At 42.0% G+C, this 144,179-nt stretch overlaps 1 protein-coding gene across 1 annotated transcript; it reads right to left on the reverse strand.

Annotated features, from left to right (window-relative positions):
- Positions 1-29,993: 29,993 nt before the first annotated feature.
- Positions 29,994-85,011, reverse strand: LOC124776084. The gene is made up of 18 exons (XM_047250926.1): positions 84,876-85,011; positions 81,633-81,766; positions 81,385-81,543; positions 81,136-81,313; positions 79,426-79,823; positions 79,181-79,339; positions 78,972-79,100; positions 75,859-76,174; positions 73,006-73,397; positions 51,822-51,960; positions 45,079-45,212; positions 44,802-44,960; positions 42,498-42,675; positions 38,909-39,306; positions 38,686-38,829; positions 38,478-38,591; positions 35,340-35,655; positions 29,994-30,498 (listed from the first exon to the last, which is right to left on the reverse strand). Exons 1-18 carry the CDS (start codon positions 84,961-84,963, stop codon positions 30,095-30,097), a joined length of 3,939 nt encoding a protein of 1,312 aa, XP_047106882.1. The 5' UTR covers positions 84,964-85,011; the 3' UTR covers positions 29,994-30,094.
- Positions 85,012-144,179: the final 59,168 nt, after the last annotated feature.

Raw genomic sequence — 144,179 nt, forward strand, 5'->3', positions numbered from 1 at the left:
GCGTCACGTAAATGTAACCAAGTAATTACAAAATCCTCTCAGCTAGGCGTTTACTTAATTGGAATAAGAAGTATCAGATGTAAATTATCCCATCACTGATAATAGCTGTATATACGTTACATATATATTTAAGCTCAGATGGAAACCCAGTTCTAAGCAAAGAAGGGAAAGCAGAAAGGTGGAAGGAGTATATAGAGGGTCTATACAAGGGCGATGTACTTGAGGACAATATTATGGAAATGGAAGAGGATGTAGATGAAAATGAAATGGGAGATATGATACTGCGTGAAGAGTTTGACAGAGCACTGAAAGACCTGAGTCGAAACCAGGCCCCCGGAATAGACAATATTCCATTGGAACTACTGACGGCCGTGGGAGAGCCAATCCTGATAAAACTCTACCATCAGGTGAGCAAGATGTATGAAACAGGCGAAATACCCTCAGACTTCAAGAAGAATATAATAATTCCAATCCCAAAGAAAGCAGGTGTTGACAGATGTGAAAATTACCGAACTATCAGTTTAATAAGTCACAGCTGCAAAATACTAACACGAATTCTTTACAGACGAATGGAAAAACTAGTAGAAGCCAACCTCGGGGAAGGTCAGTTCGGATTCCGTAGAAATACTGGATCACGTGAGGCAATACTGACCTTACGACTTATCTTAGAAGAAAGATTAAGGAAAGGCAAACCTACGTTTCTAGCATTTGTAGACTTAGAGAAAGCTTTTGACAATGTTGACTGGAATACTCTCTTTCAAATTCTAAAGGTGGCAGGGGTAAAATACAGGGAGCGAAAGGCTATTTACATGAAAAGGAAGCAGTGGTTGGGAAGGGAGTAAGACAGGGTTGTAGCCTCTCCCCGATGTTGTTCAATCTGTATTTTGAGCAAGCAGTAAAGGAAACAAAAGAAAAATTCGGAGTAGGTATTAAAATTCATGGAGAAGAAATAAATACTTTGAGGTTAGTCGATGACATTGTAATTCTGTCAGAGACAGCAAAGGACTTGGAAGAGCAGTTGAATGGAATGGACAGTGTCTTGAAACGAGGATATAAGATGAACATCAACAAAAGCAAAACAAGGATAATGGAATGTAGTCTAATTAAGTCGGGTGATGCTGAGGGAATTAGATTAGGAAATGAGGCACTTAAAGTAGTAAAGGAGTTCTGCTATTTGGGGAGCAAAATAACTGATGATGGTCGAAGCAGAGAGAATATAAAGTGTAGGCTGGCAATGGCAAGGAAAGCGTTTCTGAAGAAGAGAAATTTGTTAACATCCAGTATTGATTTAAGTGCCAGGAAGTCATTTCTGAAAGTATTCGTATGGAGTGTAGCCATGTATGGAAGTGAAACATGGACGATAAACAGTTTGGAAAAGAAGAGAATAGAAGCTTTCGAAATGTGGTGCTACAGAAGAATGTTGAAGATTAGATGGGTAGATCACATAACTAATGAGGAAGTATTGAATAGGATTGGGGAGAAGAGAAGTTTGTGGCACAACTTCACCAGAAGAAGGGATCGGTTGGTAGGACATGTTCTGAGGCATCAAGGGATCACCAATTTAGTATTGGAGGGCAGCGTGGAGGGTAAAAATCGTAGAGGGAGACCAAGAGATGAATACACTAAGCAGATTCAGAAGGATGTAGGTTGCAGTAGGTACTGGGAGATGAAAAAGCTTGCACAGGATAGAGTAGCATGGAGAGCTGCATCAAACTAGTCTCAGGACTGAAGACCACAACAACAACAAAACAACATATATTTAATTAACCTAAAAGGCATTTGCGTGTGTCATTCTCATCCACTGAACAGAGTAGGTCAAAGATCATTCAACGAAGCATTTAAGGCACTGACACATATTCCACATACTGATTAGATCGATTGTCAGTACCACACAGAAGTTAACAAACACATAATGACAAACACCAAATACACGTATTATTTTACATTAATAATTCAGTTACAAACCATTTGCATTTTATGGTTACTATATGACATTAATAGAAGCACAGACACACTTCAGTCACTACCAGGTAGTAGTCATACGGATAACATTGTCATAATATGCTGAGAGATAGCAGGGCACTTTCACTTCTGATTCGGTGTCGTGCCAAATGGTCCAAATGGCTCTGAGCTCTATGGGACTTAACATCTGAGGTCATCAGTCCCCTAGAACTTAGAACTACTTTAACCTAACTAACCTAAGAACATCACACACATCCATGCCCTAGGCAGGATACGAACCTGCGACCGTAGCGGTCGCGCGGTTCCAGACTGAGGCTCCTAGAACCGCTCGGCCACACTGTCCGGCGGTGTCATGCCACTTAATGTTCTTAGGTAAGATGATTTTTATTACTTGGTTGCTATACCTGTATACGATCTGATTTCATACATCATGATGAAATGGTTGGCAGTAGTTAACACTGTTGCTTGTGTGCTCTAGTGAAGTAATAGCTGTATGCTTTACCTGTGTTCGAAGGAATAGGGTGCCGATTTAAACGACTGCAGTAAAAGTGTACGGTGGCTGAGGGGAGCGTTTTTTTTCTGCAGAATCTGTGTGAAAACATTTGTGGACCGTCGAGTTCGGCGGTCTCGTTGTGCAGAAACGTCGGATGGTCGGCGGCCTCATCCAGGTAGGCTGACTAGCGCCGAGAAGTCGCCGTTCCAATGGGCAGAGCATTGAAAACCGGTAATAGAGCAGAGGATGGGCCCTTGTTAGGCAGGAAGCCAATGAGACAACTGTGAGCTTTCTGTGAATTTCTGTGGGACAGATTACTGGCGCCCAGATGTCCAGACACTGTTACAAAACATATTAGTGAAGGCACGAGGCTTTTAGAGAGTTTATGGTTGTTCTTTGGAAATTCTGGAATGGATGGATCAGGGGAGATAACGATCGTTTTATGGAGGGCTGTAGTTCCATCTAGGTCATTGTTTTAGTAAAAGACACAGTGTAAATGCGTGGGAAAGAGGTCGCAAAGCTGAATCTTTTTTTTTCTTTTCTCCAAATTAACTTTAAAGCCTCTGATTGGTCAAATCTGTGTATGCAGAGCAAGAGGCAGTCTCCCATCTTCGAATGAGGTGCTCCAGCTCGATTGGCTTGTGCTAAAGTAAGACGAGTCTAAGATGTAAATGTGCTTTGCTACCGAGCTAGCGAGAAAAGCAGAGAGAAAGAGAGGAGAACACTCTTGCACTGGCGCTTCACTAATAAAGAACTGCAGGTCCTTACCTAAACGGTGAGACTTGTGTCCTTTGCTGGTGTGCCACTTAGAGTCTGTGCCAAAGGAGTTAGTTAAAATATATATAACATTAAAGTGTCAATCTAAAATAACCAAGCCGGCCGGTGTGGCCGAGCGGTTCTAGGCGCATCAATCTGGAACCGCGCGACCGCTACAGTCGCAGGTTCGAATCCTGCCTCGAGCGTGGATGTGTGTGATGTCCTTAGGTTAGTTAGGTTTAAGTAGTTCTAAGTTCTAGGGGACTGATGGCCTCAGATGTTAAGTCCCATAGTGCTCAGAGCCATTTTTTTAAATAACTAAATAATTAGTACACCTTAAAACATCATACGATTGAAAGTAAGTAATTGTCTCTTGAACCGCCAGAGGTTCTGCTTCTAGCATCACTCACACAACGAGTGGTGCACGGGTGTACTTATTTGTCTTGAGCCGGCCGTCTAAACATTTGACATATTCCGTCACGCATAGTCGTGGCACGAAGTCAAATCGGTTTGGGAGACCAGCAAACAAACGGGTGCACCTGCACAATGGAATCCACTGGGGTTTCAGAGGCTCATGGGGAAGTACCTACCTAACGAATTAGCTGAACGCGAGACCGCGTACTTGGATTTTTCGGGCGCGCACCATTAGTAGTAGATTGATGCCGTCCATGACTTCAATCGTCGAACGCATCGTCCTTCGTCTTGTGCTGCCCTGACCAGCAGAAGGGCAAAGTGTTCTTTGGCACGGCGGAGGGCTCCAGTATATGTTTCTCAGCATCCTGTTCTTTCGAACCATATTTTTCTTTTTGGAATGGTAGAGTATAGATGCTTGATTGTGGCATAGTTTGTTCCATACCCCGGATTCACGTGTCTCAAGTCAGATAGAGCGATTAGTGTGTCTGTCGTTCCCAGCTGATCACTTTGTCCACAATATACCCCATGTTAGTGAAAGCGTTTGTCATATAAAAATGTTTGTGTGACGTTTCTTAAGCCATTTTTCTAATGTTGTGATGTTAAGAACGAATAAATCTATTGTTATTTAGATCACAACTCATTCCTGTGTTCTGATTAATATTACCTTGCCGTTGTTATTTAAGTCCTGATTACAAAAGGAAGTAGGAACTTTGCATTGTAATGTCAACTAAGATCTAATTTTATTTTATTTTATTGTGTTTCCTATATGGTTTCAGATCCACATATGATACACAATGTAATAATTATTATTAGTGCTTATCATCGTTACATCTGTACCTTGTCTGTTTAATATAGTAGTTACTTATAGCTCCTTAGGTTATTACTGAAAAGGACTTCTATTTGCTACCATACTAAATGTATACAGAGCGCTTAAAAATCATCAGATTTGTCAGCAGTCTATGTCACTCAAATATGAGCTACTGTGAGATGAAAAGGTTGTCACAGGAAAGGAACAAGTGGTGAATCGAGAGAAATTTCTTTTCTAGCGAGAACGTCATAATGTTTGAGTTTAGAATGTGCTCAGCAGCCTGTAATTGTTATTGATGTTAGACTAGAAAGCCATAGGTTGGTGGTCGAGGTAAGCTTTTCTTATCCAACATTTATTCTTTGGAACTGATTCACAGAATACACAGTATCAAGCCTTGCTCTGTTATGGAATACAGCCTCGACACTGACCATACCGTAGTGTATAGACATAGGAATATAAACACAATGACTGACAAAATATGTGAAGTACCCAGCTGACATGGTCGGATATGACTGCAACTTTGTACTCCATCAGCGAGTCTACAATTTTGCCTCCGCCGCTTTTCTCGAAGTTCGAGGTTTTATTGTGAAAAACTTACAAAAAGTTTAAGATTAAAAGTACTGGCACTGGTTGCCGACTACTTTCTTCCATCTTTCGAGCAGCGTACGAATCCCGCGGCGGAAGACCTACGCGGTTTTTGAGGAGATCCATGAGTTGATCCAATATTATACTTGTTCACATGACGGGGAGAGAAGATCAGCCAGGTCGAGTACAGTTCATCGAAAAAGGTGGTAGTCAGAGGGAGCAATGTTTGGAGAATACGGCGGGTTGTGTACGACTTCCCATTCCAACGATCCAAGTATGTTTTGACGACACTTGCGACCTGGAGTCGAGTACTGACATGCTGGAGACTCGCCTTTTCTTGTCAATCGCTGTATTGTGGCCGTTTGTCCTTCAGAGCTCAGCTCGGATGCAGTAATTGCTTCAGACAACGTTCTACTGTGATTCTTTCCGTTGCTTGTAGCAGCTTCGAAAACGTTTTCTCGTCCCCCGCCGTACTGATCTTCGACGTCAAAATCACAGTTTCTGAAGCATTGAAACCATTTTCTACACGTTCTTTTACTAATAGATACGTCGCCACAGGTCTTAGCCATTTTATGAGTATCCGCCGCAAATTTTTCCACATTAAAGCAGAAATTTAAAACTTACCGCTCGTAAGTGGACATATTCAGTCGAGAATAACTCTATGATGCAATCACAAGTGACTAATATTTTGCTGGCTTTATGTTTACAAATGTCTACGCGTATTGAATGACGAGTTAGTTTGTGTGGCCACTCTCCGCAGCCAGTGCAGAAATATTTGTTTTGTATATAAAAACGCCTTCTCTTGCTGGACTGTGTTTTATTTTTCCAGACGCTTTTCGCCTTTTTCACTTTAAGGCATCATCAGTGGGATCTATAATGGTCTGTTATGATACACGTTTGTTTTGATATGTACTACTCGTTGATCATAAAACAGTTCACTTCTCACTTTGTATGTAAATAAGCGATTATTTACGGTTCTTCCAGTTTTTAGTTGGCATCGGAGTTTCTCTCATCTGGTCACATGGAGGTCGCACAACCTCTCTATTTACGAAACATAAGCGTGTTTTTGTATTCAGAACATTTTCCTTCCCACTTTTCATTTTGTTTCCACTTTCTGTTGTAATGCACTATCAATCTCCTGTCATCAATAACACTAATATAGACATAAATACTTTGAGTTCACTGTGTATTTCATCATGTTTCGTCTGTTTACATACAGGTACATGTTGCCTACCTAACGAAAGATATGCTCAAAACTAACGTCTATTCATTTCTGTTATGTCTCTCTCTCTCTCTCTCTCTCTCTCTCTCTCTCTCTCTCTCTCTCTCTCTCTGTGTGTGTGTGTGTGTGTGTGTGTGTGTGTGTGTGTGTGTGTGTGGGAGAGAGAAAGATAGAGAGAGAGAGAGGGGGAGAGAGAGAGAGAGAGAGAGAGAGAGAGAGAGAGAGAGAGAGAGATAAAAAGAGTATACATGCATGGATTTCCGACTTTTTTTATTTTGATTTCAACACAACCAAAATGAAAAGTGGGAAAAAATATTTGAAGCACAAAAACATGCTCATATTTCGTAAATAGGAGCGGTAATGCGACCTCGATGTGACCAGATGAGTGGAAACACCGATGCCAACTTAAAACAGGAAGAATCGAAAGTAATCACTTATTTACATAAAAAAGCGAGTAGTGAACTGTTTTATAATCTACGAATAATACACATCAAAACTAAACTGGGTCATAACTGTATCTTTGTAGATCCCACTGATGATGCCTTAAAGTGAAAAAAGGCGAAACATGTCTGGGAAAATAAAATACAGTGTAACAAGAGAAGGCGTTTTTTATTTACAGAACAAATGTTATTGTGTGACACTCACCTACCATCTGCACCACCATTCTCTGATACAACCATCTATTGCAGAACGGCGGAAGCAAAATTGTATACTTAATAAATGATTTGAGGTTCAATCGTCTGTGGTAAGATCTTATCGGTCCCTAAGCTTATACACTACTTAATCTACCTTAAACTAGCTTATGCTGCGGACAACACACACACCCATGCCTGAGGGAGGACTCGAACCTCCGACGGGATGAGCAATAGTACATTCTTGTTTTTCAGTTACTGTGTTTAATGAAATTAAATTAAATAAAAAAAATAAATATAAAATGAAATGATTTTGTTTTCAAATGTTACCCCTTTTTTTAATTTGTTTTTTGTTATTTCTTATTTGCTCTTTCTTTCAGTCAGTACGAACTTTGTTGTAGAACCCCTTATTTACGTGTGGTAATAAAAATTCATTTAGACAGAATTAAGTACATTTAAAATTACGTGAACTTAGTCAACCCTCTCATGCTGATAAATTCATATTAACTGATTAAGAATATTTAGTTGAGAATTATATCCTTTACATAATTCGGCCTTGGCACACATTTTCTAAATGCAGTGTTTTTTTTTTTTTAATTTTAATATGTACTGAATTCTTTCCCGGCGTTAGCTATGGAACACAAGACTGTCTCTATTAGCAGAAAATTGTTAAATATTGCCAAGCCGACGTTTAATTATCATTGATAAAACACACTTCACTATACATTTAAGTTATTTGAAAGAAGCAACAAATTGTTAAATTTCAACGTTGACTATCCGCCTGTTAATGCACAAATGTGAAACTAGTAATAAATTCCGTCAGTCTCAGGATCGCTGTAAAAGAAAAACATTTTCTTAATTCACTGCTAATTTTTATCTGCTCCCGATTTACGGGTTTGGTTAATTTTTCTTAGCGGAACAATTTTTTAAATGTGCCGCCGCTGCAAATCGTTCGGTCGCGGCACAGCCCAGCAACACCAGCGATCATTGCTAAGAATGCTGAAAATTCTTTAAAGAAATATTATAGATGACATGGCCAAGCTAATTTACATTAGTAATACACACTTTTGATAAATTATAATGTATTTAGACCACAACAATAATTCAACTTACATTAGTTTGTAATTTCTCCTCTAATGGCGGCCAAATCTAGATACAGACAGAAGAAGTCTACCCATTCATAAAATGCTACATCACAGGTTCCTCTCTCTCTCAGCTCTCGAGGAAGACGACAAAGAACGCACACCATTCAGTGTTATTTATATTATTGCTGACGATTAACATCTCTTTGTAATCTTACAACATTATTTTCCTCTGTGGCTGAATTTTACATTTTTGCTATCGCAGATATTGACGCATTTCGCAATTACATTATGAGTATAGAAATATTACAATCATAAATACATCGAGAATATTACTACAGAAAATATTACAATAATAACGAATGTCCTTTACACAAAATTAAATAATATTTCTTGTTAAATAATTAGAGTATATACAAATTGCTTCATAGCGGCGTATATAGTACAATTAAATTTTAGTTTATTAATAGTGTGAGTGTTGCCAGGGAACGTTACATGTGTTGTTAAGAGTTCGTTTGCTTGGCGTTTAGTAACGATTAAAAATTTGTGATATTGTGGAGCATTAAATTCGGTACGGTCTGTAAGTAGGAACCTATAGTCAGATCTTACATAAAGTTTTTTGCAGCAGCACCGGGTATTTGACATTGCATTGTATAGACAGCTACCCTTCCATCCATTGACGTTGTGTTATTGCCTATTGCTGTGGATGGAAGACTGCTAAAATACAACTACAGTAATCAACCTGAGCCTGTGTACAGGAAGTTGTTTACTTAGTGCTTGTTGTCTTTCAGTTCATCCCTTTATCAAATGGCGCAGAGCTGTGAACAAACAGCTAGGCAACGTGAGTCAATGTAGAGTTGTCTGCTTATCATCCTTTACATATAGCAGCTAAGTTCTGTCTTCAAGGAGAGTAATTTGGGAGAGTTCACCAATATGTTTTTGTGTTACGGCGAAGTTCGTAGTAGTGCCACTGAAACCTGTCGGTTGTACGCAGGATGGTACCCAAACAGACGTCACCCTAGCATCCCATTATTCAACATCGTTGATCGTCGACTGAAGCAGAGAGGAACCGTGTCAGCTGGTACACATCAGACAGGTGGAAATAGAAGGACACGAACTTTTCGGTATGAAGAAGATGGTGTGGAACATGTACCTACAATGACTGTGGTGAAAAACGTATTGAGAGAGCTTCGTGCTACTGCAGTATTCTAAACATTGCAGTGAAAATACTGGCAGCAGTTACATTATTGTGAGAGGCATGATGGAAATAGAACGTGATTTACAGTAATACACAAATATTTTTTTAAAAGCTGTACGTTGGCTTCACTACATCAGAGAAATGAATTAGTTCGTTCTTTATCTTCACACCCGTACAGAATTTAGCAGATAAAACTTTCTTGTGTACATAGAATTCAGCGTGTATTCCTCTCAAACTGAAAGGTGTTGCTTTAGCTTCTTCTTTTGGTACCGTATTGATGCAGTGTTCTAAATTGTCTGCATGCGCACTATACTTATGTAGATAGTTCACAATGCCTTTATACACAGTTTGAACACAAGGCGACCATCTGTCTTTCCAACACAAGAGACGGCACCATCCATAGACTGAACAAGTTTGTAACGGTAGAGTGTTGCAGCTAAATGTATTTCCCTCTAGATCTCACACTGAGTGCCCCACCATCGTACAATGATGTTATAGATAACGCCAGGCCAACACAGTGGGAGTCTGAGAGTGAAAGAGATGTATAATACTCGGACGTCATCTGTTGACTGATGTAGGCTTCTGCACGCCACAGGTCAACCCATTCCAGCTGCGTAAACCGCACTTTAACACTTATCAGTGCATTTTCACTGTCCAACACAACATACCTGTCACTCTCCACCCATGCTTCAGTACCAGTAGCCGGCCGGTGTGGCCTTGCGGTTCTAGGCGCTTCAGTCTGGAACCGCGTGACCGCTACGGTCGCAGGTTCGAATCCTGCCTCGGGCATGGATGTGTGTGATGTCCTTAGGTTAGTTAGGTTTAAGTAGTTTTAAGTTCTAGGGGACTGATGACCACAGATGTTAAGTCCCATAGTGCTCAGAGCCATTTGAACCATTTTTTTCAGTACCAGTACTTCATCACTTCGAACCGATAGCTGTTAAATTACGAGGAGATGACTGACCGATGCAATACTTCCATTCGAGAAAACGCAGAAAATTTCTAACACATTTTGTAAATGCGATCTGTTTGTAAACGTAGAAGTTACAAAGTTATTGTCCCCGCTGTAACCAAGTGAAAGCTGTTTTTATTTTCTGTTTCGTTCCTATTTCCCTTCTTTATCTGTTTACAGACGTTATTCAGTGAAAAAAAAGGTAGTTCGTTTTCTAGTAATGACGCAGTTCCGAAGCTTATACAAATTTACTTGTGGCACGATATGGTAGCTTTTGATTGTACTGTGCTTTGTAATAAACCAGCTGACACTGCGGGACTGGTAAGTAAAATAACAAATATTACCTCACTTGAACGCAATGAAAAAATACTGCGTGCCAGATGCAAGACTCGATTTCTGAGCCCCACACGCTACAGTCGTGCACGTGGGCCCGTACCTACACCGACGTCAGTGCTTAGGTTGGGGTGATTAGGTGCGCAGACCAATAGCGTCAACCGCTACACGTGTTGCAGCATATGTCATCCACTTGTCGGATATTCCTGACATTGGCGACCCCATGTGTGTTATATTAAAATACTTGTCTTAGCGTCATCTATGTCACTTCCTAGGTTTTTAGACGTTACTAATAATCACCCTTCATATTATGAGAGCTCCAGCCATCCTGTCACAGAGCGGGATAGCGCAGTGCTAGCACACTGGTCTCGCACTCGAGAGGACGACGGTTCAAACCTACGTCAGCCCATACTGATTTAGGTTTTCTGTGATTTCTCTAAACTGTGTAAGCTAAATGCTGGAATGGTTCCTCCGAAAGGGAAAGCCGCTTTCCTTCTCGATCCTTCGCCAACCAGAGCTTGTGCTCCTTCTCTAACGACGGGTCGTTAGACATTAATGTCATCCTCCTCGCTATTATGTCTATTACAAGGTGATGCTTTCATTATACAGCGGTGTGTAAAACTTAAGGACGAGTGTAGGTCTTGAATGATGTGTCATTGAAAACGAACATGGAACTTGGACCACGCTGCTATAGTACAGTTCTGGTAGAAATGCTGAATGAAACGAACAGAAATGACACTTTTATTCAAAAACAACAATTTGTTATGGTCCCCTTGGCACGTCAATAATCATAGCATGTGTGATCACAACGGACAGCACTGTGTGCTCTGCAACGCCCCCCCGTGCTAGCTAAAATGTTGGGAAGATGTTCTTAAGATAGGGTGTTCCATTCCTCAGTGTCACGTTCGACAGGGTTCCTGGGTGTCTCACGTGTTCCCACGTCTCGCCGAATGAGAGTACATCCAGCATTATCGAACTCGATCGTTTTGGTGGTCCATGTGGTATGTGAGGAGCGTAATAGTGCACAGGCGCTCTGACCTGAGAATCTCGGAACACGGTGCACTCAAAGGCCAACGTTATTATGACACTGTACTCATTCCACGCGTGCGTCTTTTCAGCGGTGGTTCGGTCCTGACTTCATTTTCAAGGATGGCAGTGGAGACGGCATCGAACAGTGCAGATGTAGGAGCTCTTCTATGGCGAAGACATTCGGTGAATGGACTAGGCAGTTCGTTCCTCCGATTTAAACCCCATCGCGCACGCATGGAATCCAATGGGGAGACTCATTGCTTGCCGCACATCCACATGCACCAGCGACCATCCAACAGTAGTCAACCCTGCTCGTGGAGAGGGAAGTGCCCTAGATGAGCCCAGTACGTTGTCCTCGATGGTGAGTGTTCATCGGAGCTGAGGGTATCATCTGGAGTGCCCCAGGGAAGTTTGATAGGTCCGCTGTTGTTTTCTGTCTACACAAATGATCTTTTGGATAGGGTGGATAGCAATGTGCGACTGTATGCTGATGATGCTGTGGTGTACGGGAAGGTGTCGTCGTTGAGTGACTGTAGGAGGATACAAGATGACTTGGACAGGATTTGTGATTGGTGTTAAGAATGTCAGCTAACTCTAAATATAGATAAATGTAAATTAAAGCAGACGAATAGGAAAAAGAATCCCGTAATGTTTGAATACTCCATTAGTAGTGTAGCGCTTGACACAGTCACGTCGATTAAATATTAACGCGTAACATTGCAGAGCTATATGAAGTGGGACAAGCATGTAATGGCAGTTATGGGGAAGGCGGATAGTCGTCTTCGGTTCATTGGTAGAATTTTGGAAAGATGTGGTTCATCTGTAAAGGAGACTGCTTATAAAACAGTAATACGACCTATTCTCGAGTACTGCTCGAGTGTTTGGGATCCCTATCAGGTCTGATTGAGGGAGGGCATAGAAGCAATTCAGAGGCGTGCTGCTAAATTTGTTGAAAAAATGGCTCTGAGCACTATGGAACTTAACATCTATGGTCATCAGTCCCCTAGAACTTAGAACTACTTGAACCTAACTAACCTAAGGACATCACACAACACTCAGTCATCACGAGGCAGAGAAAATCTCTGACCCCGCCGGGAATCGAACGCGGGAGCCCGGGCGCGGGAAGCGAGAACGCTACCGCACGACCACGAGCTGCGGACGCTAAATTTGTTACTGGTAGGTTTGATCATCACGCGAGTGTTACGGAAACGCTTCAGGAACTCGGGTGGAAGTCTCTGGAGGACAGGAGGCGTTCTTTTCGTGAATCCCTACTGAGGAAATTTAGAGAACCAGCATTTGAGGCTGACTGCAGTACAGTATTTCACGGAAAGACCACAAAGATAAGATAAGAGAGATTAGGGCTCGTACAGAGGCATATAGGCAGTCTTTTTTCCCTCGTTCTGTTTGGGAGTGGAACAGGGAGAGAAGATGCTAGTTGTGGTACGAGGTACCCTCCGCTACGCACCGCAAGGTGGATTGCGGAGTATGTATGCAGATGTAGATGTAGATGATTAGATAACATTAAACATACTGTTTATTCCAGTGGATCCGTAGTGAGGAGAATCTCCAGGATGTAGAACATATGGGAAAAACAAGAATTCACAATAAATATTTGGAAAGGTAGACATATATTCTAATGTACCTTCCACAGATCCCAAATCCCTAGTGAACTGCTCCTAATGAAAGTGGAATAAGTGAAAACAAGTCTTAAAGGTAAATTTATTTGTAGTGTAATAAATAATTTGCAACAAAACGAAAATATTCCACACATTGAGACGCAAGTGATAATTCTTCGGCTTTTGTAGCCATGCATCATGATATACACTGAAACGCGAAAGCAACTAATGCAGGCGTGCGTATTCAAATATAGAGATATGTAAACAGGCGGAATACGGCGCTGAGGTTGGAAATGTCTATATAAGACAACAAGTGCCTGGCACAGTTGTTAGATGGACTACTGCTGCTACAATGGCAGGTTATCGAGATTTAAGTGGGTGTGAACCTGATGTTATAGCCTGCGTACGAGCGATGGAACACAGCATCTCTGAGGCAGGGATGAAGTGGGGAGTTTCCCGTACAACCATTTCACGTGTATACCGTGAGTATCAGGAAACCGGTAGAACATCTCCGACACCGCTGCGACCAGAAAAAGATCCTGCAAGAACGGGCCCAACGAGGGATGAAGGGAATCGTTCAACATGACACATGACAGAAGTGCAAATTGTTGCAGATTTCAATGCTGGGCCGTTAGAAAGTGTCTGTGTGCGAACCATTCAACGAAACATCATCGATATGGACTTTTGGAGCCGAAGACCCTCTCGTGTATCGTTGATGATGACTGCACGACACAAAGCTTTACGCCTCGCCTGGGCCCGTCAACACCGACGTCAGACTGATGATGACTTAAACATGTTGCCTGGTCGAACGAGTCTCGCTTGAAATTGTATGGAGCGAATGGACGTGTACGGGTATGGAGACAACCTCATGAATCCATGGACGCTGCATGTCAACAGGGGACTGTTCAGCTGGTGAAGGCTCCGTAATGGCGTGGGGTTTGTGCAGTTGGAGTGATATGGGACCCCTGATACGTCTAGATACGACTCTGACAGGTGACACATACGTAGGCATTCTGTCTGATCGTCTGTATCCATTCACGTCCCTTGTGCATTCTGACGGACTTGGGCAATACCAGCAGGACAATGCGATGCCCCACATGTCCAGAATTGCTACATAGTGTCTCCAGGAACACTTTTCTGAGTTTGGTGGCTACCAGAGTCCCCAGATATGAACGTTATTAAGTATATCTGCGATGCCTTACAACGAGCCGTTCAGAAGAGATCTCCACCCCCTCGTACTCTTACGGATTTATGGACAGCTCTGGGCGGTTCATGGTGTCAGTTCCCTCCAGCGCTACTTCAGACATTAGTCAAGTCCATGCCACTTCGTGTTGCTGCATTTGCGCGTGCTCGCGAGTGACCTACACTATATTATGCAGGTGTACCAGTTTCTTTGGCTCTTCATGTTGTGAATTGGGAGGAGCCAATTCACGGAGTGTGGAGGAAGCCGAAAGGCACGCGTTTAAGCTCACGCAAACTGGCGTGAGGTCTGGAACAGGACAATGTAATTAATATAGCCAATAAGGTACGTTGCTGCTGGAATACTTAACTTTAATCCACAATTGGTGTACATCGCTCTTGACGGTACATAATTACAGTCTCAATATAAACTGGTAATGGCGCCTTGCTAGGTCGTAGCAAATGACGTAGCTGAAGGCTATGCTAACTATCGTCTCGGTAAATGAGAGCGTATTTGTCAGTGTAGCATCACTAGCAAAGTCGTCTGTACAACTGGGCGAGTGCTAGGAAGTCTTTCTAGACCTGTCGTGTGGCGGCGCTCGGTCTGCAATCACTGACAGTGGCGACACGCGGGTCCGACGTATACTAACGGACCGCGGCCGATTTAAAGGCTACCACCTAGCAAGTGTGGTGTCTGGCTGTGACACCACACTTCAGTGAATAAAAATCACTTATAGCACTTACAATGATCGAATTACTGCACTCAGTTTGTCAGATTGTACTAATACTCGCATTTTTATATTATTAGTAACATATCCATGTCAGTTTCCTGTTCTAACCTAAAATTTCTTAAATTCAACCTTATTGGTCGTAAAAACTTTGACGGCTCTGGCAACTTATTGAAAATGTGTATTCCTGAGTTAGGGGAACATTTCTGGACCAGAGTAGGTGACTTAAAATCTTTGTGAAGTTTATTCTTATATCCAACATCGGTTACATGAACTGAGCTGTTTTGAAAAGGAGATGTTAATGATAAATTTCATTAGTGAATAAATATTCTGGAAAGCAATAGTTAGTCGCCCTCGTTTCATAAACAGATCTCTGCAGCTTGAGTTCACATCACAAATAATTACTACACTTTTTGAACATGGAAATCTTTAGCTTGACTTGTCAGGTTACCTAAAAAAATAATCTCGTATGACATTATGCAATGAAAGTAAGCATAGTATGGCAGGCTTTTTATTTTTGTGTCACCTGTATCTGGGAACATTGGCATTGCAAATAGAGAATTGTTTAGGCCCTTCAGCCGTTCTGTGGTATGCTCCTCCGAGTTGAATTTATTGTCAAGCTTTCTTTAATCCGAAGAAATGAACACTGTCAACGTCTTCTGCCTGCTCGTCATCATAATTTAGGCATATAGTGGTGGGAAACTTCTTACGAGTTCTAAACTTCAGGAATGTGTTTTTTCAAAGTTTAATGACAAAGAACTAGCTAGAAACCACATATTACTGTCCATGAAAATTTTATTAACCTATCTTTCTATGACTGTATTTGATTTTCCGTTTATCGTAATGCTTTTTAACTTCTGCAAACAAAAGAAGTTTGGAATCTGATAAAGTTACAGATAAAAGGTCATTGATTCGTGTAACAAAAAGTAACGGCTGGGAGATGAAACTTAATGGGACACCACATGTAATTTGTCTCCAGCTGGATAATGTCTAATAGCTTAACACATGTCTCTTTCCCTACGACACCCATTCTTTCCTGTAAGAGATATAGGATTTGAATCTTTTTGCATCATTCCTATTTACACATTAATATTCCAATTTACTGAAAATATATTGTGTTTACGTAGACAAATGTCTTTGACAACTCATGAAATATATCACTAGCCTGTAACTCAGTGTATAATGAATTAATTATATCCTCACTGTATGTGTAGGTAACATTCTCAGTTTCAGAACTCTTTAGGAATACGAACTGGCATTTATAATATATTATTGCTTGTCTGATAGTTAAGAAACTGTTCTAAGATTTTCGTGAATACTGGCTAGAGTGAAATAGGACGGAAATATCACAGCATTTTATATTGCCTTTCCTAAAGAAAGGCATAATTTCAGCACATTTTAATAATTCAGGAAATGACTCACAGTTAAATGACTGGTTGCACAATAGATACAATACGTTGCCAAACTCAGAAACACGCTCTTTATATAAAATTTGTTGGTATCTTATCATACACACTAGATTTTTTGGTTTAAAGATTACTAGTGAAGTCATTTGTAATGACTGGTCTGAGACCGTCAGTGGCAGCGTCTACTGAACCTGACAATCTCATTTTTCAGTAATAGTTATGATATTGTTGTGAATTTTTTTTCAGTACTTCACCTATATGTTATCAAACTATCATTTTCTTTTAATGCTGTCCATCATTCATCATGTTTCCTTCACCATATCTCATTCTGTGTTCCTTTTGTTATCAGATGTGATTATCTATTTCTCATAAAGCAAGAGCTTGATGCCCATATTAATATCATTAAAATATCTAGTAATAAGCTATAGGGCCAACATCAAAACTATTTCTGGCTGACAGATACAGTTTCCTTTTTGTTTACAAGACACCTGCATTCCTTGAGTAATTCATAGTTTCTTTGTTAACTTTGTCTAAAGTGGGTTAATTTTGAGGAAAGACAGTGTTCAGACAGGGTGAGGAGTTTATCATTATAAGTGTTATATTTTTCATTCATTCGTGAGCACTGTATACATCAGTCCACTTCATATCTTTGTGGTGTGTTCTAAAATAATCAGTTTTTCGCTTACTGACTACCCTCTTGAATTAATACATTTTGTATCCTGATCGGTATTGACCTTTAACGAAAGGAGCCGCATGTCATGCTCTGAGATGCTACTGACTTTAGGTTTTGTGATATAATTTTGTTCCTACAAAGTTGTTATCAGTGGCCATTTGTGAGCACTTGGATCTGATATTTTGGAACTAATTAGGAAGATATGCCTACTGATCGGAATAAATTGTTACTCGAGGGTTTTTAAGAATATCTACATTAAAGTTCCCAGCAACCACTGTTTGTAATGATTCTTCTACCACAAATTCGCTTTAGCAGCCGTATGATCAGCATGGGAGCACGTTGCAGAAGATGTCTTGCCTTTCCTGGGTAATCACACTTCCTATTATGAAACATGTCACACCTTTTGTAACATCCTTGGGACTGTCATTAATCGCGGTGACTTCAGTGTAATTATTGCGTTTCAATAAAAGTAGGTTATTTCTGTCAGTTACCTTCTGTACTATTGTATACTGCATCATTTCTTTCTATGAGTGGTTCAAGTTGCATCGACAGTGACAAATCATGAGAAAGTTACTTTTGTTCTGATGGTTTGGCCTCAAAGTATATAAAACACATGTAATTACGTACACCAGCCACATTTATGTGTCAGTTTTCGTTGATCCATTATGGATCGTGGGACGACGGCTGGCATGAACTTCTTCATGCAATAATTTACCAACAGCCGTATGATTTGTAGAAGTTTATTTTATTTTATGAAGTTCTATGAAGCTACCAGTTTCGGCATTACATTGATGCCATCTTCTGGACCCACTCGTCATAATCGTAAAATCGCCCTTTCCGTGTATAGCGATTTTACGACTACGACGAGTGGGGCCTCAAGATGGCACCAATGTAATGCCGAAACTGGTAGCACATAGAAGTTCATAAAATAAAATAAACTTCAACAAATCATACAGCTGTTATTAAATTATTGCATCAAGAAGAACATTTATGTGTGTTCTCCACTATATCATTTGCCTCATTGCAACTCCAAAAACGTATTCAGTAAACAGCGAAGTACAAACTGATCGTATCATTTATTAACACGTTACTGAGTTGGGACCGTTTCCAAATTATACTTCATTCACACTTTTTTATACCAGTCAGATCCAGCATGCTAGTGAACAATAAAACGATATTTAATTTAACAATTGCGTACAGTACACAATTAAAGGGGTAAAAATATGACTAGACAACATTAGTTTATTCACAAATGTAATATAGGCTCGTCTGCCTGATTAAGTGCAGATGGAAGGTGTTGTGACTTGGCAAGACAGCCAAGTCACTATGAGAGGAAGCCGAAAGGCACGCGTTAAGCTCACGCAGACTGGCGTGAGGTCTGGAACAGTTAAGGGAACTTTTAGTAGCAAATAAAGTACGTAGTTGATGTAATACTTAACTTTAATCCACACTTGGAGAACATCGCTCTTGTTACTGTACAAGCTTCACAATATTAATTATCAAATGCTATGGCGCCTTGCTAGGTCGTAGCAAATGACGTAGCTGAAGGCTATGCTAACTATTGTCTCGGCAAATGAGAGCGTATTTGTCAGTGAACCTTTCCTAGCAAAGTTGGCTGTACAACTGGGGCGAATGCTAGGACGTCTCTCTAGACCTGCCGTGTGGTGGCGCTCGGTCTGCAATCACTGACAGTGGCGACACGCGGGTCCGACGTATACTAATGGACCGCGGCCGATTTAAAGGCTACCACCTAGCAAGTGTGGTGTCTAGCGGTGAAACCACAGAAGGGAAATATCTGGGGTGTTGTCCAAATAACAGAGATTGTTGAATACTAAGAAAAAAACAGTAAAAACGTGGATTAAGATATACTGCCACTGGTAACCACAGGATAGCGTTGTCGTCGACAGAATACATAAACACGGAATACATAATGGCTAGTTCATGAATATTTCGTTAGCAATATCCCGGCAGAGGCTCCATAGAGGTGTCTTTCTGCAGTAAGCCGCACCTTTCACTTCAGAAGAACGACTGTTTATGTTTATCTATGCCATGCTATGACAGGTATTGCTACTTGCAATTTTACTTCTCTCTTTCCAACTTCACGAGCATTTCTTTGCCTTTATAATCGATTTTTCTTCCAAGAAATCAGCATAGCTCACCTCCATTAGTATACTGTTATGTCATGCCTAAAACCTTTACTCATGTTAACCTAACAATATGTTTCAGTCTAACCTCATAATTCTGTGAAGTTATGAAAACTTATTACAACAAATAGTAGAAACATTTTGAAATTTCAAAACTTCATTCCATCTCTTACTTTCTTTCTGTTTGATATTCTGCGATAATACTGGCTTCTTTTCATCAATTTATTTCATACTTGCTCCACAAAATTTTTCTTCAATTCAATGTTAGTTTATGAAAACAGCATAAAAATCCGAAAATTAACTGCTTGTCGTCTCTCTAGTCTGTCTCGCCCATTTTCCTGCACTAAGTCTCATGTATCCATATCTAATATCAAATTTTTTTGAAGTTGTCCATCACTATTGAAACTCAGTACACCAGCCTCCAATTCTTACTTCATTCGCCTGCTGGTAACGAAGTTGAAAGGCAACTTTCAGACACCGCAGAAGCCCACGAGTTGTGGTCATGATAGTGTTATTTAAAGATATTTCGTATCAGTAGTGGGGCAAGGGAGTCACCAGTGCCTTTGGTTAGTGCAAGTTGCCTGCATCAGGGGCAGGTATGCACTCAGGGCATACGTATTGTTCTCCTTTCATTGACAGGCACTTAACCTATTGTTCGTCTACCCACTACCCATCCAGCACCCCATCCGCCCTCGCCCCCCACTGCTACAGGTACACTTACAGGTCTGAGTCATTGGTTCAAAAAATGTTTCAAATGGCTCTGAGCGCTATGGGACTTAACATCTGAGGTCATCAGTCCCCTAGACTTAGAACTACTTAAACCTAACTAACCTAAGGACATCACACACATCCATGCCTGAGGCAGGATTCGAGCCTTCGACCATAGCAGCCGTGTGGCACTGGACTGAAGCACCTTGAACCACTCGACCATTGTGACTGGCCCATGTTGATAAAAAAATTTAAATTAATTAAATCGGAATTCTTCACATGTATTGGGTAGTTCTTTTTGATTCACAGCATCCTATTGGTCAGTGAAGTCGATGGAATACAGTTTAAACAAAAGATCACCAATAAAAAACTCATCCCCCCACTCGATACCTGACACTGCCGCTGTCAGCTGCCAAGCGACGTGTAGGTGTGAGTTTGGGTCCCACAAAGATGAGGTGGTGACTCTCTTTCATACATGACACCTGAAAAATTCCTGTTGAAACACGTGTTCACCTAGGTACCATTGCTGGTGCGATGACGCATCGCTGCAGAGCTGGTCTAGCGCCAAAATTGATGTTCCATTGCTTCCCAGAATAGCATAGGGTGCATTCTTCTTAGTGATCGTAATGGGACAGCCCATTTGTCACTGAATTTACCTGTCAAACTGCTGCTGCTGCCAGTGCGGGAGCACTGTCTCAAATGGCATTAGTTTTTGCTGAAGATGAGTGATATTAAGGAGGTGAAGTTTAAGATGGGAGATAACGAAATGTATATATAATAGTTACATGGAATTACGTCTATCATGCAGCACAAATTGGGTTATGGGAGCAGGAGGCACGTGACAGTGTTCGCTTTCAAAGATGTATAGCTGACATGTCTAATAGTATATCTCCTTTGCTTGAAGAAAGCCGCAGACATAGCATGTGGTTAAAAAGCTGTATGCTGTCACAGCGGGAGAAGGGTTGAGAAAAAAGAACACAGAGGTTGTGAGGCAACAATTCATTTATTTCTGATCCAACTTCAAAGTAATTTTACATGTTCATGAGGAGACACAGCAACACTTTTTTCATACATGTTCTTGAGTCGATGGAGAGAAGAACACCCATATAATTCCAGGTCTTGAATTCGACGCATCCATGAGATCTTCTCCTAGACGATGGTACCTGTGTGATAGTATAATTTAAGCGTCCTCACCATATCTTTATAGGGTATGCCAGGATCATCCCAATGCATTCCATGGTAGAAATGTGTTAACCACTTTGCACTCTTCTGTATCTTAGCACACTTCACGTACTTGAAAGGCCTCGGTGATGCATTGTTTGCTGAGAATGTCTGCATTATTCCAGCATCTAGTGTGTACACTACAAATGCAGCATCTTTAAATATGAACTGTGTACAGTCACCATCATAGAAACCCTGAGCGTCTGCAATGATGTTCACACCTTGAGACGCCATTGTGAAATGCTATAGGTATGGTGCAGCACCTATTCATTTATACAGCTCATTGCACAACACCAGTAGTTGATCACACGGTCATGTAGAACTAGAGCATACGTGGCAGTGCATTCTGGGAAATTTGTCGAAGATTCAGATTCAATTTGTGCATCTATAGGACCAGACTTAATTATCTTGTTCTGTTTTGAGCAGTATATTACGATTACTGGTGAAAGCTCCTTGAACTTACGTGGTCTGAGTGGACACTCTCCTCCCTCTCCTTCGACAATTTCATAGTAAGAAGCACGGACCTTGCATATGTGTCATAAGCTTGACTGTATATATTTTGATTCCACTGCGGATGTAAATTGTCATAAGCGTAGAATTCTGAAATGACGTAGACTTTGGCATTAGTTAACTAGCATTTGTTGAACACGGTGAAATCATTTGCTATAGTACATCTTCTATCAGTCTGAAACGCAAGTGTGATGAATCCAGGTGTCTCTAGCTGTGAAGAGGTTTTCATAACCCATGTTTGTCTGCTTGCAGTCGGTAACACTGGATATGTGAAAACCTCCCAACAGCGAAATGTCAGTGACAAAATGTACCGGAATTGAGGACTTTTAAAAGCTTCAAACGCTCCTCGTCAGATACACCGATGTGAGGCATTTTCCATATTATCTTGCTGATTATGATCATATTCTTCTCTTGAGCTCCTTCAATGTATGAGTTATTGTCCGTCACACTCCGCACCAGAATGAGTTCCTGTTTAGCGTTCATAATAATCTGTCTCATAATCTCAAAGTACACCAAAAGCATTTTTAGGGTTATGCATGCAGTAAATCGCTTGTACTCTGCAACTTGTCTATCCTCTGGATCGTCTATGAACTATCCTGCATTTTCTAAGCTATGCAAATATGTGGGTGATGCAGAGATGTATGTTTTAAGGGATGATGTTATGCCAACACTGCATGTACGGTCGATCTCAGACCCACTGAGTTCATAGTGTATCTCTTGGAACAGGTGTGCTAAAGTGTTACCTCTAAGCTTGGATCCCACTATATAGCTGCTGTCGGTTTTCTTGAATGACCCCTCTAGATATATGAAACTCCTGCATGGAAGCGTGTGTGCATCTTGGTGCTGGTTGACAATCCTAACTTCATCGTTCTTATTAAATGTGGTTGAAGGGTAAGGTTTATGAGAGAAGTATGCCTGTCATACAATTCTCTCATCATACTCTACTGAACTGGTTGTACTGAGTGGGCCGTCATTGCGCAGTTTAAAGCCAACTGATTTATGAAACTCGTAGTTTACACATGTTATCACTTTGCTGTTCAGTAGCGAAGTGACATGCTGTGGATTGTGTGCACGTGTTTTATACTGTATGCCCATCCTGCCTTATATGTAATCGTACAATGATTTCCTCATTATGAAAGTCAACAAGTTGATTATTCTGGTACGCAGCTCCAAATAATCCAATGTCTGAGCTGTCTTTTGATGTCAAAGTGTATCACATTGCATCTGAACCCCAAATGATGAAGGAATGTTTAAAGCTCCTCCTTGTATAGCATGCTTCTTCTTCTTTCCAAATGTCAAGAGAAACAGGATGCATTGATGTCTACAGAGTATGTATTAAAGTCCTGATAGCATCAATAATTGTAGAACACAAGTCTTCTATGTGTCAAGTATCTTTGTAATTCTTCTGGCGGTTGCAGGTCACCAAATGAGTCGAAATAGTAGATGGTATCCGCATATTTCACATCATATGTTCTGAAATACCAGAGGGTGCCGGGGCCTCCAGCAACATCTAAATTCACAATTCCACTTTCACCAGTATTCCACATAATCTTTGGTTACGTATCCCACATAAACCCACCACGGAATTTTGGTATGTCGAATTTGTCTCTAACAAACTTAAGAAGATCAGTATTTGTGAGTGGTCCATCTGGAAGGACCTCTAATGGGCTTTTTTAAAAATAATTTATGAATAGACCAAGTCCTTTCCTTTATGGATTCAAGTATAGTTCTCTTCTGATGGCTGTGGCTTCCATCATGTGTTTATGTCTTCTTGTCTCTTCCAATTGTGCTTGGGAGTTCTGTGCATTATTGACCATTCGAGTGATAGCTGCAGCACACCAGCAAGGGACCCTACTGCCGAGAGCACAGAGAGGGCCAGGATGAGAAATGGAAGAAAACCGCCAGATGTCTTGGGTATTGGTAGAACTCAAGGTACTTATCTTCTTCTTCCCCGATCTTTTTGCTTCAGTGCATTTTCAGCTGCATACATCGCTGTCTGGATACAGTTCTTCAAACAGCTCTGCTTCCCACCCTTGTCCTTCTTCTTGTTTAGTGCACAACATGCAGCATTCATAACTCGCTTGAAATTCATCGCTCCTACACCCAGCTTCATTTTCCCAGCATGGTTGTATCAACAGCAAATGCCACGATGCGTTGATCTATACCAATATTCTTTCTTCTCTATATCGCCTAAGCCTTATCAGATAAAATCCCATCTGCAATGTGACGACGTGATAGATCTTTATTTGCAGCGTATACAATGTTATGTTCCACACACATTCATCGAGCAGATTAAGCCCATTATCACCCTGTGCCAAGTGTTTCTGAAGCTTTGTCCCAGGTCCACAGTAATTATACCCACGGATGTATAATTCCACTGGCAGTTTGTCTAGAAGACCACCACGTCCTCTAATGTGTCTCCTAGCACACATGTTATGCTACTGTGATGGTTGTGGACTATGCGCAACCATTATATAGCAAATCGGGGCTTATGGGCGCTCAACATCGAGGTCATCAGCGCAGCAAATCATTGGCATCAATCCAACTGTTTTGTGTACCAGGAGAACCAACCCATTTGACTAGCGCTTTATTTCCACAACGTCTTATGTCTCTCTCCATGAGAAAAATAACCGGTTCTGAGCTTATCTGCAACTCCTCAGTGTAGAAGCAGCCTGCAGTTTCTTCACCTTTACTGTCCTTCCATATATAAATTCCAGAATTCGTTCTCTGCAACTTTGAAACTAGAAATCTCTCTGTTGACCAGTTAGGTAGGTATGATGTCTCAAATGCAATATTGTGTTTTGAGATACATACCAAATCACTTACATTAAATTTCTGTTTGGGTGTATGCAGCATTTTAATGCAGTAGTACTCTGTATTCATGAGTTCATTATAATGAACTCATACATACCAAATCACTTACATTAAATTTCTGTCTGGGTGGATCCAGCATTTTAATGCGATAGTACACCGTATCCACGAGTTCATTATCATGAACATTGATTGGTCTCATTTCTATTGTCGTATGTTTGGTTCGATTATACTGAGCGATTATTTCTGGGAGGATATCTGTCCATTTGTATGAGCTACGATGGTCAAAATGCATCCACATTCTGCCTTTTATTGTTCTGTTCAGACGCTCCAGGATACTTGCTTTCATCCCTGTTGGGGGTGGATGACTGCTGACCTCACTGGGAAATATCTAGTGTTGTGAGGAGTGTGTACAGTGCTATATGTCTTCGAGGTATATGTACGAATGATGTAAAAGGGCTGACTTTGTATGGTGCAGGATATGAATTGTATGTTTGCTACATTGACAAAGTACGCGGTGATATATTTCTGGGTTGGAGATCTGTTTCATACTCTGATACTGAAGCTCCTGTCTTCAGTGGGAGAGCAGTGTAACTGAGTAAGAGTCTTTCCATATTTGACGATCTGTAGGCCACTTTTCAGGGTTTAATTGTCGGTGCAATACAGTCATAATGCTCTATTAATTCACAAGATATACATTGTGCTGGGACATAGGAGCATCTACAAACTGATTCGAACAAGATGGAGGCAAGGTATGTACAGAAAGTTCTGAGAATGCAAGTGTTCAAGACAAGTTGAAGCAGACCATCCATCTCTGGCGTGTATGCCGTCACTCATCCGCCACTGTGGCATTAGGACACCTCCAGACCTGTAACTGTAGGATACCGAAAATTCCAGCCATTTCTTTTCTCTTCTGTAAGACAGTGCTTCTAATTCTGTTTGCATAATTTTTCTGATTTCCCCCATTGGTGCTTAGAGAGTGCTCTCTTTCCTACAACAAGAATGCTGTTATGATTAACTGTGTTTTCGTGATTCTGCACAGGCTTATAGCGTTAAGAACGTTTATCGTTTCTGAGACGTCTATTGATAGCTGGACGAACATTTCGCGTGATGTGTCAGGCTCACTGGGTACTAATGCACGGCAGTATCCACAGGTATCGTGTTAGCAAAAGTAAACACATGTGCTGCCCAGAGGCATCTCGCATATGGGATGGGCGTGAGCACACCTTTATACCCAACTTTCACCTGGTCGCTGTAGGTAGCAGCAGTGTGAGAGCGATGGCTCGTGCTGGCTTGTGTCCAGTGACAGCTTGCAGCAGTGTTGACGTGTGCAGACCCTTTGAGTATCTGCGCTCTGCAAATGGTCTTTCTCCCATCCAGTCACGTCAGCAACGGTGCCTAGGCGATTACGTATTTCAAGAGGAATTTCTCAGTTGTCAAATATGAAAGGGATGCCACCAGCTCATGCTTCAGGGACCAAAACGGGCTCCTGTGTGTGGCTTGGCAGCAGACGGCCGCATCACTTCGTGGGGGCTGCCGGTGCATCCCGATCTTCTGCGAGCATATGTGGTAGCCTCCTGTGTGGTCCATTGGACAGGGGAAGTGGGCGGTGCCTGCACATGTTGTTTACGTGTGTGGTGCGTTATTTTGTGAGCAGGTCTGTAGGCTATGCTGTGCGTTATTTGGACAGTTTACGAGTTGATTTCGTGTCTGCACATCAGTGTACTGCATTATTTAGGAGGAGTTGGCATGTCTGTGGGTGTGTACTGAGATTATTTCGGTAATTTAGGAGTTGTTTGCGTGTCTGCAGAGCGTTATTTCATGAATTTACCATTATTTTACATGTCTGTAGGCTGTGTGGGATGACCTCAACCATGTCAGAGTGTGTGTTTTGTATCAGTGTGATAAATATACCATCTAAATTTATCACTAAATAAATTCCAAGATAAATAAAGTACACTTCTTCCTCTCTCCAGCAGCCCAGTGCAGCCTGAGTCATTTTCCTCTCTAGACAGCCATCTTGGGTTACTTCATGGGCTGGTGGACAGCACGCTCTGGTGGCGGTACTGTGTACTAGGTCAGTTTGTTCCGGACCCCATGGCGAACACACTGTTTCCCTCCATATTACCCTGCCATCTTGGATTACGTCACAGAATTGACGACAGCTTCCTCTCATATCAGTACTATGTACTAGGTCAGTCGGACTCTGGCCCCTTTGGCGACCACACTGTTTCCCACCATTTTCCTCCACCCCAGACCGCCATATTGGCTTAGGTCACAGAATGGACGACAGCGCCCTCTGGTGGCAGTACTGTGGACTAGGTCAATTGGACTCCAGGCCCCATGGTGACTACTCTTGATGGTGGTGCTATCTCTTGTTGTTTAAATAAATAGGGCATGTAAAAGACTTAAGTCCAGCACAGGTCAAGTCCTCTTCCCGCCATTTCCTAGGACAAGGTGATGGTTGGATGACATAGGTTAGTGGAGGTAGCCCAAGTGACCTATCTTTCTGCCATTTTCTTGGGTTAATAGAGGTGTGTTACGTTGTCCTCATGGAATTTGAACTACCCGCCATTTTCTGGGGGGAAGGGAGGGGAGGGGGTTAGGTTAGTGGAGGTAGCCAAGTTTTGACGTATCTTCCTGTCAAAGTTCGAACTTCCCGCAAAAAGCCGCCATCTTGGAATGAAGTCCTCATATGACGTAATGGACGCCATCTTGGATAACGTCATCGCTGCCATCTTGGATAACGGTACTTGGGGTAACACTCCTACTCGTATCATCTATATTACATTTTCAGAATATCTACTGACACTATCAACATAGTAACAAGGATACACATTAAGTGTGATGCATTTAAAATAAACGTTCAATGAGTTATGGCATATAGAGTGCTCTTAGAATGTAAAGAAATGATAAGCGTAGCTACATCGGTACAACTTTTTTAAGACAACTATCTGTAAGACTCCTTTAGATTGACATGTCAGCCAGCAGGATTGCGGAATTGGTAGTGATTAGTTTACTATTGTAACACTTATATCGATTAGAAGTAGGTTTATTTTATGTAACTGTGTATTTACAATATATTAAGGGTGTCGGTTAAACTCCCTGATCTCTGGCAAGAAAATGAGAGTTTTGCAATGTATATGTGAAAAAAACAAAAGAAGAGAATTTAAATTATTGTAGTATGAATACATTTATATAATAGAATATGTTTATTAAAAACTCGTTCATGCCTAGGGCAATTGTACTTGTAACATGTAAATGCTGCAGGGAAGTCCCTTCGCAACGGAAGTTGCCTGGCGCGATGTAAAAGGTCGGGTTGGTGGTCAAACTGAGCCGCTCCTTTGTGTGAACGACACACAGTATGTGGCTAGCCATAGGACAATACACTTCGGCGGTGTTAAGAGAGGAAATTGGAAGCTGCATTTTAAGGGATTTGCTTCGGATGTGGATCTGGCTATTATTTGGTATTCCCGGAATAATGGAATGGCTGTAATATGTTGAAAATCCAACTCCAAGAAGAGATTTTATAGAGCATTCGTACGTCAAGAGCCGTGAGTACAGCTATCCGCTATGTTGCCTGCCACCAATCTTTTCGCCCCTGCTTCACAGACTTCATAAATTCAGTCAAGTAATGTATATGGGCATGCACCAGCTAATTTGTGTGTTTCAATAATAACCATATAAAACCTGAATGCCTGTCTGGAAGCATATTTTCAATCCTGATCACCAACCACTGCAGGGTCCTCACCTAAGTGCTACGAAAACCGAGTATCCTGATTTAAATGAACAATACTTGCATTCATGTGTTTAAAAGTGATTTTTTGTCTAAAGTGAAAGGAGTAGTAAAATTTAAAGCTAAAACCACAAAAGTGAAGTTGGATAGGCTTTTGGTAAAGTATCCTTAGTGGAAGATTGTGTAAATATTATTGCGAAGAATACTGCTTCACAGGTATACGATAGTATAGTTAGAAGAAAAACTATGCACAATTTTAAAGAAGGTGTAATTTTGGTACCCATTACGAAAGTTTCCTTTTTTGAAGTTATTTAAACCCAGTGTTGTATTTTATTGTCTTGCAAACTAATTTATGAACTACTCCAAGAGAGTGGATGATTAGCTCTTAGTTAGCCTTTACTATTGTAATAATCAAAGAGCGTTGACTAGTGAAGCTATACTAGTTTATAGGTCCCCATCATATTCTGCACCTATTAGAAAAAAATTGAACTATTACTGGTGCTAAGGAAAACTGATGTATGTGGAGGAGCTTAAACAGTGTATTTATGATGTTATTCATCTCGATTTGTGTTTTTGATTTCAGCCAAGATAGAAGCACCTCTTGTCCAGATTTAGTTCTGCACTTCATGCAGTGACATTTCAGTATTTGATTAAGTAATCCTCTTGAGTGTGGCTGTCGTTAGTGTGAGCTTAGTGCAAGTTTGCTCCCCATAATTTACTGGTGTGTATGTTATTTGTAACTGCTGCTACACACAGTACAGAGTGCAATGTGCCAGTTTGTACTCTGTTTGCTATACAAAGGGAAATCTCAACAAAAGCAACTTCAATAACCAGTATTCAGTTTACTCAAATATATACTGCCAAATTAATGTGCCTGATTGGGCTGACGACCGTTCAGTTTTTTCATTGATTTATGATTTTACCTCTTTCGTTGACTCCCAAGATTAAAGCCCGTTTGGTATTTCACCAAATTCGGGATTATAGTCCGATACCATTGTCCATTAGATGCAAGCGCGGTCAAACTTAGTACAGTAGTGTGTTCCACGGCACCTACGTGTTATACTTGCCCAATGGTGGACAACTATTACTTCTAACACTTGCGAAGTATAAGACAACAGTTGAACTACCATTGCCTTTCCAACCATTCTAACCGTTTCCCGTGTCCAAGGACCACACTATGAGACTATTAAATCGGACTATATCCTCTCGCATAACAAAGGAAGTGGTTGCAGGCTTGTTATCCTAATGACTTCATTGTCTTGCTGGAATAACTAACTGGGTTGAGCGGTGATATAGAAACAAATATTGAGCGAATATGAAAGTGTATCATTAAAGCACGAATGTGTTCGGAGCTATGTATATTTTTCTCCCGAAACGCGTACGGTTCTTGTGTAAGTCAGTAATCTCCAGCTTGTCTCTGAGTGCTGAATAACTAATAATATTTCAGGATTGGAGCTGGAATATACAGACTTATTGAGGCTGTAACTTTCAGGCACCTCACAAATGCAGTCTGCTAGGCATGTGTGCCCGGCATTGAAATCGAAGTGTAGTAAATCACCTTGCTTGCTCGAAGTCACACTGACCACATTATTGAGATAGGTCTATAATGTCATACCTTATTGCAACTATAGAAGTGGAAAATACCCAAGATTAGAATGGCTGAAACGGAAATCCAGTGTTTTAACCGCTACGATATTGTCTATTGCGTGTATTTCCCTTACCAGAGATGCAATTACTTTTGTCTATTCCCGCGCTAACATCATGAGGAGTTAAAATTAAAAAAGAAACTAATGAATGTCGTTTATTAGAAAATTAAGCTTTATTCAAATACGTGTTACAATGTTAAGGTAATACTATGCTAAAGATGAGTGTCAGGCACAAAGTGACCCTTATCATTTAGGCTTTGATGACCTCATCACCACTCCTGTGCACCACGACAGCTTCTCCAAAGTACGAATTGGGCACGTTGAACTCGAGCTCGTTGATGGGCCTGTCGAAGGGGAAGAAGGAGATCTTGGCGCCGATGTCGTCGGTGTACGGGTTGATCCTGCTGATGGTCTTGTGCGTGAACGGGGTGATGATGACGTAGCTGCTGAGCGGCAGGCCGCTGCGTGTTCCGCGGGGCAGTATCAGACCCTCGGGGTCGCCGTACTTCTTCACGAAGTCGTCCACGTAGACCTCCGAGCCGCTCTTAATGGCCGCTTCGGTGCGGTGGTAGAGCTTGCTGTAGGTCAGAGGCAGTTGGCCGTAGTAGTTGAACTGCCTCGAGTTTCGCACCAGCTCGTTCTCGCCCTTTTTCACTGAAACAGAAAGTGAAATTTTACGAATACTACAATACTACAATAAAATTTGACTTCCATGAAGTTGTGTATTCAGTTACAGACCGAGCGAGGTGGCGCAGTGGTTAGACACTGGACTCGCATTCGGGAGGACGACGGTTCAATCCCGCGTCCGGCCATCCTGATTTAGGTTTTCCGTGATTTCCCTAAATCGCCCCAGGCAAATGCCGGGATGGTTCATTTCAAAGGGCACGGCCGACTTCCTTCCCCGTCCTTCCCTAACCCGATGAGACCGATGACCTCGCTGTCTGGTCTCCTTCCTCAAAACCAACCAATCAGTTACAGATAAATATCTTGTACAATAAATATTCTGTGCTGTTGGAAACTTTCCTATCAGATATCGACAAGGGAAAAACATTTTATATACGTCGTAGGTATTTTATTTGTGTTGTGTACATAGTTCCGCGTAGTCAACGCGTACACAACTTTCCCAGTAGAGCGCGCCCCGCTAAGCACAACAGTGCAGGCGCAGCGCTCGTCCGTCTCCGCACTACGAGATGGCGCTGTCTTGGAGACGGACCAAATTCTGCTTCCGCCGATCCGCGTGTTAATATGTAACGCAGCCAATGAGATTGCTGCTAATGCAGAACCTTTCTCCTCATGGACCACACTCGCGCAGTGATACCTGAACGCGCGAGGTATTATAACGAGTATACAGACCTCCGATTAGTCAGTCTGCACCAGTCTGCATTAGTCTGAATTAGTCTGCCTTAGTCTGCATTAGTCTGTACCAGTCTATAGTCAAGTTTCAGTGTGCGCCTAATAAGATTACCATATTCCTGTACATAGCCATGAAGATAAATGAATAGACACTTTGTCAAGTATCAGAGATATGTGAGAATAAGATTAATGTACCAAGACCAAAGGAACTTCAGATTGTCAGTTGTAAATAGCATCCAGAACCAAGTTAAGTAAGGTTTATGATTGTTATTATTTTAATAAATGTGTGTGAAAATTAATCAAGTTCTGTTTAAAGTTGGTCACCGTCAATCTGCTACTCTAAGCGGCGGCAGAAGATAAACACGCCACGATAAGACCACAAGATATATTGCTGACACTCGCCTACTTCGTTAGAGCGACAAGTCAAGTAATCTGATGGTGTGTGTACCGAGGGTCTTACAGTATGCACACCACAATTTGTAACTATTGTGCATTGTTCGCACAGTTGTGCTCCTATACTGTAACGAGAGACAGTACTGTGGAAAGTCTTCTCTACACATTGTGTCCAGTTAATGTAAACAGTCGACGAAGTGGACTGACCTCGTAAAAAAAAATTAATTAATAAATAAATAAAAATCAATGCAACTGTGTGAAGATGTCGATTTAATTTTGCTGTCACTATTAATCACTGTGTATTTTTTGGGCGATGTGGGCGAATAAACTTCTGTAATAAGAACAACCGTGTTTAAATTCTGAGACCGCCTCCAATACATCTGGCAATGTCAGGTATCATCATAACTTATCACACTGTTTACGGCCCATAGAAGCAAGAATAAACCCTCGATTCTTTAAGGAATCCAACTCCTATATGTAAAACAGCTTCAAATTTCAGATTACTTTACAATGTAAGAATGTGTGTTGAATATCTGACATTTAGTCTTTAGGCGAGAAAATGTTTAGAAAAGCTTTAAAATTGTGTTTAAACTTTCTTGGACGTCGCTAAGTGCTCTCTTTGTCAGTCACTAGATCAGTGTATAGTTGGTAATTTGAGGTCCATTGGAAGCAAAACTTGATGTTTCACGACTCTCAATATTTATGACGTCGTAGCTCATTAAAAAAGTGGCTCTGAGCACTATGGGACTTTCAGTCCCCTAGAACGTAGAACTACTTAAACCTAACTAACCTAACAATATCACACACATCCATGCCCAAGGCAGGATTCGAACTTGCGACTGTAGCAGTCGCGCGGTTCCGGACTGAAGCGCCTAGAACCGCTAGGCCACTACGGCCGGCCGTAGCTCATTAGCTATACGTCGTACAGTGATGTAAATTTGCAGATACATTCAGTGATATGCGTGGATATTGCGTGCTAAATGCATTGCGACCAGAGCCAGCAGTGAAGAAGTTATAAATTAAAACGTCACATCTGATGTTGAAGTTTTGCTGCATTGAACATCGTAACTGTAATGTGCGATAAAGTTAATCCCTTTCGCTATTTTGTGTATCAGCAAGAAAAAATTTCCGAATGGTTGCAACTTACGTATAAAGTTTTTTGTCAGCCACTAAATGCTTTCATTCTCAGTTCTAGATGGATACAGTGTGGATAACTTGTGCGCCACAGGCTACACTGCCTCAAGAAAGCTAGACAGTTTCCAAATTTAGTGCCTGAATTACTGCGATAATATTTAAACCTAAGATTATACTTCTTAATGACTAGTTTATGACACAATATTAAGTTTTTAAATTCGATTATTAATTATATGAAATACTGAAAATTAGTCACTGCAGATTATTTTAGTCGTTTGCTAAGATATAAATTGGTGTGGAGCGTTCCTTTATAAGGAGGGGGGAACGTGGTCGATAAACGGGTCACATAATAAGAAAATACAAGAATTTGAAGTGTGGTTCTACAGAACAATTTTGAAAACTGAATGGGTAGACTGAGTAACTAATAAGCAGGTACTAAATTTGATAGGTGGAACAAAGAACTTTGTGGCAAAACTAGAACAAAAGAAGGTATCGGTTCATAGGAAACACCTTGAACCATCAGGGAATCGTGAATTTGGTAATGGTGGGAGATGGAGTAGGGGCAGAGGGGGGGAGGTGTAGTTGTAGAGGTAGTCAAAGATATGAATACAGTTGGCTGGTTGAAATGGGCGTAGGTCGGTGCAGTAGCTATGCACAGCTTTACCTAGCGTGGAGAATTTCAACAAAGCAGTCTTCGGACTGAAGACCAGAGTAATAACACTAGCGTCTCCGGTCGCTTCTGATTCGTTTTGTGATGTTGTGGAGAGAGCCACCTAGGTTTCCCAGGTACAGGTACATTTGCACGCAGTATTTGGTGCCGAAACGTTTGTTAACCCCGTGCCCCAGACACACCTTAAATCATTTCTAAATGTCCACGTGCTTAGCTGGGTGGTAACGTGCTCGCCTTTCATGCAATCGGGCCCGGGTTCGACTCCCCACCATGTTGGAGATTTTCTCCGCCCGTAGCCTCGATGCACTTGGTGGCCGAACTTCTCAGGATGGCGCCTCCATGCCAACGATGCCAATCACTCATATCCAGTTTTCTTCATTTCTAAATCACATTAAGCCTTTTATGACTTGCTTAATTGATGATTCCGGTGTGAAACCAACAAACTGATGCACTGGAAAGAAGGAACTGTGTGCTCGAGGTGTGGAAATTTGTCGCGAAATCACGTTTTTTTGTGGTCAGATTGACTGCCAAGTGCCGGCCGAAGTGGCCGTGCGGTTAAAGGCGCTGCAGTCTGGAACCGCAAGACCGCTACGGTCGCAGGTTCGAATCCTGCCTCGGGCATGGCTGTTTGTGATGTCCTTAGGTTAGTTAGGTTTAACTAGTTCTAAGTTCTAGGGGACTAATGACCTCAGCAGTTGAGTCCCATGGTGCTCAGAGCCATTTGAACCATTTGACTGCCAAGTACAGCTTTCTACAGATTGAGTGCCAAGTATAACTGTGAAATACTAGTGTGACTTTAGGTTAAAATCAACAGTCGATATGACTATAAATTTGTTGATTTACCGATTTCGGTTTATGTTAAAACCATGTTCAGAATATTGACAGTGTGTGATCGTGGTATCACCAGAACACCGTGGAGCCGCCACCACCACAGCACGAGCCATAGGGGGCCAAAAATTCTGAAGATGGCTTTAACATAAACCGAAATCGGTAAAGCAACAAATATTATGGCCATCTCTACTGTTGATTTTAACCTAAATATAGCAACAGATAGCTGCACTTCATTGATAATGTTGTCGAAATTCATGAACTGGTATGACTGATAGAAGGAAATAGATAATTTGTTTTTATATGTAGTTGAAGTTAGATTTTTGAAACTGTCGAGAACTAATATCGTATATTGAGTCTGGTATCTCTCACGGTTACGAAATGCTGAAAATGCATACTCTTGGAACGAGAAGAATAGAATCGACACATTTTTACATAATGGTAGCTAATTTTAAAGACTAGGGCGGGCACAACTAAAGTAATTATACATAACATTATGACCATCAGTATAGAGGTGTTGAAACTATAGGTCCAACAGCAAGCAGTAGCTGCATTTACTGGAGTCGTTTAGAGACTCACACAATGGGTTTCGCTACTTTTAAATTGCGTCTTCTGGTGTATATCCATACAAAAATTTTATTCTTTGATACGTCCTTGTTTAAATCTATTCACTTAGTACTTTAAGATGTCTCAGGTGACTTCATTTCACCATTATCAAAGTATTATTTTGCAAAAGTTTTCTATTCTGATATACACCGGATGATGCGACTTAAAAGTTGTGAAACCGGTTGTGTGAGTCTCTAAACGACTTCAATAAATACAGGTTCTGCGGACTGTTGGAATTTTATGTTTTAGTAGTTTGATCACCTGTTATTTTATTATATGGTCTATCAATTATGTATTTTACGTAGTAAATATATTTTCTTACTTATATTACTTGTGGGGCAACATCTAAAAGTCATTATTAGTGAGATATTTAACGGGAATGTAACTGCGCGATTCTATTATCAGTTTCATTATATGCTCTTGAAAATCAGTGTCATACATTGAATTACTTCATCTCGTGATCACTGATTATGTAACATAATCGTTTTGTTAACCGGTTCAATAAACTTACGTTTGAAGACGAATGAGTCAGTGTAGAGCATGTTGTGCCTCTTCTCGTTGGGGGTCAGCTCCTTGCCGTAGACGTCGTAGCGGGGGCCGAAGAAGAAGCGCACGAACACGTCGATGTCCTTGTCACTGGTGACCTTGATGTGGTAGTTGAACGGCTTGTGTGTCAGCCGCTGCGTGCGGGCGACTACATTCAGCTTGGCGCCTTCCTCCACGCTTTCGACCGGAATAGCGTTATTCAGCTCGAAATCGTAGTCGTCGAAGTACGTCACCAGCTTGTCGACGGTCAGGCTCTCGACTTTCACACCAGGCAGCAGCAGCTGGAAAGAAAACGGGTTGTGTCATCCAGGCGGAAACCGTGCCATCTTCCTCCTCTGGCACCTTGTACTGTGTGCTTTACGGCAGTTCCGGCCTCTGTCTAGTAAACTACAACAATTACGTGAAGCGGAAAATGAAATTTTGTGTATTTTGGAAATTTAAGCAAACCAACTGCGCATTCCTTGAGGAAAATATTACTGGTACGCGTTCTTGAGCTACATGAGCCTGTGTTATGCATAGCAATAATATACGACTTCTTAGAAGACAAGGAAATGCTGTCAAGGAACTACAAGTAGGATAAAATAGTAGATTATCGTGTCGTGTGTGGGCTAGGTAGTAATGTATCACGATACGATCGAATGGCCTTCATGAATTGCCCAAGTCGACATTCCTGCGAAGTTGTTTTGGAAAGACAAAAAGAACAACAAACACAAACCTCGATGGTCAGGCTGACATCTGATATATGTCCACCCCTCCCTATTGCACTATTCCTAACTTTACCGTCCACCTTGACTAACGTCATCTGTAGGAAGCAACTTGTTAGTAAGCAATTTTACTTTTCTCTGGCAATCCGATCGATTAAAATCAGTTTCTTTGGATTATAAAACCTAATATATAATGTAATAAAATATAATAGAACACTGGTACTACAACAGTATAAATCTCTTTCGCCGCTATAGCTGATAACTTTTAGGGGAATAGTTGCTTATACATTTAATGGCCTAATTTATGTTGGAATATGTACAGAACAGCGAAAAGTTACAGACAGAGAAGTTTTTGTGGCTGCGCTGTTTATAGAAGTTCAATAGCAGTACGTATAATAACACATATCACCTATTTGCATGATGTTTACAAGTAACTCGAACCAGAAGAAATGATTAGGCACTGCTATACGTGACTTCTGAGTACATTAGTAGTAAAAGATATTAAAAATTCAGATAGGTGGGATCATATTACATTAGGTGTTCTGTTTTAATTGATCTGGTGTTGCACGCAACAGTGCACGACCTGTTCATATTCTGCGTGTCAGTGCGTTATTTTACTGCATATCTCATTGCGATACTTTCCAGTGTCATATCGGGATAGGGTCAGCATTGAGGTAGTAACTGCAATGCGATATGCTTTTTTTCGCATGTCAGTGAATCTCGCAGGACAATGATGCAGAATTCAGCACTGTAAATTGAGTATGTCGTCTACAATGGTGGTGATTACGACGGTGCTGAAATTTCGTAACTGGCATGGACTGGCATACATTTACAAATGCATAATGTGTGTTTGTGCTGTGACACTTGATAGCAAAAACTCAGTATAGGTCATAACACTTCTCTCATACTTTCTTTGGACAATGAACTGAAATCTATGTTTTTACAGCTGAAAGGAACTGGAACCCAGGGGGGCGCAGAAAGCGATGCGCAGAAAGCAACGTGTTTTCTCAGTTGTGCGCGTGATGTCACGGCGGAAGCAGCTGTGCCAAACAGTACACAGTTCGAATTGTGTGTGATTGTTTTTCTTGTGTTGTTTTGTGTTTGAAGGAGTATTTTGCTTGAGTTCTTTCTTCTGAGGTACTCAGTCAAAAGCGGAAACATTCGGGATTCGGGAGTGTTAACGGTTTTTGCTGTAATTGATATTTGATTCGGAACTGAAATAGTTAGCGATAGTGGACAGCGGGATCAACATTGTGTTCGCCAGCTCTATAATTTATGGTTCGTTCTGTGACATTCTTATTGGAGAATCTACAAGTGAGTCAGAAAATTAATTTTTACAATGCCAGGCTGTGCTGTTATGGGCTGTTTTTCCTACAACCGGATCACAAAGGGAACTGACGTAATGTATCACAGTTTCCCGCGTAATGAAACATTACAAAAACTATGATTGTCGAAATGTTGTAGGTGTAAATGTTGCGCATGCACGAATATGTTCTCACCATTTCGCAGAAACAGATTACTTAAGAGATTTACGGTCTGAATTGCTTAATTTGCCCCGAAAAAGAATGCTCAAGCCAGATGCAGTTCCTTTGTGCAATTCCGTGCAGTAGTGCGACTGTCAATGTGTCACCCGCAACAGAAGACAGAACCAAACGGTATAAGAAACGAGAACTACATAAGAGATCTCTGGAAACTCCGGAAAAGCTGTCACCAAATAAGAATAATGATAATAAGAGCACATGTACAGATGACAGTTTTTTTTATTTTTTGAGACACAGACAAAGTTACTTTGATGAATACTATAGCGGCTTTAGAAAGAAGGAATGCTGTTCTTACAAACAAGTGTGTGCAACTTCGAGCTCTTAAGTAAATTCATTTCAATGCGATTAAATGAATAGTTTCTGATTTATTTGAGCCAAGGTTTCGAATTTCAAGTGTGTGTCAGTGTGGCTGTGATCTGATATTTTACCGATCTGTGAGGCATAAACTGCGAAAGAATATAACTCATCAATTTTAACTTTAATATTTTAGCAGCAGAAAAGCAGTTTAGACATTTCAATTCTGGTATAAACAAAATCTTCCGCCAAAAACTTCACGTAAACGCGCATGCCGTGTCGTCTGCTTGTGAGCGCTTGCTTCCACGCTGACGTCACTAGGCCAGCCAATGGCAGAGCAGAGCGCTTACTGCCTAACCTTATTATTGTAACCTTGCTGGAACTTTACATTCTTCTGCTCTATTGCCCCATTTTACCAATAAACCTTAACTGTCATAAGATCTATCACTGCGTTTGAGCATGTAAGTAATGAACTATACTGAGACTGTTTCGGGCAACAGCCTAAGACAATTGTAATAATCTAGGAACCGCACTTGTGTAGTTTAAGACTGTTTTGTGTCGTACCTGTTCTACTGCATAAGGTCCGAGCCTCTCCTTAAACTGATCAAGGATAGAGGCAACTCGTGCAGCAACCTTGTAGAAGGCGGGGTTGCTGAAGGAAGAGGCTGGGGTGACGCTCTAGAAGAGAAAAAAAACATAGTCTAAGAAAACAGGCACTGACTCGGAGAATGGCATTCCACAGCAAACAGACAGGCATTAAACCAGTACTTACGCCTGGACCGGCAGCGAGAGACAGGAGGCTTCTGTAGAACGAGCCGTAGTAGTCCTTGTTGATGGAGTCCGCATTGCCTTCCACAATTCTTCCAAGGATCTCAATGCTGAGAGGGTCATTCAGTGAGTACCTTGTGAAGTTGCTCTGAAGAGAGAAAATGTTTTACTCGCCACTGGAACGTACAGTCCAACATATCAAATAAAGGTTCTGTCTTTGGACTTACGTCAAATACAAATCCTGAATCGATGGCTTCACGAAGCCTCTTCTCCAGCGTGCTCACGTACTGCACAAGGGGACCCTGAGGGACGACTCCGTTGATGGGCTTCGTGTAGTCGATAGGCTCTACGTCTGGGAGGTGGTTCGACAGTCTCTCCAGGTTGTACCTGCCGACGATGGCCTTGATGCCGTAGTAGAATTGGTCTCCGCGGCGTGTGTAGTTGGCTTGGTTATACTCCGGCATCTTGGCCCAGAAGGGGTAGCGGTAGTGCATGAAGTCCAGGTAGGCGTTAAGGCCTACGTCCTCAGTATAGTACGAGACCAGCTCATCGGCGTTGCGAGCGAACGGCTGCCCGCTATAGTTGACGCGGATCACGTACGGGTTCTCCTTGCTGAAGGCCTTGCCTGTTGGATAGCGGAACGAGGACTGGCTGATTTATTTACGGACAAATATGTTAATAGCTAATTTTGCAATAGAGAAGAGGTGAGGAGGTTTTTCGCCAAATCGGCGAGGAGAGGAAAATGTGGGATACACTGTCAAGTAGGGCGGGCAGTACACATGTTAAGACATCCCGTAATAACTTCCATGGTACTAGAGGCACATACTGAGGGAAATAACTGTAGTTGAAGAAACAAGTTTTAATCTATCCTACAAACTACTGAGGGCGTTGATGCAACTACTAATCTGAGATGAATAGGCTGGTACAAGAGAGGAATACGTAGCACCTCATTAAACCAGAAAGTAGATGACAAAAAGAGTAGTGGGTACTGCGACCACCAATTGTATGTAGGCTGTTTAGGTTTTTATGTTGGTAACGCCACGTAGCGCTCTGTATGAAAATCATTGACTGTGATGCGTGCAGTCTGTGGCTGATTTGCTTTGTTGGAATATTTGCTATTGTAGTGTTGGGCAGGTGGATGTGAATAGCGCGTAGCGTTACTCAGTTGGAGGTGAGCCGCCAGCAGTGGTGGATGTGGGGAGAGAGATGGCGGAATTTTGAGCGCGGACGATCTGGACGTATGTCCGTCAGAAAAAGGAAATTTGTAAGACTGGATGTCATGAACTGATATATATATATATATATATATATATAATGACTTTTGAACACTATTAAGGTAAATACATTGTTTGTTCTCCATCAAAATCTTTCATTTGCTAAGTATGCCTCTCAGTAGTTAGTGCCTTCAATAGTTAGAATCTTTTATTTATCTGGCGTATTGGCGCTCGCTGTATTGCAGTAGTTTGCGTAACGAAGATTTTTGTGAGGTAAGTGATTCATGAAATGTAGGGATTATTGAAAGTCAGATTACGTTTCCCTAAAAATTTGTGTGTCATTTTAGTGTTGATGAGAATAAGTAAAGAGAGAAATGTCTGACTACGCGCAGTTTTGCTCAGCTGTTTGAAAATCAAATAACATAAGAAGTTTACAAGCACAGTAATTCATAAATTTTCCAAAGGGGAAGTTTCACAATTATTAACCGGTATGGTCCAACACCGAATAGAAACAATTAAACTCTTGAAAGGAGTCGGCGAAGAACTACTTATAGCTGGGTTGATGCCATCTGCAGTGCCACAGGACCATGAATGGAGGATATTTTCATGACAAGCAATGTTTTCGTGCTTTGTTATCGTTTTGCAGCATAGATTCGGACCTTTCATGGTTGGGGAAAGATGTTGCCTGTGTTATTTCGAAACTTACAGCCCCAGATTTTGTTATAATTGCTGCAGGACCAATCAAATATAATGTGGATGCCGGGGCAAGTATTTGACATTCTTTTGTACTGAGTCCGAGTCTATTGAAATAATCACTGCGTCACCTATGGGGGCACGGATTGGCTGCCACTTTTGTTATATTAATAACGGACGAGTTAAAAAAATAAAGAGATATATTTTAGAGGTCAACTGTGTGACTATATGTGTTAGACGTCATTCGACATTTCGAAAAATATGAAATTTTCATTTACGTTTTTAAATAGTAAAGTACATTGGGCTCGCCACACAGATGGCGTCATAGGCGACAGCCCTTATAGAGTGTTGAGCATCAACTGAATTGAGTTTGGCATTCGAAGTACAGGAAATGCAGCCTTGCCTAATGCATGAACTATTCTAATGAAAAGAATTATTCAGGCTTATTAATATTTTTCTGTTATTATTTTCTCACTGCATATGTTAGTTGTTTGGAACGGTTTTATTAGTTAGATCACTAACATCGGCCAATAACGAGACATAATCCGAGTTTCTGAGACCTACGTAATTTACTTGGCATGACGTCGCTAAAGCGCCGAGATATTTCGATGAAAAGATAAGATCAGAGAGCTATAAGTTTCGACACTGACATTACACTTACTTTCAGTAATTGCTCGATACCTTTAGGAACATTTGTTACGTGGGAAAGCTTTAATCGAAATGTCCTTGTTGTGTCGGTAGCTGGGCCGACACCGTGAAGTTGAGATGGCTGAAAAGGCAAGCTAGACTAACGCAGACGGGCGTGATGTACTGGAACAGGATACGTAATTAATGTTAGGAAGAAAAGTACGGAGCAGGATTCATACTTATCTTTAATATCATTGTGGTACATCGATCTTGACGATACACAGGAGACTTTAAGTTCAATCACTGTATGGCCAATGCGCCTTGCTAGTTCGTAGCCATTAACTTAGCTGATGGCTATTCTGTCTCTCGGCTAATGAGAGAGAAAGGCTTCGTACATCTGGTCGGTAGCTAGGTTCTCGTACAACTGGGCGGTAGCTAGGTTCTCGTACAACTGGGGCGAGTGCTCTCTCGTATCACGAGACCTGCCTTGGTGGTGGCGCTAGGTCTGCGATTACACAGTGGCGACACGCGGGTCCGACATGTACTAAATGGACCGCGGCCGATTTAAGCTACCACCTAGCAAGTGTGGTGTCTGGCGGTGACACCACAGTCCTACTGCCTGATCTGTATGTCTGTGAGACGAGAAGCGCCTGTCTGCGTCGATCTACTCACTCTCTAAACCACTATCAAGTGCATGGCAGAGACTACTTTGAAGTGTACAGAATGTAGGGTTACTTCCCATCGCTTATAGACCGCAAGAAGAATGATAGTTTAAATGCGTCATGTTTGTTGTTATTGGTCTGATCTTGTGTTCCCGATCCCTATGGAAGCGACCCGCAGGAAGCAGAAAACTATATTCAGATTTTTCTCTCAGTCTCATTATTGATACTTTGTAAGTAGGGCTTCGCGGGGTAATTGGGTCTATCTTCAGACAATTTAGGTTATCAGAATTCCCATGATGCTCTCCCCGCATATTTAAGAAAATACTGTAAGTGTAGAAAAAATGGTTTAGATGGCTCTCAGCGCTATGGGAATTAACATCTGAGGCCATCAGTCCCCTAGAATTTAGGGCTACTTAAACCTATATAACCTAATGACATCGCACACATCCATGCCCGAGGCAGGATTCGAACCTGCGACCGTAGAGGCCGCGCGGTTGCAGACTGAAGCGCCTAGAACCGCTCGGCCACATCGGCTGGCTGTAAGCGTAGAGATGTGCTGTACAAATGTTTACAATGTGATGAACTGCGTGGCTAGAGAATGATGCAGTGTTGTGTGGTACCTTGCAGGGCGGCTTCCCACGCCTCCTTGATGACGTCAGGGCTGACGTACAGGTGCGGGTACAGCTCGTAGAAGGGGGGCAGCACCACGTCGAACAGGTCCTCGCGGTGCAGCTTGGCCACGTTGAGAGCGTACACGAACAGGCCCTCGTTCAGGTGGTCCCTGGCCCACACGGACGTCTGGAAACCAGCAACACTGATGTAGGTAATTGTATTATGCAACCATCGGTATTTACGTTCACACTCCGGTAACCACTGTTGGGCGTCGAGCCGAAAGTATCAAGTTTGCGATTAGCATTTACAAAAACCTTCAAGAGTTAAATGTATAAAAATGAATATTTGGAATGGCAGATACGTTAAAAGTATCACCATAGTTCACAGTGCACCTCAAAAACCAGAAATAATAGACGTTTATTATATACGACTGAATTAATGTATCTGGTAGAGCCTCTACGAATTACTTTCCTAATTCAACTAAAGAACTGAAAATAACCAAGAAACTGAAACGATAATAAAATGAAACTCCAATATGGCATCCTTCATCAAGTTTTTCCATCATCCCAATGTTCATGCTGTGCTCGTAAAAGTAACACTTGTGACTCGTATAAATGATTTTAAGTTTTCGTGCTAGACAAATTTTTAACCAGTAAATTAAAATTGCTGGAAGCAAACGATACTTTTAGTATTACGCACTGCAGTGACTGAAGAACATGGAGATGCTAACGAGAAAAAGGTCAGGTCACTCACACACTAACTCTCTGTCTCTCTCTCTCTCTCTCTCTCTCTCTCTCTCTCTCTCTCACACACACACACACACACACACACACACACACACACACACACGCACACTTCACTTAAAGCATGCGTGCGGTCTTTGCAGTGTAGTGCCTTACACACTATTAGGAACTTTTTTTCCCCTCTTCTTTTTTTCTGACTGCTTTGATGCGGCCCGCCACGAATTCCTTTCCTGTCCGAACTTCTTCATCTCAGAGTAGCACCTGCTACCTACGTCCTCAATCATTTACTGCATGTATTCCAGTCTCTGCCTTCCTCTACCGTTTTTGCCCCCTACATTTCCCTCTAGTACCATGGAAGTCCTTCCCTGGTGTCTTGACAGATGTCCTACTAACTTGTCCCTTCTCGTCGGCAGTGTTTTCCACATATTGCTTTCCTCTGCGATTCTGTGCAGAACCTCCTAATTCCTTACCTTAACGGTCTACCTAATTTTCAATATTCGTGTATAGATCACATCTCAAATGCTTCTATTCGCTTCTGTTCAGGTTTTCTCACAGTCCATGTTTCACTACCATACAATGCTGTGCTGCAAGCGTACATTCTCATAAATTTCTTCCACAAATTAAAGACTATGTTTGCCACTCTTGTCCAGGAATGCCCTTCTTGCCAGTGCTAGCCTGCTTTTGATGTCCTCCTACCTCCGTCCGTCATTGGCTATTTTACTGCCTAGGTAGCAGAATTTCTTAACTTCATCTACTTCGTGACCATCAATCCTGATATTAAGCTTCTTCCTGTTCTCATTTGTACAACTTCTCATTACTTTCGCCTTCTTCGATTTACTCTCAGTCCATATTCTGTACTCATTAGACTGCTCATTCCATTCAGCACATCCTGTAATTCTTCTTCACTTTCAGTCAGGCTAGCTACTACCAACGATAAACTTACTTACGTTTCTATTATCGTCGTCGACTCACCTCGGAAGATGTTCTCCGCAGTTGAGAACGAAACGTCAGGGAGAAGAAGTTCTACACATCGACCACGGCAACTTAGCCCGGAAGAGTTTACTTATAAAGACGTCGGCCGTGAAAGCCTACATGGAATGATTACTTACGTTTCTGTTAGGTACACTGAACCTCTAATAAGCAACTAAAAACTCTCAGAAAATAGATACGAGAAGAGTTGCACTACGTTACTCGAAACCCATCCATCTGTTACCTATGTATTACTACTCTGTACCGATCTGTCTCTTACGCTGCATAGACATAGCCACAAGAGTACAATATCAGTGAGATGTTTACAAAATATCTTTCCTAATGCATCAGGCTAACCTAGAAGTTTAACGAGCACAAATTAGTGACACAGTGGTAGACAGTCGAGACCCACCACAAAAATCTTTATCAACGTCAGTGTGCACCGTTATTCGTAATATCGAGTGAAATAGATTTTAGTATCCGACTTAAATACCATTCTAGAAAAAGCGGTCAACTTTAAGATGCCTTTCATTCCACAGGACAAACCAAAAGCATACTTCTTCAATAATCACATTTCGCTACACACTGCATTTTCTTTACCTTGTAAAAAGTCTCGAAGTCATTCGCCTGGTACAAAAGGTCGACAAGGGCCTTGGCCTGAATCTGGTCAAGCTTGTTGTAGATGGAGAACTGTTCTCCACGCTCTTTGAAGTAGCCGTGAGTGTAGTAATTCACGAACTTCTTCACGAGTTCTGGATCCTGCAAAGGGGAGTCAGAAACAGTACTTCAGTATAACTTATCGCAACAACGACAAAATACATGAAATCAGTATATTCAAAGAGTGAAGTCACAAGCTGTACGTTAAAGTTTGATTTACTTTGAAGTTGTTGACATTCTCTTCAAGATTGAAGGTTTCCGAAATCTTCTTCTGCTCGGGGTCTACGGTGGGTTGTCCGACATGCCAGAAAACTTCTAGCAGCTTCTTCTGCCTCAGAAGGAAATCCTTGTCCGCTGCAAGGAGAAGACATTTCGTAACGTTATGTTTGTGAAAAAACTTTCTCACTACTAAGGTAAAAATTTGCCATCGGGTTTGATGTACTTCATTACAGCGTGTCACTCACGTAAATGAAATCCTATTGCTTTCCCAAAACCTTTTCAGATTTTTCTAAATCTGCGAATGATCTACCGGCCTATTAATCTCGATAACAATGTCTTGATGGCTTTATAAAAATGAAGAGAATCATTCTTTCATCATTAAGAACACTCTCCAGTTCCACTTATTATACTGCTACATCTCTTGGGCTCATCACTTTCCGTCTGCGCAGTGCATTAGGTTATATGAAAAAGGTATGTCACATGCAATGACATTTCTTTGCGGCCCGAAATATTCGGTTTAATAGCAGCAACGGTATTTAAAAGTCTGGCTATTGCCTAGAAAAGCATAAAGACGTGCCTCTGTTCTAATGTGCAAGAAGTGTGTACGAATTTTTATCGTTTACGGGCTCAAACAATGAATTACGCAGTAAAGAAAATGTTCAAAACTACAACAAATCTGTGCGAAAATCTAATGTGAAAAGCGTTTAAAATACTTCCTTAATGAGTAGCTCATTTCTAAGACCAATGGTGACAGTGATAACCAATACGATATTACCAATACATTGAGAACAGAAAAAATTGTAGAGAAGCTAATACTTCTTTTTTCAAGTGCACTGTCGTAGAAATATTGTTGTGCGAGTTAAATCGCCACATCACAATCAAAGACAAATTAAGACGACATGGAATATCTAATGTGATTGTTGCTTCACTGGCAACAAAACTTACATGGCAGCAGGGAGGAAAGTAATATTAAATTTGAGTTAATACCATTATGAAAATGCTTAATATCTATACTGAAATGGGGCTAATTCCTATGCTTAAGCAATTATTATCCGAAATTTCGGTAATGGGTTCTTGAAACAGTAGTGTGTAGTAGTTGAAATGGAATAGTTATAAACTATTATATATCGAAGGAAAAGAGAGGAATCGCTAGAAGTGATGAAAGGGTATAACTGCAGAACAGAAAATATCAAAAGAGGAGAACCTAATTTAGCTGCACAAAATTTCACCCGATGACTCTGGAGACTTTTATTCAGACAGTATGTGTTCAGGCAGCCGAATATTGTAACCACTTTTAAGGAGCTTTGGTATAAACATCGCACAAGCAAGAACTTCGTTCTGTGTGTGGTTCTTTGAATGAATTCCTATGTCTACATACTTCGGGCAACTACTGTGTTGTAACGCTACTTCAGACTAAAGCACAACTGCCAAGCGATATTTAGTCCTAGCATTTGGAAATCGTTCGAGTGCAATAATGTTATGGACAGACCGCTGGTAGGAAAACTACTACATGAATGACACTGTGTGCCTGAGTTGTTTTTAAATATAAAATACACCAGTAATGTTATGTAGTACCCCTTTTAAGGCAGATAACAACAGTGAATATATCTGCATCATTTCAAATATTAGTATCTAAGTCGTTAAATTACATTCGTAATTGAGAAATTTGTTTCCATTTATGCTTATTACGATAAGTAGAAACTGATCTGTATCAGTAAGGAACATATGGGATACGAAGTGATAACATAATTTAGTTCTGTTGGCAGTGTAGGAACTCTGATATGCAAACACTTCCCAGTTTCACAAAAAATGACTCTGAGCACTATGGGACTTAACTGCTATGGTCATCAGTCCCGTAGAACTTAAAACTACTTAAACCTAACTAACCTAAGGACAGCACACAACACGCAGTCATCACGAGGCAGAGAAAATCCCTGACCCCGCCAGGAATCGAACCCGGGAACCCGGGCGTGGGAAGCGAGAACGCTACCGCACGACCACGAGCTGCGGACTTCTCAGTTTCAAGTTTGAGATTCTAAGCGAGTCTATATTCTATGTCTGTCACCGAAAGCGTATGAAGAAATGCTTAGTTCGCTCTGCTGAAGAGTGTTCCTTATTATAACGTGCTAAGTACTTGCACTTTTTCGACTACAGTACACGATTACTGTGTGGCCCAAGACTTGCTGTTGTACGCAGATTATTGTTTTATTTATACAGTTCCAGAATACAATTCGAATTGGGAACCTTCTTATCAGGCACGACAGCCTTTAGACACTATGACAATAAGTGTTGCCACAAAAGAAATTTTCTTACGTTAAAAGAAAGAACGTTTCATAGCTTGTCAACAGTGAAGCCATTATATATGGTGCATTAGAGTTCTAGAGAAACTGAGGATATCGGTTATCATCTTGTTGATGAACATGATTGTGGTATTAGGCTGAAGACATTTCCGTAATTCACATAAAACTGAAATCGTTTTGTGGCTATCGGGATTTGAACCTTACTAATATAGATTACGGTTCGCTATCTTAACCAGTATTCTAAGCTACTGTCTTTTCAACATTTTCATTCTATTCGATCACAATTTTTCCTTCAAAAGGTTGAAGGCGGAGGTGATACTAGAAGCGTATTACGAACTGTAGACAGTCTTTCAGATAGTGAGGACCTAGTGGAAAGACTGCCTTTAATACATGTAACGTAATGTGAGAGTATTCGCAAACATTTTCAGTATAGGTTAATACGCGATTGGCAACTGGCGACTGGAATGAGACAAAACTTCCAAGCGTTTGTGAGTTTCTGTCGAGGGCGGTTTAAGGTGGAGCTGCCATACAAATCACCCTCCCCCGTGGAAGGGTAAACTTATATTTCATGAAAACATCCTGAGGTAGTCTAATTTACGCACGAGCATTGTTCGCCATCTGATATCCTCACCAAACCGAATTGATCAGAGAGACAGACAAAATTAAAAACAAAAAACTGAACCATTTGTTACGAATTAATGCAGCCAGCGCGACTGTTTGATAGACACGCTCAATGTACAGCCGTTTACTACGAGAGCGACGATGTTATTTTCAGAGAGACTTACAAAATAGCGAGGGTCATGATTCCCAAGTCAGTGAAGGTGTATAAGAGTTCCTGCAGCACACACTTGGCTTCAAGATCACGCTGCTACAATTTCAGGAATTTGGGCCGCATGGCCGCAGCTGAAAGGCTTTGTTCCCGCGTACCCTCTGCTAACAGAATAGCGTGATGGAGAGTGGGACTGTAAACTACATATACACCTAAGTGACTACTCTGAAACTCATACTTAGGTGTTTGACAGAGCATTCATACAAGCACTTCCGCATTATTTTTCGACCGTTTCACTCTCGAATAGCATATGGTAAATCTAAAAACCTAAATCATACCGTGTGAGTGTTGATTTTACTTATTTCATCATGATGGTCTTTTTTGTCTGCGTAGGTAGAGTCACGAAGATATTTTCGCAGTCACAGAAGAAAGTATGTGATTGAAATTTCACGAAACGATCTCTCCGCAGTGCGGATCATATGTGACACTCTGTCCGCTGTTATGCGATAATGCAAAGCAATCTGCCCTCCTTTGAACTTTTCCAGGGTCCTCCACTAATCCTGTCTGGTAGGGATCCCATATTTTGCAGCAGTACTCCAGAAGAGGATGGACGAGCAAAGTGTTGGCAGTATCTTAAGTAGATTTGTAGCACTTTGTGAGTGTTTTGTGAAGAAAACATAGGATTTAGTTCGCCTTTCCTTAAATACGATTGTTCCACTATAAGTTGGTCGCAACTGTAATCCCTCGGTATTTAGCTGAATTGTTAGCGTTTAGATTTGTGTAACTTATCGTGTACCCGAAATTCAACGGATTCCTCTTAGTACTCACGTGAGTGACTTCGGACTTTTCACATGATAGAGATTCTCTGACTAAATAATTTTGCAGTTGTTTTTTGATCTTCAGATGACTTAACTAGACGGCAAATGTCGGCATCAGCTGCAACCAATCAAAAATGGGTGCTCGGATCGTCCCCTAAATCATTCACACAAATTGGGAACAGGGGAGGGTATACAACACTTCCTTGGGGAACGTTAGATATCACTTCTGTTTTACTCGGCAACTTTCCGTCCATTTACTACGAACTGAGGCCTTGTTGACAGGAGATCACGAATCCTGTCGTACAACCAATGCTTCGTGGGCACGCAATTTGATTAGGCGTTGCTTGTGTGGAACGGTGCTGAAAGCCTTCTGGAAGTGTAGAAATATGGAATCAGTCTGAGATGCTGTATCGACAGTTATTATTTCGTGTGAATAAAGAGCCATTTGTGTTTCAAAAGAACGATTTTTTATTCAGTGCGTGCTGGTTATGTGTCAACAGGTCAATTTCTTCGAGGTTATTTCACAATGTTCTTACTCAGTACATGCAGGAGATGTATTCGCAGTTGCAAATACGGACAACCAGCAGACGTATAACGGAATGATGACAGTGAAAATTTATGGTGCACAGGGACTCGAAACCGAATTTTCAACTAATCGCGAGCGGTCACCTTACCATTACGCTTTCCGAGCACGACACGGCCAGATCCATCTTCCATACGAAGTCAGCCCTGTGTCTACAAACTGCACTCGTACGCCCATTACGTGTATCCCCGTGCAGGGGAGACATTTTTAATTGAAAGTCGCTTGCCCGGTTTCGGCGGACAAATACGATATTGCAGTGCTCTGCAATGTCGTATATAATACACCACTTGTTCCAAAAGCATACTGTAAACTGATGTCAAAAATATGGGCGTGTAATTCATCGGATCACTTTTATTTCCTTTCTTGAGTGCTTTCCGTTCGTTAGATGTGGATCGTTCCTTCCAGCGAAGGGTCGTACGTGACTGCTAAAGACTGAGCTGTTTCATTACCATACTCCGAAAGAAAGCTAGCTGGTTTACAGTCTAGATCGGTTGACTTGCTTTCATGAAGCGTCTTACCTTGCTTCGCTATGAACCGTAATTAAGTAACACCGCTTTACTGACATTGTCATCGGTAACGTTACCATTGCTATCGCGAAACGAAAGTACCGATTGTATCTCACCGCTGGTGTGCTTTATGTACGACCAGAATTTCCTTGGCTGATTTCGAGACGGAGCTTCGTTGTGGAAACTATCACGCTGATGTAAGGAAGGAAGATTAGGGTTTAATGACCACTCGACTACGAGATCATTAGAGACGGAGCACAAAGACGAACTGTTTCATGGAGAGGCAAAGAAAGTGACTGTGCCCAAAGAACCACCCCGTAACTGCCTGGAACGATTTAGGGAAAATCGCGGGAAGTCTAAATCTCGATGGTCAGAAGCCGATTTGAATTGATAGTCTGCCGAGTGCGAGTCCAGCGTGCCAACCCCTGTGTCACCTCGCTCGGTATCTCACCCTTAAGTCCTCCATGTATTTTTTAAAAAATATATTTACACGTCAAGTTCCGTAGGACCAAATTGAGGAGCAAATCTCCAAGGTCATGGAACGTGTCAGTACATGAAATTACAACATAAAAGTAATAACAGATTAAAATAAATGTTCATGAACCTGAAAAAAGTCAGTCCATACGTTTAAGTAAACGCTATCAGCAACACAATAAGAATCAGCTTAATTTTTCAAGGAACTCCTCGACAGAATAGAAGGAGTGACGCATGAGGAAACTGTTCGGTTCCGATTTGAAAGCGTGTGGATTACTGCTAAGATTTTTGAATTCGAGTGGCGGCTTATTAAAAATGGATGCAGCAGTATACTGCACACCTTTTTGCACAAGAGTTAAGGAAGTCCGATCCAAATGCAGGTTTGATTTCTGCCGAGTATTAACCGAGTGAAAGCTGCTTATTCTTGGGAATAAACTAACATTGGTAACAAGAAACGACAATAAGGAATATACACATTGAGAGGCCAGTGTCAAAATACGCAGACTCGTGAACAGAGGTCGACAAGAGGCTCGTGAACTCATACCACTTATTGCCGGAACCGCCCGTTTCTGAGCCAAAAATATGCTTGTAGAGTGGGAAGAGTTACTCCAAAATATAATATCATACGACATAAGCGAATAAAAATAAGCGAATTTTCGTGTCGAATTATCGCTCACTTTTGATACCGTTCGAATAGTAAAAATGGCAGTATTACGTCTTTGAACAAGATCCTGAACGTGGGCTTTCCAAGACAGCTTACTGTCTATCTGAACACCTAGAAATTTAAACTGGTCAGTTACACTGATCATATGCCCGTTCTGTGAAATTAAAACGTCAGGATTTGTTGAATTGTGTTAGAAACTGTAAAAACTGAGTCTTACTGTTATTTAACGTTAGTTTATTTTCTACAAGCCAGGAACTGAGGTCATGTACTGCACTATTTGAAACCGAGCCAATGTTGCACACAACATCCTTTACAACCAAGCTACTGTCATCAGCAAACAGAAATATTTTGGAGTTACCCGTAATGCTAGAGGGCATATCATTTATATAAATAAGGAACAGGAGCGGCCCCAACACTGCTCCCTGGGGCACACCCCCACTTGACAGTACTTAGGTTAAGTAGTGGAGTGCATATACCGCTCTCAGTAGCACACATTGGAAAGTCCCCTAAACATCGTATATTAACTCGTGAAGTGCAGATGAAAGTCTAGAGACATCTGACTCGGAAAGTAAGAAACATGCGGTTTCGTCAGAAAGCAGATCCGAGTGTTGTGAAGCTACGTGTACTCACCGATGACGTGCGGCTCCGGGTTGATGGTCGCCGAGGCGACGGCGGCAAGGGCGCAGAGCGCGACCAGCGTCAGTGAGGGCCTCATGTCGCACGCTGGTAGAGTGGCCGGGTGTTCCGGCCGACCAGGCAGCGAGCGCCACTTTTATAAGGCCGCCGCCTTCGCCCCTCCGGCGCCGCTCAAGCACACACGTGCCAACGCTACACGGAGATAACTCACCAAGGCCTAGCCTAGGACGGTCCTGCTTTTTTTTTCCTTTCTGGAGTGCTGGGGTTGAAGCCAAAGATGTTTCGGTAATAAGGTCATAACCGAACAAGGATTGTGTCATTAATGCATTCGAAGCGCAGTGCCGGGCATGCATTTTGACTTTGCTACAGCTGCCTCTTTACTCCGTAATTTTTATATCATCTCTAAAAAAAATAATAATTTCGCTCGCAGTACGCTACAGTATTCTTTTTCACTCTCCTTGGGACGACAAGTATTGTGCGAGGTGTTTATTATCGATTACCGTGTGCTCCTTTCCATGAGATTTAACTACACAGCAAACAGTTGAACGTTTACCGTTCATCAGTGTCACTTCACTGTTCTCGGAACATTGTGGTTGCTGGACAAAACGCTGCGTCCTCTTGCCTTAAATTTTTTCCATCAGTGTGTCTCGTCCTACCAATCCAATAGGGAAATCCTGGGGACTACACTGCGTCAGCTTTCACTAGAGTGCAGACCACTCAGGTAAGTGAATGTAGCATCTGTCATAGATAGAAAGAGCAAATAACGTAAGTCTTATGAGCGGCAGTGTTGATACGGTTCCTTGTTGTGTGTTGTGGAAGTGACACACACAGAAATGGTCAGAATTCCGTGCATGAAAAGAACGTTTGCTTTAATAAGAAGCAAACTTTTGTTAGTTCACATACCCTGAAACTCACGCCCACTCTACCTCAAAGCTGAAGATAGTTTAACTGTAAATATTCCACAGTTACGTTTAATTAAAAATGTGTGCTTCGTATTTTAGATCGAATGGTCCGATTCCTCAAGATTCTATAGGGTACACTGTCTCATTCCTATAAAGACCAAGTAACAAAAAAGAACTTTACCATGTTCCCGAAAATTTCTATTGTTTATATAATTGACATATTATTCAGTAGATGGACTTTGGTGTTTCATTATGGTCAAGGGACATTATGTAATCTGTGTTGGCACTAATGGTTACCCTTGAGGCACAGCGACCGAAATTTGGCTACTGGGATATCATCATGGCGACCGTCCAATTGAAAGAAGAATAAAAAGGCCCAAGCTGACTTATGATTTGCCGAATTTATGTCCATTATTCAGGACCCAGGAAGTTTTGACAAAAGCACAGTACGAAGCGCAAACGACCGATATGAAAATTCCATGTTGTCACACGTTTACAGAAAATGTTTGGATCGGAAATGGTAACCTGAAGTAAGTGGAAACTAGATTCGACACGCACGCATCCTAACTTCACTCCAATTCGTATTCAAAAAACGAACATCGACAATATAATAATTAAAGGGTTGCGTTTGCACCTATGCATGATTCCACTACACCCATAAATGAAGGAGAAGTACTGCCCGAACGAGAGGAATTATCAAATGCAGCGCTGCATACAATTATAATACTAATGACCGTCTCCATCAACACGGTTTTCCATGGAATACATAAATCGGCAAAGGTCACATTTTTGGAGTTCGGACTAATCATATGATTGTTCTGTGACACGATCAAAGTGCATGTATGGTGCCATTTAAGTTACGCAAACCCAACAGGACTCTTTGATTTTTGAGTAAAAGCGCTCTCACAAGGCTCTACTATTTCTGCAGGCTACGACTGTTTGATTTTTGATAACTTGACGAAGAATACTATCTTAAGAAATTAAATGTGCTTTACGCACGTTATACGTGATGCTTAATTCGGAAGAGAACTTGTATATAAGAGGTTGCAGTATAAATACTTATCGTTATTTTCAATAGAACAGAAAAGCTTCGAAATTAGCCACCAAAAGCAATGTGACCAGTTGCAGAGTTAGTTATTTATTGCGCAGAACATACGTCTAAATCCGCCGTGAGATTCTGTGTAAGTTTCACAGTCAGTTAAACGATGTAGATGCATGTAGTTCTTGCCAGTGTTTAGATAATTTATTACTTTTAATCAGGAGCTACATCATACAGGTAATTCACTGTTTACAAGCAGGAGTTACATCACAGTAGTTACTCTTCAGAAAGGCGCACAGTGCAAATGTTCACAACGTTGTTACCGAACATTTCCAATAAACGGTGAAATTAATATTAAATATCTTCTCACCAGGCCACGTGTGCCCCATTGTAATCACCATAAACGTGACTCTAAAACTCGAGTTAAACTCTAGACCTTGTTTCTACGTCTGCTTTAGATGTTCGTGATTTAAAGGATCTTAATGAAGTACTTAACTGCCTGTTATTTCACAAATAATGGCCTAACTCTTAACGCATTTATCCGACTATGAGACAAGACAGTCAATATTTTCATGAAAAAATGTTCGTGGTTGCCTACGAAACCATGATTGTACCGAGGAGTGCCAAGTAAATGCCCGCCGACATGTAATCGTGGTTGTTTCGAGTACGCTGCAGAGGGTTCACTGCGAAGCCCTTACACGTCCTCGATACGGCCCCTATCTCTCCCCATGCAATTTCCATATTTTTAGACCCTTGGAGAAAGACCTTCGTAGCCGTCGATTTGCTTCAGCCGAGGATATGCACTCCTGGGTGCAATCATGGTTCCGTAGATTTCCATGGAAACATTGACGGTGTTTTCTCACAGTGGGATAAATGTGTTAACAATCATAGAGACTACTGCTGGAATAATAAACAATTTACTTACATTTTTCCAGCTGTCTATTTTTGGTTTCACAGCCCCTTACAGTACTAACGCTCTCTGCGCAGCGACAGAAAGTAGCAGGCACATCTTAATCAGCCATCGACAAAATTTTATTTCAGCGCACACTGGCAGTTGTTCGGCGAGTTAATTTTTAGACTGAAGATGACGCTATTGGCTGACAGCGCTTGTCTAGAGTTTCTGTCACTGCGTTCCTTACCTTAAAACTTCTCAACATTTACAATGCGACACTCCGAAGTTACGTTTATTTCACATCATTCAGCACATTCGAGCGAAGTCTTTTCTGACAGTAGAGTACGAATCTGCAAATATTACCACTTTTCCAACAGATTGGTCTTCATCCTTCAAATTTTCCTTTCAGCGGAAACAAATATTCCGTGATGTTGGAGGTTGTGCTGCATCCCACAATGAGTCTTCGAGCTAATTTGTAGTAAAGTCCCTACTCCTGCGTAACGTTCTTGTACATCCAAGTCACAACGAGCGATAAAAATTCCAGGTGGATGGAAAAATGATGTAAAAACTTCATACCAATGTTCATTCTTTCTAACAAAATTACCGATACTTGTAGTTATCGCAGCTCAAAGGCGCGCAGTTGGTCTCTGGTGCAACATACGACATAAAATTCTCTGTTTTCATAGACATTACTGAAAGTGAATGTGTTGGAGATACTGATCTAATTTCCGTGAAGATTCTCAGTTTACAAGAGAAACACGTGAGCACAAATTCTCAGAATTATATTCACTTCAAAAACTGTGGTGTGAGCCATTCGCGTGCAGAACTACGCGTCTTCGTACACATCGGAATGTTCAGGCGTTCAAGGACTTAGACATAAACTTTAGTAACAAGAATAAAAGAAAAATGGATATAAAAGGACCAAAAATACACAGATATTTCAGTGTCGTGAGTTGTTGCTATACTTCACTCTGCCTTAAGTAATTACGCTAACTATTCTACTGATCTGATAGTGGAACAGACCAGTAAGCACAGCTGACTAAAGCCCCTTATTCTCAATCATTATCACTTTTGCATTCAAGAAATCGAATACCATAGTTTCGAAATGTGATTAGTGTGACGCTTAATACTGGACTGCTTGAATGTAGAAGTTGAAAGAGAAAATTGTGGCTTTAGCAAGATGTTAATATTGTTCTGTTCCACTTCGCTGTAACCACTTCACTGAACTTCCACACCTGCATTTTGAATACTGAATAGATGTGCGACGCTATCAGGTCCGTAGAAATAATTTGTTGTTCAGATAACGTCATTATTTTAAGCAGAGAGAAGTAGAGCAATAAGCCACGACATTGAAATATGTGTTTCTTTTGTCCTGTTGTAATGCCATATCTTTTCTTCATGTTATAAGAGTTACTCTCTTTGAGCAGGAGAAGGATATCATTCAGATGTCTCTCGCGGTAAGACGCTCAGATTTGTACGCGTGTGATTCACATCGGTGTATTTTTGGGGTGAATGTTTTATGCTTTGAGCACATTGTTGTGCGGTTCTGAGCGTTCGGGGTTACAAACTTCCCTTTAAAGTTGTAAATTTTTGCTATATAAATAAAGAGATAATCTAATAGAAATGTTCTCCAAACAGAAATAATCAAACAAATGATTTAAGATATATTTGGTTCAGTGTCGGCAACCATCAATTTCAAATGTTAAAAAGATCGCTTGTTGCGAGGGCACTATACGGAAAAAAACAAGTCAGGTTGTACATATATAGATATCAAGGCAATCTTTTCTTTTTTTTTTACAATTTTTTATCTTTATGGTACGTAAAGTTCAGAACGCAGATATCAATCCGGCGAAGCATTTCGACGAAACTCTCAAAAATTCTCAAGAAAATCGATTTCGAAATTTTCCGACTATCTTTACTGCAGTACATCACGGCCCATTTCGTTGAAGGGCGAAGTGGCTGTTTGTCAGAAAGCTTGCCTGCAACGTGGGCGATTCAGGTTCGAGTCCTAACTGATGTAAGTTTTTTTTAACAATGGTGCATATTCTACTAGCATTTCCGTGAAGTGTAAAATGTGTAAAGATGAAAAAGAAATAGGTAGCCCTTTTGTAAAGACGAAAAAGAAATCGGAAGCCCTTGAGGTGCCGTGTCTGGTTCGAGCCTCATTTCGTTCATTATTTTTTTCGTACTTTCCGTTCAGTTCTATTACCTACGTAACGTGAATATACAGTTCATCAAATATATGACAATCAACACATATATATTTGTCATTTTCATCAAAAATGGACGTCTTCCTATTTCTATTCACATATCACACACAAAATATGAATTCTTAATTACCGTTCTTTTATGTAAGCGTTTGTTTAATAGAGGTTGTATGAATAAGAAAACATTAAAATTATTTTTTTCGTACTTAGGTACTTTGCTCTTCTCGGAAAGGTTCGTAGAACACGCACATTTGTTTACAAATTTGCACTCGGCACGAATCGAAGCTCGGCCACAAACGGTGCAGGCGAGCACACTACCACGGAGTGGTGAGGCCCGTTGACAACTGAAGGAAAGACACGTCGAAAATTTCAACCCTATTTTCTCGAGAATTTTCTGAATTCTACCGAACCGCTCGGAAGACTGATATTTGAGTTTTGAAATTTAAAAAATCCTATTGCCGTGCGGTCTCGTTGTACGTTGCGCGGATGAACCAACATTCCACGTCGTTTAGTATAGAGTATCCTTGAGCTCTTGCGACACTTGTCTGTACGAGTGTAGAACGGGAGAGTAACGCCGCGGTGAGGGCAAGAGAACCTGACGATGGCGAGCGACCGCCGTGTCATCCTGTGCCATAAGTAGTCGTCCGGATGCGCAATTGAGAAGCATGCGGTCAGTAAACTGCTCTGCTTGCCGTTGTCAGTTTCGCAGGCTTTGGAACCGCCACTTGTTGTTCAGGTGGCTCCTCAGTTGGCCCCACGAGGCTGAGTGCTTCGTATTCCACTCTTCCCAGCAAGCAAAAATCCCTGGCAGTACCGAGAACTGAAACCGGGTCAATATGACTGTCGCTCGCTGACCTCTCAACAAGTATCTTTCTCAAAATTACATACGTCCTAAATCTATGGTTTAAATGTGACCATTTGGAGAAGATTTGTTTCATGTTACTGTCGGTCATATATACTTCTTCCAAGTTCATCATCGTGATGGATAACAAGCTACAAAATACGAGATTAGCGGGTCACATATAGTAGGAGGACTATTTGCATCTATTTTGGGTTTACATATGAATCACGAATTTATAACTGTTGTTTTACTCTACTCAGCACCTAAATTTGTAAAGTGCACCTCAGCTTACCAACGTATAACAGATCCGAATCTTGAGTAAAAAACAGTGATCAGCTGTTCAGTCGCCTGGGTGGTATAAAACTGTTCACAGCGTTAAAGCTGATTACAGTTTTCACTGGAATGAATACACTCACTAGCATAGTTTTTATAGATTGGCGACGTAATTTATATTACGATATGATAACATGGTTTTATTATCTGACGGTAATGACTTTATATTTCTCCTAACATCATGCTAAGAATACTTTTATGAACCTGATGATGATCACACGACTGACAGTAGTCGTGTAAATAATGTATTTTACCAGCAGCTCAGCATCACATTTTTCAAATATATAAGTGCTGTGGGGCACCACCTGAAAATATATAACGGATCTAGTGCTTAGAAGTTACAATCCGCTAAATATTTTCAAGGTCCCTCGTCATAAAAACAATCGGTACTCTCACCAGGTAAGACTATTTAAACGTACCCTGCAGAATCATGTTAGTAACATTCTTGAAAAAAGGCTACCTTAATATTGTTTTTTCTCAAATTAGCTGTTTGATGCGTAACTTTGTTCAGACAATCAATACTTCATATGTACTCTTCGTGGTGTAACACTCGTACACTCATCTACACATAGGTAATAGTTTTAAGTGCATAATAAGAAGACCGATATTCTTGGGAGGGAAACCAGGAAAGAACTTTGTTTGCTGCCTGAGAAATAGATTAGAGTTTACAGGACTGAATATATTTTTACTATTATTTGAATCCGGTAATAATTCTGATGTGTGTCCTCTAAAAGGAAGTAGTTTCTAAGAGAGAAATGGCAATTAAATTATAGTTTCATTACGGCGAATGTAAAATAAGTTTGTAACTATGAATAGAGAATATTTCCCCTGTTTCTATTCGTCTACCTGATTTTGGAAAAGTACATAAGTAATATGATGTGGTTGCAATTCAAGCGCAGTACATGTTATGGAATCTTGTACTTGCCAGCCGTATGGGAAAATGTGCTTAATGCGCGGGACCATCTCAGCACACATTTTGTAACAGCGAAACATTCACAGACTTCAAAAGTACACCTTACACTCCATATAGAACTTGTTCGGTATCATTTTCCATTCTACCACTGTTGTGATGTTGTTTAGTTGAAATGTTTTCACACATGTATATATATACATATACACAAGTATACTTATACAGGGCGACGAGTTTTGGTAACATGTGTTTTTTACCGATTCAAAAACTTCACACAAAACATTGAGAATTTCTTTGTTTCACTAACGGTTATCTTACTCAAAAGCAAATCCGACATGATCACCCGTATCTAAATGGTGGATCGGAGAGGATTTTAAGGCACACTTTTGTCATTCAAAGTCGGCCGTCGTGTTGTAATATTACCATTTCGTTTATGACTGTCACTGCAGCGACTGGATCTCTTCCTGGAAAATACTGTACAACTATGGATGGTTATTATAACGAAGGAGAGAGAATCTGTTAGCATTGCACAATTTTATGTGTTTTCTTTGTATGCAGAAAAGATTTTCTGAAAAATTTCAAACAAGATGTTGTTCTCATCTGCACCTACATCATACTCCGCAAGCCACCTAATGGTGTGTGGCGGAGGGTACTTTCGGTACCTCTATCTGATCCCTCCAACCCTGTTCCACTCGCAACTAGCGCGTGGGTAGAATGATTGTCGGTAAGCCTCTGTAATGGCTCTAATTTCTCGAATTGTCTCCTCCTAGAAATACTCGAGAGGTATATGGGGGAAGTAATGTTCGGCCGACTCCTCGTGAAAAGTGGTGTCCCGAAATTTCAATAGTAAATCTCTCCCTGATTGTTAACAAGATAGCCGGCCTGAGTGGACGAGCGGTTCTAGGCGCTACAGTCTGGAACCGCGCGACCGCTACGGTCGCAGGTTCGAATCCTGCCTCGAGCATGGATGTGTGTGATGTCCTTAGGTTAGTTAGGTTTAAGTAGTTCTAAGTTCTAGGGGCCTGATGACCACAGTAGTAAAGTCCCATAGTGCTCAGAGCCAGTTTTTTGTTAACAAGATAAATTCCTAAGTTGGTTGTAGGCATCAAAAAATCGACAGGATGAACCAAAACACTACCAACAAAGTTGCAGAGATTGTTCTGGGATATATTCTGAACATTTTGGCGGTGTGTTAGAGAGTGATAATGTAACTGTAATGTATTCGGTGTATTAATGCAGTCACCCTCGTTTACGTGAAAATATCTTCGCAACAGTGAAGAGCATAATTCCAATTGCAAGTTGCCTATGTAACCGCTTCCAAGACAGACCGAAATTACTTTTCAATACTCTCTCTAAGTTAATTATTGACCGAATTTAAAAAATTTAAAATGTTGTCATAACCTATACATGAAGAGATTGCGACGTCCCGTTGGCTGGTTATCATGATATTGAATAGCGATGTAAAATTTGCTCGGAATCTGTTATTAAATTGGTCACCTTGTGATTTCTTCACAGTCCTCAATATCTCTCGGTCGGACTTCGTTTTTCGAAGTACTGCAGTTATTGCGGGAAGTTGAGAATACCATATACTCGAAATCAATACGATGCTTCTCAGCAACAAAACGGGTCGTGCATTGTACTCTCTTACAGAATGACCATTCGTAACAAAAATTTCATAACAAAATTTTTCTCGTTATTCGGAACGTCCGAAATGCCTTACACTGTCAGTTCAACGTAACAAATATCAATAAAATATCAAGATAACAGTTTTTCTCTTGCCCCGTGACATTCATTGAATTTATCTATAATTCTATACTTACGGTACACCCGTTTTGTAAGGACGTCATTAGGTGCAAAACATTTTTAAATCTACTAAACTGTTTTTAGCATTTGACGTTGCTTCTCTACAGTGTAACGCAAGTTGTACACTATTTCTGTATTTTTACTTTACTCACACATATAAACATGGTCTTTCGTCTCCTTTTACAAAAACTAAAATATTGTGAATTAATATTTGGCAGTTACATATACACTTGATTATGGACTAATATAAGGACCGAACCCGGTCGCATGAACTCCATAATGTTCTAAAAAAAAGCAATTGGAGGAGCTTCTCATTAATAAAACGACATCTCGGTATCGACAGTATCATCCAGGATTTGAAAAAGTGATAAACTAAAATAGTCTTAGCGACACTCGGCTGTAGCAACTCCGCAAGGGCGTTTGCGGTAGATTGCGTATGCGGGGTAAGATTGGGGATAAACCGACCGATTTAAACGCATACCGGTGTTTTAGTTCCGAATAATCGCTATTTTTCCGGATTTGTTTGCTCTACGCTATATCAATTTTTTTATTTATACTAATAACAGAGCAAAAAAAACCGAAATGTCATTTAGTCGTAGTACCAATAATAACATATTTCATTTTCATATAAACCTTTTTCAAAAACGAGTAATTTTTATTTGTAAAATTTCTTTGGCTTTGAAATATTGAATTTCTACAGAACATTGGGAAAGTGGTCAGTGATGTTTTATTAGCAATGCAGGCAGAAACACAACAAACACATGGTTTAAGAACTGGTACGGCATTGCTGGGATAATTATACACCTGATCCCTGTGTGGTGGCGTGTTAGATAGTACGTGTGTACATGCAATGTGTAAGACTTGTCCCATCTGGACTACAGGCTAGTTTGTAGCTGTCATTGTCAGGTATCAGTTGTATTACGGAATGATAGTATCATCCCTAGTCTCGAAGTACTTTGTGAATTACGGTATCAATGAAGTACAATTTTCCATTTCGTTTAACAGATAACAAACGGACGGAACCACAACGAACTTGTGACATCTTATGAGTAGAAAACTTAAAATTTAAGTACCCATTAATAGTTTACGACAAAAATAGAAATCAGGTGACCTACTGCCTTTATCAGCTTGTAGCCCTTATAAATGGACAAATTAAGACGGAAAGCAGTGTTCTTCAACCTCAGTTTTCACCCTTTAGCACTGACTGTTCGTAACGCTGAAGATAGTGGTATGATTACCGGTTACAAAAATATCTTTGAACAGAGTTTTAAAAAATTTGAATCAGTAGGAGAATACTGCTGATTATTTGCGGTATTCAATGACTTGCCACTTTTCGAGAAAAGACGCGAACTGTGGCCAGACTAGATTTTGTTTTACCTGTCAATTTAATTTAATATTTTGAGTCTGTGTGTGTTGAAACTAAGAGAGTCGAAGTTCTTCAATCTCCGTTCGATTTCTACGTTTATTACAAGAAATAATAGGAAGGAAAAACCGATAATCGGTTATTTCAGAAGCCGTCATTTTGAGCGATTTCAAGGGTCAGTTTAAACTGGTTTTGAAAAAACCCACATAACCGGATAACCAGTTGCGTCAGCATTAACCACCTCCCTAGAGCGGAAGCACTGAGGCAAGCAAGTTGCCTACAGTTCCTCACAGCTCACAGTGTCGCTTGCCCAGAGAAACTATGATGTCCGCGATACAGCGAGGTCACTGACATTTGGTGCGCACGGCGGCCTAGGCCTCGTGTTCCCCGACTGGTCGCAGCTTCACAGCTCGAGGCAGAGGCGCGGATTCCCGCGGTGAAACCCGCAAGGGAAGACAGCTTCCAGGAGCAGTGCCTGCAAGTGGAAGCGGACGTCAACATTATGCCCGACAAGCCAAGGTGACTGAGGAACTGCCACGTCCCGATCTCAGACATTAGCCCTCCAGGATACGACACTGGCAGCGATTGGAAGTAAGCTCGGAAGTGGCCTACTGGCTGGAAGGTGCTAAGTCCACAGCAGCAGACTCATAGCCAACTGTAGCCGTGCAGCTAGAGAATACCAAGTGTCATGGTAGCAGCTGGTAGATTCATGTCGACTCGAAGATCGCCACAGCCCTCCTTCGAAACTTGCGGGTGCTGGACTGCACTCAACTGGCCCAAAATTGTGTGTGGGGGGGGGGGGGGGGGGCGGTGACATTAACATGAACCTCGTGCGTACTTGTATTGATAAGGCATCGGTTCCCGTCACGTGAGCTCCAGCAGAGCCTAAATTCGGACGTGAAGCAGTCGGGTTTCTAATGCTACAGTGGTTCTTCCTTCCTGATGGGTCGATGATATTACAGGATGACAATTATTGAACTATATAAAATAAAATCGTCATAACTTCTGAACGGTTTGTGTAGGACGTTCATACTACAAGATTGGCCCCGGGGAATGATAGGAATTAGTATGCGAATGCAAGCATGATTTAGCGACGAAGACCGCTTTCATTTGGATGGGTTCGTCGCTCAACGTGTAACGTCTACGCTCGGGTGTACGTTAACTCTTTAAAACCTGTACTATGATAAGTTGACGGGCTTCACCTTTTAAGAAAGGATTTTAGTACATATGTCGACCGCGTGTACCTGAATGGAAGCAAAATCGGACTTATACCCAGTCAGTAACACAATGATACGTCAAGCAAGTATAAAGTGCAACTTCACGTTAGGACGGACAAGAAACATACCCTGCAGATGTTACCAATTGTTAATAATACGGTCGCCAGCCTAATTAGGCATTAAGTGAGTTTTTCCTTGTACAAGTGGATGTACGTATAAGCATGACAACACGTAGTAATACTGCATTATATGTTAAATTTTAGAACCAGAAAAATCTACTGAACTAATACTTTCATTTTCTGTACTAATTCGGACAAGCTATAAATACACAACATTACACTACAATGATTACTACAAACTGCGTTCTGTCTATTGATCTGACTGAAATCGGGCATAGGTTACCCTAGAAATAGCACTTTTGAAACACACAAACAATGTCTATTTTAATAAGGGTAAAACACTGATAAATTTAGGTTTTATGTTGACTTTAACTTTGCAGGTCAAATCAGTTCAGTACACTCCAGAATTTAAATGAATAGAAAAGAAAGGAGTGGAGGAGGGGGGGGGGGGGGGTTGGGGGGAACCCTGAAACTGTTATGATCACTGTGTTGCAACTATTAACTATTGGAAACATTAATCACTCAAGATTTACAAAATATGAGTTACTACTCTTTTTGTCTTATTACTTCCTCATTTAACTACCATTATTTTTGTCTCAAATTAATTAAGCTTCATTACTGAACCAGTTCCAAAATTAACTTCCAACTTTGTCAGACCTTTGTTCTTTGTTTATATTTTCATTAACAATAAAGCTCCTTAAAATTCATTCTAGCATAAAAAGGTCTGCAGGAAATTCTTATTAACATAAACTTTAAATCTTCATTTCGGGGCACTCGGATTGCACAACATGTGGAAAGGACCCTGTCTAGGTTAGTGATAAGGATAATTAATTGATAGGACAATTCTGGTAAAAGTTAAGTTGTTATTGAACAGTCAGGAACAAAATTAACACTGGTCCACACGAATACAATTCTAAAGATTCAACCTATTCGTGTCGATGCGGCGGTTAGCGGGCGGCGAGATGGCGAGGCGCACAGCACACATACAATCACAGCTATGGCTCTTGCTGTATCGGCACTTTGCTTCTTCTTAGCGTCGCAATCCTTTTCAATTCAGTGCCTATAAAATATAGCCATACTGTATTGTCGTCGGAAACGGCACATCCGAGGCTCAATGAAACCACTTTTTCCAGGATAGCCTCCTCGACCCGGAACGTGTTCCTCAGACCGATGCCCAACTTCGACTGTATTACTGAGCCCGTTATGCCGTGCCGCGCTCGTGTGCATTTTCCCGCGCTCGCTTGCCATTCACCTTTTACCGCTCCCCTCCAGACAGGGTATTCACCAAAGGTTTTACATTCCACATATCCTAATACATTGCCTACGTATGGACCAGGCGCACAATTACAATTTTTAAACTTGTTACAATAGATTCAACATAAGTTACACTTCAATTCTGTTACAGCATTGCTTGAAATTTGACATAAATATTAATATTCACCTCCAAAGTTGCTTACAGTTTCTTTAACATAATGACGCGAAAAGAAAAAGAAATGAAATCAAAACATTGCTTACACTAATTTATCGAAAATCAGAAGAAAAAATTATTATATGTACAGTTGTTGTTACAAACGGTTCACTGATTGGTGTACAGTGTCGAGTCACCGAGTAATCGGTGCGATATTCCTTGATGGTATGGTGACCATCGAACGGTACGTGAAGATTTTGGAAGATGATTTCATACTCATTGTCTAAAGTCACCCTGATATCGAAAAGACGTGGTTCATGCCAAACAGAGCTTGACGCTATCGAAGCAGGACAGTGTTTGATGGCCTGGAGGAGCACTTTGGGCACCGCATTCTGGCTCTGGGTACCCAGAGGCCACTGGCATAGGCTTCGACTGGCCGCTGTGTTATTCGGATCTGAGCACATGCGACTCCTTTTTGGGGGCTATATTGAAGACAAGGTGTACAGCAATAACACCAAAACCATTGCTGGGCTGGAAACAGCCATTCAAGAGGTCATCGACGACATCGATGTTTCGACACTTCAGCGGGTCATGCAGAATTTCGCTATTCGTCTGCGCCACGTCATCGCCAAGGATGGCCGGCATATCGAATGTCTCATAATCTAAATCCGAATGTATGTAGTGACATTTACATGTTGAATAAAGTGTGTGGACGCCTTAGTTTGTAACTATTTTACGTTTTTTCATATAGTTCAAAAACTGTCACCCTGTACGACTCTGATCTCTCTGCTGGCCCGACAGTGTGGTAACTACTATCTTGCAGCATGCTGCACGTGAATAGGTCTGCAACTTGTTTTATAATAGTTGTAGGTCCTTCACAAGACGCATTAAGCAGTTTCTTTATTTCGTGATGGTGACTAGTTTCTGACAATTATGTCCATTTTCAAACCATCCGTAACCGTAAGTCTGACAGTACAGGCGAAAGCCTATGTACAAAGTTGCCTCTCCAGCGACGATCAAAGCGGCACTATGGCCGACTCAACAAGAGTGTACTGAACCGTAGTGATTTCACCTGCAGCGTAATTGGTTTATCGTTCATGACAGACGACCGTACCACTGGCGACAGTTTCCCCTAGCTGGAACAGTGTTACCCCAAGATCCACCGTGCGTCGCCGGAGACCAGTTTTATCCTGACGACTAAACAGAAAACCTAACCCTAGGACTGCACAGTACCATTCACCAATATGAAGCATAACGTCCTCTTTCACTCGGAATCCTTCCACCTTACCCCGAATACGCAGCCATGCTGACCCCAGCGGCTCTAAACACTACTGTTTACACCACATAACTTTTAACCTTGAGCGTTCAACGGCCTCTCATCTAAGAGGTTATGATTTACCACTGACACTCTCTCCAACAAAAATCTATGCTTCCTACCACTCGCAACACCCACTAAGCAACATTTCTACTCTGCACACGTTCTCGCAGCCTTAATATTTACTGGGAACACCATCTGGCCTACTTGAAATTCCCGTTAGTGATTAACGGTTGACTGTTTCGCCCCTGCCCATTCCGCCTTCTATTTCTATAGTCCCGTTCCCTAACGCACCACGCTTACCAAATTGTAGTTATCGACACTACCTCTGGATCTTTACCGAATGTTCGTATCTATAATATTTTACAGGAGCAGGGAAAATACGTCTTTATTGCTGAGACGTCTATCTCCTCTACTTCCGTAGCTATACTGTAGTTAACGGCAAAAGGCTTTGTGGTTTCGTACCCATAGTTGTCTTGTCATATCGTGTGGCAGACCTCTTAGAAAAGCATCCAATGCTCCATGTCCGGCTTTTGGAGAATGATTTTGTTAGATACATAATTCTCCGTTATGTAACACGTACTTGCACAGATTTAGCCGATTCTATCGACAAAACTTCCAACCATCCCTTTCTGCCTCTGTAACACCCCTCTCCACCCCGTAAATAAACCCACACACCCACCCACACACACACACACACACACATATATATATATATATATATATATATATATATATATATATATATATATATATATATATATATATATATGGCGTTTTATTAGAACAAAAAAAAAACGAAGTATTGCTAGACGCGTGAAAGATCTCTTGCGCGCGTCGTTTGGTGATGATTGTGTGCTGAGCCGCCACTTTCGTCATGCTTGGCCTCCCAGGTCCCCAGACCTCAGTCCGTGCGATTATTGTCTTTGGGGTTACCTGACGTCGCAAGTGTATCGTGATCGACCGACATCTCTAGGGATTCTGAAAGACGACATCCGACGCCAGTGCCACACGGTAACTCCGGACATGCTTTACAGTGCTGTTCACAACGTTATTCCTCGACTACAGATATTGTTGAGGAATGGAGGTGGACATATTGAGCATTTCCTGTAAAGAACATCATTTTTACTTTGTCGTACTTTGTTATGCTAATTATTGCTATTCTGATCAGATGAAGCGCCATCTGTCGGACGTTTTTTGAACTTTTGTATTTTTTTGGTTCTAATAAAACCCCATGTCATTCCAAGCATATGCACCAATTTTCACCTCTCTATCTACATTATTCCGTGGTTTATTAAGTTTTCAAATTGATACTACCTTTTTGATCACCCGGTATATATATATATATATATATATATATATATATATATATATATATATATATATGTGTGTGTGTGTGTGAGTGTCGTGTAAAACTCGTACACGTCTTCGTATGTATAGTGTTCAATAAAGGAGATGGACGTCTTGGAACGTTATTGGTGTCTTTACTAGACGTACCCTTACGTTTTATGAGTATGTTACTACTGTTCGGATGATATGCGACAGCGTTCAGTTCAAAACCGACAGCACACACAAAAATCCACATGTACTGAACAACATAAGCCCACAGACAGATTCAACAAGTAAAAAAACAATCTATAAACGGGCCAAATAAATTCCTCGACGTTATTTCTTCGAAATTTTAGACAGAAATTCGTACAGTCAAAAGACTGGCTGCTTGGAAGTGCAGCTGGAGAAAGGAAATGCGAAGAAAACAGGAACCGATTGGACTGAAGAATGTAGAAGGGTTAACGAAGAAAAAATGAGTGCTATATCGTAAGTTAGAAAGCCGATTTATGAAGCTTTGCATCACTGAAAAATGTCTAGTCGAATCTAACCGTAAAATGTATACTAACGTATCTGTAGATAATGTCAACAAATATTACTTTCCTAATGAACTGATAACTAAATGTTCTTTTATGGCGAAGGAGCCTACAATGACAGATATTAATGAGAGTAGTAAGATGTTAAACTTATGATTAATTCTTGGGGTCTGTTACCAAATTTATTTGATCTCTTGTTACATTCATATACAGAATTATGGCGTTTAAGTAGCTGTTAATACAAATTGTCTATTATTTACACTTTTCATTCGCTATCCTTATATTGATTTGAGATATGATCTTTGATTCACCGTATCTGTGAGAGTACTTAATTTTCTCGTAATTTATTAGTTTAGTATAACTACGTTTAACCACCGTAGCAGTAGGCTGGTGTTGTTAAGTAATTCCGTATGGTCCGTAACGATACAGACTGTCATTTGTTATCATTCGTAGCTATGTGGTATCGTTACCTTGTGTTGCAGCAATGCTTGAAACCCTTCGCTCCCTTAGCTTGTGTTGACCAGGTTATACTGCTGCTACTTCTGTATCTCAGCCTCCCTCGTTACTACTGATAAGACTTCGTGCCGCGTTACGTAACACAGTTATTATTGATGCCCTTAGGCGCCGAATTAACTTAAACCAAATGACTTCTCTGGAAGTTATAAATAAATTCAGACTAGCAAATGAAGTTGCTTGTCCAGTCACATTTGACCGCAATGACCGCTATATAATTGTTACAGCGTGATCATCTGTTATCTTAAAATGGGCGCAAAATAATTAAATGTACTGTTCATCACAAGAGCATTGCTTAGTAATTTGATACTCCTCACCAAAACTCATTAAGAAGATGTCAACACAACGAAATTATCTTCCTCCATTTTGATGCCCATACTGTAACGTATTTCTACGCAAATCTCAGTGGGAAAGACATTATTTATTTGACGTCAGATAGCATTTGTTCCACTTTTCTGCATCATTTGTAATAACAGCTAGCTCTTGTATCCTTGAAAACCACCTTTCAATGTATCCACTATTCATTCCATTCAATATGAGAATCGATCTTGTGACAAATTCCTCTCCTCCATTTTTGCCTTAGTAAATCAATTTGTCTCGGCATATAATTTTGCAGTAAACATTACATACAATATTTCATTTATAAGTCAACATACATGCATTGACAGTATGCATGAGTATTTAAAGAATTTTGTGCTACTTGGGTCCACGTATACACAAGAAATAAAGGTAGGCACTATGGTAACGAAAAATCGCTAACAACATTGTTTAGTAGAACTTTTTATTATTTTACGACCTGCTGACTTGCTTTACGTCGTGTTTTCAAACATTGGTGTCACTTGAGGGTGGTATTTTATATCTATTAGCACTTGCTCTACGGTGGGCTACATTGGTTTGATTGCTGGAAAGGTATACCGACTGATGACCTTAGACGTTAAGTCGCATAGTGCTTAGAGCCATTTGAACGATATGAACAGGTGTAATGCTTGCGTTTGTCATGTTTTCGGCTACATTGCACATACAGTGGACCTGGCACTTCCGTTGCATACTGCAGTTGGCAGTTTGTTATCGAAGTTTGTAACTAACCTTGTGACAGTGTAAGGTAGAAAATGAGAATCGCTCGATGTTATAATATTGATTCTCTCAAATATTTGGCTAGTTTTTTGAATATGTCACGATATCTGATCTTGTGGTTATGTCGAGACCTAATCGCAGAGATTAAATTGCTATAGGGGAAACGAGAAACAGTGGAAAATTATAATCTTGATTCGTCGTGGTCATTTTCATCATGGATTGTGTACCCAGTTACCAACTACAACACACAACAAAAAAGCCAGGTACACCATAAGTGCACTTTTACATTCAGTTAAATTATCCTTCATGAGTCTTACTACTATTGAACTGACTGAATAGAAAGTTTGACCAGGTTATGAAACTTGAGACATGTCCACATTACGTGGGACACTATTAACATTGTAAAGCATCCTAGGTCTCTTTTATATGAATGAGGAATGATCATGATGAAGTGGAATGTAAATAATAATTTGCAAGATTTTACGTCAATGCACATAATTTGGGGATACACACACTACTTCAGTAAAACTCTTCTGTGTGTGATTGCGTCATTTGTGATAAAATTACCGAAGTTCTGCCTGCTATTGCAAGCAGCCTTCATCAGCGTACAACAACCAGCAAACGATATGTAATTTTGTCATAAATGACGAGGTCACACACTCAGAAGAATTTTATTGATAACTGAAGAAACTTTCACAAGCAAATATCGCTAAAGAAGCATTTTATTGGATAGCCGGTTTCGACAGAGCTGTGCTGTCATCATTGGAACTTAACGATAACGGCATAGCTCTGTCGAAACCGATCAGCCAATAAAATGCCATTTTCAGAGATCTTGGCTGGTGAAGTATCCTTCACTTATCTTACATTGCAGATCACTCCCAGATTGACCATGTCATGGTTATATATCGAATTTTATTGAAATCGACTCCGTCTACGAAATCCTACGTTCTTATTCGCAGATTATGTTTGTTGGTTACCTGAAATTCTTATATGTTCAGGACCTAAACAACCAATGAAAGGCTGCACTGGAACGTCACATAAAAGAAGGCAGGACAGTCATGGGGACCGAACACAGCCTTTCAATACTAACGTTTTGTCACATTACACACAAAATTTTGAATTCGCTATATTTTTCAAGCCATGTAGGGCCATAGAGACTCATCATTCTACAGCTGTCTGAATAATACAAAAATGTTGAAACTCTATATGTAGAGGAGGCAATTTAAGTAAGAATTTACTTGTTAATATATTGACTGTTGACCATGTATTTCAAATGTCACTGTTTTCAAGACGAACTTAACATGTAATTTCCAGCACATATTGTAATTGAGATTGGGACGCTTTGCAAGTTGCACGGAAAGGAAATAATTTCGTTATCGTCCTTTGAAAGCATATGTGTCTCAGAAATCGGTTGACACGGTTAAAAGAAAATAATACTTTGTGTATATCGCCAAGTGGCGGAGATAATGTTATGGACGAGACTGAGATTTTTAAAAACATATTGAAACTGTTCCTACTTGGTAATGATACCTATTTCAGAATTTTTCGGCTATGTTATATTGTTACAATTTTAATTTTTCACTACTGCATGTAAGTACTAACGAAGACATAATTATGATATCATCGTGGAAAGATTTAAGGAACTAATTTTTTTTCGCTTCGACAGTAGCTCCTATCTGGAACATTTTTCTCGAAGATTCGTAAAACGCTCTAAAATCTTATTAACCTCAGATTCTTGGATTGTTGGTGCTGGATGTGGCGTGAGGGCAATGACATCCTCTAAGAGCCTTTAATATAGACCGTTCTAAAGGGGAAATTGAAGCTAAATGGGCTGTGTATAGTGATTTTTTGTTGTTGTTGTGGCAGCAGAAACTGGTTTTCCGGTACGTTTGCAGAACCTATGCTTGAAATTTCTTTAGCTGGGATGCTGAAGCCAACTACTCGTATTTACGTCGCTCTACATCGTGCACTGTCGCGACGTATAAAGTGGTACTTAATTGAAAACTATCTTGGGGGTCGCATCGGTGGCGACCGTCGAGTTCAGCTTATCCCTGGTCACTAGACTGCTGAGTGGGATGCTAGTCAGGATCCGATGTGTAAAACCAAAAACTTGAAACAAGGAAATAATTTCTTGTCGTGCGCACGTTGTGTAGAAAGCAATCACGTTTAGGAAGACAGAGGATGCCTGGACGATCTCAGAATATACTGAAGTTCTCGATGGAAATTTTCTACTTGTGTTGATTGGAAAATCACAAAAAATATGTAGCAATTAACGATGTTCTGAGCTCATATCACCAGTGCCGTCCCCACTCCTTTTAGTTATAGCAATTTCAGTTGTTGTTTGTTGTTGTAGTGTTCAGTCCCAAGACTGGTTTGATGCAACTCTCCATGCTACCGTATCCTGTGCAGGCCTCCTTATCTCAAAATAACCGCTGCAACTTACAACCTTCTGAATCAGTTTACTGTATTTATCTCTCGGTCTCCGTCTACGATTTTACCCCTGCTACAAGCACACATACTTCCCTCCAGTACCAAACTGGTTATCTTTTGATTCAGAATATGTCCTGCCAATCTCCCCTTCTTACAAACAACAATATCACGGAAATGGTGAAAAATAAGAGACACCATTCTAAACTCTGTATACACGTGTTGATATTAACTTGGTATCGACAAGTACTTTTTGAAAGAAAAAGAAAGTGGAAAAACAGCGGAATATCAGGTCTTACATGGGTGGACATTGGTTGTAACTGACTCCGCCGACAAAATAAGTGAACAAATCCTTAACCCACTTATCCCGCAAGCTGGGGTTTTAGAGTGAGCTAAGTGTTGCTACCTAGAGGATAAAAATAATGTCTTTCTTTGGACGCCCATCTTTGTGATTGGTGGTCTGCGGGACTTTGGCCGTTCACTTAAACAATAAAATGAAATACCTACAGACGTCGTTCTGATGGTATTGCATTATATTGCAACCAGTTTCATTGACTCAATACACCATCTTCAGACATTGTCTGGTGCTGAGTTGATGAACATCAATCGTATACACGATCCCACCAGTGGCCAATATCTATGAACAGGGTTCCGTAGAACAGTGTGAAAGCGATGTTGTGTCTGCAGCCATCAACCAGCAACTGACTAGAGAAACATTAAAACCAGAACGTCCGAACTACCACACCATTTCTGACGAAATCGATATAGAGACGTCGTAACACAATAATTAAGAAGGAAATAGTGGTGATGAGGATAACGAAATAATAGCCAAAGGTAATAGAAGAGCGTATAAAATGTGTTTATTTGATTACTACCTAAGTCACAGAAAATGAACACTTGGGCAGTAGGCGTTTTAAATCAGCAGACAATACTGTACAGCTTCAGGCAGCGGCGACTTCTTCGGCGTTCCTGTGAATGACGACTGTCTCGCCGAAGTACGAATTGGACACGCCGAAGTCCAGCTCGTTGATGGGCCTGTCGAACGGGAAGAGGGAGATCTTGGCGCCGACGTCGTCGGTGTACGGGTTGATCCTGCTGATTGTCTTGTGCGTGAACGGGGTGATGATGACGTAGGTGGAGAGCGGCAGGCCGCTGCGGGTTCCCCTCGGCACCGCCAGGCGCTCGATGTCGCCGTACTTGTGGACGAAGTCGTCGATGAAGGGCTGCTTTCCGCCGGCGATGGCCGCCTCCGTAGCCTCGTACAGCTTCCTGTAGCTCAGCGGCAGCTGACCGTAGTAGTTGAAGTCCTTGGAGTTCCTCACCAGCTCATTCTCTCCCTTTTTCACTGCAAGAAGGACGGAAGTAATGAGGGGTAGTAGAAATGAAATTAGTGATAAACTCGGCATCAAAAATGGGGCCCGCGAAAAAGACAAAGTTTGCTTGTGAACTTTTCTTCCGTTATCAATAAAATTCTTCTGAGTTTGTGACCTCGTCATTTTATGACAAAAATACAGATCGTTCGCTGGCTGTTGTACACTGACGAAGGCTGCTTGCAATAGGAGGCAGAACTTCGGTAATTTTATCACAAATGACGCAGTCACACACAGAAGAATTTTACTGAAGTTGTCTGTGTATCTCCAAATTATGTGCATTGACGTAAAATCATGGAAATCATTATTTACATTCCACTTCATAATAACCATCCCTCATTCTTATAAAGGAGACCTTGGGTGCTTTACAATATTAACAGTGTCCCACGTAACGTGTACGTGTCTCACATTTCATAAGCACCCGTTCTGAGCAAGGAGCATATAAAATGGAGGCTATCACATGCAAAGAACATAACCGTGACCAAACGAAGTTTACTATCATCAAACGCCGGTCTTAGACCTAGCAATACCCAAGCAATCACAAAACATAAAGAAACAAATTTCCTTCATTGTTGATAACTTTTATTATCAACATAAACTGTACTCCGAGGGTAGGGGTATCACAAAAAATAAAAAAAAACTCAAATTTAGTTGACTTTTGTTCACTATATATATATATATATATATATATATATATATATATATATATATAATATCAGAAACCTTCATGCGTATATACATATGACCCATCTCTTGTATATACACAAGATGATTCACGAAGATATACAAGTATTTGAATATTTTATTCTAAAGTAAAACTAAAGAACATAATTTCATATAAACATAGGTCCGCAAATGATTGGTTATCGCAGTTAAGGCTGATAAAAGATTTTGCCTACAATGTAGAAACTTCGCTAATATGAAGCCATAGCAAAACTGTACGAGGTTAAAGTAAAACACCATTTACATTTAGTTTCTTGTTACTGATCTAGTGAATCAAATAAAACATGTCCGAGACGTCTATCGGTAGTAGTTTTCCAGAATATCCATATTAGCTGCATTTTGTTAGTAAGGATACTGATGAAAGATATGATAGGTAGACTACTGGCGGTTCTGGTATCTGGGGATGGGGCAGAAAAGACTCCTAGTTAAGGGATTGTTTTTATGCTCTATATGAGCTATAAAATGGCGGGGGGAAGACTGAGTGCTAGCAGTGCACTGAGGCTAAACAGTTAAAATGAGGTTATAAAAAACGGAAGGCCTATTTAACTTCCCGTCAATACAGACAGAATACTAGCCTGAATTTTAGGAGGAAGGGGTGAAAATCGATACTTCATTTCCTAAACATTGCTATCCTGACATTCAGCTGAAGAAAGCTTACGGAATTCACGGAGAACCTAAGTCTGAATGACCAGACTGGTATTTGGAATCCACAATTACAGAATACAAGTTCAGGTCTTCAACCAGTGTCACACTTCACTCAGCATAATCATTATTTTATATCAAATTAATTGGTGTGCCCATTTTCAGCAACAAGTGTGTAAGTACGCGATGTATATATTCAGACGGCTTTTTGTTGCAATCAAATTTTTACTAAAGCTCCAGAGGCGTTCTGTCTTCTTATTTAAGCCATCGGCAGAGCATTTAATATAGTACTCGTTCCTCCAGCCTAAATCTGCTATGACCAAATCTGTGGAAACTCAGATTATGGCAGCACAAACGTATAAACTAATAAATCCACTAGACTCCTTAATCTATAAGGCATCTGAAACGTGACTAATATTAGGTGGCCGGCCACGGTGGTCTAGCGGTTCTAGGCGCTCAGTCCGGAACCGCGCGACTGCTACGGTCGCAGGTTCGAATCCTGCCTCGGGCATGGATGTGTGTGATGTCCTTAGGTTAGTTAGGTTTAAGTAGTTCTAAGTTCTAGGGGACTGATGACCTCAGTAGTTAAGTCCCATAGTGCTCAGAGCCATTTGAATATTAGGTTGTAGCAAGCAACAGGCATCAATATTTTTGAGATCTTTATTTCATATGTTGTTAGAAGATGAGGGAGCTGAAATGCTTATATGCATCTATTACGTCTCACAGAATATGAATCAACGACGCTAGCACTAAACATTGAGTGTAATGACTATGAACTTTAGCTTGAGAATGCATGCAGACTTCATGAGGAGTTAAAAAAATGGCAGAGCTGAAGCTGCGAGACAGAGGGGAGAGGGGGGCAGGGAATGGTGTTAGTCATGCCTAGATAGCTCAGTCGGTAATAACACTGTCCGTAAAAGGTAAGGTCTGGATTGGAGTCCCATCCAGTCTCTCAGTTTTAATGTATGACCAAGTTTCAAAAGTGTAATATCAGTCACGTAACGCCCCCTGTCCCTTTAGGTGTAGTACAATAAAATTTACTTAAGAAGAAGCCTGTGGTAAATAACTTACGATTGAAGACGAAAGAGTCGATGTAGACAAAGTTGTGCCTCTTCTCGTTGAGCGACAGCTCGTTGCCGTAGACGTCGTAGCGCGGGCCGATGAAGAAGCGAACGAAGACGTCGACGTCCTTGTCGCTGGTGACCTTGACGTGGTAGTTGAAGGGCTTGTGTGTCAGGCGCGGGACGCGAGCCACGACGTTCAGTTTGGCGCCCTCTTCGATGCTCGCCACCGGGATAGCGTTGTTCAGCTCGAAGTCGTAGTCCTCGAAGTAGGTGACCAGCTTGTCGACCGTCAGGCTCTCAACTTTCACGCCGGGCAGAGACAGCTGGTGAGTAAAAAACGGAAATATTGTGAGGCTGTTTCAGTGCTTACATACTGCGTCACTAGGTCTGCTGGAAGCCTTGAAGCTGCCATAAAAATAAGTTATATATATATATATATATATATATATATATATATATATATATATAACATACGGTTTTGGGTGGGCCATATATGTATATATTTATTATTATTTTTGATTATTCCCTTTTAACAGAGCGACTGAACTTTAAGTCATGATTTCTTCTTCATTATTCGTTCTTCCCAGATTCTCTTCATACGTTCACTGTGTTCTCTCTTGCGTTCTTCCGACCATCTTTTTCCCGTTCTGTTCTCCGTGTGTTCTTGATTAAGTGTGTGTTTCTGTATGATGTTTCTAAGCTCTTCTCTATTGTTTTGTATGGTCCCCACTTGTTTAATGTCTGCAGCCGGCCGGTGTGGCCGTGCGGTTCTAAGCGCGTCAGTTTGGAACCGCGTGACCGCTACGGTCGCAGGTTCGAATCCTGCCTCGGGCATGGATCTGTGTGATGTCCTTAGGTTAGTTAGGTTTAAGTAGTTCTAAGTTCTAGCGGACTGATGACCTCAGTAGTTAAGTCCCATAGTGCTCAGAGCCATTTCTGTTTAATGCCTTTTTCTGTTTTACTGATGCACTTTGTCTCGTTTTTGCTCTTGTTTATTATGTCAAAGATTTGCCTTGTGAGCCTGCTATTATTCATCCTGCTGAGATGTCCATAACATTTCATCCTTCTCTTTCTAATGGTGTCTGTTATTGTTTCCGTGTCTTCGTAAATCTCCCTAGTTGGCCTCTTCATCCAAATTTCTTCCCGAAACATTGGTCCATATATTTCCCTCGGAATTTTTCTTTCCTGCTTTTCAATCTCTCTGATCTTCGTACGACCATGAATCACTGTGGTTTCTGGCTTTTCAATCTCTCTGATCTTCGTACGACCATGAATCACTGTGGTTTCTGAAGCATAAAGTGCTTCTGGTAGGACTACTGTATTGTATTGCCTTAGTTTCGCATTGACAGAAATAGATTTCTTATTATATTGATTCCAAGTGAGCTTATATCCTTTATGTAATCTGGAGATTCTATCTTTAGTCGCTATTGAGTTCAGTCCTGGTGGTTGGATTATCTCTCCTAGATATCTGAAGTGTGCAGCTTGTGTCACTTTCCGATACTGAGTAGTAATGGGAAGATTATCTACAGGTTTGTTTTCCATATACCGTGTTTTGTCGTATGAGATTTGTAGCCTAGTTTTCTGTGAGATTTCGTGTAGTTTTTCCAATGCAAGTTTGGCTTCCTCTCTATTGTTCGATAGAATGCCAAGATAGTTCTCGAAAGCCAGGCACTTCACTCTGATTCTCTGCTCTTTTTTAATCCCAAGCTGAATTCCTTTTATTTCCTTTTCCCATGGCCTCACACTTTTTTCCAGGCACGTTTTCTCTGGTGTTTCAGCATATATTTGCAATTTAGTTTTAGCACTGTGTAGCAAGAGTCAGCGCAGGCAAGTAATGCTCGTAGTGTCTTTCGTGTGACGCACAGTGTCGTTGAAAAGCGTCCGTTTGTTTCCCGTTAAAAACTAAACTATTTTTAAACCGTAATTTTACGTACCCATTCGATAGTGCGCTGCACTAGTTCGATATCTCTTTTAGCGATATACTCATATATTAACAGGGACAGTAAAACGCGAGGAATAACCAGTACTCCAGCAATGACAGTTCTACCCCGGCCCACGCCGACTGCTACCGCCAAGCTCGCAGCGCTACCGAGTTGCTGCTGGATTGTTGTGTTTATTCTTCGTATTTTACTGTCCCTGTAAATACCTATCGCTAAAACGAATATCGTACTAGGCTAAACTGGGACCACTCTATGGAATGGACACGTAGAATTCCAATTTAAACATCATTTTGTTTGTAATGGGAAAAAAACGTCGCTGTTCGTTGACACTGTGCGTCCCTTGAAGACGTGGTGAGTGGTATCTCTTTGTCGTGAATCCTGCTACACAGTGCAAAAACAAAATTGCAAATTATGCTGAAACACCAGAGAAAACGTGCCTGGTGACTCTTAGGAGATGCACTCTGTATAATGTAATGTAAGTGATGCACAAAAAAAAGAAAACATGCATGTCCAAAGGAACTTTGCATCGTACTTCTGAACAACACTGGCACTCCAATATCGTACTCATACGCCGCCACCGTACAAGCGACTTTCGGTTATAATTGTTTCCCCTGCCTACGGAAAAATACATATGTACGAGTGCAGGTTGTAGGACACATTTTTTACGACATATGGGAGATCGTGTCTGTCCGAGAGTCGTCCCCGGATGGCTTAACGGTGAGGTGACGGCTTGCAAGAAATCCAGGTTCGAGTATCGGTCTTGCACAAATTTTCACTTTCGCCATTCCATTATACAGCCGACGGTTGTCCCCACTCCCAAATGCGAACACAGTTCATGCTTCTCACATTTCGTTAATACCACGGCTAGGAAATACGGTGGCTCCTCTGTTGTAAATTAAAGTGCTTAATCTTGAAGCCAATGGAATTTCTGATGTGGCTAGTAGCTGCCGATCCGAAAGGAAACTTGCAGGTGTGAACCGTGTAAGGCCTCTGAACAACGTGAGGCAAACAATTAACAATGTCACACATTTTGTAGGTAGCGGCGCGAAAAATGTGTATCCGAGAATGATCTGAGTATTTTCTGCAGATTACTGAAAGAAGCTACGAATGATAATATTATAGCCGGGAGTGAACTATTTAACTGTACGCAAACTGTACGTTAAATGTCTGTGTCTCTTACCTCTTTCTGTGAGTAAGGTGGAAGGTGTTTCTTGAACTGGTCCAGTATCAGCGCAATTCGCTTAACGATCTTGTAGTACAGAGGAGACTTGAAAGTTGATGCTGGTCTGTCCAGGAGTGAGGGATCCTGCTAGGAAGAAAGTATATTTATTATAGTAATGTAGTGTCGAATGAACTTTAAGAAACCAAATCATCATTTATACTTCATACCCCGTGATGATGGTCACCGTCGTGTCCCAGGTACTTCAGAAGGCCGTTGTAGAATGATCCGTAGTAATCCCTGTTGATGGAGTCTGCGTTACCTTCCACGATCCGTCCAAAGATCTCAATGCTCAGTGGGTCGCGAAGAGAGTATTTCTTGAATTCGGACTGCAAATAGAGATGTAAAATGGTTAAAGACAGCTTCTAAATTGACGTTGAAGATTATTGTGAAATAAGTGCAGGTTCCCACTTACGTCAAACACGGAGCCGAAATCGACCGCTTCCCAAAGTCTTCTCTCCAGTGTGCTGAGGTACTGGACGAATGGGCCGTAAGGCTTAGATCCGGGGACGGGTTTCTTGTAGTCGACGGGTTCGATGTCAGGGAGGTGGTTCGAGAGCCTCTCCAGGTAGTAGCGGCTGAGGGTGGCCTTGATGCCATAGTAGAAGTGGTCCCCTCTGCGGGTGTAGTTGGCCTGGTTGTACTCGGACAGCTTGGCCCAGAAGGGATAGCGGTAGTGTATGAAGTCGAGGTAGGCGCCCAGGCCGATGTCCTCAGTGTAGTAGGAGAGGAGTTCGTCAGCGTTGTGGGCGCGTGGGTAGCCACTATAGTTTGCGCGGATCACGTATGGACGGTCCTTGTCGAAAGTCTTGCCTGTTGTGGGATCAAGGACACTGATCATTCACTCATGTAACTACTGACTTATTCTTTGTACATGACCTGCGATAGACATTCCGAAACTGATTACTGTAAAGTAAGACTCTCCAGTTCTGTAAAGTACTTTTAAGGCAAAGTCAGAATACAGACAAGGCTGCATAGGAGCAAAATAGCTTATGGTCTGCGTCCTTACAGAGTCATCTTAGCGAGTCTACATTTGTATGTTGATCTAGAAGCTTTCGAATTACTGCGAAAACATGAATACCAAACTTTTACAGTTTGAGATTATTAATCTGGAAGCTGGTCGTGTGCACAGACTAGAAACCATATCTATCAAACAATTGCAACCATGTCGGTATTCTAACTCCTACTTTAAATAAATTTAAAAGTGTGCGACATCGGTTATGAATGTACAACCAGTTGCTATCAGTATTTACACTACCAATGTCTAACAGAACTGTTGCTGCTGCATATAAGCCCTTTGTGTGTTCTCAAGCTGCAGATCCAGTCTGGTTCTCTGTACTGTTATCGGTTAACAAGGAAAGAAGTGAATATATTGCTTCATTTACATTTCAAATTTAATTAGCTCATATTATGTAAAGCAAATGTTTCATCAGTGTCTGTAAGACATGTGTGCATCTATACTTACGCCTGTTGTATTAAGACAGTACATGGAACATGTGAACTTTGTAATGCAATTATTCCAGTTAATGATGCCTGTTAGTTAATCGTGTATCCTAGCTGTAAATCAAATGTGCTGCATTTGTCGTAATTACAGGAACACGTAAGTTCATTCGGTACGAATCTGATACATTTAAGGACCGTTTGTGATGAACTTTTAGAGAATTTCTTCTAATTAAACATTGTTGCACAAATTTAAAGAATCATATAAAACCCACTTTCACCATACGGAGAGACTGGAGTACAATACAACGCAACGTCGATTAGACGTCTACGATGGCATTAGACATTTAGTCCACTGCTGTACAGAGAAAGTGAGGGAAAAATTATGGTAGAAATTACCCTTTACCACATATTCTGCTTTGACTTGAGAAATACTGACATAGCTTTCTGTGAAGAAACGAAATACCAGTGACATCATGTCGCCTGGTGACGTTAATGGTAACACCTATATAATTTCAATAGATATGACTTGCGGGTTGTAATATCTTTGAAACTCCGAACTATTACATTGGCTACTAATACTGAGACCAGGAGGAGACCACACTATAGCGCTTGAGTAACGAAACGCGAAATTACTTTGCATTGTAAACAAAGTATATTGAAGAAAGTAGAATGTCACGCATACCTTCTAAGGCTGCTCCCCACGCCTCCCTGATGACGTCGGAGCAGACGTAGAGCTGGGGGTAGATCTCGTAGAAGGGCGGCAGAACGACGTCGAAGAGGTCATCGCGGTGCAACTTAGCGACGTTGAGTGCGTACACGAACAGGCCCTCGTTCAGGTGTTCCCTGGCCCAGACGGCGGTCTGTACATACAAAGCAAGCGTCAGATTCCTTCTACTGCAGGCTGGTACTCGGAATGAGGAACGGTACCCACCTTGAAAAAGGTGTCGAAGTCCTTTGCTTGGTACAGGATGTCGACGAGCGCCTTAGCCTCGAGCTGGTCGTACTTGTGGTGCACCGAGAACTGCTCTCCACGTTTCTTGAAGAACCCGTGTGCGTAGTACCTTAAGTACGTCTTGACGAGCTCTGGGTCCTGCAACAAAGGATATCCTCAGCAACACAGCACTTGCCGCGAATAAGCTCAGCCCAAACGATATTCACATGTTTCTCTCCTTTACGTACCTTGAAGTCTCCAGCGTGATCTTCAAGTTTAAAGGAACTCGCGATCTCCTTCAGTTCAGGGTCGAGTATAGGTTGTCCGACGTGCCATAGGATCTGAAGAAGTCTCTTCTGCCTGAGGAGGAAGTCCTTGTCAGCTGCAAAATGTGATACAATGTGGTCAGTTTATTCATGCACAGTTGTTACACTATCACGAATGATAGCATTAATCGTAACGCGACTGAAGCCGTTTCCTTATGTAATGCAACAATTTTTTAGAAAATCGATTTTTGGTTTTTTATGTCACCATTAGATGAACGGTGGCTGTCGCAATGGCAGATAAAATAACATGAGATTAACAGGGGTATTAGGTAACAGAGAAAGCCATGATATCTAACAGAATCACTTTCTAATAGATTCCGTCCAGCGTGCAGAACTTGTCCGTGTTAGGTACATTAGATGACTTTTTAATATCAAAGGATACCTGAAATTCCGTGGGTGTGCAACTACTGAGAATGTCGCTTGATACACTTTAAGTAAGCGCGCTGAAAACTAGCAGCGTCACTGTACAGCGATTATCCTCATACAAGCACACTATCGGAATACACATTGTTTTTGTCGTCCATTAGTGATCTCTGTGGCGTCATACTACCAAGTCACAGCGGTATGAACCGTCAAGAGATAAAAACTTAAGTTGGATTTGTATCTTCAAATCTAAAATCAGAAACAGTATTTCAAAAAATTTTAAAACAATTTTTGTCTTGTGGCTGTTCATAAGTAGGAATGATATATGGCATATCTGTTCGTGAAAAACGTTTCTACCGTTGTTGGCGAGGATGCGAAAATTCACGAGAATAATCCACAAAAAAGATTGAACTTTATCATGAACGTAATATTTAGAGCAAGTGAAATGGATGCTCATTAGAAATGACACTCCTTGCCACAGAGTGCAGACTATAATGACCATCTGATATTAAGAACAGAGGGAATATTATCACTCGTTTCTGAAATATTCGTCGCAATGGAATAACGTTCTGTGGTCCTACGCCAACGTTGTGGAAGAGCATGTATTCCCTGCTGGTTAAAGCTCTTGTCCTGTAGGCGTAGCCATGTTTTCATTGCATGACTGACACTCTCATCATCTTCAAAGTCTGTTCCCCTTAGAGAATCCTTAAGCGGCCCGAAGAGATTGAAGTCCGAGGATGCCAGGTACGCGCCGTACGGTGGATGAGGCAATGATGTGTAGCTGATCATGAAGCTCTGTTTTTGCATTGCCGGCCGAAGTGGCCGTGAGGCTCTAGACGCTGCAGTCTGGAACCGTGGGACCGCTACGGTCGCAGGTTCGAATCCTGCCTCGGGCATGGCTGTGTGTGATGTCCTTAGGTTAGTTAGGTTTAACTGGTTCTAAGCTCTAGGGGACTAATGACCTCAGAAGTTGAGTCCCATAGTGCTCAGAGCCATTTGAACCATTTTTTTTGTTTTTGCATTTACTGAGGCTGTAACTTTGTTTACCAGTCAGCCACCTGTACTCCTATCAACTGCAGCATTGCCACAGACTGCAGACAAACGTTTATAGATGTTTACCACGGTTTCTTTTTCTGTACACAAGAATTCGATAACACACGCTGCTTGTGACGTGAGTCCTATGTAGACGCCATTTTGACGCTTTACTAAGGATCTACCTTCTGCCAGAGTGGTTCGAAACGTCACCGGCGTACAGGAAAAACATCAAATGTGAGGCACCAACAAGGACATTTGTCTGTGTATATTAATGGCATTTTGTAAAACAAATGTGGGGCATCACTTATTGGACGACCCTCTTGTCACACATAGTGTATGTGTGTGTGTGTGTGGGGGGGGGGGGGAGGGGGGGGGGAGGAGAAGGAAATCGGCCGTGCCCTTTCATCGGAAACATCCCGGCATTTAACTGAAGCGACCTAGAGAAATCACGGAGCGTCCAAATAGTCTTCCAGAATGCGAGTTCAGAGTGGTAACCACTGGGACAAGTTACTCGATTTTCCGTGACGTCGTCAAAATGATGTAGTTGCATGAAGTAACAAAGTAAACAGTTACAGATAACTTTAAAACTAAGGCAGCCACAGCTAAAGCAGTTCTAAATAAATGGTTGACTTTTAATACGGTGTAACCCGTGTTTACATACAGATGTTAAAAGCTTAAAATATAAAACTAAACGAAGAGACCAATAGTCCGCAATACCTGTATTTATTGAAGTCGATTAGAGACTGACACATCCGGTTTCTCAATTTTTGAGATGCATCTTCTGGTGAATAGAATGCTACGTCATATGGTATAAGGGGCTATTACAGTACGCCGCAGAGTAACATTTGGCGTGGCTAGGCAAAGTTCTCAGTCTTCTTCAGTTGATCAAACCATCGTCATCGATGAATGTTCAGTCTGAGTTAAAATATCGGTGGACTGTCATCCCTTAAGCGATTAAAACACGTTCCTGTGGGTCTGTGCCGAGCGCCGTCCGTTGCTCGATATAGGTCCACAGGTCAAATGGTGACCGCTTATCGGTATTTTAACACAGACTGGGCATTGATTACTGATGATGGTTTTACCAGCTGAAGAAGGCTGAGAACGAGTCCTAGACACGCCAACCGCTACTCTGCGGCATTCTGTAATAGCTTCTTACAACATGCGACCTGTCATTATATATACCAGAAGATGTAACATAGAAGTTGCTAAACCAGTTGCGTGAGTCTCTAGTCGACTTCAATAAATACAGCTGTTGCAGACTATTGGACTTTTCATTCAGGTTTGTACTTCAAGGATTTTAAGCGGCACATGTGAGCACCTGCTACACTGTATGAATACTCAATGAATTACGTAAAGCTAAGTAGTATTGGAAAGAGCTGGAAAGAAAATTGTTCCTAGAATGAATATTGTTAGAAGGGTCATATTAAGGACAGACAGGAAGATACTTTGCAATAGCTTACAAGCTTTGTAAGCAGCGACAGAGTGGATAGTATGAGAGCAGGAAAATCCGCAACACGTAAAACACATTATTTATATTGGTGGGTGTAGTAGGAGCTAAGTGAACAAATTTTTTTTGTTGAAAATAGGATGTTAAATTAATATAAGGACAGAGCAAATACAGGAAGAAGACAGCAAAATGTTGATGGAGGAAACTGCATTGGGTCAGGAACAAACGACGAATGTGAGTTATACTGTACGTCTGCCTCTAGTAGCTACTTGCAGCAACACAATGGGCGGATGTCAGGGGGTTGTTGGAAGCTGACTTACCAGCGACGTGCGGTGCAGGGTTGATGGTGGCGGAGGCCAGGCCCAGAAGGGCTAGAGCGGCCAGCAGAAGTGGCACGGCGGTCCTCATGGTGCTCGTCGTATCCTGTGCGTCTACGCCGAGTCGACGGTGGACGTGCGCCGGCGCCCGCTTTTATACGAAAGGCGAGTGGGTGTTGACGTGCGCCGCGCGGCCTCTTCTGCCCCCCTCCCCACGGGCCAGCCACACGTGGCCCCTGCTACTTCCTGATAACTCAAGCCACTAGCCCTCGGTTCACTTTTTGCTCCTAGCCGACACAGTTCCTATTGCCACACACGTGTCCCTGTGATACCGTAGCGCTGGGAAACTGCTCCGGACTTAGAATCTCAAATAGTTCGTCTCGAGAAACGCAACGTCCCTGTACGATTTACGCCATTTATAAGTCTAACAGTCTTCATCTTGTGGCACTGGTTAAGCACTGTACTCCAATTATTATTAATGTTGTTGTTGTGGTTTGATGCAGCTCTCCATGCTACTCTATCCTCTGCAAGCCTCTTCATCTCCGAATAATTACTACAACTAACATCCTTCTGAATCTGCTTAGTGCATTCATATCTTGATCTCCCTCTGTGATTTTTACCTTCAGCGCTTCCCACCAATACTACAATGGTGATCTATTGATGCCTCAGCATGTGTCCTACCAACCGAGACCTTCTTCTAGTGAAGTTGTGCCACAATTTACTCTTCTCCCCAATTCTATTCAGTACCTCCACATTAGTTACGTGATCTACCCATCTAATCTTCTGCAATCTTCTGTAGCATCACATTTCGAAAGCTTCTACTCTCTTCTTGTCTAACCTAATTATCGTCCATGTTTCACTTCCATACATGGCTACATTCCAAATAAATAATTTCAGAAAATACTTCCTGACACTTAAACCTATACTCGATGTTAACAAATTTCCCTTCTTCAGAAACGCTTTTCTTGCCATAGCCAGTCTACATTTTATATCCTCTCTACTTCGACCATCATCAGTCATTTTGCTCCCCAAATTGTAGCCGTCCGCTGTGGCCGAATGGTTATAGGCGCTTCAGTCCGGAACTGCGTGACTGCTACGGTCGCAGGTTCGAATCCTACCTCGGGCATGGATGTGTGTGATGTCCTTAGGTTAGTTAGGTTTAAGTAGCTGTACGTTCTAGGGGACTGATGACCTTAGATGTTAAGTCCCACAGTGCTCAGAGCCATTTGAACCAACCCAAATTGTAAAATTCATTTACTACTTTAAGTGTCTCATTTCCTAATCTGATATCCTCAGCATCACGTGATCTCCATTATCCTCGTTTTGCTTTTGTTGATATTCATCTTATATCCTCCTTTACAACACTGTCCATTCCGCTCAGGTGCTCTTCCAAGTCCTTTTCTGTCTCTGATAGAATTACAAAGTCCTCGACAAACCTCGTTGCTTCTATTTCTTACCCATGGATCTTAACTCCTAGTCCAAATCTTTCTCTGGTTTCTTTTACTGCTTGCTCAATATACAGACTGAATAACATCAGGGATAGGCTGCAGCCCTGTCACACTCCCTTCTCAATCACTGCTTTCCTTTCATGCCCCTCAACTCTTATAACTGCCATCTCGTTTCTATACAAATAGTAAATAACCTTTCGCTCTCTGTACTTTACACCTGCCACCTTGAGAATATGAAACAGGGTATTACAGTCAACATTGTCAAAAGCTTTCTTATTATTATTGTTAATGTTATTACTATTATTGGGAGCGAACTCTCACAATAAGTGGAAGACCTTAATCTGTCATTTGGCAATGTTGTTCTCGAGCAACATCAAAATTGCACACTATTTTCTGCAACATGGTTCAAGTTCCCTCCTTGGTTGGGTAGTAACGCTTGCGAGAACATTTAAGCTGTTTTCTTTTTTGTCATCAGTCTTCTGGCTGGTTTGATACAGCCCGCTACGAATTCCTCTCCTGTGCAAATCCCTTCATCTCAGAGCATCACTTGCCGGCCGCGGTGGTCTAGCGGTTCTGGCGCTGCAGTCCGGAACCGCGGGACTGCTACGGTCGCAGGTTCGAGTCCTGCCTCGGGCATGGGTGTGTGTGATGTCCTTAGGTTAGTTAGGTTTAAGTAGTTCTAAGTTCTAGGGGACTTATGACCTAAGATGTTGAGTCCCATAGTGTTCAGAGCCATTTGAACCATTTTTGAGCACCACTTGCAACGTACGTTCTCAATTATTTGTTTGTGTATTCCAATCTCTGTCTTCCTCTAAATGCTTTGCCCTCTACAGCTTCTTCTCTTACCATGGAGTCATTCCCTGATGTCTTAACAATTGTCCTATCATCATGTCCTTCCTTTTTTTTGTCAGTATTTTCCATAGATCCATTTCCTCACCGATTCTGCGGATAACTTCCTCATTCCTTACCGTATCAGTCCAGCTAATTTTCAACCTTCTTTTGTAACACCACATCTCAAATGCTACGATTCTCTTCTGTTCCGGTTTTCCCACAGTCCATGTTTCACTAACATACAATGCAGTCCTCCGCACGTACATTCTCAGAAATTTCTTCCTCAAATCAAAGCCTATGTTTGATACTAGTAGACTTTTCTTGGCCAGGAACGCCCTTTTTGTCATTGTGAGTCTGCTTTTTATGTCCCCCTTGCTCCGTCCCTCAGTGGCTATTTTGCTGCCTATGTAGCGGAATTCCTTAATTTAATCTATTTCATGATCACCGATCCTGATGTTAAATTTCTAGCTGTTCTCACGTCTGCTACTTCACACAACTTTCGTGTTTCTTCGATTTACTCTCAATCCAAATCATGCACTCATTAGACTGCTTGTTGTTTTTAGCAGATCCTGTAATTCGTCTTCACTCTCAGTGAGGATAGCAATGTCATCAGCGAATCTCATGAGTAATATCCTTTCAGTATCAATTTTAATTCCACTCTTGAACCTTTCTTTTAATTCCGTCATTGGTTTCACTGAGGACAGAAATGTCATCAGCAAATCTCGTCACTAATATCCTTTTCTTTTGAAATTTAATTTCATTCTTGAACCCTTCTTCTATTTCCTTCATTCCTTCTTCGATGTATACATTCAAGAGTAGGGGAGGAAGACTACATCCCTGTCTTACACCATTTTTAATCCGAGCACTTCGTTCTTGGTCTTCCACTCTTATTATTCTCTTTTGGCTCCTGTACATGTTGTATATTACTGAAATTTCTCTATAGACCAGGAGGAAAAGCAAACAGCATCTCCTGTGCTTTTGACTCAATATGATATGGCAATTTTTGTCACTGGTCGTAGTATGAGCCTAAAGGGAAGATGTAGTCTTTGATCTCAGGGATACTCCACTGCAAAATGCAGTTTTTGTCACTGGCCAGAGTATGGGCCAATAGGCAAGATGTATACTTTAATCTCAGGGGTACTCGACTGAAAAATGTGCAAAATGTGGAACTGTTTTGCGCTTTGTTGAAAAAAGGAATTGTTTTAAGACATTTTACATGTAACAGCGTAAGAAACTATTTTCTCAACCGCAGCAAAAACATTGTAGTACTTTCATTGTAGCGTCCATGCGCCTTTTCTGGCCATTGATTCTTACAGGTGAGTACTGTATTGTAGAACAATATATGTAAAATTGTTCGCAAGGCCACATATATATAATTTAAGTAAATTAATACTTTTTCTTCACAATATTTCTGTGTAGTCTATTACGCTTTTTGCAATCTCTTCTAGTAGTCTGTGGAGATGATCAAAGAATTTCATTCGACTTTCCTAAGTGTCAGTTTCAGTGTTTGAAAACTTTTCTGTTGCTTTGATTTGATTGTAGCCTATAACCGTCTTGGGTATGTCTTGCTCCTAAAATTTTTCTAATATTCATTCTCTACTCTTTTTTGATTTCTTCAAATTCGTGTTTTCTGTAAAACCTGTGTTTCGCTTGCGTAGAGAATTTTTGGTTTTATGACTATGTTGTACTGCCGAATTTTTGTCTGTCTAGACGAGGATTTCTTGCTGCAGATGTTTTGAACCAACCCTAAGCTTTTTTAAAAAAAATTTTGCGGTAAGATGTTTTTAAGTCTCGTCGGGTGGATGAATTCTCCGAGGTATTTAAATTTATTTTGTTTTCAGGATAGCCATTTCCGTCTTTGAACATAAGAATTCAGTTTTCTGCTAAGAGATTTGTAACCCTACTTTTTCTGTACATTCCTTAAGTATCTCAATCTATTTGATGGCAGTCTGTTTATCATTATGATTATTATTGTTGTTGTAATTATTATTATTATTTTATTACTAGAATGAGGAGAAAGCTGTTAAGTTTCAGTCTTCAGAGATTCAAAGCATCTCTCATTTTTTCCTCCGTCAGTTCTTTTTCTTTCTTCAGTCTGTCGGTGACTTCATTTTATGGTAGCACTTTCCATTTACAAATTCGTTGTCTGTGTTTCTGTTAAAAATGCCTGAAACACTTAACTATGCTTTTATAAGACTTTTTCACAAGCTGCAGCCAGGTTATAGTTCTGATTGTCCTACGTACATCGCAATTATGTGAGTCGCTATTGTTGTGAGTCTGTGGATACTGTCATAAAATTTTAGTTAATTTTTCTGACCTCTCCTACGAGATTCGATTATTTTTCGTGGTTGTATTTTAACGTTGTTTTGATATTGCAACTACAATTCCTACCTCTGAGGCAGCCCGCTTAGTATTTGCGAATTTTATGATCGAGTTGCTTCATGGAGATGGCATACCGACAATTTTACATGTAACCCGAAAAAGGGATGCTCAGTTATTTTTGAGTTTAAGGATATCCCTGAGGATCCTTTTATGCGAGGGTTGTGATGATTCAGTCTGGGTGTAAGGGGAGATTTCCGTAGGGAATTTTGAGCTGTGTAAGGGACAGCTGAAGAAATCAGAAAAATATCGTGAAAGTTTTTGACAGTTTTCCTGGTTGGTAAAGACGAACCTTCCGTCTAATTTCTTGAAACGTGAATTTTAAGGGTATATTCTCGTCACGTTAGAATCCGGTTGGATCTCGACCATTCCCTAACCCAACTAAGTTTTTTGATTGCAGTTTGACTTAGTAGGTAGTTGTTTCAGCTAATCGGTGGTATCGAAACCTTCTGGGACCCTAAGATAGACACAAGGTGGATAGCGTGACTTCTAGATTTATAGCCGGTGGATTCTGAAATGTGCAACATACAAGTGAGTTCCTATGGGCTCTGCCTTCTCGGAAAATTTGCAGCTTAGTAGCTATTCCTCAAACACATGGAGGAGCAGTACTGGATAGCAAAAGTAACCACCTTAAGGCAGTAGACCTGACAGTGCTAGTAACAGCCCTCATGGCCTCATTTGGACATATATATCGTAAATATATGTGCACTGTTTTCCAATAAGGACCACGATATTTAGCATGTGAGTACACGAGTGAAATTGCAGCCCTGCGCAGCTTTTCTGCATTTCCTATCCATCTGTAATTGCCTATATGGTGGAGTGGATTTATCTTCAGTCCAGCTACATCGCCAGGTTTGATCAAGGGCGACAGGTTGGTATTTAGGGAAGTGGTTGTGGGGAACTACGATCCTATTAGATATAATGAATAACTTCCTACGTTATTCTTGATAATTCAAAAGGAACGCTGTGACCTCTGTTTTGCTTGGGTATGGCTGCAGTCTCCATTATGTAGTTTCCAGAATTTTCAAGGAAGCTTCTTCCATGTCCACATGTGCTCCGATCAAGGAAATACGATTACGTATTAACGTATCTTCGACGTTTGCGCAATTAGTATTTGTTTATTGGTTGATCTGGGGGGAGGGGCCAAACAGCGAGCTCATCGGTCGCATCGGATTAGGGAAGGATGAGAAAGGCCGAAGTGACCTTTCAAAGGAACTATCCTGACATTGGCCTGAAGTGATTTAAGGAAATCACGGAAAATCTGAAGCAGGTTGGCCGGACGCGAGTTTGAACCGTCGTCCTCCCGTGTGCGGGTCCATTGTGCTAGCGCCATTAGGACAGAGCACAAACTCAGACAGACATAATGGCGGAAATAGCCACGTCAACTTAGAATTGGCTGGTAGCGACTTAGGCGAAACGCGGTGAACTGTGGGGAAAGGACTCTAGTACCTTACCAAGCGCGCTCCTTCACTCGGTATACTTCCTCTGCTGCCAGTTCCCAGCTTGGTATCACACCATTCGGGTTTGTGTACATTGAAAAACTACCTCTGTTCCTGGCACGCCGGCCGCAGTGGCAGAGTGGTTCTAGGCGCTTCAGTCCAGAACCGTGCGACTGCTACTGTCGCAGGTTCGAATCCTGCCTCGGGCATGGATGTGTGTGATTTCCTTAGGTTAGTTAGGTTTAAGTAGTTGTACGTTGTAGGGGACTGATGACCTCAGATGTTATGTCGCATAAGCCATTTGAACGAATGGCACGAAAACAGTCCACTTTTCCCTCGTAAAGGTCCTAGGCGATGCGACTTGTCACTACTTTTCGTAAACATGGCTGGTAGAGATGTAATCTTCTCTAGTTGTATGTTGAACATAGTGATTCAGTGAAATCAACTGGATCAGAATCTTAAAGGGATAGTCGCTGTAATGAATAAGTTGTACAAGGCAGCTGATTTCCGAGATGAACAAGTAGATGGCGTAGAGGGTAAGATGAAACACGACTTAACCGCTAGTTTCAAAGGGCACTGTGAACAGACAAATATCAAAAGAAAACAACACAGCAGAAGAAGTGTTTGGTTTCATTTAAGAAGATATATAAATATCATATGCGTTACGAAAATTCGAAGTTTTTTTAATATCACTGCCTGTTAAAGATGTGTATGCTGTACAGCAGTATGAGTAGCTAATTGGAGATGGTGTGTGTGTAGTGTAGTATTGTTTGCGTTGTTATGGGTGAGTACCATAAAAAACAAAGACACATTAGGGAACTTGATTCAGTCAAACAGCCTAAGCCTCTAGGCCACACTGAGGTGTTCGACAGCTTAGCGGCCGCATCTGATCGACATATGACCACATGTCGCGAACTACAGTTGGTTGTTTAGCCTGTGACGTTGCAGAACAAGCAAATGATCAGTCTCTTTACCCCAGTTCTGGCGACAGCACTGACTTTAAATAATCCGACGTGTACGCGTGAAACACCTCAGTATCGCTGTGGAAAGGTGTGGAAAATAATCTGACTCTCAATGAACCGATAGGACTTAGGTATGGAGCAATGTTGACCATTCCTTCTGTTTACGTTCTACATTTTGAGTCAGCAGTTATTAGTGTATCGCCTGATGGTGCGAAAATTCAGTCATTAAGTCTTGAATCATTCCAAAAATGTCATGACACCTATATCGACGTATTCAAGTGTTTCAATGTTAGATGATAATCTTTCACTTATTGGGAAAGAGCAGAAACGTTTTTTGCCGCAGGCATCTCGTCTGTTGTAATGATCGTTTGTAGCAGCTTACTGTCAAGCACGCTCAACCAGATCTCTCTAATCTGTTGCCCAAAAGCAACACAGGCCGCATAAATTTGAAAAATTTTAATTCCGACTGCTTGACACTTCATTCTGACTGTCTAACGTCCTGAGATTTGAAGTTCCCGCTGTTATTTCCCTTAGCGCAACACTAAATCAGCGACAATTTATTAGCAAACTCAGTTCATAAGGTTATCTGCTTCAAGTTTCTAGATATAGAAGTGCTGCCTCTGTTACTGTACAATAGGCTCACTGGTTTATTTATAGAATAATTTTTATTTCTTGCCTGTATTGCGTTGGTTTCTTGCGCCATATCTGTCGAGGAAAACATAGATAAAACAAGAAATTACTTATCACATATACGAGTGCGATTTGCAACAGTTAAAACATTTGATCATAACGCCCTCAAACAAATAAACAAGTTTAATAATTCCTAACATGGGTTAAGGAACGTCCTTACCGATTCTTCCAGGAAAGTAGGAATTAAGAAGCAATTCTAGAGTTGGGTTTAACCCCCAGTGCACAGCGAGGTCGTAACAGATTAATCACAGGTTCGAACTGGCAGAAAATCAGCCTTTTCAGTATGAAGAGTCATTCAGGCATTCGCCTTAAATCATCTACAGTAGCTACAGAAAATTTAAAGATGTCGATACCTGGATAAGAATATCAGGTCTGAAAACTTAGTTTTCAATCACATTGTCACATAGTTCAGGAGCCTTTGAACTCATTTTTAGTTTTGAATTTTAAGTTCTTAATAATAAGATGTTCTAAAGTCTGTTAAGAGATTCCGTGTGCAGAGGATACATAATTACCCGTATTTACTGTTAATTATGTACTGTCGTATGCTGGAAAATTAGCATTTTTATTCGACATTAGCAAAAGACACAACTGGAGGAATAGGTCGACCCATGTTTGGCATCAAGCAAGGTATATATTTTTTATCTTCTTCGGGATGACATACAGTTTTCTTATGGGGAGGCTACAGCGTTTAAAGTTCTTTTTGGAAAATTTGATTCCTGTTCGCCATTCGTAGCTTCACTAAATTTATCCGGGGCGTCTCCTGCATTCTTCTACCGAGGAAGACGGATGAATCTCATGTCCACTTTAATTGTCTCTAAGAAACGGGACTTCTATTGCCCCCTCCCCACCCTCCAAACACACACACATACAAACTAATACACCTTCACTCGTTCAAGTAATGAAGTACTCATTACAATTTTTTTAATATCACTAATTCGACTGCTTACATACTTTTATAACACTTGCGTTTCAAAAGTTCTAAAAATTGTGGTAGATTGTGTCAGTTAAGGTTTTCTTGTTCCTATTGCTCAATCGTTGTATTTCGTAGTTCACTGTTTTGACAGACGTGTTTTAAACATAAATTCTATTACCTAACTATCAGAGGTCTGAGTTAGCCACATTCTGATTTCTAAAATGGTTAATTTCCTAAAAGAAACTCCTGTTAATGCCCTCCAGAAAAGTTTATCGGAAGGAAGTGCAGAGGGCACTTTATGGGGGTCAGCCACTGTTATGCTCGTTTCATCTTCCAGTGTCGAGCCGATAAAGGGCAATGGGTCTCCTCGTGTTTGGCCCACGGTCAGCTCCAGCTGATAGCGGTTTCGGAGCTTCCCACGCGCCGAGGACAATGGCTTCACTGCGGCACGTGTGCCGCCACAACAGTAAAACAGCGTACATCTTCACTTAAGCTGATCAAAAGTTCAGTTTTCTACACTTTGCGACTTTCATACCGAATACACAAGTCAAGTAGCCCGTATTTCCTAAATTACTTAGGTTTCACGTTCGATGAAAGCATTTACCCCGTTTCCTAGTAACCCGTTAAATTTAGGCTACGCGGTAAATAATACAAATTTAAGGGTCTTCGAATCGTCTAAATACCCTTGGAAGGCCCTATGGTACCGACCGGCCGCCGTGTCATACTCAGCCCACAGGAGCCACCGGATGCGGATATGGAGGGGCATGTGGTCAGCACACCGCACTCGCGGCCGTATGTCAGTTTACGGGACCAGAGCCACTACTTCTCAATCAAGTAGCTCCTCAGTTTGTCTCACAACGGCTGAGTGCAGCCCATGCCAACAGCGCTCGGCAGACTGGATCGTCACCCATCCAAGTGCTAGACCTACCCGACAGCGCTTAACTTCGGTGATTTGGCGGGAACCGGCGTTTCCACTGCGGCAAGGCCGTTGGCCGTCTTAGTACCCAGGGATTTCAATTCGGAACAACTTAGTTTCGGGCCATAAAAGAGAAAACGTTGTTGGGAACGAGAAAACGGAACTTCGTTTTATTAACAGAAGACGTGGAAGACGCTAATCAGCCTGCCTGCACTACACTTGTCCGTCCTGTGCTAAAGCAGAAAGGACTGACAAGTGACGTCGAAAAAGTTGAAAGAAGACCAGCTCGTTTTGTAATCTCACTAAATATGGGACGGAGTTCTATCTATTGCTTGAACCTTTGTCCAGCAGTTTGCGCAGGGTCGGAACTGTTACAATCGGGTTTGGCATGCTTAATTCGAAGGGGTGGCCTGATGCCCTTCCTGCCGCCACCCCATACCCCCCCCCCCCCCCCCTCCCAGAACGGAATCAGTGTACTATAGCTGTCTGCATCTAGTGTAAATCGTGAACTAGTGCGGACGTTTTGCGATTCGTGTAACTCAGGCGGGACATGGGGACCAGCCAGGTATTCACCTAATGGGATGTGGAAAACCACCTAAATACCACATTCAGGCTGGCTGGCACACCGGCCTTCTTCGTTAATCCGCTCGGCGGATTCGTACTGGGGTCGGCGAGCCCACCCGAGCCCAGAAAACAGTGCCAATATGGGACGGAGTATTACGGACATTATTTACGAGGTAGGAAGAGGCGTTTCTCGCTGCGGCGAAATCTTTTTACAGAATTTTAATCACCATCTTTCTCCTCCAGGGGCGAACTTATTTTCTTGATTCCCATTCACACAGGCAGAAATTACCATCGCTTTACAGTAAGAGAAATCGGAGTTACCATGGAAAGTTTTAGATGTTCATTTTTTCCATATGGCATTCAAGAGTGGAACGGTGGAGAAATTGAAAGTGGTTCTGTAAACACTCTGTCAGGGACTTGTATGTCATTTGCAGAGTAGTGACGTACATTCAGATTCAGAATCGACAAATTAGTCATGATGTCCCCATAAGAGACATGAATACCTGTGTATTGTGTGTTGAACTGGTGACCTAGAAACGACGGAGAGGCTTCGTCTCGCCGTAGCCCTCAGTGGTACACAACCCCACGATAGGCCACAGCAGTCCAGCCACCCAATTGCCGCCCCACACCAAACCCCAGGGTTATTGTGCGTTTCGGCCCCCAGTGCCCTCCCCCCCCCCTTCCCCCGCCTCCAGTAGCAACGTCTCATACCAGACGAGCGTAACCCCAAATGTTTGCGTGGTAGAGTAACTATGGTGGAGATGGTGTTTGCGCAGCAATCGCTGACATAGTGTAACTGAGGCGGAATAAGGGGAACCAGCCCACATTCGCCGAGGAAGATGGAAAACCGCCTTAAAAACCATCCACAGGCTGGCCGGCACACCGGACATCGACACTAATCCGCCTGGCGGATTTGTTATGGGGACCGGCACGCCATCCCACTCTGGAAGCAGCGCGTTAGACCACGCGGCTAGCCGGGCGGGCATTGAATACTGGTACACAAACTGTGCATCAGTTCCGACGTGTGGAATGTAAACGCTCAAAGTTAGCCGTGTGCAGTTGCCTACCAGCTCCTCTCAAGGTTGGGAAGTAACCACAGCACTCTTAACGCCTCATCGGTGTACCACCAATCATTATCAGTAATGGAGAACCGTGTTTTGCTGAAAATTATGAATTGTGTAACAGTCAACCCTTTGTTTTAAATTATAATTCTCCTGACGGATTTGATGCGGCATGCCACGAACTCCTCGACTGTGCTAACCTCTTCATGTCAGAGTAGCACTTGCACCCTTTTCCGAGAGGAGTAGTCTATGTACCACTACCAGGTTTCGCTCTCTCCCTTCTCTCATAATCTCCAAAAGCACGCACACTTCGCTAAGGAGAAGTGCTCAAATGGACGTTATGCTCCTGTTATAGTTACCACAGTGGATTTATTATTTCGTTCGTGGTCCACAAATTGATATGCAGGGTGGTCCTTAGGTGAGGAATAAACCTTCTAAAACAAAAACAGGTGGATAAACAGAAACTGAAAGTCGAGTTGCGTGATATGAAACATGGCTCCCGATTGGAAGCCACTGTCTTGGATGCAACTTGTATCAAATGGAGAATTACACTATTAAAACAATGCTGTCCTTCATATGAGACTAGCGATACTCATTCTTGAGCTACACTGTGTGATCAAAAGTATCCGGACACCTGGCTAAAATTGACTTCAAAGTTAGAGGCGCACCCATCGGTAATGCTGCAGATGACAGATTCCACTCTCGGAGGCATACGTTCAATCAGGTGCTGGAAGGTTTCTTCGGGAATGGCAGCCCATTCTTCTTGCCTGCACTGAGGAGAGGTATCGATGTCGGTCGGTGAGGCCTGGCACGAAATCGGCGTTCCAAACATCTCAAAGGTCTTCCATAGGACTCAGGTCGGGACTCTGTGCATACTAGTCCATTACAGGGATGTTATTGTCGTGCAACCACTCCGCCACAGGCAGTGCATTATCAACATGTGCTCGATTATTCTGAATGATGCAATGGCCATCCTCGAATTGCTCTTCAACAGTGGGAAGCAAGAAGTTGGTTAAAACATCAGTGTAGGCCTGTGCTGTGATAGTGCCAAGCACAACAACAAGCCCCGTCAATGAAAAATACGACCACACCCCAACACCACCGCCTCCGAATTTGTTGGCATTACAGACGGTGGCAGATGTTCACCGGCCATTCGCCGTACCGACACCCTGCCATCGGATCACCACGTTGTGTACCGTGATGTGTCACTCAACCTTTTTTCCACTGTTGTACAATGTTTACGAGGCGTCGTTTGGCATTTACCGGCGTGATGTGTGGCTTATGAGCAGCGGCTGATCATGAAATCCAACATTCAAAATTTCTCAAAAAAAAAAAATCAAATTACTACTTAAACCTAACTAAGCCAAGGACATCACACAAATCCTGCCCGAAGCAGTATTCGAACCTACGACCGTAGCAGCAGCGCGGTTCCGGAATGAAGCGCCTAGAACCGCTCGGCCACTGCGGCCGGCCAACATTTCTCACCTCCAGGCTAACAGTCGTAGTACTTGCAGTGGGTTCTGATGCAGTTCGTAATTCCTTGGTGATGATCTGGATAGATGTCAGCCTATTACACATTACTACCGTCTTCAACTGGGCGGTTTCTGTCAGTCAACAGACGAGGTCCGTCTGTACGCCTTTGTGCTGCACGTGTCCCTTCTAGTTTCCACTTCATTATCACATCGGAAACAGTGGAAGTAGGGATGCCTAGCACTGTGAAAATCTCGCGTACAAATGTATAACATAAGTAACACCCAATCACCTGACCACGTTCGAAGTCCGTGAGTTCCGTGGAGCACCCCATTCTGCTCTCTCACGACGTCTGATGACTATTGAGGTCGCTGATATGGAGTACCTAGCATTAGGTGGCAGCACAATGTACCTAATGCGAAAACCTTACGTTTTTGAGTGTGTCCGGATACTTTTGATCATATAGTGTATGTGGCGTACAGTGTAGATAAAAGCGAATGCTCATAATAATGCTTAAAGGCTACAGGATGAGCTTGACGTACGACAAAACACGTGGTAAGGTTGTTGCAATCTAGCTCCCTCATTCGGCATGGACTTTAACCGACACATGCGTCAACAATCTGCTGCCTGAAATGTGCAAGGACTATGGTCTTCAGCACACACATAGGTGTCTTCACATATCTCCATAGATATAAATCTGACAACGAAGAATGTATGTGGCCTAATGTTTTTGATTGTGTCTGTAAATATTAGATACATATCGTGTGAGTAAGACACAACATAATTAATGTCGTATAGAGGAAACAAAACAGCACTGTCCAGTGTATGATATATTTTGTATACCTACATATGCAGGCATGGGACATAAGGTTAGAGACAAATCATATATTGTATATTTGAGAAGAAATTTTCAGGTTCATCTTTAGCTGTTATTAATCGTAAGTCATTGGTAGATAAAGTAAAAAGGAAGGGAAAATAATAACTTATTGCTCGTAAGGAAGAACGTAATTACTGCCAGTTTTGATTGCAGACATCGTGTGGTAGGTCAGACACAGGTGAAATAAAATCGGAGAACTTCCAGAATTTTGATGGACTACAGCATGGGGTTGGCAAGTTGATTGTTGTGCCTGCGCATGATGCCCTTTTTTCCGGTGTAATGCCGCGATTGTGCGGCTCGTATTAGTTCGTTCGTAGCCTCGTCGGTCGCAGATTGTGAAGTCTGTGAGTGTGTAGTTCGGGCCGCGTGGCAATAACGAGCGAATATGTGATTCGTTCGCAGTCTTGAGCTGGCAGAAACATGCAGTAAACACTTCTAGAGCGGGTTTTTATTGCGAAAACACATTGGAAAACAGGTTCATTGGTTACAAAACTAGGGGAATTCTGGAGAAAATTCATTGTGCGCCAAGTCCCAAAAAAGGCAACTCTTTTATCCATTTTAAGGAAGCTGGAAAAAACTACTGTATTAAACAGTGCCAGTGGTAAAAATAGACCATCACTGAGTGCATGGCTACTGATAATGTTCGAAGACACTTGGAGAACGCTCCGATGAAATCGATGCGCCGATTGAGCCAGAAGATAGGCATTTAGTATGGCACATGCTGCGAAGGAATCTGAATTGAGATCATACCGAGTGCTCATGACGTCACAATTTCAAGAACCAGATCATGAGAATAGAATGCATTACTGTCGGCGGTTTCACGTGCGTTACAGTTAAGGCAGGGTTACATCTGTCGTGTTGCATCAACACAGGAAGCAGCTGATACTGGGCAGGTGTGAGCCCCCATATCATCCACGAAACAAAACTGCATGATGGAAAGCTTGGAGCGTAGTATGCGGTGTCAACTTCCAACATTACTGGAGCCATTTTCTTTGGTACGACAATAACACTACAGTTAATACGGGCATCTGTCTTCAGTACATCTGTGGAGCAGCTGCCTTGTCACCATCCATGCAACCTGTAACCAGTTTCCTTGGTGATCGAAAAAGAAATGGCACTTCCCATTCAACTGACCTAACCTCTCCCCAAGATCTCCCCAATATCTCTGCCCCCATTTTTTAGTTGCTTAGTCATACGAACAGATCATTTAGTAACGAAACAGGGTATACTATAATGAAGCGCATTCTGATTATTTAATGGAAGAGTGATTATATAAGTAAGTTGTATATTAAAAAAGTTGTGATTCGTACAAAAATAATAAGAATTGCCACAGTTAGTGCTCAGTGGACTCCCTACATAATTTCAAGAGATTAACATGTGAGAAGTGAAGAGTTCTTTTAGTACCATTGTGATGTCTCACTGGACACATTTGATGTCAAGAGATGCAGTCGTTAATGTCTGGTAGGCATAAGTGAGAAATAGAAAACCTCAATCTGTTAGTTCCTTTAGGGTCCCAACTTCATTATCTTAATAGGCTAGAAATATTTCCCTTGTGATGATCAAAATAAAAGCAAGAAAAGAACTTGTAAACAAGTTCATAGATATAACATATACAGAAAACATTCAGTATGTAGTCGTGATCTTTCTATAAGCTATGTAAATATTCTGCATGAAAGAACTAAAAGTTTTGTTTCACATTGTTTCAGATTGTTAGTGCAAAGAATTTCAGGTAATGTATTTTAGATTACTATTTGTATTATTTCAACAAATTTCATATTTTTGAAAATAAAGGCGTTGAAAAATTCAGCCAACCAGTTGCGTAACAAAGATTTATTAGAAGAAGATATTTTGACATAGGTTTCGATATTTCGAGAAATATCTTCTTCAAAAGGAATGGGTCTTTAGGAATGTCGAAACCTAGGTCAAGGGCTAATAAACCTTTGTTTTGCAACTGCTTGGCTGATTTTTTCACACTCTTCAGATTTACACAGTTGTTGTTTCGCAGCCATGTTTAAGTTTTTCGAACATGTACTGTAATGTAACTTGTCTTGCAGGAGGTTATTTTTTTCTTTTTTTGCTCTTTATCATATTTTCCATGAGATTGTAATATCATTATAACACGACACGGCATTAAATTCCTCTGTTAATCTTTTCTAGGCTCTTAATGGCAACAGCTGCACACTACCCTGACAAGAACCACACAGTATCTTCTATGGAAATCAGGGGCAACATGAAGCGACATATGCAGCTAAATATAACGGTCCTATTACAAGTACGTGAAAAAATTGGAGGACACATGTGACTGCACATTATATTACACTTAGCTGTGAGTATAGTTGAAATTTGGCACTTACTTTCATGTAAAATGAGCGCATTAAGTGTCTTGAATATATGCACGATGGGGTAACTGTAGAGTGACTAATAGCGATGCACATTCCAGAACATCACAGTACATTAATAATTTTGGTGAGACATAACTATCTTTGTGTCATTGGAAATCATCTTTCCATATTGATTTATATGTACAGTATATTGTGGTGTAAAAATGTTAATATAATTGTGTATTATAGCGTTACTGCGCAGTTCGTACATCACCTGCTACAGAATACAACACGTTTTCTACTACATAATTTAAGCAATATGAATCACGAATGGTTACTCATCATCCCCCAAAAAAAATTAAATTTGTTGAGTGCTATCCGGTCCTTTTCCGTTGTACGAATAGTGGCGCTGGGTCATTTATGCTACTGATAACTATTCATGATCAACAATTTTTCAACATCTACTGGTGGATAAAGGCTTCCTCTGAACTACTTTGTGCATTACTATTGTTAGCTATATTAATACTTCAAGTATTATTCTGTTCCTCATCCTAGTATTTTTTTTATCTTTTAGAAAACTTTAAAGAGTTTCCTTGGTTCACAGTATTTGTAAGTCCTTCCTGTCTTTACGATTAATCTTCTGTATAACTACGCTTTTCTAAAATATTTTGCTTGTTGTTGACTCAGGTGATGCCTTTGTTAAAACACTGTATACCGTGTGGAGAAGTTGGCACCATATATCACCCACTTACTGATGCGCAGTCTTCTTTTTTCCGTGGTTATCCTAAATCACCACAAGCGAGTGCCACAACAGTTTTCTTGTCAAGACCTACGACTATATTCTCCCAACTATTAGCTCAAATGGCAAATACTCTGACAATGATCTAGTTGGTATTTATATGTACGTCAGTTTCATCGCGTGTTTCTCTGAATTCGACGTATTCGCTGTGTCGTCGGATGGTGTGAGCCGAACAAGACGGAATGGCAGAATGCTTTCTTTCTGTCTTTTTTTGGAAGCTAATACACCAAATTATGTACGTCCTGTTTCCCACCCTCACCTCATCGTTGAATGAATATTATGATCGTTTTATAAAGGTGATAAATCTTATCAATCAGAGAAATGTTTTGAAAAGCCGAGCGTTTGTTGGTTGGTGTCAGACTTGTAATTGCTTTGTTGAGATTTTTAGACAAATGGATGTTGTTTTCTAGGAGGTATCTGGATTGTTGGTTTCATTCGTTTCGTAGATGCAGTCAGTACATAAAGTGAGTACAGACTGCTTCATGGGGGGCATTATATTGTAATTTTTAGATCATCATTAATCATATCATCATCATCACCACTCAGGTAACATCTAAGACTTGATAAACATCTCCTCTAAACTTATCCATACCTTACGGTCTGTATTTGTAAGTGTTCACGTTTCTCCTGCACGTTTTCTAATGTCTACTACTTGTCTTGCATTAGATCGACGTCTCTGTGTTTCTTTTTTTTATAGTTTAGAATTCAGCGAAGGCCTCCCTTATTTCATTTACCATCGATTCACTAGCCTACTTGTCCCGCCACCAACATTTAATTCTCGTAGCTGTTATAATTAGTTACAACTAGACCAGTAGACAAGTCTGACACTAACCAACACACGCTCGGCTTTCCAAAACATTTCTCTGTTTCATAAGATTTATCACCTTTATAAAACGATCATAATAATCATTCAACGACGAGGTGAGGGTGGGAAACAGGACCTGAGTTATAGCATAGTTTTCGCATTAAAAGTCAATGCCTCATTTCCATTAGTCAAAACTGGAAATACTTTCTGGTTATAAACTTTCATTTTATGGTACACCAGAAAATTCGTTTTGAGAACTCTACTAATTTACAGCAGTCCCTCTGGAGCGTTTCTACACTTTTGTTTGTTTCTTTTTCTGGGAATCCAGATTTCATCTTCAGCTGCCCTGCATGCAAAAACTCATTAACTGACTAATTAATTGTTAACTACGCATCACCATCTTTTAGCGGAATCTGCTAACATAAACCCTTCTCTATAGAGGTCCTCCACCTTGTCATCGAAGTGGGAGGGCGTCGGTCTATGGGCAGTAAACCAGCTCTGTTCTTCTGCAGTAAAATATTCATTCTGATTTTATTCTATTTCATCTTCGCTTCTTCGCTTCACGGCTGATAAAACTAGTCTCTCTCTCTCTCTCGATGTTATTTAACTCCTCCTTTCACTCTTCATCTACCCTGAAGTCACCAAATAAAAACTAGTGGAAGCAGATGGGTTTGTAAAGCCAATACTATTTCTTTATTTAGCTGTGCTTCGTGCATCGAACGATAGAAGCAAAATAGCTAGCCGTGACTGTAGCATAAAACCATTGCCTGCCATGTCTTTAGGTTGCTACTGTCAATTTTCTTTCACTCGGGATGGAATACTCCTAAAGCCGGATCCTACCGTAGGTAGAAAAAAGGTTCGCTCGGAGCAGCAGTTGAACCCAACATCCTCAATCGGATGTCTTCCCCTACAGTTTTTACCCTCTACAATTCTCTTTGGTATGATGTAAGATATTCCCTGATAGCTTGAGACACTAGAAACTAGCCATTGACATGTGTTCAAGTATTTAACAGGTAAGGATTATTTCACCATAAATCTTATTTGTACTTATTAGTGGTAAGTTCCTATGGGACCAAAGTAGTCGGTCCCTAGGCTTACACATTACTTGATCTAACTTAAACTAACTTAAGGTAAGGATAACACACACACCTATGCCCGAGGGAGGTCTCGAACCTCCGACGGCGGGAGCCGCGCGAACCTTGGCAAGGCACCTTAAACAACGCGGCTACCCCGCCTGCCTCACCATAAATCGAGCTGCTAGTCGTTGGGTACGGGTTTGGTCAGACATGACGACAGAGGAGACTCTAATGTGCTCCATTACAAACTCCGGTGGCCCTTCAGCGTAGAGGGTTCGAGAATCTCCTGGAAAAATACTGATGGTCAAGATCGGGTAAAGATTTATGAGTGGTCCAGTGAGTATCTTCATTTTTCCGAGAATGAATTAACTTATGCGTCTGTCGACAGCGATAATCGGAAACTCAAAAATAGACAGCCATAGAGCTCTCGAAATTAGGACCAGAATCGTGGGAAATTATAATGGTTGTGATTCAGGCGATGTGAAACAGTCCAAGAAAAATGTAATTTTGCCTTTGGCTATTATGAACACTGCCTTGAATGTGGATGATGAAACAGAAACCGTATGCTCACTGACAATTTTCCAAAGAACACCCATCAGGAAAGAAGGTGATGAAGATGATGCGATGCTTATGGATTATGAATTAACTCCCTAAATTGCTTCAGGCAAATGTCGGAATGGTTCCATTGAGAATGCACGGCAGACGTCCTTCCCCGTTCTTCTCTAATCCAATGCGACCGATTAACTCGATGTTTGGTCTCTTCCACCAAATCAACCCAACCCCTTCCCATTGGCCCTCTTTAATGGAGAGTAAATGAGGAAACGAAAGAAATCACCTCGCTACGGTCCTTTTCCAGAGGACAATTACGTATCTCATGTTCTAAGAATTAGCAACACAGTAGTTGATGCAGCTTTCCTACTTCGCCGGCCGTGGTGGCCGAGCGGTTCTAGGCGCTCAGTCCGGAAACGCGCGACTGCTACGGTCGCAGGTTCGAATCCTGCCTCGGGCATGGATGTGTGTGATGTCGTTAGGTTTAAGTAGTTCTAAGTTCTAGGGGACTGATGACCACAGATGTTAAGTCCCATAGTGCTCAGAGCCATTTTCTTTCCTACTTCACTGCGTGAAGCTGAGTGTGTCACACCAAGATTTGCGTACATTGCGATCAATACATAGCCAGTGCACACAAACATTACAGATATAGGTGGCGCAGTGGTTAGCACACTGGACTCGCATTCGGGAGGACGATGGTTCAAACCCGCGACCAGCCATCCAGATTTAGGTTTTCCGTGATTTCCCTAAATTGCTCCAGGCAAATGCCGGGAGGGTTCCTTTGAAAGGGCCGGGCCGATTTCCTTCTTCATCCTTGACACAATCCGAGCTTGTACCCAGTATCCATTGACCACTATGTCAATCCAATCTTCCCTCCAACAGCTGAACAAAAGGATCCTCATAAAAACTTCAGTTGATATTCATTTTAATGAAAGCGTGCCTGTTATTGTTCACCAGGAAACTTTTCTGACAAACAACGAAACTAGCTTTATAGAAATCCTCAGTGACAAAATGACAGGAGAGAAGGGGGCCAGAAACAGTAGTTACCACAGGCGGTGGTAAGGCACTGTAGTGAGATGTGAATTAGAGAAAGCTGCCCTTCATCCCACTGTCTCTGTAATAGGGGAAGATGTCGACTTGATTGCTTTGTTCATTGCTTTTCAGGTGCTAGTATATACTTTATGAATCATTGTAGGGGAAAGGCTGGAACGAGACTGTTTGCAACAAATCAACTCCAACAACCTCCTCTTCCAGAGAGCATTCTCGTTTTTCACACCTTTAGCGAATGTGGCATTATCTCCGTCATTTAAAACAAAAGCAAAAGGTGAGTGATTAACTCTTTTAGAGATTATTTATAGGCGTATTAATTCTGTTAATCTTCTGTTTTTATAAAATACTTTTTGGAACACCATTTCTTATTACTTACAGGTGTTAGGTTGCTTACTTACAGATATAACACTGGCCCAATAGCCCCTTACACCATATCGAGTGCGGGTGAACTCGATGATGTATTCGCTAAACCCGTCACAACCAAAGAATTTCAGTAGGACCTGAAGGTATACTGAACATCTTCTGCCGCTGTTCTTCTGGATTTGGGGACGAGATGGACACCAAGAAGGTGGCATTCCATGCTCCATGTCGGCCTCTGTGGCCGAGTGATTCTAGCCTCTTCCGTCCGGAACCGCGCTGCTGCTACAGTCGCAGGCTCGAATCCTGCCCCAGTCATAGATGTGTGTGATGTCCTTAGGTTAGTTAGGTTTAAGTAATTTTAAGTCTAGGGGACTGATGACCCCCAGATGTTAAGTCCCATAGTGCTTAGAGCCATAGGAACCATTTTTGAACCATGCTCCATGGTTTGCGGCATGTACCGCAGTATTGTAGGATTGGTGTGCCGTTTTTCGCTCCGCGAGATAATGACGACAACGATACAAATGCTGATGTATGAAATGTACACATTCAGGATAATATTCTGTTTTACGATGAAGAATGTAGATTTTCCATTAGTTATTTTTAAAATCGCGCTGAACATTAATTTTATACCATTAAACACTAATTTTAATAAAGTGCCATTGTTCCGTCCCTCCAACACGGGAACTATTGGTTCCAGAAATAAAAAGAATGATACCACTTTTGCAGGATATTTAATGCAGTATAATTTTATACCGGGGGACAATTTCGCTAGGAGCCGCGGTTTTTGGGTCATTTAAGGAAAACTAAACGTGAGCTTCAAAGCTGCCCCCGCCGCCCCCCCGCCCCCCCCCTCCTCTGCTGCAATCCGTCTCAACGCTCACAGCTCACCGTTATGGAATTCTGATATTTTGTTCATGGCGCTCCCCCTGCCGTTACACAAATTCACCCCCTCCCCCCCCCCCCCCAATTATCCTCCGTAGAATGGGCTATACGGAGGCTTACCTAACACAGGTTTAGATGTAAATTAGCATTTGCGTATTGCAGTTCAGAAAATAGCCACCCTGAGCACGTGATTTTACTTCAGCGATTTATCAAATGTTGTAGTGTACAAATGGAGGTGATCAGATTTTTGAGACTGAAGGCGTGTAGCTATTCTTCTGTCCAACAGCTCTTCTGAGAAACGAGAAACTTGCGTTCTGCAGTGCTTTTGAAAGAAAAGCAGATTTTAATAAATCAGTATGTGTCCTCAGTAACACGAGCAGGTAAAAGAAAGGAGGAATGTGTTTTGCGTTGTGAGAGAGCTGTCTTGAGTGTATCTGTTGAGTGTGACTGCAATCGGTAGGCTTAAAGCGTAGTATCACGTTTGAGTTGTGTTATGAAGAAAGAAGGGAGGTAATGAAACTATGCTGCCACTTGGCCTACTGCTCTCTAATTGTACAAGTGGACCGCCGAGCCTTACCATTCTATCCGCAGGACAGATCACAATGTCGGAGCATATGTACTAGGATAGCGTACGAAGTGCGTCGTGGACATGATGTTAGAGGAACTCTGTCTTAAGATCAGTGACGAAATGCCTGCCTATATCATAGGTAATTATTCTGAGAGAACTTTCGTCCTCGCACATCGAGAAAAGAAGAGATTAATGTGATATTATTAAACCTCTAGTGCATCCATCGCAATATACTACAGTTAGGGTCCTTTATTATAGGTAACAGTGCCCTGTGAGTATTAGAAACAGAAAGTTGGTTGGAACAGGAAGTGAGTAATAACGAAGTTCTAAATACAGATAGGATTACGTATTGCGAGGACAAGTTAGACGCCAGGGGCCGCGGAGTGTATATTGCGATAAGAATTCGATTCATTGCAGTAAAGAATTCGATGATATCTAGTGAGGTTACCACCTATTCCGAGTGTGAAATGTTCTGGGTGAAGTTAAGCAGCAATGGTGGGTCAAACACGGTAATTGCCTGCGTCAGCAGCTGTGGTGGCAGAGCGCTTCAGAGAGGACGTCCAGAATTTCGTGAATAAGTTGCCTGATCACGGTATCGTAATACGGCCAGACTTCAATTTGACACCTGTGGAGTGGGAGAGTCTACAGTGGCGCGGCAACTTTTCTTGTTTGGAGACGGAAAGGTGCTACCTGTCAGTTACGATATGCTACTGCAATGAAGCAGAGCACATACTGTAGCTGCCGTACACTGTACAGTTCCGAAGATGTAATCAATGTGCAGGTTCACTTTTAACGGTCGATCGACGAGGGCGTAAGCGGATTTGTAGTAGTAGCTTTAGTAGTATTCATGATTACAAAAATTTCCTTATCACAGTCTTGTTTTGTGTTTTGTCGACATAGCAACCCCAAAGATATTCACTTTCTGTCAAGTTTCCACAACAATCGTTCTTTGGTCCAAATAACATTTAAGGTTGGAACAGTTTATGTTTTTCCACTACAAAAAGAAAACACCTAGTTAGGAAGTTTCACTTTTAAAGAATAATTGGCTTTTGGACAAGTTCCAACTAACACTTTTCCATAATTAGTATGACTTTCCACTTTAAAATTTCAATTAATGTAACTTACAATATTCAGCGACTTTTGTATAGTGGTCCACCGCAGCTGCGCTTCAAGTACAAAGATGATCTTTGTCGTTGATTTATAACTGTCACTTGAAAACCTATTTCGCCTGTAATTTGATAAACCTTAGGTCCTGCAATGTTATGAGTGTAGATTTATATTTTGTATGCCTGCTGAAGAAAATTTCAACATCCTAATTGGCGTGAGGTATAGTCCATAAAATATCACGTCCGTGCATTCAGTATTCCAAAGATAGCATTATCCCGTATAATTTGACCTCCCGTTTCATTAACCTCACTTCAACATTAAAAAATTAACTTCACACAATATATTCCACTGTGACTCAATTCGTAACAATTATCTTCATATAAACTTTTCGACTGAATACTTCAAAATTAATAACTTCACTTTCTATCCACTTTATAGAGTGAAATCATACAGTTATAAATAGCCACTTATCAAACATTAACAACGTGGATTAATATTCGTGATTAAAGCTGAACACGAACTCTCTCGATCTTTACAATATTAATTCCATACAAAATATTTTTCAGTTTGTAACATTCTTCTTTATCCTCCGTTATTACAGCAAGTTTGGGCGAGTCGCTTCGGGACGTCTTCTTTGGAACTCGACCGTCGTTGTTAACGTTTCTGATGGCCGGTAACTCTATGTGACGGCTGGTAGACCTTTCCTTCCGCCACTGCTACACCCCCGCTCGTATCATGAAACAGAAATAAACACAAAGATTTACCCCAGTATTACAGTTGTGACAACAAAATATAAAATTCATTTCAACGTATCTAAACATAGCAACAAACCTACAGCTACGGGAACAAATCGTTTGTACAGCGCTCCGAAAACTGTTTCATCACAAGTCGTGCGATGAAACCTTTTGCCTGAGGCTGAAATTCTTGTGACATTATTCTGAATGTTTGGTCCGAAAACGACTTCAAGGAGGCAGGGAATCAACTTATGAGAGGAATGTCTTAGATATCATAGCAACGATGAGACCATAAAAAATCGAATCAATAATCTCAAGACAGTGATACCATCAATGACATATGGTGTCATAACGACTCTTAAGCAAAGGTAGGAAAATATTTCCCGTCGCGAGAACGAGAGGATACCAGTCCCATAGTATCTGGGTAGTCAAAATCAAATATTCACTGCTAAGAAAGAAGTTGTGGAGCAGAAATGGATAACACTGAAAAACGTTTTTCAAAACTACCTAGACAAGTATGTTCTGAGCTAGTTTTTAAGGGATGGAAAAGGTCCACCATTGTTTAATAGCGGTGTTAGAACGTAGCTACGCAAATAAAGAGCCCTTCAACAGATATTTGAGAGAAGTCGAGACCTAGCTGACAAACAAAAGATGAGTGAGGCCAAAATGATCGTAAGAAGAGCCGTGCGACACGCGACCGATCTGACTAAAAGCCCAAAGAAGTTTTAGCCTGACGCAAAATCCGTAAGCGGATCGAAACCACCTGTCCGCTCAGTGAACATACTGACAAACGGAAGATGACAGAGATAAGGACGAAACACTGAATTCACTCTTATGAAACTGTTTCACTGCGGAAGATCGTAATACGGTCCCTCCTGCCAATCATGCTATGACCGCCGAAACGGTAGATACTAGAGTAAGTGATAGTGGAGCACTTCAGTCGCTAAATGATGGAAAGGCATGTGCACCACACGAGATACCTGTAGGATTCTCCACTTCTAGTAGCAGTTTACCATAGGTTGACGGAGCAACGGAAGGTATCTAGCGACTAGAGAAAAGCGTATGTTATTCAGATTTTTGAGAAGGATCGTACTACAGATGCGCAAGATTGGAGGCTTGACTTCGATTTGTTGTAGACTGTTTTTTGCTCACGTACATGTTTTATGATCACGTATCATGACATTTTTGATGAAAGTGAACTTTCTCTATAAAAATCTACAAGGACTCCGAAAGAGAGTCCCTGCATGAGATCCCCACCGCTGTAGACATTGCACTTCAGGCTAATGCCGTGTTTCTCGACTTCAGGTTCAAATGGCTCCGAGCACTAAGGGACTTAACATTTGAGGTCATCAGTCCCCTAGAACTTTAGAACTGCTTAAACCTAAGTAACCTAAGGACATCACACACATCCATGCACGATGCAGGATTCGAACCTGCGACCGTAGCAGCCGCCTGGTTCCGGACTGAAGCGTCTAGAACCGCTCGGCCACCAAGTCCGGTTTGACTTCAGGCCACTTAAGACCGTCCCGTACTGCCGTTTAATGCAAAAAGTAGGAGCATACCAAGTTTCGGAGCAGATTTGTTATTGGATTCGGGACTTCCTCGCACATGGAACGCAAATGTCGCTCTGAACGGAATAAAATCGACAGACGTAAAAGGTAATTGGACGAAGGCCATTGACGTCAACGGTATGCCGTGTGCACTGCGATGGCGTCCCACTCGGGAAACAGCTTCCCGGCTGCGGTGGTGGCATGTGAACTCTGCAGTGTACGAGAAACAACTTGCTGCTCTTGGACAGAAATGGACCAGTGGCTGTCGCTGTGGCGTCAGATCCCACCAGGAAATCAGAGTCTGGGGCAGTAGGGACAGATGCCAGATCGGCAGGGCGGTAGCACCAATTCACTTGAAGGACAGACAGCAGGCGCAGCGCCGTCTCCAACCCGTAGTCACTGTCCGGCGTTGCCCTGGCGTCATGGATGGATCTACTGGCTTCCGGCTATGTCAAGTGAGATCCCTGCCACAAAATACTGAGTTATCTACACTGAAGAGCCAAAGAAACTGGTACATCTGCCATCGTGTAGAGACCCCGCGAGCGCCCAGAAGTGGCGCAAGACAACGTGGCGTGGACTAATGTCTCAAGTAGTGCTAGAGGTAACTGAAACAATGAATCCTGCAGGGCTGCCCACCAAATCCGTACGAATACGAAGTGGTGGAGATCTGTTCTGAACAGCACGTTGCAAGGCATCCGAGATATGCTCAATAATGTTCATGTCTGGGGGAGTTTGGTGGCCAGTGGAAGTATTTAAACTCAGAAGATTGTTTCTGGAGCCACTCTGTAACAATTCTGGACGTGTGGGGTGTAGAACTGTTCTGCTGGAATTGCTCAGGTCCGTCGGAATGGACAATGGATATGAATGAATGCAGGTGATCAGAGAGGATCACCTGTCGGTGTTGTATCTAGACGTATCAGGGGTCTCATATTACTCCAGCTGCACACGTCCCACACCATTACAGAGCCTCCACCAGCTTGAACAGTCCTCTACTGACATGCAGGGTCCATGGACTCATGAAGTTGTCTCCATAAGCCGGCCGCGGTGACCGTGAGGCTCTAAGGCCCTCAGTGTGGAACCGCACGACTGCTACGGTCGCAGGTTCGAATTCTGCCTTGGGCATGAGTGTGTGTGATGTCCTTACGTTAGTTAGGTTAAAGTAGTTCTAAGTTCTAGGGGAGTGATGACCTCAGCTGTTAAGTCCCATAGTTCTCAGAGCCATTTGAACCATTTTTTTGTCTCCGTAACCGTACATGTTCATCCGCTCGGTACAATTTGAAACGAAACTCATCCGACCAGGCAACATGTTCCCAGTCATCAACAGTCCAGCGTCGGCGTTAACGGGCCCAGGCGAGGCGTAAAATTTTGTGTCGTGCAGTCATCAATGGTACGCGATTGGGCCTTCGACTTCAAGAGCCCATACCGATGATGCTTCGTTGAATGTTTCGTTATCTGGCACTAGCTGACGGCGCAGCATTGAAATCTGCAGCAATTTGCTAAAGGGTTGCCCTTCTGTCACGTTTAACGATTCTCTTCAGTCGTCGTTTGTCCCGTTCCGGCCGCAGCGATGTCGGAGATTTGATGTTTTATGGAATTACCGATATTAACGGTACACTCGTGAAATGGTCGTACAAGAAAATCCCCAGTTTGTCGCTACCTCGGAGATTCTGTGTCCCATTGCTCGTTCGCCAACTATAACACTACGTTCAAACTCACTTAAATCTTAATAACCTGCCATTATAGCAGCAGTAACAAATGTAACAACTGCGCCAAACCCTTGTTATCTTATATAGGCTTTGCCGACCGCATAGCCGTATTCTGCCGGTTTACCTGCCTCTGTATTTGAAAACGCAGGCCTATGCTAGTTTCTTTGGCGCTTCAGTGTGGAAACTTACGTAAATGTAGCTCGATATGTAATCCATCCGTCATAAACACATGAGAAATAAAAGGTGGACCTGGCTAAAAGGTAACAGCCAGTATATCACGAAGAACATATGAAGTGCTTATTTCAGTAATGGTACAAGTCAATTTTCGTTCACTGTGAGATACAGAATCCTAAAGTGAAATGAGCGCTGAAAAATCTGCAGTCGAGTTAACAGAAATATCCAACCATGTGGCTTCTTGCTAGAGATGAACCTTTCTTTCTGTTTGTTTGGATCATTAATTGCAGAAGCATTATAGGCAGAAAAGTGGAGGTAATGGACTTGTACCACTGTTGAAATAAGCCCTTCATATAGAAAGGTGGCGGAAACATTTCACCTACTATTGCATGTTACCTTTAAGACACCAGCTAACAGTTTATATTGCAAGCGCGGCCCTATTTTGTACTATTATGGCGGAGTCAGCTGGTGCGTTCAAGGTAACACGCGATAGCCGGTGAAATTTTTCCACCAACTTCCTCTACGTTCTTCATGATGTACTGCCGGTTTTCGTTTCTTTTCACTAGGTCCGCCTGTCATTTCATATGTTGTTATGACGGATGGATTACGTACACAGCTACTACTGGTATGTCCATTCTCCTTTTTATATGTGCCGCCCCTTTTACGAAAGTTTCTATTACTTTCAGTTCATTTTACCTGCGTAGTCGTGCAAGACAGAATCGTAGTCCTTCCTCTATCTGTTATTAATTGATCGGTTTCTTGGTTTTTTAGACAATCTGATGATGCCCATAAAGGGTGAAATGGGTCATTGGTATTAAACAAGATTGCCTTTGTTCTTCAGTATATAATTCCATTTGTTTGTCGGCTGACCCAGCCATCTTCTTCAGCCGCTGCGAGTGTTGCTGTTATGTGTACAGGTTCTCTCGATAATATGGCAGGATTCAAAGCACCGAGTTCCCCTAACAGCAAAACTCGCAGTGGAAAAAAAGAGAGCTGGGACAGTTGTCGATACATTGAGCTTAAAATGCAAAGTACAACTTGGCAGAACAGCTGGAAGTACTCTATTAATCAATGTGTCAATCTGTCACGAAACCGTTAGAGATGATGGTTACAAACACGTTACTACAAACGAAAAAAGTACCTTGATTTTCCTACCAATGTGAACAACCTTATTTGGACTTGGAAATTATCTGTATTATTTTGTCACATTTACTTTGGTGAGATGATACAGTGTAATAGAATTAGGTATAACATGCCGTTGGTGTAAGCCGAGAACGAAAAAGATGTAGCTCCATAGCCAGCAGAGCCTTTGTCCTAATCAACTAATGTATTAAGCCATTTGATTTAGGTTTTCGAAATAATTCGAACAGTTACGCTAGGTACACGAAAAGGTATAACAACAATGTGACGAGTGCCAAATTTCTATGTTTTCTACTCCCCAGACAATCATGTTATACATAAACATATCATTTCACTCCGAACTATTTTCAGTTTGCACTTCTTGCCCCGTTGTACAAGCATCCCTTACGTCTCCCACTGCTTTGCTAGTGTACGTGTTAAGTTGATGCGAATGAACTTTTTAACATGTTACAGCTTCAATTGTTCGCATTTCTTGTAAAACGGGACACAAGTAAATACGTGTGAACAGAGACCATCTTACTGTCAGTCACTAAACTTGTTTTCACAGCAGTCAATCTCCGAGGGTCAATAACCTGATATTCCAGAAGATATGAGATTGTGGCTGACTTCCGACATTTGAACTTAGTAAATGAACACTATCATACATTCACCAACGCCTCGCCCATCTCCTCTCTGGCAGCACGTCAAATGATTGTGGGCTTCAAGCCGACTTTTATTGCGAACAGTTTACTGCCCCATTGTTACAATTCTACGGCTTCAGTATATACTTTTACTCCGCTATCCCACGTAAGATACGTTAAGAACGGAATTCGTTCTGTCGAGAAGTATTCAGTAGTTCCACTGTAAAAGAAATTTTTTGAATTCATAATTTATATTGCTTTTTTACTAGGAATTATTGAAAGGTCATCCACGCGTCTGGAAATATGCCCATTAGTCTATACAAGGTGTCTGGTCACCTTCTACTGTTGTGTTAAACGTCTTTACCAAACGAGTGCTAACGTAAATGAATCAGTGTGTATGTAATATCAACTATTAGCAGTGCGTTACTTAAAACGAATTGAAGGAGAAAAATCGCTGCAATTGTCGCCTCCTTCTCCTTGGTTATAGAGTGCATTTCCATGTAGATATTTTCTAAACTATATTTTCGCTAATTAGTTTGCATTGCCTCGCCTGACTACTTTAGCTTGCCTTATAAACGTGTCTTTGACGTACGTTGTCGTTCAGTTCTGTGTGAGACTTTGAGTCTGTATTTCAAGACTGACGTTAGATTGGCAAGAACAGTGGAAATATATTAGCTACCCTGCTCCTTTGTAAATCTATTAGAACTTCCAGTCCGAATGATACGATTCGACACTTAACTAGTATTAGGCAGGAGCGAGACTCGAATCTCCGTTGCACCGCCCTGTCTCAGGTTTTCGTGGGTCCTCGAAATCGTTTTTAGGGAACGCTGAGGTGGTTCCTAACTCCGAAGGTCTCCTTCTTATCGAGTACTTTTTCAGCCTACGAAGATACAGTGTGGGGGCTGAGAGTATTTTTTCTTAGAGACCATTGACAGACGTATCAGTATTGTTCAGCCTAGGCTTATAGGCTAACTGATCACTAAGATAGGCACTGAAAACATTATGTCATCCGGACTGCAAATGTATGTAAAAAAAAAAAGAAAAATACAAAAACATTCCAAGGTACCGGAAGTGTCCTGTCGTTTGCGAAAAGGCATTTTCCATCTTTCTGAAAAAAATTCCATTTGCCTGCACTACTGAAATTGTGTTCTTAAAAATTATCATTGTAAGTAATTTAGTCGTATACGGTGGGAAGACCAGGAACAAGATCCTCGAAGCATTTGAAATATTTTATTATGCAAATATGTTAAAACTTAAGCCGAAAAAATGTTTGAGGAAGGATCTACCCATAGGATGGAGAGTGTTCATAGCCACTGGCTTAATGTATCTTTGAATGGTAGAAGAAACAGAATTAGGGACCTATATCACGATTAACCAGAAGACAATAAGGATGTTGATTATCTATATCACTATAAAAAGACATATAGATGTTTAAAGTTGCTACAACAAATCTCGGAAAGTTCTTTACCGATTTACGTTTTACGTGTTCATACAGACACAGACTACTTACTTTTTTAATATGAACGGTATAAAAAAATATATACACTATATGAAAGGGTAGTGTTGTTAACAAAATCTCGAAAGTTATTCACTGATTTACTTCAAATTTTTACACAACATTCTGATATACATATATAGTGTGATTTAAAATTCCTATTACAGGCTTCTAGCTGCTGTAGAGCGGTCTTAGGTTTGACAAGAAACCAATGTCCGGCAATGTACCGTTTGGATGCAAAATAAGTCTGAAGTCTTGATCACTTTCAAATCTCCCGCTTCACGGTAGGCACTCAGAGGAGACAATGAGGTCTTACTTGTGTGCTGTAGAAGCACATGGTATTGGCAATGTTTTGAGTTCTTGCCCTCTTGACGAAGGACGTTGTCTTCAATGTCTAGAGCGCAGTGCGTTAGAGCAGCACCACGACCAACTCTTCTAGTTTCGAACGCACAAATTTTTCCCAGCCGTTGCTGTCGTCTGATGAAGGTATTACGTGACGTCATAATTACAACAGGGACTGACTACGGCACCCTCTTCTCGGCTGGTGTGCGTACCCTGAAGTGGGACAGATTTGGAGTTCGAGTACGATTCGGCCTACCTCTAAAACCCGATGATTAGCCTACTCCGTATTTCATACTTAGGTGTCTGGCGCAGGGTTCATGCAGGGCATCCCGAACTATTTGTCGACCGTTTTGCTCTCGAATAGCACGTGGGGACAATGAACACTTACGTTGTTCCTTGCGACACGTGATTGCCATGTTCCTTTCCATCTATGTAGTAGAGAGCGAGCAAAATATTTCGACATTCGGAGGACAAAGTTGCTGACTGAAATTTTATGAAAAGATCTCACCGCAACGGAAAACGCATTTCTTTAAAAGCCTGCCATTCCAACCTTATCATATCCGTCACAGAGTCTCTCCTATTTCTCGACAATGCAGAACGAGCGGCCCTGCTTTGAACCATTTATGTCCTCTATCAACACCATCTGGTAAGAATCACGTACTCGCTGCAATAGTTCAGAATAGGGCGGACAAGCGTAAAATAGGCAGATTCCTTAGTAGATTCGTTGCATCTTCTGAGCGTTCTGCTAATGAAGGACACTCTTTGATTCTTCTTCCCCACAAGATTTTCTCTGCGATGGTTGTAATTTGTTTGTTGTTGTAATCTCTAAGTACGTAGCTGAATAAACGTCCATCAGATTTGTGTTATTTGTGGTGTCATCGAAATTTTACAAACATTTTTGCTACTGATGTACTTTATCTGTCGGCTGTTGCTTATTTGATCTCAGCAGAGCTACGTTAATGTGTACCATTTGAACTTACACCAGAATTGGGAGTTTAACCGGCAGTCCCTCTTGCAACTGATAGGGAAGATGAGTTCAAAGGTCGGAGGAAGACAATCCTTTATTGCCAGCCTATGTGAAACTAACCATTGCTGTTGGAATACGCACTGCAGATTCTATGATTAAAAGCTAAACGACAGTTAATGGCATTAGGATAAAAATGAATTTGATCCTGGATAATAATCTGACATATCTTGAATTAAATTACGAACAGGCACATGGCTATTGAAAAAATGAGGAAGGGGAGGACAAAGCATACAGGCTTAGTGAAACACTGTATACTCAGTGTCGAATTAAACATCTGCGTTAGTCCAAAAAACTACGTTGCGTGACTAATTTTTTTTACTTAGATTCGCGGTCGGAATTTGGACCGCGAAGCATGCGTGGCGGATAACGAGGTGAAGACCATGTCAGGGTCACTCTGCGCTACTCAGAAAAATGCGGCAGCAGATGCGTCTGCGGGTAACACCGACCCTGTCCAGTGAGTCATACATACCGTACCTCTCGCTGGTTTTGACACGCGAGCGAGGCCAAGCTGCCCGAAGCGCTGTTTCCGAGTTTGGGTTTGGAACAATAGTTTCCATCAATAAATAAATCTATGACAGTAATTAACTATTTTCTGTCACATCCTGTATTGCTACATATTTCACGCTACGAATTTCAATGGCACACACTGAAGTCTAACCCTCATATTTTCTCACAAAAACAGTGAAATATTGTGAATGAGACTAAAATGCAAGGGCACTACAAATATTTTTCGATGAATTGACACTTTCCAACACTCATAATTTTATCTTAGGTACGAACAGATAACTTATTAATCTTTGTCTTTTAAAGGTTAATTGTTCTAGGAAGTCGTCTGAGATAAAGAACGATTGCCTTTAACTTAGTATTATGTAGAGGTGCTAGAAGCATGCTATAAGATTTTATGGATCGTGCGGTGATTTTAATAGTACTATTTGCTGTACGTAAAGAGAAAAATAAATATCTAAGGCAATGCTTGAATTACTGTGAAGTTCCAGACAGTTAGTTAATTAACTACTTGTCTTGGAGGTTTAAGCCGTGGTGAAGAAATTGCACCATATTAACGTCAGCTGCATAACAGGGCCCTCCAGCCGACAGAGAAAACTATATATACAACTGAGCATATCCAGTACCTGTGAGAATTATTTACCTGCAATCCATTGTTTTTGTTGCTTAACATGATTATGTACTTCCAAACTGGAACTGCTATCAATAAAAGTTGTTATTTATGTCAAACGAAGTTAATATTTACTTCTTTGTGTAAGTATATCACGAGAAAGAATAATATTCGCGAGTAGATATGCAGTGAGGATTATAGGCACAAACTGAAATCTGAGTTTGCCTACATAAAGGAGCAAAGGAAAACAGACTTCTATTACCCCTTCCTCCTCTCGTCTCCCATATCTACTCCAACCATCCCTCTCCCCAACACTGCACTCTCTACTGCTCTTCTGACTCACGCCCTTTCGTTGAAATAGGAGAATCAGAGACCTTCTAAGCCAACACATACCAACAAATTTTGCTGTTCCTGTCACATTGTAATACTTTACCAGCCATTGACATGAAACAGCCAATTGATGTGTACCCGAGAACTGGCCACCTTGTTTTCCGTATCTTTCACTTGGCACCCTAATACGACTGAAGTTAGATCTTTGACCCCACTTGGTGCAAGACACAGTGGATCCCCAAATTGAATATTGCAACGTTATTTCTACGTTTAAATCGTCTGCATTACTGTTCAGTAATAATACAAACAGAAAAGAGAACCACCTGTATGTATATCAAGGGTACAGATGGTAAACCAGTCCTAAGCAAAGAGGGGGAAGCTGAAAGGTGGAAGGACTGTATAGAGGGTCTATACATGGGTAGTATACTTGAGGCCAATATTATGGAACTAGAAGAAGACGTAGATGAGGATGAGATGGAAGGTGTAGTACTGCATGAAGAATTTTACAGACTAGTGAAACACCTAACCGAAATAAGGCCCCGAGAGTAGACAACATTTCGTTGGAACTACTGATAGCACTGGGAGAACCAGCCATGACAAAACTCTTCTATCTGGTGAGCAAGATATAAGACACAGACGAAATATTTTCAAACTTCAAGAAGAACGTAATAATTATAATTCCAAAAAAGGAGGTGCTGAGAGGTGTAAAAATTATCGAACTATCAGTTCAATAAGTCACGTTTTTCAAAATACTAACAGGTATTTGTTACAGAGGAATGGAAAAACTGGTACAAGCCGACCTCGGGGAAAATCAGTTTGGATTCCGGAGAAATGTAGGAACACAGTACTGATCCTACGACGTCTGATACAAGATAGCTTAAGGAGTGGCAAAACTACGTTTTATAACATTTTTAAACTTCGAGACAGTTTTGACAAAGTTGACTGAAATACTCTCTTTCAAATTTCAAAGGTGGCAGGAGTAAAATACAGACAGCGAAAGGCACTTACAATTTGTGCTGAAACTAGATGGCAGTTACAAGAGCAGAGGAGCACGAAAGGGAAGCAGTGGTTGAGAACGAGTGAGACTGGGCTGTAACCTATCCCCAATGTTATTTAATCTGTATACTGAGCAACCAGTAAACGAAACAAAAGAAAAATTAGGAGTAGGGTTTAAATTTCAGGGACAAGAAATAAAAACTTTGAAGTGTGCTGATGACATTGTAGTTCTGTCAAAGACAGTCAAGGAATTGCAAGAGCAACTGAACAGAATGGACACTGTCTTGAAAGGAGAATACAAAATGGACATCAACAAAAGCAAAACGAGGATAATGGAATACAGTCGAAACAAATCAGGTGTTGCCGAGGGAATTTGGTTAGGAAATGAGATACTTAATGTACTAGATCAGTTTTGCTATCTTATGATGGTCAAGGTGGAGAGGATATAAAATATAGGCTGACGATGGCACGAAAAGTGTTTCTGAAGAAGAGAAATTTCCTAACGTCGAGTATAGATTTAAGTGCTGGAAATCTTTCCAGAATGTATTGATATGGAGTGTTTACATGTATGGAAGTGGATCATGGACGATAAACAGTTTAGACAAGAAGAGAATAGAAGCTCTCGAAATATGGTGCTACAGAAGAATTCTGAAGTACAGGTAGATCATGTAATTAATGAGGAGGTATTGAACAGAATTTTGGAGAAGAGAAATTTGTGGCACAACTGTCTAGAAGAAGGGATCGGTTGGTAGGATACATCCTGAGACATATAGGAGTCACCAATTTAGTGCTGTAGGGAAGTGTGTGTGTGTGTGTGTGGGAGGGGGGGGGGGTGATAAAAATTCTAGTGGGTACTAGGAGATGAATACAGTAAACAGATTCAGAAGGATGTAGATTGCAGTAGTTACTCGGAGATGAAGAGGCTTGTACAGGATAGAGTAGCTTTGAGAGCTGCATCAAACCAGTCTTTTGACTGAAGAGAACAACCACAATAACAACAACAATAATAGTACAAAATATACATGTCTCATTTAGTGACCCTACAGATACTACTTATAGGTTGACATACACTTCCTGATGACTGTAGATTCATATTTGTACCAAAGTAAAATAGCACTTTTAAGATTCCAAACATTGTCTTTACTAACAGTCAACAGGAGTAAAGATTTCTTCTGTAAGAGCGTAAAAACACAGGTGGCCCAATTACGGATCATTGTATAAATATTACTTAATAGAGACTAATTTCGACTTCAGATCAGAAAATGAACTCGGTTTAGGATTTCACTCTCAACTACACTAAACTTGGATCCACCGAAAGACGTTCGGAGTTGATTTAAGTTGACACAACATATATTTGTCGACCCCAAAAAAAGTCGGCTATCAAGATGATTGTCACACATCGACTGCAGACATTAATCATACATCGTATATGTACAGTATTTATTTGTGAAGGTATCGTGTTGTAAAAATTCACGAAGCTAAGCAGAAAAAGAAGCGATTTTCGAACCTTTCCCCAGCTGAAAAATATTTGTTGCTGGAAATCGCATTGGGTCAGTTTATTTACACAGACACAATAGAAGGCAAGAAAACTGATAAAGTGTGTACGCACAATAAAGAGAAGGCATGGAAAAAACAAACGAACAAATCGCGACTGGAAATGCTTGAAAATGTTTTGTAACAGTATAAGTAAAGTTTCTAGGAAGTGTTTGCGCTTGGCAGGGTATAATTTTAAGACTCATTTTATGGTTATTACATTTCATCTCTGTTAATTAAACTGGAATAAATATAGTGTTACAGCTTTTCAGGACTGAAATGCATGAAACTGGAGGCGGTAATACCGTCATGCTTAATATTATAGAAAATGAGCGGAAGGTTGTTGCAGTCCTGAAGCCACAGTTTACTCATACTTCCTACACCTACGATGACAATGCAAACATTTATCCAAGTTATATGTGGTGGTTTTGAAGTTCCTGTTCATTTCGTGTTCTAAGACAGATACAAATAATACTAACAGTTGCAGTTCATTCATATCAGGAAACGAGTAAACGCTTGCTATAACTTCAAATTAAAGTATTTTTCTGTTCGTTGAGGACGATGGAAACGGAGGAGGGAATCTTTAAGTTGAGCTCATCAGTACTATAGTATAAGTTAATTCCGATAGCAATACATCGTGTACTTTGAACTGACAATAACCTGTCTTTATGGACAGATATGCAATACCCAAACCAGATTACTATTATAGAATCTGTTGTTGTGGTCTTCAGTCCGAAGACTGGTTTGATGCAACTCTCCATACTACTCTATCCTGTGCACGCCTCTTCATCTCTGAGTAACTACTGCAACCTATATCCTTCTAAATCTGCTTACTGTATTCATCTCTCTGCCTCCCTGTACAATTTATACCTCTACAAACTGCCCTCCAGTACTAAATTGGCGATTCCCTACCGTCTCAGAATGTGATCTACCAACCAATCCCTTCTTCTAGTCAATTTCTCCCCAATTCTATTAAGTATCTCCTCATTAGTTACGTGAGTTACCCATCTAATCTTCAGCATTCTTCTGTAGCACCACATTTTTAAGACGTCTGTTCTCTAACCTGTTTATCATCCATGTTTCACTTGCATACATGACTACACGCCAAAAAATACTTTCAGAAAAGACCCCCTAACACTTAAATCAATATTCAGTGTTAACAAATTTCTCTTCCTCAGAAACGCTTTTCTTGCCATTGCCAGTCTACATTGTATATTCTCTCTACTTCGCCATCATCAGTTATTTTGCTGCCCTAATACCATGACTCATCTAGTACTTCAACCACCTCGTTTCCTAATCAAATTCGCTTAGCATCACCTGATTTAATTCTACTACATTCCATTATCCTCGTTTTGCTTTTCTAGCTGTTCATCTTATATCTCTTCTTTCAACTGCTCCTCCAAGTCCTTTGTTGTCTCTGACGGAATTAATATGTCATCGTAAACCTCAAAGTTTTTATTTCTTCTTCCTGAGCTTTAATTCCTACTCCAAATTTTTCTTTGTTTCCTTTACTACTTGCTGAATGTAAAAATTGAATAACATCGGAGATAGGCTACAACCCTGTTTCAGCCCCTTCTCAATCACTGCTTCCTTTTCGTTCCCCTCGATTCTTTTAACTGCCATCCGGTTTCCGTACAAGTTGCAAATAGCCTTTCCCTCCCTGTGTTTTCATCCCTGTTATCTTCAGAATTTCAAAGACAGTACTTCAGTCAGCATTGTCAAAAGCCTACAAATGCTATAAACGTACAGGGTGTTTCAAAAATGACCGGTATATTTGAAACGGCAATAAAAACTAAACGAGCAGCGATAGAAATACACCGTTTGTTGCAATATGCTTGGGACAACAGTACATTTTCAGGCAGACAAACTTTCGAAATTACAGTAGTTACAATTTTCAACAACAGATGGCGCTGCGGTCTGGGAAACACTATAGTACGATATTTTCCACATATCCACCATGCGTAGCAATAATATGGCGTAGTCTCTGAATGAAATTACCCGAAACCTTTGACAACGTGTCTGGCGGAATGGCTTCACATGCAGATGAGATGTACTGCTTCAGCTGTTCAATTGTTTCTGGATTCTGGCGGTACACCTGGTCTTTCAAGTGTCCCCACAGAAAGAAGTCACAGGGGTTCATGTCTGGCGAATAGGGAGGCCAATCCACGCCGCCTGCTGTATGTTTCGGATAGCCCAAAGCAATCACACGATCATCGAAATATTCATTCAGGAAATTAAAGACGTCGGCCGTGCGATGTGGCCGGGCACCAACTTGCATAAACCACGAGGTGTTCGCAGTGTCGTCTAAGGCAGTTTGTACCGCCACAAATTCACGAAGAATGTCCAGATAGCGTGATGCAGTAATCGTTTCGGATCTGAAAAATGGGCCAATGATTCCTTTGGAAGAAATGGCGGCCCAGACCAGTTCTTTTTGAGGATGCAGGGACGATGGGACTGCAACATGGGGCTTTTCGGTTCCCCATATGCGCCAGTTCTGTTTATTGACGAAGCCATCCAGGTAAAAATAAGCTTCGTCAGTAAACCAAATGCTGCCCACGTGCATATCGCCGTCATCAATCCTGTGCACTATATCCTTAGCGAATGTCTCTCGTGCAGCAATGGTAGCGGCGCTGAGGGGTAGCCGCGTTTGAATTTTGTATGGATAGAGGTGTAAACTCTGGCGCATGAGACGATACGTTGACGTTGGCGTCATTTGGACCGCAGCTGCAACACGGCGAACGGAAACCCGAGGCCGCTGTTGGATCACCTGCTGCACTAGCTGTGCGTTGCCCTCTGTGGTTGCCGTACGTGGTCGCCCTACCTTTCCAGCACATTCATCCGTCACGTTCCCAGTCCGTTGAAATGTACTGTTGTCCCAAGCATATTGCAACAAACGGTGTATTTCTATCGCTGCTCGTTTAGTTTTTATTGCCGTTTCAAATATACCGGTCATTTTTGAAACACCCTGTAGGTTTCCCTTTCCTATCTTCTAAGATAAGTCGTAGGATCTGTACTGTCTGGTGCGTGTCCACATTTCTCTGGAATCCAAACTGATCTTTCTCGAGGTCAGCTTCTGCCAGTTTGTCCATGCTTCTGTAAGGAATTAGTGTTAGTATCTACAACCATGACGTATTAAATTGATAGTTCAGTTATATTCACACCTGCTTTCTTTGGAGCTGGAAGCACTATATTCTTCTTGAGGTTTCACGGTATTTCGCCTGTCTCGTATGTCTTGGGCGTCAAATGGAGGAGTTTTGTAATGGCTGTCTCTCCCAAGACTACCAGTAGGTCTGATGGAATGTCGTCTACTCCCGGGGCCTTGTTTCGACTCACGTCTTTAAGGGCTCTGTATAATTCCTCTCGCAGTATTATGTCTCCCATCTTACCCTCGCCTCAGTCCTCTTTCATTTCTGTATTGTTGTCTGGAAGCTCATCTCCCCTGTACAGATGCTGTGCATACTCCTTGCATTTTCCAGCTTTCTCTACTTCGCTTAGAACTGGTTTTCCACCTGAGCTCTTAATGTTCATACATCTGCTTTTCATTTCCCCAAAGGCCTCTGTAATTTTCCTGTATGCTGTATTTATCTTTCCCCTAGTGAAATATGCTTCTAACTCCTTACATTTGTCCTCTAGCCACTCTTGCATAGCCATTTTGCACCTCCTGTCAGTCTCATTTTTTACACTTTTCTATTCCCTTACGTCTGCTTAATTTGCTGCGTTTTTATGCTTTCGCTTTTCATCAGTTAAATTCAGTATCTCCTGTGTTACCTAAGGATTTCTATCAGCCCTCGTCTTTTAAACTGTTTGAGCCTCAGCTGCCTTCTCTATTTCATGTCTCCAACCTATCCATTCGTCTTCTACCGTAACCGTGTCCCCTATTGTAGTCTATGACTGCCATGTGTTCTCTCCGAAGCTCGCTGCAACCTCTGGTTCATTCAACTTATCCACGTTCCATCTCCTTAATTTCCACCTTTTTGCAGTTTCTTTAGTTGTTATCTACAGTTCATAACCAATAGATTGTGGTCAGAGTTGATACCCGCCCCTGAAAATGTCTTACTATTTAAAATGTGGTTCCGAAACTTCTGTTTACCATTACATAAATTTCCGGTGCCTACTGGTCTCTTCCCCGTGTACAGCCTTCTGCTTACTAGGCAACAGATTCAAAATGTTTCTGAGCACTATGGGACTTAACATGTGAGGTTATCAGTTCCCTAGAACTTAGAACTACTCAAACCTAACTAACCTAAGGATATCACACACATCCATGTGCCCGAGGCAGGATTCGAACTTGCGACCGTAGCGGTAACTCGGTTCCGGACTGAAGCGCCTAGAACCGCTCGGCCACAGCGGCCGCTAAGCAACAGGACACAGGCTTCCGAGGTGACTCAAATGCAAATCATGTCTGCAGAACATACTAATGCACATGTCCTGTGAATATGAACGTCCCATCTCTAGTCATTTAAGGTGTTCTGTTTTTTCTGAACAAAAGTGTAAATCCATTCTTGGTAAATGCTGCCGTTTCACTGTGACTCCTGTTAGCATCATTTCCTGTCGGTACCGAAATTACTTCGTAGACCATTCTCCTAACAGTGTCATCCGTTTCAGGCTCCGTCCGATGCACAGGCAATCATAATGTATTTCCCAAGGCAAACGCAGCAGCTAGTCGTCTGCAGAACTTAAGGACCAAAGTAACTTTCAAATGATGTGTCATTGCCAAGTAGCTAAACTTGGAACTGTTACTGTTACTGTACCGTACAGACGGTAACTGAAAGAAATACACAATGAGACGAAGATAAATGGCACATTTATTCTAAGACAATACTTACACTGAGATCACTGTGATTTATGGTGGTATCCTGGACGTTATAAAAGGCGGTGGATGGTTGATACTGGGGTGTATGATCGTCATGTACGACTATTAATACTCTGCAACGTACTCCCATCTTGGCCACAAGGTTAATTCAGAGTTCTTGTGGTTGGGAATTCCATTCTTCGGCTAGCGTTTGGTGACTGTTAGATGATGGTTGGTATATGTGGACTGGTGCAATACTTCTTCCCAACGCGACCCACACATATTTGGTGGAATTTAGGTAGGGGGAACGGCCAGCCCAGACCATTCGCCGACTATCCACTCGTTGCAAGGGCTCCTTTACCTGCGCAGTTCGTTGCGGTCGAGCCTTCTCATCCATAAAAATGAAACCGGGGTCTATTACTCCACTCAAAAGACGCACATGCGGAGAAAGCATAACGTCACAATAACGTTGACTGCTGAGTGTACAGTATTCAACGATTTCGAGATCGATACGCCTATGCAGCATTATTGTGGTGTCACCGCCAGACACCACACTTGCTAGGTGGTAGCCTTTAAATCGGCCGCGGTCCGTTAGTAGGCGTCGGACCCGCGTGTCGCCACTGTCAGTGATTGCAGAACGAGTGCCACCACACGGCAGGTCTAGAGAGACTTACTAGCACTCGCCCCAGTTGTACAGCCGACTTAGCCAGAGATGGATCACTGAGAACTACGCTCTCATTTGCCGAGACAATAGTTAGCATAGCCTTCAGCTACGTCATTTGCTACGACCTAGCAAGGCGCCATAGCATTTGATAATTAATATTGTGAAGCTTGTACAGTAACAAGAGCGATGTTCTCCAAGTGTGGATTAAAGTTAAGTATTACATCAACTACGTATTTTATTTGCTACTATTAATTCCCTTAACTGTTCCAGACCTCACGCCAGTTTGCGTGAGCTTAGAGGCGTGCATTTCGGCCTCCTCTAGCAACACAGTGTTGGCTCTTCTGCCAACACTACATATATGCCTTCATAGACCATAACACCTACATACCCGCCAGGGTAGCCGAGAGCGCTAAAGCCGTCGGCACACGGACCGTGCTGTCGAACGTTAACGTTGAGCGTGCCAAGTTCAACGTGCTGCTGAACGCTCAGGAACGATGCGACTTGTGCATACGGTACGTGGGCCCCAACGTGGTATACGCGATCGCAACGCACTCCAGCAGCAGTTTGAGGGATGTTTCTAGTTTGTAAATCACTCTGTTTACTCAATGGGAACGCGTAAAATTCACACGTTAGCGCTCTATTAAAACGCACATTTCCTCCATCGTCCACGAAAAGGAAGGTACCATGTCCAATCACTAAGGACACAGGCTTATAAAAGTTCCATTACAAACAGTGCGCTACAAATTTGGAATACTTCTCCGCATAAAATAAACATTATTTCATCATTCCCACATTTTAGTAAAACCGCAAGGTCAGTCTTAGTTGATCACTGTTCCAACCCAGTAGCAGAATCTTTGCAACATGTGAATTACGAAGCGTAAAAGAAAAAGGAGCAAAATATCTTTATACAAGTAGCGCAAGCTGTCCTGTAGATTAAGCCAATCGAACAAAGTCACCGACCTAAAAAAGGTGAACTTATATTTACATAACATCAAATATTATAGAATGTTCTTATATTAAACTAATAATAAAGTATCAGAAACTAATAAAAACGCGAATGATAGGAAAAAAATTGAAAGTGTTAAGCCGCGAGCCACCGCCTCAGTAAAACACATGAGTGGACACAGAAGCTACTTTTTTTTTTATCTTATTTTGTTCTATATTGTTAGTTGAATTTGTTCGTGGGTGACGTCCGATGACACTCGTTCAGGTTCTTTGTTGATCCGTTCACTCAGTTTTTTTTATTACAGATGGTAGCTACACCCTCTCAATGAACACGCTGAGCTACCGTGCCGGCAAGAATTTAGAAGTGTTAAGACGCGAACCACCGCCCCAACAAAACCTCATGAGTAGACAGAGACGCTACTCATTACGCTAAACCAACAACACAGGCTTTGAACTTAATCATATCGTATTACGCCTTGCTAAAAACATTAATCGTAGATAATAATGTTACTAACTGAAATTTAACTATAACAAATTGTACCAAGAACGATGCGTTTTGGGTGGATCTTCAGTGTGTCGCTGCCTTCAAATAGCGTACTCTCATAACACGGAAGTTACAATAATTCTTTTGCCACGAATATGATGTTTCTCATTATTTTATTGGAACGAATTAGACAATTAACAACGGGTTTTCCACTGATTCTCAATTTGCTGGTGCTCAGAAACGGCATATATACATATAGGCTTGAAACGATTGCCAATATGGCGCCTCATAACTCTGTAGTGAATGGAGACGGCTTGCGTGTGACCTAGGTGGCGTTGTGTTGTCTCATTGGTCAACGCTCAGACGCACGCTCAGAATATCTGACATGCTAGATATTACTCTGCACGTTCGGAAAGACTCCCGAGTGTGCTATGACGTCAGAAACTCGGCACGCTCAACGCTCAACGTTCCGATGCACGGTCCGTGTGCCGACGGCTTAACGCGCTGCTTCGTGGACTCGGGTAGGCGCGCCAGCCCCGGATCGAATCCTCCCGGCGGATTAACGACGAGGGCCGATGTGCCAGCCAGCCTTGATGTGATTTTTAAGCGGTTTTTCACACCCCGCTAGGTGAATACCGGGCTGGTCCCCATATTCCGCCTCAGCTACACGACTCGCAGACATCTGAACACATTCGCACTATTCCATGGATTCCACTCGATGCAGACAGTTGGGGTACACTATTTCCGTCCTGGGGAGTATCAGGTGGCGGCAGGAAGGGCATCTGGCCACCCCTTACACATTAAAATGTCAAATCCGATTAACGATGTCTGACCCTGCGCAACTGCGGGACAAGGCTCAAGCGATAGATGGACACCATAACACTTACACCACAAAAACGATCATGTTCGATAATGTTTCTGGGTGTCTAACGTGTTCCCACATCTCGCCATCTCATGTCGGAAATGACAGTCTGGTGCTCCAACATTTAGGGTGGGGGAGCCATAATGCTGCGTGGGAGTTCGGATCTCCAGTTCTTCGAAGACAGCACAGTCACCTGTCAACACTGTTGTGGCACTGAACTCCTTCCGTATACGCGTCTTTTTAGGCATGCATTCGGACAGGACTTCCTTTTTATGACTGAGAATGCGCAGCCACGGTACCAGTGGTGGAGATCTTGAAACGAGAGGTTATTCGGTGAATGGACTGATCTGCCCTTTCCCCCGACTTAAATCCCATCGAGTATGTGTTAGATGCATCCACCAACAGCAATGCGGCAGTTGTCAAACTCGCTGGTAGAGGGATGGAACAATCTACCAGAAGAACATGCTGCAGAGCATGTAGTCAGTGGTGGTCACACATTAAGAACCACGGCCCGGGAACTACCTCAAATCGCTCTGACTTCATTGTAAACATTGTCTTTGAATAAAAGTGTCATTTCTCTCCGTCTCATTGCGCGTTTCTCAGTTACCTTCTGCACTGTACACTACCGTAGCAGTTCTTTCTATGTACGGTCCAAGAGCTACCGAATTATTTTACTCGGCAGTGACACAAAATGCGAAAATTTCTTTCTCCCACCCTCTCCTTACGTTGCACACTCCGGTGTATAACTGTGACGCGATCTAATTTTGCTCTGAGTTTTCAACTTCACTCAGCATTCTGCCCAAACATTTACAGAAGCGCGTTAATGTGAAGTGGATAAAAATTCCGCGAACTGTTTTGAGATGGAATCTGAGAGCCTCTGGACTGTATCGCAGCACGCAACCACTTTTTCCCTTCTCTTCGGTTCTTTATGCCAGTTTCTTTATCATTTTTTCTTCTGCAGTTGTGTGCGAATGTCTGGTGACATCGCTCGAATTCCATCCCTGAAAACTGCACTCACTTCTTTTACTGCACTTCTTTTATTACAGAAAGGGGACCAGTCGCCTGTTCGTATTCACTCAGTTACTAAGCTGGTCGTAGGTTTTGTTCCAGAAATGAACAGCATAGAGACAGAAGTGATGAAACTCTCTGCAGGACCTGACCATCATTTTACAGGACAATGCTCAAGCACGTAGAGTTTGTTTGACTGATGGGGCTCCTAAGTTCTATACCACCAACTGCACTCCCCTGACTTAAGCCCCCGTGAGTTCAACTCGGTTTCCAAACTGAAGGAAACACCTCACGGCATTCGCTTCAGAACTGCTACAGATTCGTCGGGCAATAGACCGTGCCCTTCGAACTGTCAACCCAACTGGCACTGCTAAGAGTATCCTACGACTTCCACATCGCTGGCAACGGGTTATACACAGTGCTGGTGACTACTTGGAAGGTCAGTAAAACTCTGAAACACGTGTCTATTTTGTACGAGCTGTAAATAAATAGTTTCCACTATTAAAGTTCCAACCCTCGTATATTCCGTTTCATGGTGTACGAGTATAACTGAGCGCCAATTCCAGACCGCTTTAATGCTTGAATGTGTCGGTATTTCGTGTATACAAAATGAAACATCCCCTTAGAAAAATTATTGAAATACTGTGCTGATAAACCTCTACGTTATTTGATTTTCAAACAGCTGAGCAAAACTGAACGTACTTAGGCACTATTCTCTTTACTATTCTGATCAACACTAAACTGACACACAATATTTTTAGTGCAACGCAATTTGTCTTTCAAAAATGCCTACAAAAGAATGGCCCCGACTAACAATAACCTATACATTTCATGAATCACTTACCTGACAAAAATCTTCGTTACGCAAACTACTGCAATACAGCGAGCGCCACTACTGCCATCTAAATAAAAGATTCTAACTACTGAAGGCACTAACTACTGGTAGGCATAGTCAGCAAATGAAAGATTTTGATAGACAACAAACAATGTTGTGACTTTTGAAATTTTCCCGGCGTATTTCTTCTTCTAATAATTTCCGGGTATGCAGCCGGATTCCGTCGACATTCTGCCACGATATTTCGGCCCAGAGACGTCCGGCCATCATCAGGTGAGTACACAACTACTGAAGAGCCCAGGTGCAGTCGCGGTATTTATACCGAATCTCGCGCATGTGAAATGTACTGGCATCCTACAGCGCATGCGTCAGGTGTTGACATGCGCAGCATAGCCGAGTTGTACGTGCTGCCCTCGGTGGTGGAAATAAAGGTTCATCTAGTCATTGAGTATCGAATGACACTGTCGATTCCGCTGTGATTGTATAATTTTAATAACAGGATTCCAATTTTTATCCAGCTGAAAGCCGTTGTCACGATTTATAAGATTATTGGCAAGACGTATTTCCACTGATTCCTTGATTACGGAATCCCAAAAACCGGAAACCGGGGATAAAATTTTTGTTACATTGTATTCCATTGAATGTCCCAAAGAAATACAGTGCTCTGCTACTGCCGATTTTGACGGTTGCCGCAGACGGGTGTATCTTTCATGTTCTATACATCGTTCATGGACAGTTCTTGTCGTCTGGCCAAAATATGCAGCGCCACATTCACAGGGAATTTTGTAGACGCCTGCCTTCTTCAGTTGTAAATCGTCTTTAACGGATCCAACCAGGGCCCGGTTCTTTGCTGGTGGACGGAAGATAACCTTGATTTTATTTTTCTTCAGTAATCGGCCTATTTTCGACGACACATTCCCGGCGTATGGAAGGAACGCAGTTGATTTAAAGTCATCATCTGCGTCCTCAGTGCGTTGCTTCTTGTTATGATAGTTGTGCATGGCCTTCCTTATTTGGCGAGAAGTGTAGCCATTCTCTTTGAAAACCTTCTCCAAGTGTTCTAATTCTGCGTGGAGGTTTTCATCATCCGATATTATATGCGCTCGATGTATTAAGGTACTGAGAACACCGGCTGTTTGTGCTGGGTGATGGCAGCTTAACGCCTGGAGATACAGATCTGTATGAGTCGCTTTCCTGTACACAGAATGTCCTAATGACCCATCATTTTTACGGCGTACTAGCACGTCTAGAAATGGTAAAGTGCCCTCTTTCTCAATCTCCATCGTAAATTTGATGTTCTCATGTAATGAATTTAAGTGATGAAGGAATTTCTCCAGTTCCTGTCTGCCATGAGGCCATACAGCAAAAGTATCATCTACGTACCGCCAGAAGACCGTAGGCTTTAAAACAGCAGACTCAAGTGCTTTCTCCTCAAAGTCCTCCATAAAGAGATTAGCTACCACAGGCGACAAAGAGCTCCCCATGGCGACGCCGTCTGTTTGTTCAAAGAATTCGTCATTGAATAAAAAGTACGTTGAGGAGAGTATACGTTCAAACAAGGCCGTCATTTCTGCACTGAATAAGTTACCAATAAGATGTAATGATTCCATTAAAGGCACTTTGGTAAAAAGTGAGACCACATCAAAGCTGACTAATAAATCCGAGCTGCTAAGCTTAACTTCCTTCAAGCGACTGACAAAATCCTCGGAATTACGTATATGGTGGCAACACTTACCCACATACGGCTTTAGTAATGAGGCCAGATATTTTGCTGTATAATAGGTCGCAGCACCAATATTACTCACTATTAATCGTAGTGGGGCACCATCCTTGTGTATCTTCGGAAGACCGTAGAGTTTTGGTGGTACTGCATTGTGTGGTCTCAATCTCTTGATAACTTCTTCAGGTAGAGAACAGTCGTTCAAAAGGGTAGTAGTTTTCCTTGATATTCGGCTTGTTGGGTCCTTTTCAATTCTACGGTACGTAGAATCATTTAGCTGACAATATATCTTCTCGTTGTAGGCTTCTCTTGTCAGAAGAACTGTGGCGTTACCCTTATCCGCAGGCAGTACGACTGTGCTAGTATCTTCTCTCAGGCTGCGGAGAGCAGCTCTTTCAGCTGGCGAATTGTTACTCCGTTGTGGCGCACATTTCAACAACGTTCGGCAAGATTCACGTCGAATTTCGTCTGCAGAATCCACAGGGAGACGTCTAATGGCTTCCTCAGTGGAACTGATGAAATCCGTTAAAGGCAGTGAGGCAGGTGTAGGAGCGAAGTTTAAACCTTTCGCAAGCACTGACATCGTCGCATCGTCAAAATATTTCTCCGTGAGGTTCACCACGGATCGTCCAGAGATAGCTTCTTGCGGTTTTCGTGTTACGAGTTGGCTAAACTTCGCACTTTGCCTGTTCGTACTGTCCCTGTGAGCCCAGTCTGCCTTGGCCCAGGATACGCCGTCAATCCAGTCCCAACTAAGGGAAGAACATCTTGCTGAAATCTTCAGATGTAAATAATATAAATTCCTGGCGACAGCGTCTAACTCATGACGCGTAAAACGGATTCGTTCTCTTACTAAAGCCAGACTCGCCTTGCGTTTTATATTGTTGGCGGCCACACTATTAATAAAATGAACAACTCTGGCGAAAGTTGGAATCAAGTTATTGTCTCTACATCTCAGTAAAAAATTTAGTGAACACAGCAACCTGGCTCTTTTCTCACGTAATTTATCCAATACGTGGATATCCTGAACCATCTCCTCCCCGTAAAGGTATTTGATGTGACTTCTGAAGTTTTCCCGGCGTATTTCTTCTTCTAATAATTTCCGGGTATGCAGCCGGATTCCGTCGACATTCTGCCACGATATTTCGGTCCAGAGACGTCCGACCATCATCACGTGAGTACACAACTACTGAAGAGCCCAGGTGCAGTCGGGGTATTTATGCCGAATCTCGCGCATGTGAAATGTACTGGCATCCTACAGCGCATGCGTCAGGTGTTGACATGCGCAGCATAGCCGAGTTGTACGTGCTGCCCTCGGTGGTGGAAATAAAGGTTCATCTAGTCATTGAGTATCGAATGACACTGTCGATTCCGCTGTGATTGTATAATTTTAATAACAGGAATCCAATAAAATCAAGGTTATCTTCCGTCCACCAGCAAAGAACCGGGCCCTGGTTGGATCCGTTAAAGACGATTTACAACTGAAGAAGGCAGGCGTCTACAAAATTCCCTGTGAATGTGGCGCTGCATATATTGGCCAGACGACAAGAACTGTCCATGAACGATGTATAGAACATGAAAGATACACCCGTCTGCGGCAACCGTCAAAATCGGCAGTAGCAGAGCACTGCATTTCTTTGGGACATTCAATGGAATACAATGTAACAAAAATTTTATCCCCGGTATCCGGTTTTTGGGATTCCGTAATCAAGGAATCAGTGAAAATACGTCTTGCCAATAATCTTATAAATCGTGACAACGGCTTTCAGCTGGATAAAAATTGGAATCCTGTTATTAAAATTATACAATCACAGCGGAATCGACAGTGTCATTCGATACTCAATGACTAGATGAACCTTTATTTCCACCACCGAGGGCAGCACGTACAACTCGGCTATGCTGCGCATGTCAACACCTGACGCATGCGCTGTAGGATGCCAGTACATTTCGCATGCGCGAGATTCGGCATAAGCCGGCCGGAGTGGCCGAGCGGTTAAAGGCGCTACAGTCTGGAACTTCACGACCGCTACGGTCGCAGGTTCGAATCCTGCCTCGGGCATGGATGTGTGTGATGTCCTTAGGTTGGTTAGGTTTAAGTAGTTCTAAGTTCTAGGGGACTTATGACCACAGCAGTTGAGTCCCATAGTGCTCAGAGCCATTTGAACCATTTTAGATTCGGCATAAATACCGCGACTGCACCTGGGCTCTTCAGTAGTTGTGTACTCACCTGATGATGGCCGGACGTCTCTGGGCCGAAATATCGTGGCAGAATGTCGACGGAATCCGGCTGCATACCCGGAAATTATTAGAAGAACAAACAATGTATTTACCTTAATAGTGTTTCTGATGGACACACATCCAGATCACCCGCTCTCAAAACTCTGCCACCTCTCTCCCCACATCCACCACTGCTAGCGGCTAACCTCCAACTGCGCAACGCTACGCGCTGTTCACATCCAACTGCCCAACACTACAATAGCGAATATTACAACAATGCCAACCAGCCACAGACTGCACACAGCACAGTCAGTGATTTTCATACAGAGCGCTACGTGAGTTACCAACATAAAAACCTAAACAGCCTACTTACAAAACACATATTTGCTATGTGTTTCGTGGACCGACTAGCAATAGTCCAGAGAGGAGACTACACCAAAAGGGTAAAAAGAATCGGTACAGAGCTATGGAGATCTGGCATAGGTGGAGCAGACCTCACAGAAGCACGTTAATACTTTTTCAGAATAGCTTCTTGTAACAACCAATGGACTATCAGACCAATTGTGTGATTGGATTGAAGAGTTCCTAGATAACAGAACGCAGCATGTCATTCTCAATGGAGAGAAGTCTTCCGAAGTAAGAGTGATTTAAGGTGTGCCGCAGGGGAGTGTCGTAGTACCGTTGCTCTTCACAATATACATAAATGACCTGGTGGATGACATAGGAAGTTCACTGAGGCTTTTTGCAGATGATGCTGTGGTGTATCGAGAGGATGTAACAGTGGAAAATTGTACTGAAATGCAGGAGCATCTGCAGCGAATTGACGCATGGTGCAGGGAATGGCAACTGAATCTCATTGTAGACAAGTGTAATGTGCTGCGAATACATAGAAAGAAAGATCCCTTACCATTTAGCTACAATATAGCAGGTCAGCAACTGGAAGCAGTTAACTCCATAAACTATCTGGGAGTACGCATTAGGAGTGATTTAAAATGGAATGTTGGTATAAAGTTGATCGTCGGTAAAGCAGACGCCAGACTCAGATTCATTGGAAGAATCCTAAGGAAATGCAATCCGAAAACAAAGGAAGTAGGTTACAGTACGCTTGTTCTCCCAATACTGCTCAGCAGTGTTAGATCCGTACGAGATAGGGCTGATAGAAGAGATAGAGAGGGTCCAACGGAGAGCAGCACGCTTCGTTACAGGATCATTTAGTAATCGCGAAAGCGTTACGGAGATGATAGATAAACTCCAGTGGAAGACTCTGCAAGAGAGACGCTCAGTAGCTCGGTACGGGCTTTTGTTAAAGTTTCGAGAACATACCTTCACAGAGGAGTCAAGCAGTATATTTCTCCCTCCTACGTATATCTCGCGAAGAGACCATGAGGATGAAATAGAGAGATTAGAGCCCACATAGAGGCATACCGACAATCCTTCTTTCCACGAACAATACGAGACTCGAATAGAAGAGAGAACCGATAGAGGTACTCAGGGTACGCTCCGCCACACACCGTCAGGTGGCTTGCGGAGTATGGATGTAGATGTAGATGTCTCATAAGTCTACAGTATAAGACTGAGTTAATAATCATGGTAGGCGACAGACAGTATTGCTGTTTGAGTGCAGCGGATCAGCTGATTCCAGACTCTGCTACAGGCCCTTGCAGAAGTGTCAACGTAACTTACAAAGATACTTAAGTGTGCATGTAGTGACAACATTCTAGCAAAATTCTTAAAGAAAATGAATGCACACAATGGAGAGAACACATAGTAAAAATAAAGTGACTGAATTCACTTGGTTAGGTTAATTTAATTGTGGAGAGTAAAGAAAATTCCTGAGTCCCTCGTGTTATCTAACCAAGTTGTGCTCTCCCCGTAGAAAGATTATGAATATTATAGATTAACAGTTTTTTTTGTTTTGACTGTTTCATGTACTTACCCACCTGACGAGCAGTGGCGAGTCCAAGTTCATCTTCCGTTGCTGATCGAGCTGTGGGTGCCTCTTCACAACACCAGACACCCTCGACTGAAATTGACATCAGCTGCACCATCCGATTGCCTCCGCTAGTCACTTATAACAAATAAGAACATACTCTGTCTGTTGGTCACAACCCTTTGTAACAATTTACGTATCAAATATTTTGATAACAAAAGGGGAACACTATACACGTTGATAAAACATATCTGCATTCCACTCTCTGCGCCTTGAAACAAATGTCCAAACAACAGTCCAAACAACATTGTAACTGAGTAATGTTCGGTACACGTTCTGAACTCAAATCAAGTGATGTGTAAAGCAAATCTGTAACTTCAGGTATGAATTATTACCATGCTGATATTTCAGCATTGAACTTTGATTATTTCGAAAGAATGTATGAAATGGATGTACTGACACTGCAAAAATGTAAATATTGAATATGAAAATTAAATTATGACAAATATCGACGAAATTCACGCTATGTAAATTGCATTGTAAGTAAATGTGAGGTTGAATGCCTTATTATGAGGTTTCCGTGCCTAAATGGGAAGGCATGTAATTAAATTATCTTAGAATAAAATACAGCACTCTGCTTCACGAATAGCTAATAATCAGAAGAAATACTGAATCACATTATCTGTCAAATACCATTATTGTTACTGAAGTAATGAAATGGAAACGTCAATGAATAACTACGTAATATACAACTGTGAAAGACTTCATAACGAAGGGTTTCTTCAAGAAGTGTTAGATAACAATTGCTGTGTAATTTTCAAACTCTTTGTTAAATTATAAGTAAATCAAACGTTAGTATTTATTATTTGAAGAAAAGAAATATTATATTAGTAATAAACTGCATGCACAAACATTGTAAAAGAAACAGATAAATATTTGGAAGTCAGAAGAAAGTAATATTGAATTACAGCTAAAAGCACACGAATCCATCCTTGTTTATACAGACAGACCAAGTGTCTCGCAGTTGGTGGCGAATGTAGTGTATCATTTGAGCATATACATTATTTGGCAAATTCAGTTACTATTACGCACTTGGCGCTGCAGTTAAGTCTCTGCTTGAACAGTCAGCTATTCACAGAAGACATTGAAACTGCTATTATAGAATTCCTTGCTGCTTATTATCTCCAATCGCAGATTTTTTGTGTCAATGAAAAGAATTGGAGTACTTCTTTAAATTTATTTCTGTCAATGAGCTTGTAGTGAAGTAGATGGAATGCATGCCATGCATTTAACACAGTTATGTCTTAAAATAATTTGCAGTAAAGCCTTGACCTATAGTACTATGAAAATATACCTCATCACGTAGTGTACAAAATTACTTAAAGAGACATCGGCTTTATTGAAAAAGTGATATTGTAGTTTTCTGTGCAACGTGATCTTATCCGTGTATTTTTAACTAATGAGATTTAGCTCTCCCATTTTTCACCGACACCAGTTACAACCCGCACCTTGCATGCAAACCCGACAGTGGAGATTACTTTATTGTCGGAGAAACTCAGATAGAACGGAAACCGTACACTACTACACATGTCCCGTTTACACGATGTATACAGCAGGTGTACTAGAAGAGGTAGTGTTATTCGTGGAACTGCAGCCGTGTATAGCTTCCTGTTTTGGATCTCATCTTTCGCGACTTTGAAAAATACATCGCCTATAATATGCCAATACGTTGTGTCAAATTCTTACGGGATCCCATCAGTGCCTAGGCTTCTCTTTCTTGACAAGTTTTTGATTTCATATTTCATTCATCTTCTGTTACAAGTTCTATCAACGAACTTCTGCTTTCGTCTCTTAATTTTAGTTCACAATTTTGCAAGAATGCGATTCACAATGGAATTCCAAACTGCATCAGGATCCACTGCAAGTACTATAATAGTTAGGCGGGAGGGGAGAAAATTTGAATTTCTCGGTAGAGCGGCTGCTCATAAGTCACACATCACGCCAGTAAATGCCCAACGACGCCCCGCTTCATGTAAGGAGCGTAAATATTGGACAACTGAACAGTGGAAAAACGTTGTCTGGAGTGACCAATCACGGTACACAAAGTGGCGATCCGATGGCAAGCTGTGGGTGGTCATCTGCCAGCGTGTGTAGAGGCAACAGTAAAATTCGGAGGCGGTAGTGTTATGGTGTGGTCGTGATTTACATGTAGACTGCTTGCCCCCCCCCCCCTTGTTTTGCGTGGCACTACCACTGCACAGGCCTACATTGATGTTTTAAGCACCTTCTTGCTTCCATCTGTTGAGGAGCAATTCGGGGATGGCGATTGCATCTTTCAACACAATCGTGAACCTGTTCATAATGCACAGCCTGTGGCGGAGTGGTTACACGACAATAACACCCCTATTATGACGGGCCTGCACAGAGTCCTGACCTGAATTATATAGAACACCTTTGGATGTCTTGGAACGGCGAGTTCGTGCCAGGCCTCACCGACCGGCATCGGTACCTATCTTCAGTGCAGCACTCCTTGAAGAATGGGCTGCCATTTCCCAAGAAATCTTCCACCACCTGATGGAAAGTATGCCTGCGAGAGTGGAAGCTGTCATCAAGGCTAAGGCTGGGCCAACACCACTCTGGATTCTAGCATTACCGATGGAGGGCACCTCGAACTTTTAAGTCATTTTCAGTCAGATGTCCGGATACTTTTGATCACATAGTGTAGGTCCAATGAAGCTAGGTGGCTCATAGGTTGGATATATTACACTGAGGTGAAAAAAAGTCGTGGGATAGCGATATGCACGTATACAGATGGCTGTACAATCGCGTACACAAGGTAATTGTCGGAGCTCTCATTTGTACTGATGTGAAATGGTTTTCGACGTGATTATGGCCACACGATTGGCATTTACAGATTTTTAACGTGTAATGGGAACCCAGGCTAGACGTATGGGATATTCCATTTCGGAAATGGTACGGAATTCAATATTCCGAGGTCCATAGAGTCAATACAACATTTCAGGCGTTACCACTCACAATGCACTTGCCTGAAATATGTATATAAAAAACCACAGGTAAGAAGAGGAAACCTTGATACCAAATATAGCATAATAAGGAAATAGACAGGAACAGGTGACGCTATTGACTGTATAACGAATACTGACATAGCTTTGTGAATATGGAATATGTTGTCCAAGAAGTTTCATTACAGTGTGCGGTTTGCTATTATTATTATTCACGTTTGGGCTCTTTTGGACCACAAAGTGTGCAACAAGGGGCATTTTGAGAGTTTTTTAAGCTATTCTTTGTACCCATATTCCTTTCATTGTCTTAGAATGGGCTAGTCAGACCAAGTTTTTCCTGTCTTCCTCTGCAGTTGTTACCGTCTATACTTACATACAAGGTGTATTAAAAAACACGGACAACGCTTAGCTTATTGTGTGGTATAGAAAACTGGTCATATTTTAAGTCGGTGATGAAGGGAAATCTCTCAGCTGTGTGTTAAAGCCCCTTCTGGTGTTCCAGCAAACATACATATTCACACATTGAAAAAGCAAAATTTGTCCTTTCCTTTATCTATTGTACGGTTATTATTTTCAACACCTGTGATGTTACAAGATTTCACACAACATTCAATCACGATGGTTAGCGACGGCTTAAGCCCTTAAATACATTTGTGTCCAAAATTAAAGCAAAAAACCGCTGTCTCCCCATCCTGTGTCTAACCTACGATATAATCATACAGTCAAGACATGCCTGTTCGATCGTGTTCTCATCGAAGATGGCATTCCAGTCAACTGACAACCACGCCAGCGATGATGTCATGGCACCTATCAAACGAGGTAATGTTTGCCGGCTGGTCCCACATCCACAGTCGCTTTGTACACACCCACAGACTGTGCAGTATGACACGGAGAAGACACCTATGAGACTCTCTGCCGTGGGGGACCACAGGAAGAATGGAAGCACGAGAGTCGCAAACTGATGTGGCCTGATGGCTTCATGTTAATCGTTCTGCTGTTTCTCGGCTGTGGCGACATTTTATAGAGACCAAAGCTGTATCCTGAAGACCAGGCCAGGTCTGACCACGTATGACATCAGAAAGAGGGGAACTTTATTTGGCTGTAAGGGGATACCAGCTTAATACTGCACGGCAACTGGCATCTGACCTCGCAGCATCCACTGTACGTGGTGTACCGCGGCAAATGGTATACAGAAGGCTTCAGCATAGTGGCCTTTATTGTAGGAGGCATGCTGTATGCGTACCACTGAAGCATCTTCACAGAAGGGAATGTCTAGTGTAGAGTCGTCAACATGCCACCTTGACGTTCGAACTTTGGGTTGATGTCCTTTACACAGATGAGTCCCGATTTGGTCTGGAGAGTGATTCTCGACGGATTCACTTATGGAGGGAACTTGGAACACGATTTCGGGACCCAAACACTATGGAAAGAGACCGATATCGAGGGAAGTCGCCTAATGGTGTGGGCAGGGATTATATTAACCGGTCGAACACCTGCTCGTGAAACTGTACGGTTGAATCGGCAAGGTTTAACTGCTGTCAGATATCGTGACGAAGTCTTCAGACCTAATGTGCAGTTATTATGAGGTTGAACTTCGCATTGATGGACGATAATTCTCGACGTCATAGAACATGGGTGGTTGCCGTTTTCATGGAAACGGATGATATTGCACCCACAGCGTGATTTATTCACTCTCCTGATTTGAATTTCACAGAGCATTTCTGGGATAAACTAAGAAGGCAAGTTGTGTCAGTCAGCACTCATCAACCACACTCCAAGACCTGCGAGCAGCTCTACATCTACATCTACATCTACATCCATACTCCGCAAGCCACCTGACGGTGTGTGGCGGAGGGTACCTTGAGTACCTCTATCGGTTCTCCACCCGTACCCGTGGTCTAGGGGTAGCGTCTTTGATTCATAATCAGTCGGCTCTCAGCCGTGGCAGCGTGCGGAGGGCCCCGCGCGCCGGCCAGTGCTCCGTTGCAGGCGTTGTTTACTTCCGCGTCGTAGCTTTAAGGCTTGTGTCCGTCCACCGTTAACAACATGTCGAGCGCTTACCGCCGTGCGACCCTTAAAGTTTCCTTCCCAGCTGAACATGCGCGACCTCGTGCACATGAAGTTGAAACGTTCATACGTGAAGAAGTTCGTTTGGATCCTAATCACGTTATCGGAATCCATTTTTCGATCACGAGTAGTGTCGTTCATATTAAAATGACAAACACCGAGGTGTGTGAAGATGTTATTCGCCGCCATGCCAATGGACTTCAGTTCAAATACTCTGATGGTCACGTCGGAGCTGTAACACTTGAACTCGCAGAGTACGGTCAACGCACGATTAGGGTGTTTGAACTACCTTTTGAAGTGCCGAAGGACGAAGTTGTCTCTGCGTTACAACCATACGGTAACGTCATCGGTTACGCAGAGGAAAAATGGCAAACCTTCACGACCTACCATGTCCTTAATGGTGTGCGTCAGGTCAAAATTGAACTGAAAAAACATATACCACCATACCTGACAATTGGCGGGGTGCGAGCCATTGTCATGTACGACGGCCAACCCCGAACATGTGCGGTATGTGGACAAGAAGGCCACGTCAGATCCGCCTGCATGCGACGCCGCCTGATCCAGACGCCGGTCGGCGAGGAAGCGTCCCCAGCGGTGATCACTCAGATCCCTGTCACATATGCCAAGGTTGCCCAGGAAGGTAGCACCTCAACACAGGGACTTCCTGCTCCGTTGACGTCGTCTGATCAGGTAGATGCAACCGCTCCTGAAATTCCTTCTGAGGTGCCACAGACACCAGATCCTGACCTGCCGCATCATCGCAGCACTGTGACTGAAAATGCTACTGAGATGGACGTTGATCCGGGAGTGGTACCTACTTCTGCTTTCCTTCAGACTGGTCCGGAGTCAGACGAAAGCCACCCGCAATCGGACACTGAACGACCTGTTCGAAAACAAGGGTCGACACGAAAGAGAAAGAAACGTAGCCGTACACCCCCTGATGAATCCATTCTACAGACGGATACCAGGGATGCAGACCCGACGATGGACGACAAACCGCTCTTTGGTGACCAAAAGTCTGATGCGACAGACCCGCCACAGGCGACCACTGGCAACGAACACCCCTCCTTACTGGCGCAGTCGCCCCCACAGGTCGACGCTGAAGAGAGCCTATCCGCTGAGCCGAAAACTACGTCTCCTCTCCGCGTGGATGATGTGCACGGCCGATGCCCTACCGCAGAATCAGTCTTCTGGGCAGACGACGTGGAGATCGAAGGGACTGGGGTGGACGCTGCTGATGATGGGGCACCGCCATCGGTTGCGCCCGCGCCCACAAACACTCCACAATAGCAACCTCTTCGGCTCCTGAAGAAGGAGCCCCACCTGTGCCTGTGGGACTCCAACACCAGCATTATCGTGTCGCAACGATTAACCTCGCGACCATTCGTGCGCCCCACAAACTAGCGCTGCTCCGCGATATGATTTATGATACGGACATAGATATTGCGCTTTTTCAGGAAGTGCATGTCGCCGATTTTTCACCACCACATGGCTTCACGGCGCATCTTTCTCCCACTTCGGACACCGGTAGTGTTGTTACCATCATCTTACGCGAAGGTCTTCCTGCCGAAGATGTCCTATACCTCCCCAACGGCAGAGGTATGGCCCTTACTCTCTTTGGTGTACGCATCGTCAACATTTATGCGCCGTCGGGCTCCAGCTACCATCGTGAACGCAATGCTTTCTTCGCGAATGAAGTTACACCCCATTTTATGGGACCACACGATGACTGGGTCATGGGTGGAGACTTCAACTGCACCCAGCGACCTCAGGATCAATTGCCGCGTCACTCACCATGCGCAGCTCTGGAAACAGTGGTCACGCGGCTACAATTTCTCGACACGTGGAGACATGTTCACGGTGATCTTTTGGGCTTTACGTACTACACTGCGCACTCCTCTAGCCGACTGGATGGCATCTACATCTTGCGATCCCTAATTCAACACACTCGACAGGCTGAAATCTGGCCTGTTGCTTTCTCAGATCATGGCTTACTTCTGTGATGTTCTCACAAGACAGGCAGTATGGCACGGACGTGGTTTATGGAAACTGAACACGGCACTTCTTAATTCACCTGACTGTCGACTTCTAATAGAAGACACTTGGATCACATGTAATAGACGCCGACCCACGTATCCGTCTACCATATCCTGGTGGATCCAGTGTGCAAAACCTGCTCTTCGGAAAACTTTAATCCGGTATGGCAAAGGTGTTGTCGCCTGGAGGAAGAGCACTATGGACTTTTACTACAGGATCCTACGAGAATGCTCCACGATGCCAGCCTCCCCTGAGCGCCATACAAGGATGAACCATGCTAAGGCCCAAATCACCAATCTCATGCGAAGGCATTTGGAAGGAGTGGTAGTACAATCTCGTACTGCTGATCGCATGCCTCATGGACTTCCGTCGATGTACCATATCATCCAAGAACGCCAACATCGACGCCGAAAATTGATTCACGTTCTAACAGATCAAGAAGGGCGTCGCTACGTAACCCAATCTGCAATAGGGAATGTGCTTCAAGCCCACTACCAGCAGCTTTACGCCGCAATTTCACATTCCCCAGAGTTGATCGAGGAAGTCACACAGCTCAACTTCGGTGGTATCCCAGGAGATGCGGCGATTGACTTGATGTCAGAGGTGACTGATGAGGAAGTCCGCGATGCGATCCGGGCAGGAACCATCAATCGCTCCCCAGGACCCGACGGTCTTCCCCTCGAATTTTATCGCACCTTCTGTGATTTGTTAGAGTCCACCTTCACCTCCATCTGTCGGGAACTGATGTCTCCGGAAGTACCTGTGCCGGACGCTTTCATGGAAGGAATTATTATTCCTGTACATAAACCGCATGGTGGCAACAATATCAGTGATTATCGGCCCCTCACCCTCCTTAACAGTGATCTGAAAATCTTCACTTGCCTTTTGGCAGCAC

The sequence above is a fragment of the Schistocerca piceifrons genome, chromosome 2 (assembly GCF_021461385.2).
Source record: "Schistocerca piceifrons isolate TAMUIC-IGC-003096 chromosome 2, iqSchPice1.1, whole genome shotgun sequence".
Lineage (NCBI taxonomy): Eukaryota > Metazoa > Arthropoda > Insecta > Orthoptera > Acrididae > Schistocerca > Schistocerca piceifrons.

Coding starts and splice junctions, on each gene's coding strand:
- LOC124776084 (XM_047250926.1), bottom strand. CDS start 84,963: ATGAGGACCGCCGTGCCACTTCTGCTGGCCGCTCTAGCCCTTCTGGGC. Junction 44,961..45,078: donor AGAATGTCAACAACTTCAAA/GTAAATCAAACT, acceptor TCCCCTTTGCAG/GATCCAGAACTCGTGAAGAA. Junction 38,830..38,908: donor ATTCAGGATTTGTATTTGAC/GTAAGTCCAAAG, acceptor TTCTCTCTTCAG/AGCAACTTCACAAGGTACTC.